The sequence below is a fragment of the Carassius auratus genome, chromosome 43 (assembly GCF_003368295.1).
Source record: "Carassius auratus strain Wakin chromosome 43, ASM336829v1, whole genome shotgun sequence".
Lineage (NCBI taxonomy): Eukaryota > Metazoa > Chordata > Actinopteri > Cypriniformes > Cyprinidae > Carassius > Carassius auratus.
The window spans coordinates 15,078,464-15,222,642 of record NC_039285.1 but is presented as its reverse complement, the minus strand read 5'-3'; the positions used below and the strand labels follow the sequence as shown (position 1 = coordinate 15,222,642).

The 144,179-nt window shown below is 37.4% G+C and overlaps 1 protein-coding gene across 1 annotated transcript; it reads left to right on the top strand.

The window, feature by feature from the left end:
• The first annotated feature begins 42,112 nt into the window (after window positions 1–42,112).
• LOC113061785 (nectin-1-like) lies at window positions 42,113–136,088 on the top strand. The gene is made up of 6 exons (XM_026231219.1): window positions 42,113–42,868; window positions 99,209–99,583; window positions 101,688–101,987; window positions 103,443–103,560; window positions 110,290–110,441; window positions 133,810–136,088. The coding sequence occupies exons 1-6, from the start codon at window positions 42,814–42,816 to the stop codon at window positions 134,313–134,315; spliced, it is 1,506 nt and encodes a 501-aa protein (XP_026087004.1). The 5' UTR covers window positions 42,113–42,813; the 3' UTR covers window positions 134,316–136,088.
• Window positions 136,089–144,179: the final 8,091 nt, after the last annotated feature.

The window sequence follows — 144,179 nt, the reverse complement described above, 5'->3', positions numbered from 1 at the left end:
AATATTGCGGGTCCGACGTGCAGTGTGAAAGGGGCTTAACATTTAAAAAGATAATTAGCAAACAACGATGCACAGAACAAATAAACATGGTCTACATATCATTAGCGTGCATTTTTACTTGACTGCTTCATCAGTTAATTGCACCAAAGCTGTTTATGAGGTAACTGGAGTAAAATGTGCTTTTCCAAGGCTTCCGTGCTGTCTGTGAAATGGATATGAGCAACAACAGAACTCATTCATATCTCCATGACATTTCATCAGTCAGCTAGCATTTTCATTAGCATAAGCACTGCTTTCAGGGCAAGAGTACTCAATATTTATATTACTGTTATTTTTAGCATACTATGCGCTGCTCTTAGTACAGGAGTACTCAATAATTATATTACTGTTAATTGTAGTGTACTATGTGCTGCTTTCAGGTCAGGAGTACTCAATGTTCATATATTACTGTTATTTTTAATTAACTGTGTGCTGCTCTCAGGGTAGGAGTACTCAATTACATTACTGTTATTTTTACTAAACTATGTGCTGCTCTCACGGCAGGAGTTCTCAATATTTACATTACTGTTATTTTTAAGTACTATGGGCTGCTCTCTGGGCAGGAACACTAAATATCCATATTACTGTTATTTTTACTGATGTATGCGCTGGTGTCAGGGCAGGAGCACTCTATCCATATTACTGTTATTTTTACTGATGTATGCGCTGCTCTCAGAGCAGGAGCACTTGAAATCCGTATAACTGTTATTTTTATTGAACTATGCACTCGATATCCATATAACTGTTATTTTTACTGAACTATGCGCTGCTCTCAGGGCAGGAGTACTAAATATTCACATCACTGTTTTTTTTTTTTTTTTTTTTTTTGTGTGTGTGTGTGTGTGTGTATTATGTGCTATCTTCTATGACCTAACCATTGTTCATTATTTTAAACAAAACATTATATCAATCATGAACAACATTCATTAAACATGGCTGTCAGCATTCTTGACAGTAGTAAAGCTGAAGCAAGTTATCCCACAACATAAACAGTGTAGTCTACATTGCATAGATAATGTATTTTTTTCATTTGTTCCATATAGTATTGATATATTTTCTCCCCCTGTATATAATAACGAGGTTTGGTCTAGAAACTGGACAAATCAAAGGAGCTAACACTGAAGAAGCATCTGATGCTGCCGAGTCCAAAATGCTGCACAAATGGAGATGTATGAAAATGGTGTATGTTTGGTTCGACCTGATAAAAGCAAATAATAGCCCAATTCAGAGGGCAATTGGTTCTCATGGAGATGTAAGCAATTATCAACATTTGCAGGGGTTAGTCTGTGATTGTATTGCCATCTAAATCTAGAAAGTCATTGTTTTTTCTCCCACCATCCCCATAAAAATCCCTGGTCGAATCAGCAAGGTCATGTGGTAATTTAATTGCTGTCCAAATCCACATCTCTGAGAATTTTTTTTTTTTTTAAATAATTGTTTAAATCAATTTTCACCACTCTTTAACACCATATACTAACTGTTACTTAACATGCATATTACTTTTTTTTTTTTTTTTTTTAAGAATAATATTTCATATTTCCATCACAATGATTGGATGTTAAGAACAAAAAGACCAGAAATGCACATAAGCATTTGAAATGAAACATTATCATATGGCAGTAACAGGTATGCAATACAATTTTAAAATATGTATAGGCCTAGACTTACATACTTAATGCAAAACAAGTATCTTTGTTTGCCCTGTGTAAATAAGAGGTTGCATTTAATTATTAATGCTAATCTCCACATTTTTAATAACACCCATCATTTTGAGAGATAAAATGTAAGAAAACCATTTTAGCTATATTGGGTCTATTTTCCTATTTTTAAACCAGATATTTAAATAAATAATAAATAGTAAATAGGATATTATTACATTTAAATGTATAATTCCAAGAGTATGACATTTTATTTGCAGTAGACAACCATGCAACTGTCCATGTCAGCAGTGTGTCCCTAGTTTCATAATGATCACACATCTTTCTTCTCCACTGTGAATAAATAATCAAATCCATTAGTTATCACTGAGGTCCCTTGTAAATACATGTTTAAATATGTCCATATGAGTAACAATAACCATCTGAATAGGACTCCTCTCACACAGTTGACTTGGTGATACATAAATGTGATTTCAAAAGTTCACAGTGTCAATATATGTGCAACCACTTAATGTTCTCATAGGCTATTGCAGATTGCCATTGCATTTCTTTTTTTGTGCTGTAAATGTTGTTTCATTCAATGTCTGTTGTGCAGAATGTTTGTGTAAGAACAGAATTAAATGTAATGAAATGTATTGAAAAAATTATCAGTTTACAGCTCCAATATTACAATAAAATAATCAAGTATAATTATGACTTATTTTCTTTTTTTAAACGATTAAAATTACAAACAAATCCAGTGAATTAAATGCATGTACAATAAACAGGAAGATTTCGCAGCAAAAGGTAAATGAATCATTAAACTGCTGTTGTTTGAAGGTGCTCCCTTTAAACCATGCCATAGGTTGCCTTGTAAGATATCTTCTCAAAGTCTCCAGAAGTGTTTGCAACGTCTTCCTGCATTTGAAATGCATAAAGAGTCTGGTTTCAATTAATACTGATAGTTATGAAAAAACGAAGTAAAGGAAAAAAAAAAAAAAAAAAAAAAATATATATATATATATATATATATATATATATATATATATATATATATATATATATATATATATATATATATATATATTTATATATATATATATATATATATATATATATATATATATATATATATATATATATATATATATATATATACTATATTACCTGAAGGCTTTAGTTTTGTACATGAAATCATGAACATCCACATTTTCATATATTTCCTTGACCACTTTTTGTTTTGTGAACTAAACTTGCATACCAGAAACATTAAATCACTGACCAGCTCACTGCACAGCATCTGACATGTAGCAATATGAACAAAAATGATTACTAGTAAAATCATAAAAATCTAATTTCATCTCCCTCAAAATTGTCAGTTTCTTAATGACACATAATACATCCTTAAACACTTCAATTTATATAGCCTACTGTACTCTGTTTGGCCTCAGCTACAACTACAATGATTGAAGGCAGATTAGAGTAGAGTACACATTTGAGGGACAGCCAATGAAGTCCATAGGCTGGCATTATGCAAACAAACCTAACAGGTTATTGGTAATGTAACGTGGGATTGGAGTTTCTGACACTCATTTCAGCACAGCAATTCACAATCAATTATTACTTTTATAAGACAAAACTTTATTTGTCATGAAATTTGATCTTTAAACCTTTGCAGACCTTTTTACATTTACACACAGCTATATTGACATTCATGAAAGGTAATATTTTGGGGGAAAATAATATGGGCATTTCATATATCAACAAGATTCTAAACTAAAATTACAGGAGCTTAGTCCAGAGATTCCCTTTTTCCAAGAATGGACCAGTTATGACTTATGCTTTTTCCAAGAATGGTATTCTGCAAAGAGAGAGAGAGAGAAACAAAAACAAAACGTTCAACAAATCAGTTATATCATTTTTTTAAGACAACTGTATTTTCAGCTGCATAGTTTAAACCAGGAGTGTCTAATCAACTGTAATATGAAAATTGAGTAATCCTGCCTTAATGCAATGCATATTTCAGTCAAATAACAGTAATATGCATATTGAGTACTCCTGCCCTGAGAGCAGCCCATAGTTCAGTCAAATAACAGTAAAATGAATATCAAGTGCTCCTGCCCTGAGAGCAGCGCATAGTTCAGTAAAATAACAGTAATATGAATATCGAATACTCCTGCCCTAAGAGCAGCCGTAGTTCAGTAAAATAACAGTAATGTGAATATTGAGTACTCCTGCCCTAAGAGCAGTGCAAAGTATATATATATATATATATATATATATATATATATATATATATATATATATATATATATATATATAACCCTAACCCATAATCTGCTTTTAATATTGACGCTAGAGGGTTCCATGTGCGTAGGATGTTGACGAAATGTCAAAAGTGTCAGTATATGATGCCTTGGGATGAGAATGCTACGTCAGACTGTAGCATTCAGAGAGCATTTGTACACAGAGTGCATCATTCAGACCTGCTAACAGACCATCAATCCTGACATTTTCATATAGGCCTATACAGCAGACAATACAAGCTGCCGCTGGCCACCCGGTTAGTAACTTTACAGCCCACACATTCCTTGCAGTGTCTTCTTTGAAGATTCAGCCTCAATTTAAAGATTTACAGATATGCCACACGCCCGCTGTACCCTTGCCAGTTTCTGCAGCCCATATCAGTCCTTAAACTTCACAGATCTCTCCAAGTAAATGCTTTCTAAGAATGAGAAGAGAGAAAGAAACTGAAAATTACCAAAAGAGCACCACAGCTGAAGCAATGCACTTGTCCACCTTGTGATTACAGACCATGTTTCGAGTGTAGTGATGTTAAGAATTAACATAGAGGGCCCTGCTGTGAAATGAAACACCTTATACAAAGCTCAAGTGTCACAAGTTTACTCGAGCAAGCCTTGGCTCACAATGTAGAAACCCCATGGTGCAAAGCATTTTAGGAGATAATGCTACAGTATATGTAATTTGTGCACATACAATAGCCAATTTGATCCACTTACCCCGTAGAGCTAAAGATATGTAAATAGTAGTTTGGATAACACCCCATTCCAAAATATATTTAGAAATACTGTTCTTCAATGAAGACTTGTTGCTCTCTTCTAGTTTTTATTTCAACAAAATTGCTAATAATAAGTATTTTTTTTTTATTATTTTTTTTTATGATGGGATTATTTATTTGGAAGAATAACCTATAACAACTATTTTATTTTAAAATGATAATATACTTATTTCAAATTATAATATAATATAATGTAATTTAATATAATATAATATAATATAATATAATATAATATAATATAATATAATATAATATAATATAATGTATTTCTTTTTTATATTTATATTTTGTCTTATATCTTATAAACTATTTATTATTTTTTATATAAAAAATACATATTATATTATTTAAAAGTTTAAAAATAGTATAACACTGATAAATTTAAACAAATATGTCATTTCCAAATGTATGACTTAAATTAAAGTATATTTCTGCAAAACACACACAAAAAAAGTAAAAAAAAAAAACCCAGCAAAAACATCCCAGTGAATACCATAAAGAATCCTAAATTATGATTTAATACTAGTAAATTTAAGCTGCAACTGAAACCAGGTTTGACTTCTGAGCTGAAACCAACCATCCGAACATCATTTTTTTACACCTTGGTTGCTGAGATTCGGGTTATCTTTGAAGTGTGTCTCTCTCTGCTGTTTCAGACCTCTGGAGAAGCCTATTAGATGTCACAGAGTATGTGTTCTTGGTTTGAAAGTGCATGGAGCAAAATTGCTTCTGCAGTGAACAAATAGATGGACTCCCAGTTCAATGACAGTTCAACAGACCTGGTGCAAATGGTGCAAATGGAGTGACCGAGAGGGTGGCACATGCTTCATCTATGAACAGCCATGTGGAGCAAAGTAGTCTTGGCTCTACAACGTTCACAAACAGACAAATTGAGCCGCACAGAAGTTAATTACATTTATGAGGTTATTTAATTGGGTGTGCTTCCAGCCAGTAGTCTGTCAAAGTCGTTTGTAAATAGAAATATTTTGCAAATACGGGTACAAAATAATTGTATAATTGACTTTCGCAAATCGCTTCCTTATTCTTTAGCAAACCAGTGAGCCAATCAAGAAACTATTTAGCAACAGTTTGAAATTGCCAGCAGGCAATACATGATATAACAGATAAGTGAGAAATTGAGTGCTTTGATGGCAATAAGGTAAATTCATTACCTAAATGCACCAACAATGTCTCGATCACAGAGTCGAGTCTGTCAGAATCCTGAGGTGTTAATTGTTTTCATCACAGGTTTTGATAGTGGTAATCTGTTTCAGTTCCAGCCCAGTTCCTGGGGATACTGCAGTGGTTTGAGAGAGACGACATGATTTATGTGGCACTCTTATCTTCTGCCTTTGTAACTCTATTGGCAAGAGCCTCCAGCAGGAAAAAAGAGTATCTGTTAAAATACTGTGGGCATGTCACATCACTGTCACCATTCTCTCTTGGACATCTGTCATTGATCTTTAGAGTCTTTGTGAGGTAAATGACTGAGGTTCGTAATTAATATTGATGCATGCTCCATGCCAGTCTGTTCTTGTGTTTCAGTCATACTTTAATTCTTAAAAAATGTTGTGCAAATTCGTAAACAAAATAATGGCCTCATGTTTCATTCTTTTCAAATATAAGTCTGTACAAGAAGAAAGGACTTAATTTTTTTCACTAAATATTAAATATAAGGATTGTAATTATGAGAAAATTTAAATGTTACTTTGAGAAATAATAATGCAAGAGGACATATATAGATATTGTCAATTTAAGTCAAAATTAAAGGCAGTAAAAAGTTGCAATTAAAAGATATAATTGCAAGATAGGATAAGACAAGATAAGAATTGTGAGAAACAAATTCACAACAAGATAAAAAGTTGTATTGCGTGATGTAATGTCACAATTATGATAAATAATTACACTGTGAGATATTCAATTGAATTAAATTCAAGTTTATTTGTATAGCGCTTTTTACGATAGAAATCATTGCAAAGCAACTTTAAAGAAAATTAAGTTTCTAAAATATTTACTAGTAGCTTATAAGTGGTGATCAGTTTATGAGCAAATGACAGGAAATTTCAGAAAAAAATCTATACAGGACATAGTCAACCAGAGGATGAACACTATTAACAGCATTTATAATGTGATTGCATATTAAGTAGCAATATCTGATAGTTCTGTATGTGGTTTCAGGGTTAGAATCATCTGAGGTCCTCTGAGGGGTTGGCTGATCATCGCTTCTCAGGTGTTCTGGATCCAGACTGGAGCTTGTGTAAATCCTAGTTACCACGGGATGGAAATCCTGTGGCAAAACAGAAACAAATAGAGACATTACGAACGCAGCACTAAGATCAAGTAAAACAAGCAATAAGATGCAGCCTTGATCTGAACAAGAAGCAAGTCATTTGTAATTTTAACAATTGCAGTTTCTGTGCTATGGTGGGGCCTGAGTTTTTATTTTTTTTTATTTTTTTTTATTATTATTATTATTTATTTTATTTATTTTTTGCAGGAAGGAGCTCAATTGAGCAGACACAACTTTTTCTAAAAATTTAGACACAAATGGAAGATTTGAAATGGGCCTATAATTTGCCAGTTCACTAGGATCTAGTTGTTGTTTCTTAATAAGAGGCTTAATGATGAGTTAATAATGTTGAGAAGCGGTTCTTCTGCCACAGGTAACAACTCTTTCAGTAATTTAGTGCATACAGGATCTAATAAACATGTTGTTGGTTTAGATACAGTGATAAGTTTATTCAACTCATCCTGTCCTATAGTTGCAAAGCACTGCAGTTTATCTTTGGGTGTGATGGATGAAACTGAAGTATTAAATGCTGTTGAATCTACATTTGTTATTGTATTTCTGATGTTATCTATTTTATCAGTGAAGAAATTACTATTAAACATTGATGGAATATTAGAATCAGGTGGCGTCTGGTTATTCATTAATCTAGCCACTGTGTTAAATAAAAACAAGAGACAGATATAAAGATATAGATGTAGATATAAAGGCATAGTGTGAGATATAAAGTCACAATAAAAAAAAAACAAAAAAAAAACAGTTAAATGACATGGTAGTATTCTGAGAAACAAAGTCACAATAGCAAAATATAAAGTCGCAATGCATCATATTAATTCACAATTATGAAAAATAACCACATTTACAAGAAACAAAGTCACTGTCAGTGTCATGTTTTACACTGATCTTATTTCCTATTGGTCCTTATTTGGTCGTGTTCCTGCTCTAGTTTATTTAATTATTCATTCTGTACACCTGTATTTATCCAATTATCCTTTGCATTTAAGTTTGAGTCTGTGCCAGCTGTCTTTGTCTGAGATTGAATGTTTACCCATGTGTTTCCTGTCTCTCAAGTGTCACCTCCTGGATTTTTGGATTAAAAGACTATTGTTTGAATGTACGCCTTGTTTCCTCATCCCTTACCTTAGGCTAAGTGTGACAGTCACAATGTGAGATATATAAAACATTTTTAGCAAGATATAAATGTGAGATAAAACGTGAAGAAACAGTCCCCATTTGAAATTCAAACAATAAAAAAACCTCACAATAGCAGGATATTTTCTCATTGTGGGACGCAGAGTCCCAATTATGTGACATAACCACAATTTTAAAAAACAAAGCCACACTGCAGGATAAAAAGGCATAGTATTAGACAAAGTCACGATGCCAAAAAGTTAAGTTACTAATGCAAGATATAAAGTTATACAAGAAATGAAGTCACTTTGTAAAAGTCACAGTGCAGGTATATATGCAGAGTGTTTAAAAAATATAAAGTCTCAATTACAAGAAATATTGTCTTGGTTACACATGTAACCCTTGTTCCCTGAGGGAGGAAATGCAGACGTCATGTCGGTGACTGATGAATTGAGCTTACACTTTGAGAGACCAATCTACATTGAGTGTAAACTAAACAAGCCACTGGACATTGGAATGCAATGATTCCATCCAGCTGCAGCTGATCACAGTGTAAGCATGAAAAAGGTAGCCGGTGCAACGTATACCCGGTTTTTGCTGTGGAGCCTAGACGGTGACCTGGCTGCTCAGCAGTGGTACAGCAGCCATGGCTACAGGATGTTATGTCTCCTTTCCCTCCTTCAGGGAATGAGGGTTACATCATAACCGAGACATTCCCTTTCATTCAGTCATTCTCTACATCATGTTGGTGACCGACGAATTGGGATCCCTACCAAAGTGCCATGGATGCTGCCCCTTCCAGTGTGCTGTGCAAGCCAGCTGTGCCCCTTTTTGGTGTAGGCTGGTGTTCACAACAAGAAGACCAAAGTCAAAAGTCAAAGTCACCTTTATTTATATAGCGCTTTAAACAAAATACATTGCGTCAAAGCAACTGAACAACATTCATTAGGAACACAGTGTGTCAATAATGCAAAATGATAGTTAAAGGCAGTTCATCATTGAATTCAGTTACGTCATCTCTGTTCAGTTAAATAGTGTCTGTGTATTTATGTGCAATCAAGTCAATGAGTCCAGTCACTTGACATAGCATTACCCACTAACACTTGGAAAACGTACCCATCGCGGAAGCCCCATCCTTCCCGAAGGAGGTTTCGGAAGCACTTACGCATAAGAACAACCATTTAGGTGAGTTTGGAAGATTAGAGGTGATTCGAACCCTCTTGGAAATGGCAGAAGTCTGCTGGGGAAACAAGGGCTTTGAGGCTATTCCATGGACTTTACACATATGGTATCCAATAAGTCTCTACACATGAAACCCAACCTTCTACCGGTTCTCACAGATTAATTGAGTGAGGGCCTGGTGCCAGATGTTCTGCCATGTCTGTCTGTCGAGGGGATGGAGGGGCTTAACAGGGTTGTGACGAGTGGGGCGGGGCCGAGAGATGTGGGAACGAGCAAGGCCGTTATAGTGATTGGGAAATCTGCGACACCTGCGTCCCACCGCCGGTCTCGAGTCCCACAGAGGAGATGGAAGGATATAAAACTGGAGCGACGATAGTGAAGGACGAGAGAGGACCAGGCCTGGGATTTTAGTTGTGTTTGCTTTTTATTTTCGTGCATCAGTCGTCCGTGAGGGGCTGATGCGCTGTTTTGTGTTTATTTTGAATCATTAAAATGTTATTGGATTGTCCACCGGTTCCCGCCTCCTTCTTCCCGATGATTAGGAAGTTTATTATTACACGGGTCTACAGTACGGACTCTGTGGAGCGATTTTAGCAAGCTGACACTAAAATAGGGCCTCTAATCACTTCTAATCAGGAGGATACCAGCTCCATACGAAGACTATATAATCTAGAAAACGCACAGGGGGTCACCCAGCCTGCAGCTCTACAAATATCTGTCAGCGAGGTGCCACAAGCCACACTTCTAGTTGAGTGAGCTCACAACCTGAGCGGGCAAGAAACACCCTTGGCCTGATAAATCTGATAAGGTCTGAGCTCCTAAAGCTTTGTGTCTGGTCTATGTATCGCTCAAGAATCGTAAGCAAAGCTAGGGCTGGGTCTGCCTCCTCTGGGGACAGGGCTTGCAGTCTAACCATCAAATCACTGAAGGGAATAGTGGAACCTTGGGCATATAGCCGGGCCCTGGCCTCAGGATTATAGCTGGTCCAAACTCTAGGCACAAATTGACAACCAAAAATGCGTGCAGATCCTTTACCCTCTTAATGGAGGCCAGTGCAAGCAGGAGCAGAGTTTTAAGTGATAGAAACTTTAGCTCAACTGATTGCAAAGGGTCAAATGGACCCTGCTGTAGTGTTTTGAGCACCAGAGACAGGTCCCAAGAGGGTATGGAAGGGGGCCGGGGAGAATTTAACCTTCTCATCCCCTAAGGAACCTGACAATCAGGTCATGCTTCCCTACCGCCTTCCCCTTCACAGGGTCATGGTTAGCAGTGATCACAACGCAAAGACTTTAAGGGTGGAAGGAGACAGCCATTTCTCCAACCCTTGCTGCAAAAAGGCAGGTATGACCTTGATCGGACATCTCTCGGGTCTTCTCGATGAGAAGAAAACTACTCTATGAACATGTTCCACTCGTAAAAGCGTCCCTCGTAGATGGTGGTCTCGCCCGAAGTTATGCTGTCAACTACCTGCTGGGGTAGGACACTTAGAACTTCCAGGGACCAGACATGAAGTTTCTAGAGGTCTGGACGTGGGTCCCACAGGCTGCCCTGTCTCTAAGTCAGTAGATCCTTCCTCAGATGAATCGGCAAGTGAGGGGGTGTCATGGGGAGCTTTAGTTTAATATATGTATAAATATTTATATAGTACAGGCCAAAAGTTTGCACACACCTTCTCATTCAAAGAGTTTTCTTTATTTTCATGACTATGAAAATTGTAGATTCACACTGAAGGCATCAAAACTATGAATTAACACATGTGGAATTATGTATGGAATTATATACATAACAAAAAAGTGTGAAACAACTGAAAATATGTCATATTCTAGGTTCTTCAAAGTAGCCAACTTTTGCTTTGATTACTGTTTTGCACACTCTTGGCATTCTCTCAAAGAGCTTCAAGAGGTAGTCACTTGAAATGGTCTTCCAACAGTCTTGAAGGAGTTCCCCGAGAGATGCTTAGGACTTGTTGGCCCTTTTGCCCTCAGTCTGCAGTCCAGCTCACCCCTAAACCATCTCGATTGGGTTCAGGTCAGATGACTGTGGAGCCAGGCACCCAGATAATGAGCAAGCGGGACCAGTGGAACCACTGCTGTACCTGCAATGGGGCAGCAAGGTGGAATACTGGTACCCAAATCAGGCGGCTTACCTGGTTCCTCAGTTTGGTAGAGGGTGCGTGAGTGCGTGAGACTTTGATGGTGCTTTCGAACCGCCCTCTGCTGCTCGCTGGCAACAGAGGAGGATGAGTGTGGAGTGTGTTAATCTGTGACTCTCAGGCCCTCCTGGGACCCAGAGATAGAGAAAACTGCTCTTTTGTCGAGAAATTGAGTGCCATCGACTGTGAGGCCAACAGCATTGTAAAACTAAACAAAAGATTATTGACCTGGCCCTCCTCTGGGTGAGGGAGTGGTGCGTTCACCATCTCCCAAAGAACAGATCCCTCCATCTCTGAGTCGCCTGTCTCAGGGCGGATTTCTCTTCCACTTACCATCCAGGTTTGATGGGGGCCTGGAAGGGTGGGGTGGTGTGCCTGTGACTGGCTCCATGGTGCTGCTTAACTGGAGGCTGCTGCAGATTCAGCATGGAAAGTGATGTAGCCACAGAAATGCAGGGGGCCTGCCCTTGGCAATGAGCAGGCCGGGGCACTGCAGATGACTGTAGGCAGCAGCTGCCCACAGAGGCAGAATCGCCTCAGTCTGCTTCTGTGCAGCCAAGGACTACTGGGAATAGTTCTCGACTGCATCAATGAAGAAGCCAATCTGGAACACAGGGGCATTAAAGAACCATAACTTGTCTGCATTTTTCATGTCGATCAGACACAGCCAGAGATGGCACTCCTGAACCACAAGTGTGGACATCACATGACCCAGAGAACTTGCTGTTACAGTTCAGAGCTCTTTCAGAAGTTCCAGATCGTGACCACCCTCATGTAGATCCATCATTGCTTTGGCCTGATGAACCTGCAGTAAAACCATAGCATGTAAAGCGGAGGCATCTCCTCCACAAACCATATAAGCACCACCGGTCAGACCAGATGAATGCTTACAGGCTTGGGAGCGGAGCAATGGGTTTCCCCACCAAAAGGAGGTGGTCTTGGAACACAATTGCATCGCTACTGACGTGTGCCCCCTAGTTACTCCCCCGGAACCAAGCAGGCCATTTTACAGACTCTTGAGGCAGCGATCATGGGCATCACTCGGCACCACTTAACGACCGCATCCACGCATCTAGAAATGCACATGTGAAACTGCATATTTAAAAAGACGATCCATCGCCTTTACAAAGATGCACCCATGTACTCTTTTAGAGAAATTGTCTCTTTCAGGGAAATGCTCTTTTATGTGCTGAGATGCACAGGGAAAATTGCTGCTTGTAGCAGAACAGGGGGTAATGCAGCATAAAGTATGCAACCCACTTGACACAGGAATGATCAACGCTAAAGCGCCGTCTACCAACACAAAAAGCTCCCTAAAACGCTCTGAACTCATCATCACATACAAATATATTGGCAGGAGCAGAACGATGGTATCGCCTGGCTCCAAAGCGAAAATCTAGTATGTGTTGCACCAGCTGGCTTTTTATCTCACATTGTGATCAATGGAAACTGGATACAATCATCACATGCCAATGTCCATTAGCTTGTTTAGTTTACAATCAAAGTGGATTGCTCTTTTAAAGTGAGATCCCAATCTGTCAGTCATCAACATGTTGTCAAGAGTGACCGACTGAAAGGGAACCACAATTGCAGAAATAAAGTCACACTGCAAGATATAAAATCATAGAGTGAAATATAAAGTTTCAATTATGGAAAATTAAGTGGCAAATACAAGATATGATGTTGGATTGTGTGATATAAAGCATCAGTTACAACCATAGTTATAAAAAGATATAGGCATAGTGTGAGTCACAACTATTAAAAATAAATATGTGAATGCAAGATATAAGATTATAATTGTGAGATATACCGTGATATAAAAGTTATAATTGCAATATATAAAGTCACAATAGCAATTATGTTTTATTAAGTGTCAATTATGAATAAAAACCATGATAACAACATGCACACACGATAAAGAAGATATTCCAGATAAATTGAAATGGTACATATGTATAAAGAATGTTCTCATTATAATTTCTGATGAATTACAAAGTGGAAATGCTGCTATTTTAATAACTAATGCCAGGTAAAGTTGTAGGACATTTTGTCCCATGTCTCAAGAATCAGTGAAATGATTTATCATTCAATACGAACGTGAGGCAAGCATCTGCATTTCAATGAGCTTTTCAACATATCTTACCGCAGGGGTCTGTCTCAGAGCAGCAGTGTTACTGGGATCTTATGACACAAATGTGCTTGACTTTTCTCCATATTAATAAGCATTCTTTCCACCTCAGCTTCCCAGATTTCCCCAACAACAGCTGTTTCCACTGATAACCTTAGGTGAGAAGTTGAACTATGACTCTTCTTGTGAAAATCCTAGTCAACAATTTCCCTGATTTTTTAGATCACCATCCTCCTCCATGCAGAGTAAGTAAGTTTCATATTGTGTTCAGGTCTCTGAGTGGCCCATGCCACTCGCTGGGACTTTGAACAATGGCTTCTAGACACAGCAGGAGGTTATCAGTTCTTGACCCTGGCTTTAAAACCTGCCTTCTGTAGTTATTAAGGAAAAAAATATTTCCTTCTGGCCCAGCAAAACTCGTATTTGCTAATGCTAATGTGACAAGCAAAGAAGGAAACAAAACTATAAATAACAGGAGAGATAAGACAGCTATAGCATGACACTGATTAATGTTTGCCTTTCCTCAGCACTCCAAATCTGCTGATTTAACCACTACAGATGAAAAAATACCATGATATCAGCTGACATGTTCATGAATTATCCTCTTTCCAAAGATGAAGTAAATAAAACTATCCCACTTTCTGCTGTCTGGAGACTGTACATCCCAAATTATCCAGTCTTAACAAAAACCTTGATGTTTAAATGAAACGTCATGGTGTTGTTAATGGACGAGTATTTATTTTAATTCATGAATGTCCTGACACTAAAGTGAATTTACCAAATGAACATGCTCAACACTGATCAGGTGTTTTGATTAAAAAATGTTTTAAAAAATAGGAATATATGAAAAATAGAAAAATAGGATATGAAATAATATCTGTAACCATAATATTGTAAGAAATGTATCATTATTCATGTAGCTTTTATTGTCTGTTTCCATATAGCATGAACAAATAGTCATAATTATGGAGCACTATAAATTTCAATTAAAAATAAAATGAAGAAATCAATATTTGTATATATTGAAACTAAATATTATCTTGAAAAAAAAATATCATAAATGTACTTCAATGTAATACATTATAAACTGATCTATTTAAAGGCAAAAAATATATACTGTATGAATTTTTTAAATGCATAAAAAAAAGTATTTTATATGTCTGCGAAAATATTGCTACTGGACAAAGCCACTGATGAGCATTCAACTTGGTCAAAATTGAAGAAAAAAAGATCAGATCGGCTTTACAGGGATAAATTGAGACACTTGAAAATGCAACTGGATCTGACTAAAGTTGCTTAAAAAGAGTAGTTGTGCTGTGACCAAGGTTAACTAATTTTCTTTTTCTATGCTAAAGGTGGATGAAATCTGTTAAATTTTGCCTAATACTTGAGACAGCAGTCTTTCATTGTGGGTATAAAGGAAAAAATAATCAGCCCCCAATTTTAACTTTGATTCCTGTTGATCTTGGGGAGCCGGCGTGGCAGCAGGTCTGTATCTATTGTTCTCAGGGTCGGGCAGCACACTAGTCCTCTCACAGGCTGCCAGAACAGATGACATCTTGATGTTCTTGTCTCAAAAGAGAAAGAGTTAGACAGAAACATGAAAATGGAAATCTTGGCTCTATCAAACAAGCTTTCAAAAGCCATTTCAGGCAAGCACATTGTCATTTTTGTAGAGCAGGGCTCAATAAACACTGGCAGGTGCTTGCTGGCATGGGTGAAGAGTTAATCATAGCCATACACTATCCAGAAGAACACTGTCAATACAGACGACTGTGATGGAAATAAATTGCACTTGTGATTGTGGCAGGCCTTTAAACTGTTTATGAAATTTTTATGGAGAGTTGCTATTAAAAAGCGATTTGCATGTGTTCTTATGACCCTATAAGCTTTCGTTTATTGACTTCCCACAACCTTGTTGGTTTTGAAGAAGAAAAACTAAACAAAATTAAAACTAAACAACAACAATCAGATGTTCAATTATCAGCTACAATGTCTTAGTCCCTTTTTATAGGATGATGCATATTTATAATTTCTTTTTATCATATAATTTTGCTTACCTGCTACTTATTTTTTGACCTCAAAGTACACTGGTATGATTTGTCACTCTAAACTACTCAAAAATCTAGTGACGCCTCTGTCCACCCGCAGTATTCAAAACAAGCAACAGAAAAAAGATTTCAATCAATCATAGCGTTTATTTGTTGTTGTTGTTTGTTTGTTTCACATTTAAATAATTTCTGCATTTTATTTCTTTCCTAGTAGCCAATAGTTTATAGTTTCAGTTCAAACCTTTAGAAACTCTGACAGAAAGACTGCATGTGAGGTTGACAGAGACGTGCTGTTTAATGTGTTTGAGATATGCTGTTTTCCTTCTTGCATAACTTACATTGCACAGGTATATTCTCCATCTGTAAATGTATAAAAAACAATGTAAATATTTCCATTTTGCTGTCAGAGGTGCATGAGATTTTTCTTTAGCGATTCCCAACTTGTCTCCACAGATTTCATTTACAGTAGGTGGACAACCTAAATGGGGATTACCGCGGGGAGTTAAAGCTGCAGTAGGTAACTTTTGTAAAAATTAGGGCCGGGACTTTAACGTATTAATTGAGATTAATTAATTACACAAAAAATAACGTGTTAACTAAGATTAATTAATTACAGAAAAAAAATTCCCGCATTTTTAATAACGTATTTTTGCACCGCGGAACGTTTCTCACTGGATGAGTTTCGGCGGACCGATTATACTGGAGCACCAACTAGCGTTCGCATATCACCGCAGCACACATCGAGCCTCAAGTATCACCTCAACGCAAAACATATAGCAGCTTGCGTGGACTTTACACTTTATGTTGAACTATGTATTATTTTGTTGGTTCAACAGTTTATGTTGAACTCTTTATTGTTTTGGCCAAGGTTATTGAGAGTTGGACTTAGTATGTTATGGCCTCTGAAGCAACAGAGAGATTTTCTAATAGTTAGTGTTTCCAATGTCCTGAATGTAATTGACAGTATTGTGTATTACTTAAAAAACACTTTACATAAGGTTCCAGCACCTATAAGCTTCCTGAATTTCTGAAATGTACTATTTCTAAATTGTTTCTAAATATGCTATTGCTACACTTAATGGCAAAAATTGCACTGGTCTCCTATACTTGGTTGAACAAAAATAAACAATATTTTGTTGCTTAAGCTTATGTATTCAGTCATTATTCAATGGTATACTATAAATCCATGTGAAAAAAAATACTGTTCTCAGGTCAAATATTTATATGCGATTAAAATGCGATTAATTTCGATTAATTAATTACAAAGCCTCTAATTAATTAGATTATTTTTTTTTAATTGAGTCCCGGCCCTAGTAAAAATATATTTGTTACATATTTGTTAAACCTGTCATTATGTCCTGACAGTAGAATATGAAACAGATAATCTGTGAAAAAATCAAGCTCATCTGGCTCCTCCCAGTGCTCCTATTGCCATTTGCAGAAATTCATCCGCTCCCGGTAAGAAACAACCAATCAGAGCTGCAGTCCGTAACTTTGTTTGTGTTCAAAATGTAGAAAAATTTATATAATAAGCGAGTACACCATGAATCCATTTTCCAAACCGTGTTTTTAGATTGTCCTGAATCACTAGGCTGCATCTGCTTCGGGGGTACCGCGGTGGAGTAACCCAGTACCTTTGTGATTCTTTATAGACATAAACAGAGAGAAGTAGTTCCGGCTACGATGTTCTTCCGCAAGACGCAAGCAGTTCTGTTTATTAACCGCTAGAGCGTCAAAAGTTACCTACTGCAGCTTTAACTGTAATTCAGTCGGGTGTTAAAATCATTCACGAAACTACCGTCAGGTGGCCCAAAGGGACAGATTGCGAAATGAATGTAATTGTAAAATGAGATAAAAGGAGGAAGTAAAACAACAATAACATTATGATATAACTCTGTAACATATTTAAAAAATATTACAACATTTACAGTGAGTTAATTTCAAAACGTAGGATAGTCTTCGGCTACAGTCTACTATTCAAAAGTTTAAAGATCATATGCATGCTATTGCCATTAAAACCCCAATCGAGATGGTTTAGGGGTGAGCTGGACCACAGACTGAAGGCAAAAGGGCCAACAAGTGCTAAGCATCTCTCGGGGAACTCCTTCAAGACTGTTGGAAGACCATTTCAGGTGACTACCTATTGAAGCTCATCAAGAGAATGCCAAGAGTGTGCAAAGAAGTAATCAAAGCAAAAGGTGGCTACTTTGAAGAACCTACAATATGACATATTTTCAGTTGTTTCACACTTTTTTGTTATGTATATAATTCCATATATAATTCCACATGTGTTAATTCATAGTTATGATGCCTTCAATGTGAATCTACAATTTTCATAGTCATGAAATTATAGAAAACTCTTTGAATGAGAAGGTGTGTCCAAACTTTTGGTCTGTGTTTATATATATATATATATATATATATATATATATATATATATATATATATATATATATATATATATATATATATATCATTTTCATTTCGGTTCATTCTTGGTTTAAAAAAAAAATCTTCACGTTCCATATGCAGAGCGAAATTAAAACGGTCCAGCATTTAGCAATTATAATTATTAGCGTTGTTATTATTCTTGATTTTTTTCAACTACTTACACTTTGCATTTTTGAATTATGCCTTATGTGTGCCCTAAAATTTAGTATTATCTGTTTCAGCTGTTTGATCGCGCTGGTGCCTTGCGCACATATTCACTGGAAACAGCAGTCATTCACCAGACATTCAGCGTTAGCAGCGCTCAATTTACTCCACATATTGTCAATTATGATTTTTTTTCCATCGATACTGACACGCGAGAACTACTAAGCCTATTTTACCTAATGAATAATAGTTAAGCTTAAAATGCGCAACATCACGAATATGGAAACGGATTTCTCCCGAGTGAGAGAATGAGAAAGCCCAACCTTACCTTATGCTTAGCTTTAAATTATTATTATCATTTGTTTTTTTCTGATATATTTGTTAAATTTAAAGGATTTGTTGTAAAGTGAAGGGAACTAAATATATCCTGTTGGTACATTATAACTTTATTAGGCCAGCCATTATTGTTTCTAAATGTAATAAAATGCAACTTATACATGAATTATATAATATCAAAAAAAAAAAAAAAAAAAAAAAAAAAAAAAAAACATGCAGCAAATGAAAATAGGCGATTAATCCGTTAAAAATTGTTACTCTGGGTTAACAGTAATTATAATTATTATATACTTCAGAGCAGAGCCTGCATGGGCCTAATCTAGGCTATCCAGGTGTTTTTTTTTTTTTTTTTTTTTTTTTTTTTTCATTGCATCTGATAATTACTTTGTGCGGCATATTCACTTCACGCGCTCTGGCGCTGATCCACTTCCAGCAATGCTCAGCTGTGGACGATTTAAACATGTTTGATATAAGGGTTGCTGTCACATTTTATACAGGAATTATTGTCACAGCCACACCTTCTACACTCCCGGAATCGGACACTTACGCCACACCCACTCGTTCCCAATCACCTGAATTCTGAACACCTGTGCATCATCACCAGTGCCACATATAAAGCCATCAGTCACCATCACCCAGTGTCTGGTCTAGCACCGATCTCCTCACTTACCTGAACGCCATTCGTGTAACCTACCTGATCTACTGAACCCTCGTCATCCTCATCTGTATTCCTGTTCCCATCGTCTTCGTCTGAGTCGCCACCTGTATCACCATTCACCTGAAGGAAAGTTGTGTTATTCTCTGTGTCATCTACGTGTCAAGATTCACCTGTGTCTGAAACCGCTGATTCACATTAAACACTATATCACTGAATCCTCTGTGTCCTCGTCTGTGTCTGACAGAAGACCAGACCGCATGCAGAGCTCTTCAGATACAGGCGAGGACCGCACCGCGGATCCCTTCACTGAACTGGTTCACGCTGTACGGTCCTCACTAATGCAACAAACTCAACTTTCCTCACCGGCTGTCAACAGTTCAAACACCGCTACAACTCCGGTCACTTCTTCAGTTGCCCCTGCGAGTCCCATGGCCAAACCAGCGACATTCAGCGGCAAAGCGGAGGATTGCAGCGGGTTCCTGCTACAGTGTTCCCTCTACATGGAATCCAACGCTCATTTATTCACCACTGAACGCAGTCGAGTCGCATTCATCATCAACCTGCTCTCAGGTAAAGCTCTCCAATGGGCTCAATCTCTCTGGGATTCGAACTCATCTGCCCTTGGATCAGTCACTAACTTCTGTTCGCAGTTAAAATCCGTCTTTGGTCAACAAACTTCTGCATTGTCTGTCCATGATCAATTATTTTCAATTCGCCAACAGAAAGATGAATCCGTGAGTGATTATGCCATACGCTTCCGTACACTCGCTTACATAAGCGGCTGGAATGAAACTGCCTTAATTACAGCATATCGCCACGGATTGTGTGACAAAATACAAGGTTTGATTGTGGTGTACGAAGACTCATTGGGACTTGAGTGTCTCATCCAGAAATCCATTAGAGTTGCCCAGAGACTCACTGCCTGTCATCTGCTCACTCCCGCTGTACTTCCTCCGCCCGCTATACCATCTGTCGCTCCTCCAGCACCTGAGCCCATTCCTGAATGTCCATGGACCCATATAAGCATTGATTTCATGACTGACCTCCCTCTTTCTCAAGGCTACACCTGTGTGCTGGTAGTGGTCGACGGGTTTTCGAAGTCATGTAAACTCATCCCTCTCAAGGGACTTCCCACTGCGTTTGAAGCAGCAGAGGCACTATTCCACAATGTATTCCGTCACTTTGGCATTCCAGAGGACATCGTCTCCGACAGAGGTCCCCAATTCATCTCCCGAGTCTGGTCAGCTTTCTTCCGTCTTCTAGGGGTGTCCGTCAGTCTCTTTTCAAGGATACCATCCACAGACCAACGGCCAGACGGAGCGTAAGATACAGGAGCTTGGGAGGTTCCTGAGGATATACTGCCACCGTAACCAGGACTGTTGGAGCCAGTACCTACCCTGGGCAGAATACGCTCAGAACTCCCTCCAGCAATCTACCACCGGGCTCACCCCCTTCCAATGTGTCCTCGGATACCAGCCTTCACTCTTCCCATGGTCAGGTGAGCCCTCGGAGGTCCCAGCGGTAGATCACTGGTTCCGACAGAGCGAGAGGGTCTGGGACTCGGCTCACGTGCATCTCCAGCGGGCAGTGCGGAGGCATAAGGAGCAAGCGGACGCTCGTCGAAGACCTACGCCGCAATACCAACCTGGACAGCAAGTCTGGCTCTTGACGAGGGACATCCACCTCCGGCTGCCCTGCCGTAAGCTGAGTCCCCGATACATCGGACCATTCACTATTGAACGGCAACTGAACGAAGTGACCTATAGACTCCAACTACCTGCACAGTACCGTATCTCACCTTCATTCCATGTTTCACTCCTCAAACCCTTCACTGAACCTTTGTCTCCTCCATCCACAGAGCCTGGTGATGATGCCGTACCTCCTCCTCCAGCCATCGAAGAGGACAACGACATCTTCCGGGTTAGAGCTATCCTCGACTCTCGACGACGGGGTCCTCAATTGGAGTACCTTGTAGACTGGGAGAACTACGGCCAGGAGGAGCGTTGATGGGTTAATCGTAACGACATCCTGGACCCCAGCCTTCTCACTGACTTTCACCGAGACCATCCAGACCGCCCCGCTCCCCGTGGCCGAGGTAGACCCCGTCGTCGCACAAGATCCCAGCCGTCAGGAGCCGCCCGTGGAGGAGGGGGTACTGTCACAGCCACACCTTCTACACTCCCGGAATCGGACACTTACGCCACACCCACTCGTCCCCAATCACCTGAATTCTGAACACCTGTGCATCATCACCAGTGCCACATATAAAGCCATCAGTCACCATCACCCAGTGTCTGGTCTAGCACCGATCTCCTCACTTACCTGAACGCCATTCGTGTAACCTACCTGATCTACTGAACCCTCTTCATCCTCATCTGTATTCCTGTTCCCATCGTCTTCGTCTGAGTCGCCACCGGTATCACCATTCACCTGAAGGAAAGTTGTGTCATTCTCTGTGTCATCTACGTGTCAAGATTCCCCTGTGTCTGAAACCTCTGATTCACATTAAACACTATATCACTGAATCCTCTGTTTCCTCGTCTGTGTCTGACAATTATATTGCTAGTTCTAATTATATTGTTAACACTAGTTAAGTTAGGCTATTTAACATGCACTGTGATATTTTATCTTTTAATTTATAAACTCCTTGAGATTTTAAAGTTAGTTTAATAGTATTTAAATTCAAGTTTAAAAATAGGTTTTATCTGCTTAAATTATTTCTATGAATTAGTAATATGTTATCATGTTTATTCTAGACAAGTGTTTTATTCTTTAAGAAAATAAGTGGAAAATAAGGGACAATCCAAATATTTGTTTTGCTTCACCTATTTATGTAGGCTACAATTATTCATAAATAAATAGTCATTAAAAAATACCATTGTCCTGACTAAATTTGACCATTATAGAATTGTAACTTTAAATGTTAGTGATTTAGGAGGTGAAAATACTGTGAAATTACAAATGGCATTGGATTTTAGAGCATAACAACTGAAGGTTAATGAAAGTTAGCCACTAAAGCTTACTTTTCATAACATTTTGTTATTCATAAAATGCCTAATGTTTCTCCACGTTTAAGAATAGCCCTAGACTAGGTTCTCTCTCTCTCTCTCTCTCTCTCTCTCTCTATATATATATATATATATATATATATTTATATATATATTTAACTCCCTATTTAACAGCATTAGCTCAATGAAATACGTCTTCCTTCATGTAGAATGTATCTTGTCCTGCTTGCTAAATGTTGGTCTCATGATCAATAAGTAGTATTCGCCTCAGTCTGATTTAGTAAAGTCAAACTGCAGATGGTGAATCTACGTCAGAGGCTGGAGTAGAGGATTCCGCTTGGTCTTAAAGCCTTTCGCAAACACCCACAATCACAAATAACAATGAATTTCATAAAATAATGATTAATTATCAACTGTTAATTTGTTATTATCATTATGGTCTTTATCTATGGAAATTTTTTCCGGCGTCTCTTGTTCCTTTCTCGCCCCCAACGGAAACGTAACATAACAGCCGACCTGAAAAAAATAAGCAACACCCCTTCTCCTCATTTTTCTTTTTCCCGTTTTTTGTTGTTGTTGTTGTTTGTTTCCTAGTCCCCCCCCAAACCCCCCCCCCCAACCGTAAGAAGATCGATGCTCATCTCCTTGCCCTATCCCACCTAGATCTCCCCTTCTATGAGTACGCCAGGGAGTTCTACAAACTCGCTGCAGTGACAGTGTTGAATGTAGTTTCATAACTACCATCGGACCCATGGACCTCCCAGACATCACCGGACTATGTTGGGGAGAAGGGGTCTGGGGAGTGTCTGGTCCTGAGCCAGAACCATCCTGCCATCGAGTCCGCTGGCCGTACCCCTATCAAGTTTGCGGGCTGCCACTAGTTGAAGCCCACCAAGCATTCAGTACACCACAGTTTCAGTTCCAGCCCTGGTGCACTTCCCTTGTAAGCGTCCTCCAGCCCAAAGCTCACTCCAGTTCCAGCTCCTTGAAAGCACTTTGCTTTACCTGCTCCTGCAGAGCACCCTCCAGTGTTAGCACCATGCAAGCGCTATCCTGTTTCTCCGTTAAGCCCAGGGAGGGCTCCAGGCCCTGAGTACTGCCCTGTAAATTTTAAATTTTCCCATGTAATTTTTTTTTTTTTTGGGGGGGGGTAGTAGGGTTTCAGCCATAGAGGCCGAGGTGGAGGATGGGGATTTGGTCTTGGAATCTGTCCGAGTCACCTCCTCCACCAGGGCACTTCGAGTCCTTGCATCCGCCATGGTGGAGGTCTCTGGAGGCCCACCATCTCATGTCTATCCTGAAGGACTTCCAGAGTGCCCAGTGGCGTAGGGACATGCCTTAGATGGTAATTCTCCAGCATCTCCTTGCTCTTAGTCCCTCGCTCCTGTGTAGAGTGACATTAACAGTAATAGATATAATTTCTCTTTTTGTTTCTATTAGCTTTAGTTTGCCTTCACAGTCGATACAAATTGTGACGAGTCAGTTGCCTCCTCCCTGATTGTCACCGGCACCCCGTCTTAAATCAACGCCCTCCACCAGGCTCCCGACTGGAGTGGGTGTGTGAGAGGAGGGGCGCTGGACGAGTCAGGGCTGGCGGCGTGTGATGGGGCACACCTGAAGAAAATGGAGCATCATCACCGCCGCTGTTTAAAAGCCAACGAGAGTGATGCGGCCGCTAGAGGAAGCCACCGCCCCTCATGCCCCAGACCGAAGAGGGGAGCGTGTGCGGCCGCCAGATTCTGCCCCTTACCTGGACACTTCCTCCATGAACACTGCCCGACCTACACAAACCCCACAGCATGACGAGGACACCAGATTCCCTGTTTATTTTGGACACTCTTCCCCTTTGGCCACCGCATTTAACGTCCAGTAATGTTAACGGCGTTGTAACGACGGGAAAATTAATTAGTTAGATTACCCCGTTACTGAAAAAATAATATCGTTACCAAACGCTGTTCTTTTAAACGCCGTTATTCCAAACACTGGTCATCATATTCTAATTTGTTGTTAAATGTGAGCCAAAATCATAACAATTAAAAGAACCAAAGACTTAAACTACTTTAGTCGGTGTGCACTGCATTTATTGAATACACAAGTTTCACAATTTGAGTTGAATTACTGAAATAAATGAACTTTTCCATGACATTCTAATTTATTGATCAGCACCTGTATGTGTGTGTGTGTGTGTGTGTGTGTGTATATATATATATATATATATATATATATATATATATATATATATATATATATATATATATATATATATATATCCTAAATAATTTAGTTTTTTTAATCATTTTATATTTAAAAAAAAAAAAGTAAAATAACAATAATTATCTATAAAAAGAAAATAATAATAAAAAAAAAACATTCATTCATTCATTCCAATTTTGCAGCCTCATATAATTAATAGTTATTACTGGTATTTTCAGGCTTAAAATTATATTTTTGTGCTCTTACTTCAAAATATGGAAAATGTGATGGTTCATGATATGATTACTTCAGTACAATTTGTACTGTTGTTTTGTTTTGTTTTCTATGGAAAAAATCTGTAAATATTTGTCGAAGTCTCTATTGGACATGCACATTCCCAGCAACACGTGTGATATTGGAAGACTCCTGCATAAAACAGGCTTAACCTCAGAACCAGACCTCTAATCAGCCTACCATGCTCATGGAGCAAAAACTGCGAGCAGAAGCATGGAAACACCAGTGCGATAATAGGACTTACATCTTGTAGAAAAGGAAAGAGGATGGTGATTTTTCGCAATCCGCTTAAAGGAAAGAGTAAAGCTCATTTTTTCTTATCTCCGCTCAGAAAAGCAGAGAGAATCGATAACAGGAATTTTATTATTATTATATTTTTTTATGCACTCTTTTTTCAACATTCATTCTTAATTTTGCACAAATTCGGTTTACTGATTGCATATAAGTGCATTATTACAATATAGGGCCATTCTCTATTTCTTTATCCATATGCAGAATAGCTTACATTTAATTACACAGTTGGTTGGTAATGGCGTGTCTCTTGGTGCCTTAAGGCCAGTTTGCTACGGTTTCCGGTGCTGGATCCACTCACTCTAAAGCTCACAATGCACTGTTGCCCCTGGAATAAGTTTTCTGAGGCTCTATCTCAACAACTGTAAGCTTGTGAAAAATGTTTTCCAATGTTTTGTAGGATTTCAAAGATCATTGACATCCATGTCCAGAAAGGTAATAAAAAAACATCTTCAAAGTAGTCAGTTAGAATTTTTGAAGCATTGAAAATTCACTTTGGTCCAAAAATGTAAAAAAAAAAAAGTAAATAAATTCATTCAGCATGGTCTTCTCTTCCGGGTCTGTTGTGAGTGCGTTCACGACGCTGCTGACGTGTTTTCTGTAACAAAGTTTCATGTTTCAATAACAAAGATAACACGTCAGCACCGTCATGTCAATGTCAGCAGCATCGTACGTCAACTGTCACAGAAGTCGCACTCACAACAGATGTTGTGTTCAAGTTATGAATGGCCAGTAATATAGAGCTTGTATTGGAGCAAGCTGTTAGTAAATCTGTCCCTCAGAATTAAATTCATATGAGTGGAAGCAATTTATATGACTCACTACATCTCAGGCCCTGTGGGTTAATGAAGCAGAGAAATAGGACTTTTTATGGAGTCTAATTGATTCAGTGAAAAACAATATTTACAGGGATTTTTGTGGATGAGTTTGAAACTGCCAGCTAGTATAGGAAGATGTACAAGCAATCAAAGGCCTATCAGAAATAAGTCTTACATAAACTGACTACATTCACCCAATCCTCAACTATGATTTAAGTACGTGTCTTTAAGTATTCAACACAATTTATCTTTGATCCAATAGCTATTTTCAGTAATAAAGTAAATTAATTGCTGAATGTGTGTAAAATGAGCTAAAGATCACCCTATTAGTGCCAATTTTCTGTATTCATTACTAAGTTGCACTTGTTTAATAGAAACTCTTGTTATACGATTCATGTCCACCAATTTCTGATTGCAATTCAAAAGGCTATAAACAGAGTTTTAGGGGTTCAGTGTGTCCTGCTAGCTCTTTCTTATGTTATATACTTCACACAGTCACATTACAATGACTTATTTAGAAATAGAGAGCAGCCTTCTTGATTTTAAAAAAGACCACAAAAATATGCATGTCGTGAGCTAATGCAAAAACTCCATGCTGTTCACCTTCTAGGTTCCTTTGCAATTTTAAAGTTGAATGACAACAGTCTGTATGACTCATTCTCATTTGTAAGTTGGGTTTCAGTGTACAAAAACTTTATTTACATGAATTTCAGAGAATGGATATGCACTTATTAAATTATTGAGTGAGTTGTACAAGTAGCCAACAGCATTATGTGTTATATGCAAAAGTATTACACATACTCTATGCCAAACATCACCCTAAAGGTATGTTCAAGATGACAGTAATTTGCAGGAACAAAGTAAAAAAAAAAAAAACTATTTCACTAAGTAAGTATTTGAGGCAATGTGAGGATTGAAGGTATATTCTGAAGGACCCACACAGAAAATTACATCCCGGTTCCTCTGAATTTAAGCAAGCGTTAACTAACCAACCAACCAAATATAAAGACAGAAAGAAAGAAAGAAATAATATGAATGTAAGAATAAGAAATTCCCATTACTAACTAGCTGCTTATCAGCATGCATATTACTAGCATGCTGGTTGTTTATTGGTACTTATAAAGTACATAGTAATGCCTTATTCTGCATGACAATATTTTAGTTCTCTTTAGTTCCCTTAAACCTACTCCTAACCTAAACCTAACAACCACCTTACTAACTATTGATATGGAGCAAATTAATTACTGAGGGAAAATATAGTATTCAGTAAAAATATATTTGTGTTCCCTATTCTAAAGTGTTACCTAATGTTTTAGTAGATAGAGTACATTTTGGGTAAATTTAATGCATTTATGATTTTGCGTGACATTTAGCCATATCACTTATATATATATAGTTTTAATAGTTTTAATGAAAGATTTCTTCATACATTTTATGGACAATGCTTAATTAAAATGATAAAATAGTGCCTTTAGTGACACATTCATTAAATGCTCATTTCTTTGGACAGTTCTGTTTCTGACATTGTGAAAAATTACATTGTTTTGTAAGCCATAATGGCTTTACTTGAGTGGTGGCAGCTGGTGACTGTCTAATATTCCCCTTTTAAAACACCATAAGAGAATAATTATGGATGATAATAAACAGAATATTTAATTAAAGAGCCGACAGACATTCAAATGGTGTTGTGTTCATTTAACCTCTCTAGCTGGCAACATTTTGAAATCACTGCTATTATTTTCATCCCACTCAGTGTGACACATTAATAGTCATTGACAGCTGTGGTCTCTGTGAGTCAAGTCTCACTCATTAAACCAAATGGCAAAGCCAGTTAAAGACAAGACTGACTGGCTGATGCCTAATTGGTTTAATGTTGTTGATTTGACCATTACAATATAGTTGTGGTCAAGTTGCCAGTGCAATATTTATCACAGTAATATTTTATCACAGTAACATGTATTATGTATTCAAATAGGTTAATAGTGAATGATTTCCTTCATTTCATTTATTTCGTACATACAAATTGCAGGAATCCATATAGAATGAACATGATAGTTAGAATATGTAGAATTAAGATTAATTTAAGAGAAATTGAATATTATATATTTTACAAAACATTCAGCAAGTAATTGCTTTAAATGTTGTAATCAATAAACCAATAATATATATATTTTTTTTTGTTAAGTGAGATATATATATATACAGTACAGACCAAAAGTTTGGAAACATTACTATTTTTAATGTTTTTGAAAGAAGTTTGGAATTGGCTTGATGAGCAGAAGAAACTTCTTTCAAAAAAAAAAAAAAAAAAAAGTAATTTTTCCAAACTTTTGGTCTTTACTATATACACACACACACACACACACACACACACACACACACACACACACACAAAACAATAATAGTGTATATATAATTCAAATATAAAAAGAAAGAAAAAGAAAAGAAATTTGCAACTCAGGCTAATTCCCAGTACTTTAAAAGTGAAATGTCCAGTGAATCCATACCTATTAAGCTTGTTATGTGATGTAATCATTACTATATATTAGTTTACAAATCATGCACTAAACAGTAAAAGTGTTTTGCAAAACTGTGCCAAAACAAGCCTTTAGTAATCAATAATATGCCCATAATTTGTGAATATATATATATATATATATATATATATATATATATATATATATATATATATATATATTATATGTTGCTAAATAGATACATTCATGCATAGATGCATTAATAAATAATCAGCATGATAGACATTTTATCTGCACATGTCTACTCATTCCTTTAATTGATGAGTTCCACTTGATGTCTGTCAAATGATTTCTTACCTGACAAGCAGATGTTTTGCTAAATGAGTTTTATTTATTTATTTATTTTCTCCAGCCCTGTTTGAGTCATCTCCACCTCATTTACCAGAAGACAAGAGTGGATGCAGAATTGATAGGCCATCAACGGACAGAGCACCTCAGGGAATTAGCAATTTTCCGTGCACCTTGCTATTCATAGCATAGCAAGATTGGGAGCTAATTGATTCCTGACAGGCTTTCCTAACAACAGGCTTCGTTCTATTCAAATCCCATTACTGCCCATCACCCTCACCTCACACCATACCCCACGCCCTGTTGTCTCTTCAGCACATGCCTTGATACAAACTGTATGCTAAGAATTGTCTGGACATTCGTCACTTGTGAACTTCAAATTCACTTCATTATAGGACTTGCTATAGAGACATCTGATGTTCGCTATAAAAAAAAAAATCAGTTGGCATTTATGTGACATTATTGCATGGAACTGTACAGAATGCATGAGTGTTGCTATCCATGAGTTGTTGAAGCACCATTAACTGCTTGCCAGCTGGCCGACTGCCATAATTACATAAGCACTTAAAACATCCATGATCCGTGAAATGCTTGACTGATGCACATGGATGCTACAATAAAACAGCTCAATAGTTTAATGCAGAAGTTGTTACTGAACTGCCAACCCTGGCAGAGGTCTGGTTGCTGCTTGGTGTACCAGATAATGGTTTCCCTTGCATAAAAAAAAAAAAAAAAAACATATTTACCATAAGGCCATCCAAGATGTAGATGTGTTTGTTGCATCATATAATGATGAAAAGATGTTAGGATTACATCACTAGCTCACCAATAGATCCTCCGCAGTGAATGGGTGCTGTCAGAATCAGTCCAAACAGCTGATGAAAACATCACAATAATCCACATGTAATGCACACAACTCAGCGCCACAGACGAGGTGGTCTGTGTATATATATATATATATATATATATATATATATATATATATATATATATATATATATACCCAAAGACAAGAACAATATAAAAGATCAAAACTAAAAACATGGTACAAAAATCTAAAATGGGTGATAATCTGGTTTGTATTCAGTCATTCTCAACCTATTTTCTTTTTAAGATGACATAGACGCGCCATTCTTTCCTCTTAATAAGCTGCACATCTCTTCACAGAGACCACACAGTGTTTCCTGTGTGACTCAAAGAGGAGGATCATGGGAGGTCACTCAGCCCACTGCTGACATCACAAATTACTAGTTGCCTGCAATGCCGTTGTGTGACTAAAAGATCACAGCCATTTGTTTCTAACAACAGCCTTCAACAGATGACAGTAACGGTGCCCTGTAAAGCTACCCATGCATAGACATGAATGTGACCTCAGCCTTTTGCTTTGTAGTTCAATCAACCTTTTATCAAGGAGCGTGCAGAACACGGGAGACAGAGGCAGGTCTGACCCGTCAACACATCGGCAGATTAGAGGCCAAGAGGAGGCGGGAAGGAACAAAGGAGTGGGTCTGAATTAAAAGTGGATGGTTTGATGTATTCAAATTCCATCTGTGATGCCACAGACTTAAAAAATAAAAATAAAATAAATAAATAAATAAATAAAACTCACAATATTTACTTATTTCCCTGACAACTATAAGTTTAGATCTCACAATTCTGACTTCAAAGAATGGTTAGTTTATTTCTTGCAACTGCAAGTTCTAAACTCATAATTATAAACTTTCTTCTTTAGAATTTTAAGCCATACTTCTAATTTAATGTAATTGTTTTATTTTATTTTATTTTTATCTATTTTATTTTTGTTCCCACCACAACATTAATGAAATGTAATTGTGACTTTTTATTTCACAATTCAGTTCAGTTTTTTTTTTCTTCTTCAGAATTGCAAGTTTACATCTCACAAATCTGACTTTCTCTCTGAATTACATCTCATAATTCAAATTATTTTATTTATTAATATATATGTTTCTTCCTTAGAATTGAAAATATATACATTGTATAAATAAATTGTAACTTTTTATCTCACAATTCTCCAATGTTTCATCAGAAATACATCTCGAAATTCAGACTTTTTTTTCCTCTCTAAGCATTGTGAGTTCTTATCTCACAATTCATATATATATATATATATATATATATATATATATATATATATATATATATATATATATATATATATATATATATATTTCCTTTTTTATCCTTAATAAACAAGCTTCCCATAAATTACTGATACTCATTATTTTGTCTTTTGCTCAAGACGTATTCCTACAAATATTTTAAATACAAGTTAAACTACAAAAAAAAAAGAAAAAAAAAAATACAGATATATACAAAAAAGTAAATTTTTAGTTGCCAATACCTCTTGCGGGTCATTATCTCTGTAGTGTGGCTGTCGGCTTACAGGAAGTTAATTTGGCACTTTCTGATCATGCTTTTCACAAAGGAGCAACTGCAGTGATGCTGCACCAATTATCAAGTCACCGTTCTATGAGTTAAAATGTAAAACTGTAATAATAATAATAATAATAATAACAAATACTCAATTTGATCAACTTCATTCTACCTGTTACTTACAGAATTTCTGTTTTTTTTGTCCTGGTTTATGTTCTTAGACAAGACTGCAATCTATTTCCAGACTACTAAAGGTGATAATTACATATACTTCAATTACTAGTTGAAAAGTTATCTTTGACATTACAGTAAATTTGCAAAAATTGCATAGCTCTGAAAGCCTACTCTGCCACAGTAACAAGTAACATAACAAGTAAGTACCCCAGAAGATTTCCTAGCTTAGGAGACTTAGTGGAAGTTCTCAGTTGTTTCATTAAAGTAATAGGTAAGACGTTAGGTTCCATTAGTGAATGTTAGTTAATGTATTAACTAACACAAACAAACAATGAACAATACATTTATTATGATATTTGTTAATATTTGGCAATGTTAATGAAAATGCAGTTGTTCTTTGTTAGTTCATGTTAATTCACAGTGCATTAACTAATGTTAAAAGCAAAGTCTCTGATTTTAATAATGAATTAGTTAATGTTGGAATTAACATTAACCAATATCAATAAATGCTGTGGAAGTATTGTTCATTCTTAGTTCATGTTAACCAAAGTAGTTAACTAATGTTAACCGATGAACCTTATTGTAAAGTGTTACCAATTAATAACCCCCCCCCCCCCCCCCCCCAAATAGAATGAATGATGTAAAGCATCTTCATCACTTTAGGTCATTAAAATGGACAGTCTTGCTTTTGGACTGACAGGTCTTAGCCTCGAGTGTTGTAGTTTTGTTCTGGGCCTTGGAGGATCTGGATTTCACTCTAATTCGATGTGATGTAGATTGGAAGTTAGACTTTTATTATTACTATTATTGCTGTGTATTGCATTAATAACATGATCAAAGGATTCACAGGCAATGATTTTTTAGCTGTTTTCATAATGACAAACTCATAACCACTGAGCGGCTCCTGTGAGTACAGAGCAAAATGTTGCCTCTGGCTATGTTGTGCTGCAATTCTCTGTTGTTCCACACTACCAAGCACCAAACTCCATAGACCAAACAGTCTGGGGAATCACTTTGAAACTGCTGGCTTTGAGCAGTGATATCACTTTGCTATAGTTGACTGACACTGCCAGTAGACTGAGCGTATGACATCCAGTCTTATAGTAGCAGAATTTGCTGACTTTCCAGTTCAGTCTGAATGGTATTTTATATGAGTTTATGGAGTTTATTTCACACATCAGGGCTCAGCATTGAGCCTTGACATGTGCTTGTCCTTTGGAAAAATAAATGGGCCATTCACTCGTCCAAAAACCTTGTTTTTATTTTGTATTTTATTTATTTTTATTTTTATTTTATTTATTTCTTTTGTGATGTGAATGTAATTTATTGGCAAAATTCTCCCCAGTGTTCTATCACTTTCTTGAGCACTTACAATTTACTTTTTGATATCTGCCCAATTAATTTTTCCAGGGCAATTTTGCTTTAATAAAGGGCCTGCCCATCATGAATTAAATGTAAGCATCACTTTCAATGTTTATTTTTTATTTTTATCAGAAAACTGAGGGAGTGGTAGACAGTCAGTACTCGGGTGAGGGTTCCTTCTTCTGATGTTGTGTTACAGACATTATAGGGCTGTTACCAGTCAAATAAAATAAGTCCCAACAAAATCCACTGCAGTGGAAACAGAAGCTGCAACTGAATGTTCCAAGGTATGCAATTCTGCAATTAAAAAAAACAACAACACTGAGGTTCTGAAAAAAAATAGTAGCGAATGAATGGTGACAGAACAGGATGTTAACAATGGATCCTTTTGAAGTAAGGAAATTAATGTTCAGCCGAAGATTTTCAGGGTAAGATTTTGAATCGGTCATTCTGGGGATTAGCCACTCTAGTCTCATAAAACTGTCTAAGCAAACAGGTTTCTCCCAAAATTACGAGCCTTGTTCAAGAGCTCGTGCTTCTCTATCAGTCATTTCAGGGCTTTTTCTGCATTTTCATTAATATATTCATGTGCACAGCAGGAAGCCGGAGTGTTTGTGAGCTGTTGAGACAGATTGGGCTTTACAAGAACAAAGACAAAATTAATTAATCGGAGGCACTAATTTCGAACTAAACAAAATACAAACCCAGACCAAACATAAAGCATGTGCCACACAGTATGTACTGTATTTTAATTTTAGGAGTGTGTACAAGTATTTTGACACATGGCTTCAAGTTTTAAATTGGTCTGCTGCCATGTAGAGCGGTGGTCCTATTGTTCACTGTGATTGCATGAATTGCGAAGACGTGTCCAAGGGCTGTGTTGTACCATGATCTCTTGGCTTTAGGTGCTCATCTTTGAAGTTTGACAAGTAAAGGCCCTGATATACTTCAAGAGAAATTGAATAATGAATTGGTTTGATATCATTTTGAATGAAATCAGGACAAAAGCAAAGTTCATTTTAGAGTTTCTTTCAAGAGTTTGAAACAGCTCGCCAAAGTTAAGTTGCACGAAAAATTCACTCCATTTTGACCTTCGAACGACCACTAGATGTGCTCTAGACTCCACTTATTTTTTTACATGGAATTTATCTCCAAATTAGGTATTTCTAATTTATTTATATCCCTCAACAAAGAACAAAAAAAAATTACTCCGTGAGTGTATTGTGCCCTTAAATGTCACCTTTTGGTTTTGTTTTGTCTACGTAATAGGATTGGTTGGCTTCAGGGAAATCAGACAGAGCAGCTTCAGACTGCATTCTGTTGGTGTTGCGAACAACTAAATTACCCGACCTCACCTTCCTCCAAAATTTTTTCACAGAAATTGTATTATTTTGTCCTTTGCTTTAAAAAAGATACTCCATACGTGAATGTCCTGACTGAGGCTTTAAATGCACATGCATTACTATTTTAACAATCTTAATCTGCGTTGACCTGGAACATTTTGTGTGAAAGGGCCTGGAGGCCCTGCTCTTCCGCTCACCCTTTACTCTGTGTGCTTCAGGGCCAGGGTGCCCTAGGTTGGCATGTGCTAGAGGGCCCTAACGCTTTATGCACAATATGCCTGAAGGCCCATGGTGCCCTAAATGCCATATTTGTGAGATATCTAAATATGAAAGATTTTTCAAAGTTGTAACCAAAACAAAGATAGATAGATTGTACAACATAATACTATTTCAGTCTTTCGATTAAAAAAAATGTCACATTTACTTCAATGTGTTGCATGCCATTTCTTTGCAATTATTTGTTAAATTTACTAGCAATTTCTGAGCGAAGATAGTTTTAAAGTAAATCCTACACCATTTCCCCCCATTATCATCATAAACAGGGTATCATAATATTTATTATTATTATTATTATTTTTTTTTTTTTTTTAAGGTGACTGATAGAACATTGCCAAATAACAGAGCACCTCCACCACTTACTGGTCTTTGTTCAAAGGATATGCAATAACAAATTCATGCAGTATTTGCATAATCTTTGCATTTATTTTGAATGTAGTTACTTGTCAAATGTTATTAATTTTAACTGAGTGCTGAAAGCTTCTGTCAAGTGGGTCTGTATTAGCTGACGATGTGGTGCTGATGTGCTGTCTGTTGTCTCACCTGTAATCACAGGAGACTGTCAAAGCGTTGACCCGACAGTTACGTGAGTTTCCCCCCTACAGAGTCCCAACGGTGGGAAGCTGCATGAGCTGCGGCACTGATAAACACCCAATGAAGTGATAGCACAGACTGGAAGGCAAATGCATCCCAGATGGTGGGTAGTTGAGCGGGCAGATGGCACTGACTTCTCCTTACAGTCATGGCTAGATAGTCAGACCAACTCAGAATATGCTTTTGTGTACCTGTACACGCATTCAAGTTTAATTAATAATAAGCAGTTGGCATGTTTCCTTAACACTGTTATCTTAATGTGGGTAAGCTTCAGTGGGACCCACTGAGAATTGTACAATGGACAGCATGTGTTTACATCTTCAGTGCGACATTTCAGTTCAGAAGCCTGTTTTTCCTTTTAAAAATTGACATCAATATGTACACGTAAGAGCCCACTGACATCAAACTAGTTATTGTTGAAGAAAATTACAGTGATCATCAGACGCACAACAACCAAACAAGTCATCTACAAGCTTGTCTTGCCCGCTGTTTGTTAAAATATAAAATAGTGCTCATTTCACAGAGGGAAAGAATAAAAAAAATGTAGTTTATTGTAGAGTTATTGACGTCAACAACTGGTGCATAATGTTAGATTTGATTGTTCTAACAGCAGAAGAAACAAAGAGAACGGCAATAATAATAACAATAATAATAATAATAATAATTGTTCTGGCTGTAACTGTAGAGCTAACTGGAGAGTTCAGTGAAGGATTAATCAGACAGATTCAAACTGGTAACCTTTGAGATTATGTCTTTTTTTTGAATGAATCTTTTTTAAGATGCTAATAGTAGTTAATTGCATGTAAATTGGACTGTGCAGTTTGTGCTCTACAAAATGCAAGTTGTGCTCACCAATAATTGTTCATATTCTATAAGCAGTTTCATATTGAATATATTGTGTGAGAATCACCAAGCCCCCGGTTTTTCAGTCTTTAAATGTGATCCAATTCCGTTTTCTTCCACAAACCCTTTGCAAAGCACAAACTACTTCATAGAGGTGAATGTATTATAAAACATGAGTTTTATTTATGTATTGCTTTTCCAGCTCAAGGTCGATGAAGCAAGTTTTAAAAAGACCAATGAAACTGACAGACATAGAAAAACTAATCACATCACAGGAGAGAGAGAGAGAGAGAGAGAGAGAGAGAGAGAGAGAGAGAGAGAGAGAGAGAGAGAGAGAGATTCTGTTCTACAGATATATAACATTAACAAAAACTACATAATTTTCCACATAGATATGTCTTTTGGTGAAGTGATAATGAGTAAATATGTTTGATATATTATTCCAAAACACCACCACCAGCAGCAGAAGAAGATACTATTGACAGTTTGTTCAGCTTGTAAACCTGTTTTGTGAACTTGTTATGATGTGATGCAGATGCAAAGAGGCTGCTCTTGAAGGATGGGCTTTGTTGTTACTCATATGCAAAAAAAAAAAAAGGATATTTACATGGTCTTATAAGATTAAGATACATGCCTTTTTAATTCTATGTTCCAAAATAACATGATCTCAGTAATAACATTTGCGTAGACTATAAAACATGCAATACTATTCTATTAACACATGCAGGGCTGCCAGCTCTCATGTCACATGTCCATTCTCTCATGTGGTGAAAAAACCATGGTGGAGCAAAGAGGAAACTGATACCATGCCGATAGACAAGATATAGTGTTTTTATGTACAAACTTATTTAAAGATTTACACATTTAAGAATCCTTTATTTCTTAATACTGAATTCATGGAAATCAATCAATTGTAATCTGAGATTATGTAAACAGTATTACCCTTAAAAACCTTCAAATAAAAATAGTTTTTCTTAATATGCTGACAGAAAATGCAACATAAATTGATCCATTTTCTATTATTTTAAAAGTAATCCAATTTCTTTGTGCACTGTAATCAAAATCTTCAGAATGCATATTATTTTATTTTTTTTTGTGAGAAACGTGCATTCAAAACTTTATTCAGCAATATTCAGTAAATTGAACTTCATCCATATTATATATTTCAATATCGAAACATACAAAATAGTATCTTGTTAAACCTGTAAATGTTACATACTAACACCAATGCATAAACAGTGAGCAAGGCTGGTCAAAAAAGGCAGGAAATGGTCATGTTAAACTGATCTTAAAATATTATTAAAATGATATAACATTTAGCCTTATGTTATTTGTAATTATTATTTTATTAATAATGCAATGCAGTCTCATTTGAAATATGAGATTTGTAGGTACAAGAATGTAACACAGCTCTACTCGACGACAGGCATGTTTCCTCATTCTGGATTTCTGAACCTGAGTATCATATTGTTTGTATTAAATGTCAATTACAAATTCTGTCATATGTATTGGGTTTCAACTGCTGCCCGAGCTGCATATCTCCAACACAGCATTGTTGGTCATGATAAACACGTCCTAACACTGTTGCTGTGTCCCAGAGAAATCAATTTAACGGTGACATCCAAAGTGGAAACACATTCTTTTATTCGCTAACTTCCTGGAAATCGCTCAGATCCTGACACAGTCCAGATACACCATACATCATTCCGCTCTTGGGATGCGCAAAATGACTCAAAGCGCTGTGAGTGAAAACTGTAACATCCTTGCAGTGCTTTTGTTTGTTGGATGAAGCACTATCATTGCATTCTAAATTTAAACTTTTTTGCATTATGATTAATATTCGTCTTCTATGCAATTTACTTTATCCTGCAGAATCAGATTTCTTATTTACTTCTGAGTTCTAGTCCACCTTTTTTTTTGGGGGGGGGGGGGGGGGGTGGAATTGCGAATTGCATTCTTTGGAATAAGTACTTAGTGACTATTAAAAACGTATGTTCTATATAGTATCAATCATTTGTTATGTGAATTAATATGAACACCTCTCCCATGGCCTCATGGGAAAGAGTCTCTAATGTATGTCCACTGTAATCTTGCTAGAAGTCATTGTTTCGCATACTGCAAATTCTGACATATTCATCTTTTCACATACTGTTTTTTGCAATATAGTGGGGAAGTATGCATATTTGCATACAGCCTTACTCCATAATCATTAAATCAGTCATGGGTTGAGTCATTTCCGATAGCCTGGTCATTAGTGTTGATGCTAATAAATGAGGTTCTCTGAAGTGTAAAGCTTCTGTAATTCTGACACATATACATCGGTGCACACAATATTGACAAGGTGGCCTGTTCAGTAACCGTTAAATGATTAAAGAGACTCATATGTGCATGTGATCCCATTCTGCTGCGGAAAATTGTTCCGTGCACAGCTGTGATTGCTGATATTGTCGTGGAACAAACTGTAAGAAATATTGTGTATTTGTGATTGTTCTTCCTCTCCCATGGGCATGAGATGTGTACATACAACCTCACGCAACTACACAATGGATGGCTAAACTGCATGCTTGTGTGTGTCTAAACTAGCACATTTGTATTTGTGGCAAAAAAGAAATGGGAGGAGAAAGGGAGAAAGGAGTGTCTGCTTATTGGAGAAACAAACAATAAAGAGTTTAACTCATGCAGTGGGTAAACTTTACGAGTCATGTGTTTGTTTCATGGGTCGAGTGGTGTAATGGAAGAAGTGGATCGGTTTAGGTTTAATTTATTAAATTTTTATTTATTTTAATTTATGTAGAGAACAGAGCAAGAAGTTTGAGTGTTCTGGTTGTTTTGGGGCTCTCATTTTTTATGAGTAAAAACACCTCCATGCATCAAACACCAGATCCTATAAACGAAACTGTGTTGTTCCATCAACACTTCAGAATGGATGTTTTGATGAATAAAATCAATCATCCTAATTTGTAAATTGTTGAAAGAAACTCCCACCCACAGCGCATGGGAAACTCAATCTTGTGTGTGCATTTAAATTAAAATACGGAGTACAATATTTGACAGCTTTTTTTCTTTTTAAGAATTTGCTTCAATTCATCACATGAAAACTGCATCTGTTACTAGCACGTTTTCATTTCAAGTTTATTGTGACTCTGGCAGTAAGGCTGGGTGCTATGATGATATATACTGCATACTGTGCAATGGTAGAATAGTGTCAGATGGTAGATATTTTGCTGCATAATTTATACTGCTGTTGATATATTTGTGTAGCTATCAGTGGGCAGGACTGCTTTACATTATTTACACATGATAGTGACAAAGAAACATTGGATAATACAGATATACAGAGCTGGATGGTTTTCAGACAGTTCAAGATAAAGGAGAAGTTGTTATTAAAGATGTGTTAAATCATAACTTGCCACATTCAATTATAATTCATCGCACATGCAGTCACGTGTATCATTTTTTTTTTAACACAGCTTCAAATGTGGCATGAGTATTCATTCAGAATTTAGAGTCATATCAATACAATTTAGAGTCTATCATAACTATCTTTATCATTTCTAATTAATTTTTATTATTATTGCACATAATTTGATACTTTTTTGTGATTTTCCAGTAAATTATTATTTTTTTTTTACAAATAAAATTCACTTTTATTTATTTTTAACTCGATGGAGGCAAACCATTATTTATATTGTGATGTACGATTAGGTCATTTTGCCAAGCACTATGTGGTTTGGATAGCTTTCAGTGTTGCCATGTTGGGAACATTTATTTATTTTATTGGATTTTTTTTTTTTTTTTTCATTATAGACTTCCAGAGTAAAGTCATCTTTTTGGGATCTTGGCCCCACAGTACAATGTAGATATGTCTGTCAATTTCTCCACCCGCTGTTTAAACCACACCCTATTATGCCTTTACTGACTGTGCAGTTTATTTCTCTTTTCCTCACGTTTTTTTTTTTTTTTTTTTTTTTTTTTTTTTTTTTTTTCTTATTGAATGGTTATTCAATGTTATTTACATGGGAGATGCAAACTGTAAAACTGACAATAATAATAATATATCTAAGAAAAAAAAAAAAATCTATTGAGTTCTTCCAAAATCTGGCAACAATTATATATTTCAGTGAGAAGAATCTTGCCCTCACGTGAAGTAAGCTGATGCTGTAGTTCTGTAAACGGTTCAGTAAAGGTTCACTCCCAATCTGCTGTCTATTGTCCAGTCTGGGCTACCCAGAGGAACTCATGAGACGGTGACCAGCAGAGGGAAGTGTTTTACTACTTCCACCTTCTCAATCACCCCATATTCTGTCACACTGACTGTCAAACCTGAAATCAATTTAGGAAATGGAAAGAGTTACGACTGTTAATAAATGATGAAGGTAGATTAAATATTAATTGATTTGGTAAGCAAAGCGCTGACTGCAAAGCTTAGCGTTACGACCGCCAACGCATCAAAGTTGACAAGTCTTCATTTGAGTTGTAAATAAAATGTTTGGAGGTAGGGAGCAGGGGGATTAAAAAACAAAGTTGTTCTTATCAGCCCCTTACTGCACAAAAAACAATATCATGTTGATACCTACCGGTTTTATGAGCAAAATATCGTTTTACACATACATTTTTCATCTTGGATGTGAATTTAATCCAACTCTCAGAGTTAAGTTTGCAAGGCGACTCAATCAGTGTTGCCAGATCTCACTCGGAAACCCAAACTGAGAAGTTTATATATATATATATATATATATATATATATATATATATATATATATATATATATATATATGTGTGTGTGTGTGTGTGTGTGTGTGTGTGTGTGTGTGTGTGTGTGTGTGTGTATGTGTGTGTGTGTGTGTGTGTGTGTGTAACGGATCAACGAGAATTGCTTTATTTCGTATATTTATTTATTTATTTATTACATTTGTAACAGAGGGACGGCTAGAAAGTAGGGCTATCCCCGACTAAGATTTTCTTAGTCGAATCTCAATGTTCAAATCTTATCGATAGTCGACTGATAGTAGAATCAAATGTTTGGGGGTGAGGGGCAAAACACATTAACCTAGAGTCGAGTCAGACAATCGACAGTCATAATTACTGACACAGGAAAAATTTGTAACGGACACCTTGTAGATACAAATAAATAAATAAATAAATTGTTTTGATTTAAAATGTAGTTAACCGTTAACATCAGGATAACTTGAAGAATTCACAACAATGTATATATATATATATATATATATATATATATATATATATATATATATATATATATATATATATATATATACATAATAGTGCTCTCATTATAACTTTATACATATGAAAGTAGTTATTAATGTCCTGCATTTTTGTTTTGAGCTGCACGTGCTTATGAGCAGTGAAGTATTTGATAGCAGATTTTTAAACAAAGGTATTTAATTCATCGTTTATTTTCTATATGCTTCGTTATTTATATAACATAACATTAATTAACATTGTGACTAGGCTATCTGCACAAAATGCCTGGAATTCATTGACGTGTCTTTGTAGCTCTGAATGAGTTTATCATAATAGCCTGTAGACCATATTAACTTTGGGAGAAAACTGGTAGTTCTGTGTGAAATCAGATATTTGAGCACCGCCTTTTAGCCAAAATGGCATGAACTTAAAGCTGCGGTAGGGAACTTTTGACGCTCTAGCGGTTAATAAACAGAACTGCTTGCGTCCTGCGGAAGAACATTGTAGCCGGAACTACTTCTCTCTGTTTATGTCTATGAAGAATCACAAAGGTACTGGGTTACTCCGCCTCGGTACCCCCGAAGCAATCTAAAATAGTCCGAATATAAACACCTTTTATAGATGTACCCTAGCGATTCAGGACAAGCTAAAAACACGGTTTGGAAAACGGATTCATGGTGTACTCGCTTAATATATAAATTTTTCTACATTTTGAACACAAACAAAGTTACGGACCAGACCTCTGATTGGTTGTTTCTTACCGGGAGCCGATGGCTTTCTGCAAATGGCAATAGGAGCACTGGGAGGAGCCAGAGGAGCTTGATTTTTTCACAGATTATCTGTCTCATATTCTACTGTCAGGACATAATGACAGGTTTAACAATTATTTAAACAAATATATTTTTACAAAAGTTACCTACTGCAGCTTTAACACATCTGCAAATATTTGACTCTGAGATTGGTAGTGGGATCGGGCTCCTCCTATCGAAGGGGATTAAAACAGGCAGTGGGTATATTTGAAAGCTGCTATTTGGGGTACCAGCAAACCTCAGAAACTTGTGTTCTGGAAATTATCGACAAATACTGCAGTTTACCATACTTAGAAGCTAAAACAAACACAGACCCGCTTATTATAAGCGAACATGGCAACAATAGACTAAATCCTCCCACTCGCGCCTCAAGATCGTAGAAGCCCCGCCCTTTTCTAACGTCACCCTGATTCGGATCTCTCCTCGCGCTAGGATCAGCTACACTAGAACAGTTCAGGTTGTGGCAGCAGTGCCCTAAGTACGCCAAACCACGGCATTATTGCCGTATTCTGGAAAATCTGTCCTTTTTCTCGGGGGGAAAAAATTACTCGGAACGGATTCCATGTCCGTTGAAACATCTTCAGCACTCAGCAAAAATAATCTGTTAATCCCCACACTCCCAAATTGAGGAAACAGACCGGGACCGTTGGGACTTCTAGGACATATTCTGGTTACTACTGCGCAAAAAAGTACAGATAATTTTATTATACATAGGCTACTTGTATTGTGGAGCAAACGGATCGGATGCATTAAACGCCGCGTTATTCAGGGCACAGGGTTGAACAGCCGCACTGGATTCAACGCTTGGGATGCGGGATCCCTGAACTTATCTGCTTCTTATCCGCCTCGTCGAGCGGACTTTTCATCTGCAGAATCAGAGAGTCGATGAGCATCTTATTCGTGCTTTGGATTTGATCTCAGTTGCTGGCTGCTCTAAACTCTTCTGCAGACGTTGCGCTGAATGCAGTTTTAGTATAACAGCTGACTTTCTGTCGTATAGTGAAGGGTGGACAGAAGTGGATTGTGTTGAAGTTGCATGAATCACCGGATCGCTGTTTGCAGATCGCGATATCAGATCGGATATTTGGCACGAGGCGTGAAGCGTGATGACGATGTTGGCGACTTTTTGGATAGTCCTGCTGGTCGCGTTAAACGCTCCAGGTAAGTCCATGAGCTCCATTGAAGGATGTTCCGTAAGTCAAATATGCGCTTGTATCATTCATCAGTTCTGGCTACTCTGAAAAACACAAACGATCTTTGAATGGTTCATAACTATGTAAAGTTAACCTAAACCCTCTGATGATACAGTGTTTCCATAATTAAGATAAATGAACTCGAAGTGAACGCATGAAAGCTTAAGATGCAGGCAGATGGCGATAGTGATGCTGCGCTTGAATATGTGTGCTGCTGGTTAGTTGTGAATTATTGGAGCGCTCATGTAACAGCCTATAAGAGATGAAGAAGATGAGTAAATTAGTTTTCAAGAAATAAAGGATATTACACATACAAGTGACTGTCTGTCTGTCTGTCTGTCTGTCTGTCTGTCTGTCTGTCTTTGTCGGTATCATTTGACGCATGATGTCAAATGAGTGGATGGAGACGGATCATGTCACCCGCAGCGATGAATCTTTCACCTTACAAATTGATAATGAAATACTTGCGGCTTTTATTATTATATTAAACATTTTGTGTCAGGTGTTTACTATTTGAAAATAAATAAATAAATAAAGTAACTGACGTGACGGTTATTTATTTAGCTACTGTCTGGAATTTAATAAAATAATATTTTATTATTATTTCTTATATAGTTAGTAAATCAGCGTTGCTTGGGTATATCCATATTTAGGGGAAACAGTTTATTTCACCTTTATTTGTCTTCATTGGTCTAACACTGAAAAAAAAAAAAATTTAAAACTCAAGTTAAAAATTGAATAGCAATGACAAGAAATCATTGTGTGAAGTTGTCAACGAAAACATATTTTAACATTTATGTTATCTGCACAGCTCTTTTTTCTTTTCTTTTTTTGACTCAATGGCACAACATTCTAGTTTTTTTTTATTTTATTTTTATAATCAATTAGTGTTGTCAAGTAGTATGGTTCATACTGTTCTAAGGTGCATCAGGTATTGTTTTAGTCAACAATGGGTTACAATTAGTGGACTTTCACTCGGCTGTCAGATTAAAGCTCTTGCTTTGTTCGTGATTGATATGTGTGCGGCGACTCTGTGATGATCAGAGAAGCTCCTCGTTCATCCCCTCTGCCTGGATTTTCTTTCCTGCGAATAAACAAATGCATCACATAGAATGACACAAAACCCGACTGAAACACACAGTTTCCCTTTTAAAATCATCCTGTTCCTTTATCAGCAAGATTATTCAATTCATTTTCGTTCCCCAGAGTCCCTGGCCAGTGTTAGGTGTCTTTTAATAAACTGCTCTTGAGAGTATATTTTCTAATCAATACTGCACTGCTGACCTCTAATGTTGTAAACAAACCATCTGATGTATTGGCTGCATCTCTGACCGGCCCCCAGTGGCTCTATAGAAGAAGCTAAGCCAGTCAAAACAGCTGTTTGGGGTCAGTTGAGTGAAAGGCTTATGTTATAACCCTTGAACCTCCCTTCACTGGGAAAATTTCCCTGTATCATCATCTCCATTTTTCACTCTTACGTGATGGAGACAAGCCTGAGACTTGATTAAAACATTGAAAAGCAATGAGATTTTGCTTCTCAGTGTACTGCTGCTCTTTGAAGTAATATAATGCTTTGCTAAAAAGTTGCGCAAGGCTCACTGGATTCCTCACCCTTACCATAAGGAGATGATTTTATCGCTAAGCTTTGTGTAATATAGGGCACCTTGTACAGTTGCAAATATCTTAGCTTGAACATGTTGCCTTTGGCGTGACTCCAGAAACAGGACCACATGGTTGCCAAATGTTCGTGTGTCTCTAAGGCTGCTTTCAGATTCAGTTCCTGTAGACTTTTGTCATGTGATCTAAACGCGCATGGGAAGATGATACAGGATCTAGATCTGGAATTTTGCCCGAGCGAAATTGTCGATGGTAGCACACAGTATTAAACGAGTCAGCCAGTTTGAGTATTTGTTCCTGTGGGTCAGGGATGACTTCAGAAAGAATTATCTGGCTTGCATTTCCCACCATAACCAATGACTGTTAACCTAACAGAGCAAACCATTGAACCTTCTTCACATTGATGACATGCATAGAACTATTCATTTCTTCCCAGGCTATAATTAAAGACTTCAGAGTCATACAGAATAAAATCCCAGGGCAATAAATAGGAGCATACAAAAAGTTGCAAAGATCCGTTCAGACAAGATCCTTGGGCAAACAAACCCCAGCATGCCCTGTTGACAAGACACCTTGCAAATCTAAATGATATACACAACCCGGGCGTACTGAACACATACCCCTTTGTTCACCTCTGTGCAGTGTTTACTAGACACTTGCCATGCAATTAACAGCTGGAAAGGGTGTCTTAGAAGGCATCTGGTTATTGTTTCTCCTTTTGAAGCAAAGCAATCACTCAGCATAAATCAACTCTACGTGCACATGTACATGTCAGAGCTGGCAGGGCTGCCCTCCTTCTGCGTTCGCAAACACGTTAAGCTACACGTACAGCTGAATGCTCAATGCTGCTTCAAAGTCGAATAAACTAATGAACTGTAATGAATTATGTGGATGCGGTTCTGCTTGTTGTGATTCGATGCCCACGGCTCTTCCATTGAAAAGCGTAGGCAGAAGTGTCGTAATTTATAATGTTATCTGCTTTGAGATTCACGCCCCCCTTTTTGCCAAGTTGGAACCCGCCAGACTAATCCATTAATAGGGCAATTTGCAATATGTTGGTTGTAATGCAGCCTGAGTAATCCATTGGGTGTGCTGATCTATTGATAATTCCTGGAATGGCTCAGCACTAGGCCAGATCAATCAAAAGATTGACACTTTATGAACTCGCAAGTCTTTTTTAAAGGACTGTTTACCCAACAAAATGAAGATCCTGACATAATTTAGTGATACTTGTGCTCTTCCAGTTTAATGTGATGGTTCTCTTCTAGATTAAAGAGAAGCGTAATGGAACGGACTGTGCCGTTTGATAGTGATTACCTGACTTACAGCTCTCCCTTTAGAGTGAAACAGCTGCCGTACGGATAATTCCTTCTAACCTCCAGTGTTTGGTGAACCATCATTGATTCATAAATCATTATTTCCTCCTGTGATACCTTTTTAGCAAGAATTTTCTATTTGCAGAATGGAAAACTTTTTAACGCTTCAGGAATAAGCATTCATCATGGTTTGGCCTGGGAGCACTTCACGGCGGGGCTCTGATCTAAACCTTAATTATTTGAACCCACCACAAACATCAATTTTACTAAGAGGGCTGGTTCAAGGTGAAATACCCAGGAAAGTGGTTTGTGAGTGCATGTCACAATCATTCGAGTTAATCCGAGGGTAGAAAAATGGCTAAAGGCCAAAAATGCTTTTTGTAAAGCACTTTCAGCTATTGCATGTACAATATAAAAGGTGGCATATTAGTTAAATTTATATATAAAATATGTACACTATAGATTATGCATTATTTATGAATTGTTTTCATGAAATTCAATTCATGATTGGTGCAAATACAAATGGCAGGTTTCAACACATCAATCAGATGTAGATTTGCTGATCAAGAACTGATTCAGTTATTTAGTTTTTTTTTTTAATGCCAGTAAAAGAAGAACAGTAATTTCTTTATTCTTCTTTTCAGTAAAATAATGTGCTGACATGTTAGAAATTGAATAGTATGATAAGTGAATAGTGTCAATTCTGATTTTAGGTCAACTTTTATATTTTAAAAAACAGAACGTCACAGAATGGAACAAATACCCGGTTGGCCTTGTTACCCATGAGTCTCATTTCCACAGAGCATGACAGCTGATTCTGTGCGTTCTGCTCTTTGATCACAAAGTCTTGCCTGATTTGTGTAGAGATGATCCTGTGGTTCATGTAAAAGATCAGGATTATTTTCTTGGCTGGAGGAATCATGTTTGAATTTCGTTTGAAGTGGTTCAATCAAGAGAGAGAAGAAGAACATCTTGTGATATTCCCCCCCTTGCATGTTTTGATTATCCCATTGACTATGAAAGCCATATTTGAGTGGCATTTTTAATTTGTGAGTTTTGCCAACACTTTGTAAATTGCTGCGATGAGTAATATCAGATTGCCCGGGGTCCTTCACGGGTGTGCGCAAGGAAGATTACAAATTCGTAAAAGAGTTCAGTGAGGGGAAAATAAACGTTGTTTGCTGCAAAAGCTCGGCTCTCTTGCACATTAAATGGCTTTACCGTTTTCTTTATGTGCAACGACAGGAATTCAGTCCTTCACTTTGAGGTCAAAAGATGAACCTATTAATGTCAGGCTTCTTTGAAGGCCTAAGTGATATACAAGCTGTTTTGACCCCAACAATAGATGTCTTGAATGGCAGACAGCTTTGTGTGTGTGTGTGTGTGTGTGTGTGGGTGTGGGTGTGGGTGGATGTAAAACCATGATGTTCCATGTTCCACCCATGAGAAACTAGGGTGAATTCAGACAGATGGTTAAACACCTCTCAATTGTATTTACAAATGTGTTGGAAATCTGTTTTATTCCCAAGTAAAACGTCCATTACTTTAGCATTAGGTTACTTGCTATAACATGATTCCCATACTGTTTTAAACCATTTTCCGTTCACATCAGAATATATTACATAAGTGTGAACTGAAACGGTTTAAGCGAAGGGACCTGATTTTGAGCAGTTGCAGTCACACTTTGATGTCGTTTAACACATATAACCATTTTCCTTTGATGGGGTTTAACAATGAGGTGCATTAAAAAGCCACTTTCTGTTCATTGATTTCATCTGTCAGTGTGCCCATTCATTGAACTAGAGTTTAGTCATGCATTTAAATGACTTTCTATTTATTTATTATTTTACTAAGAGAATGGTTTTATTTCTCCCAGTAGCCCTGATTTCATATGTTTTATGCAAACTGTGATTGTATTTCATATGACAATGTGTAGATATGCATAAAATGAATTCATGATTGAAAAATCACTTAAGAATGTTAAGTAGACTATTTTATCCCAGTTTTTGCAGTTTATTATTAAGGTATCCCATTGTTAGGATGGCAGCATTCTAAAGCTCAATCTCAGTTGTACGTTCAATCTCCCACGCACTTTTATGCAGAGATGTCCTGATCATTCACTTTTTAGGGACAATTTCAGTTCATACGCTGCTTTAGAAAGCAGTTTCCTATGAGACATTAGTTTTGGAACAGAGCCACTTGTATTGCTATCTGGGTAAATATAGCTTTTAATTACTCCAGTGATTTACAGGTGAGAGAGCAGGTTATCATGTACCCCTCATCATCATGCAGCAGTGATCTATGGGGTCTGACCAGAAATTACCAGTGTAGAAAGCTATTAACATGAACTGTAGTCCTAGCGGTGCTCAAAACAGCAGCAGCATACTCAATCCACTCGGCCTCAGTGAGCAGAATACATAGTCTGCACAAATGTAGGAGATCACAATAAAAACATCACTCAAAATACGTCGCATTAGTTGGCTTTGCTTGCAGTTCTGTGTTATAGTTGTGTCGATGGGTACTTGTCACCGGTCCTCCATCGTAATGAGAATATGGTCGCAAAGGGGATGTTTTATAGGAGGAAATGACTGTTTGTCAGTGGCAATACTTTTGAGTTCTTCAGATACACTGGAAAAGAGCTGTTTTAGATTCGAAGAGCTGAAAATGATTAAAAAAAAAAAAAAAAGTGCTGTGTGCGACACCCTGTTTCCCAAAACTAGATTTCTGTCATTATTGGTAGATCAAGGCAAGACCGGCGAAATTGGTCATGATTATCATCTCTCATCCCGATGGTAAACTCCATTGTCCAAGGCATCACACAAACCTTGAAGTTGGAAATGACTGATTTTAACTTTCAAAGCAAAAAAAATTAAATTAAATTAAATAAAAAAAATTAAAAAAAAAAAATATATATATATATATATATATATATATATATATATATATATATATACACTCACTGTGTATCCAACACTAAAAGCTTCTTGTCTGAGGAACCCAGAAATGCATGTGCTTGGTTTGACGGCATGCTAATTTCACCTATGCTGCCTTCCGCATCACTTCCTTTCCCTTTGCTGTTTAGTTGTTTGCGCTGTGTATTGTGCGTTCTGGGGACGAGGGAGACTGGGACAGGTCTGTGCAGTATATTCCCTCATATAGATCATTTCGTTTCAGGCTGGTTAAAGCGATTTCCTCAACTCCAAATCCTCATCTTAGTTGGATTAAACATTTTGGGGGGAATGAATACTTTTTCAATGATGGATGAGCATCAACCACAGAAATGCAATTATTCAGAATGTGAATTTCTAGCTCTGAAATGTAATCCAAGTAATAACTTGGCACCATGCAAACTTGATTTATGCAGAATTTGAATAATTTTGCTTTCCGACACCTTTGGTTCTGTTTACTCACTGGGCTTGTTGCTTATTGGTGCTTACCTTGTGAAACATTAGCTGCGGAGGTTCTGATATCCAGGATTTAATTCAAGTAGTTGCTCTCATTTTCAGTTTTGTTGTATACAAAATGAAACATTTGATTGCTTTGTTGACTATGGCCAGAAACACTTTTCTTGATTAGCTGTTTTCAGATGTTTACAGTTGGCTCATTCACAATGAAATTGACCCAAATGGTCTACGGTTTCATGTCTTTGAGCTGACTGGCTTGTTGCATGCGCCTGTAATTGCCAGATGGGGATGTGTTCTTATTTGAAGTGGATCTTTTGAATACTAAAAGCCAGATGAAGCAGGGTCATAAAAGACGATGTTGATCAGAAGCAGGTGTCTCTCAAAGAGTCATGGAGCTTGTAAGGGTGAAAAACCTGCAGAAATCATCAGCCGAACCTCAATAAGTGCTGCTTAACCCCAAGAGGTCACAGGAAGGTCTTTTATTGCATGTCTCTCTGTCTGTTTGTCTGTCCTCCTTGGAGAGAGTTAGTCATTACTGTCTGACAATGACACATGGCACTGTGTTTGGCGGGGGCTGCTCACCGGATGGAGTTCTGCTGTGAAAGTGATTATACAGACATTTGGGTTGGATGGTTAAACATTAGCATGCGGATGAGAGCTCCATCCAATTCCCCTGGAGTAGCTGGGTTTATTTGGTACTGGGGTGATGCATGGAAAGCCGCCCAGAGCTAAGGAAGAACAGTGAGAGTGACAGCCAAATAATATTACTATGGTGAATTTACCTCGCTGCTAGCAACCCCTGCAGATTGTTAAAGCAGCTTTTGAAATGCTGGTTGGAACTCCAGTGTTTTGCACAGTGGGAAATTTTGATGCAAGCTCAATTAATTTGTGTATCATTTTAATATGGGTTTGTCATTTTGACTAATTTGTCAATTTATTCTTTCTTTAATTTTTTTTCAGCACAAAAACCTGTATCTTATTCCCTAACCACCCATAATACCGTTTATACAATTGATGCATTTGCTTGTGAAGCATCATTGTCATTCTTCACACCAAAAAAAAAAAAAAAAAAAAAATATATATATATATATATATATATATATATATATATATATATATATATATATATATATATATATATATATATATATATATATATATATAATTATTGAATTAATATAAATGAGACTAATCATTGAATTGATATTTTATATATTATTAAATATTAAATAAATGCTATTTGTAATTATGTAAACTGATGTATACATTTTTTTACGAAAAAATAAATAAAATAAAATAAAAACCCTGAATGAGTTCAATTAGTTCAATGTAAGTGTATTTTGTGTTACTGTGGGGTTAAAATTTTAGCTTGTTAATATGTAAAACAAGAAATAAATCTGACCTTTAGACAAAATAGACTGAATTTTAATTATACATTCTGTGAATGTAATATCTAGTCTAAATAATTTAGGCTATCCATTGTTGATTCTCAATTATGTTTATCCCTTGTCAGTAATTTTAAAAAATGTATATTTGTCCGCTGCTGAATTTAAATAAATAAATGCTAACTTTTTATCTCAGAATTATGAATTCATATCTTGCAACTCTTTAAGTGTATATTTTGAAGTTCTAAAGGTTTTTTTTTTTTTTTTTTTTCTTCTTCTCAGGATTCAAGAAAAAAAAATTCAATGTGAGAATTTAATTTCAAAAGATTTGTGAGATAGAAACACAGAATTGCTTTTTTTTTAATTTTATGAATTTAATGAATTTATTTAAATAATAATAATAATTTATTCCATTATTCTCTAATGGAGATGGGCTTCCATATTTATTCACTTGTGGCATTTGAAAGACTCAGACTAAGCATTGTAGTAAAGTATGCCAGACTATCATAGTCTGCTGAATCCTCCGTTTACAATCAGCCTGCTAGTTGGGAAACTGCCATGTGCAAGCTGTTTGCCTGGTGATTTTCATATTTTGTGTGTGCAAAACAACAACAACCGAAACAAAACAAAACATCACTGACGTTTTTACCCAGAATTTTCCCTGAGAACTGTCTTGGTGATATATAAATGGTTTTACTTAAAGAGCGGTTCCATTTTGTAATGCAAATATATTGCATCCTCAGGACTTCCACCATTGTTTTTTGGCTGAATCTATAGTGCACATTTAGGCGGTGTTGTGCGGATCTGTCTAGATGTGACGTAGCCGCTCAATGGTGAATTAAACATGAGTGAGAGCTCCTGATCTAAATAATGGAGTGGAGTGTTTCTGAACCTCACAACTGACTGCGCAAATAGCACTAAAAACAGAGTAAGTGCTAAATTAACACACATGCACACAAGCGCTTCCTCTTTTTCTTAGTTTTTTGAGGGTCTTTAAGTAGGTCCGTGAAGTGTGTTAATTGGAATGGGTTTTTAGCGTCATGTTGACCTGAAAGTGACTCTGCGCGGGGACCTTTAGCCTCAACGTCCTTCGTGTGAGTGTGTATGTAACGTCTCAGTGCCGAACATATTTGTCTGCGTGCACCTGCGACCCCAACTGGTACACATACTTGTTTTCCAGGTCCCTGATCACACAAACCTCTCCCTCCCATGCTTCCAAATGGTGTTCTTGTTTTATCTGCAGAGCTCAGCTGCAATTTTCTGCTTCAAACCCTTGGAAATCCTATTCTGTTTGGAGTCGAAATGCCTGAATCAGCCGAATAATGGAAAAGGAAATCAATAAAATGGTAGCCAATCTTGCTTGTGCTTTTCTGATTTGTTATTAATCTGATTTAGCGATTCTCATCTCGATTTAGAGATTAAATAGTTTAGCCCACCCATCCTCCCACCCTTGGTTTTCCACTCACTGAACAGATACTTCAGCTGTATTGCTGCAGTGTTTCCCCTCCTCCTTTTGTTGACTCCACTTATTTTCTCTTCTTTTCCTTGCAGAATTTCCTGAATTGGCTCCCTTTCAATTTATGAGTAAGAATTTGAATCAAATTGGCCACAGGATAATGCATTAGAATGACAGGAAATGGAATTACAGTTGAATTAACAGTCACTCAAAAGGAATTTCATTAGTCCAGTATTCACGAGTTAATTTTGATTAATTAGGGCTATTTATTCTCTGAAATGCAGGATATATTAGACCACTAGAAGATTATTTTTAATACATTGTTAAAAAAAAATTTCAATGTCTTTATTAATTTATTTGTATCTTTTTTTCATATTTTCAGTTCAACATTATGTTTCATTTCAAATTAAGGTATTGAATTAGAATTTTCAGTTTATTCCCTGTTCAGAATCTGAGAGGATTCCTCATTTAAATAGAATCCTCTCAGAGGTCGGCCTCAATTATCCCTCCATTTCTCTCTCTGTTCTGTCTGTCGCTATCATCTCTCTCTCTCTCTCTCTCTACATGAAAGTCTGAACTTTGCTCAAAATCATGGACTTCACAAGATTTGATGGTATGTGGTGTCAGGCCGCCCATGGCTAGTAAATGACTAATCTAGACCACTGCGTCCACTGCTGTTAACTTCTAAATAAATAAAAGAATAGCATACAATTTTCTTCCATGTATTTTAGTCATGCTGCTAACATGAAGCCACAGATGCATGAAAAAAAAAAATAATAATAATAATAAAAAAACAAAAAAAAACTTAAATTAGATCAACATTATCACTTAAAATGATTTTAGGTTCTATATGTGTATAATAAATTAGGGATGCCAGATATGACAAGTGATTATAGCAGCATTATAGCAGGCCAAAATTAGAAGCAGATAATATTACTGCTAACAGAATTCTCCTTTTCTGTGCCAAAAGAACTGAAAGGTGATCCATCATTGCTAATGTTCCTTGTAATATTTAGATTTTAATTGAAACATGATATTGTAGATCAGAATTTGGTTTTGAATGTTGTTCAGTTTGAAAAAAAGGCAAATCAGGGTACACAAATATGATTTACGTATATTTATTTGAAATATCATAAATATAGTCAAACTAATTTAGTATTATAATTTATTACTATATATGTTTTAATGTAACTTTTATAATAAAGTTTACGTGAAGGTTTACAAAGGGCATTTGTAAAGGTTTATAAACATTTTATCATTTTATATTTATCTGTACTGGACAGATTTTGGTACCACTGCTTCCCTATAATAAATATATGTCTTGGGAGTGTAGGAGAGCTTTATAGCTGTCAATCTAATGCCTGTGTAAGGGTTTATGTTGAGTCGTTATCAAGTCTTCCACTTCACAGGCTCCATATGAGATAAACCAGTGAGGGCTCTGCTGAGAGGCATCCAGCTGGGGTAATGGTGTCACGCTAGAGAAATGGGGAGGTTAGTCCGAGCACTGATCTGGGATTGAGCGATCGGATAATTCCAGGCCTTCCGTTAAAAATCTTGTGTATGGCTCTGAAATAAAGTAGATCAGATTCTCACACAATATGCGCACACACAGGCCCCTCAGACTGAACAAGTCAATTTACTACAGGCAGCTGGGCTGATGTGCGTCTATTAAAATAGACATGCACTGGCGATTACTGGCCTGCGCAAAAGCATCAGTCGGGGGAATAGAGAGGAGGAATTCTGCGAAAATGACCGCAGTTTTCCTGCCTGTTCTTTCTCCAAGGGGACTGTAAGTCTACATATCTTGTATTGGATGCATGTGTGAGCGTGTATGTTTGTGTGTGTGTGTGTGTAATTGGCAAACAAAAGATTGGATGAAGGGAAGACAAGGACTGGAGTTGCTAAGCAGATCTAATATCTGTATCTAGATTCAGTCTAATGCTTTTCATGCGCTGTGCATTAAATGAAAGGTACTTTTGAATCGAAAAAATGCTTAAATTGCAGTAAGATTCAAAACAGTAATGCATTATAAATCAATCTGATGAACCATGTTTTAAGAGGTTTAAAATAGCGACATATGCATGAAACAGTAATTATATTAACAGTATCTTGTGAAGCTCTTTTCAATTTATGAATTGCACAGATGGGCAGAGAGACAGAACGAGAGTGTGTTTGTTGGATGAAATGTTTCCCATTGTTTGATGAGTTTTGATAGATGCTTTTTTAATATTCCAGGCTGCATACTTGTTAAGAGTGCACATCAATGTTTAAAGCAACAATACAGTTGTAATAAGAAAGGGAGGGGAAATGGGTCTGCTTTAGAAAAAAAAAATAAATAAAAAAAATAAAACAGGCTTTAGTTATCCTGCTTGGCAGTGTGTGTCTGCTGTGCCCCGCTAAGACTCTGACTCAGGCGAACGCTTGGATAGAACTACATAAGATCAATACCTTCTCAGTTATCTCCAACTGCTCTGAAATCCCAAACCAGCTACTGATTGAGTTGTAAAATTTGGAGGTGAGGGAATTTTCTCGCCTACATCTGCTATGACCAAATATACATATCCTTGTTTATTGGAAGGCTGTCTTTTTGCATTACTTAGAATTGGAGTAAACTTTTCATTCAAGCTGGAATTGTTCGGATTGGCTTGACAGGTAGAGATATAGTTGCAGAGTGAAAGAAGAAGATAAACTGAGAGATGGCTTGCTGTTTTGGCATTGATCCAGTGCTGGCCTGGCAAGCACTGATGCCAGAGTAACTAATGCAGTCTGATATTGAATCACCAGTTTCAGGCATGGCTGCACAGCTCCATGTCACTGCTTCATTTGAAGAGGGAAAAATTTGGCCCAAACGCACCCACACATCTGCCACCATTCTAGCACTTTCTGTGTTTCACATGTTTGTGATTAGTGGGTTCACATCACATTTCACCTTATGTGTGGTGTTTAGTATAGGTGTCAGTGTAGCTCTGCAATAAACTTTTTAAAATAAACTGATTTTTTTTTAAGTCATACAATTGAAACCCTTTATAGCCCCTTTCACACTGCCATTCCGGCAAATACATGGGTAAAATAACTGCAGCAACTTTTCCCGGGTCGCTAGATTTAGCACGTTCACACTGACAGTGATGACCCGGGATATGTGCGTGCTTTCACACACAACCCGTAAAGATCCCGTAACGACACGTGACATCAGGGCGTGACGTGTAATGGACGAGTCGAAAACGTTAGGCACGTTATACTTTCACTGAAGCAAGCAAACGATCTCGGCGTCAGCGCGGAAAGTGAGGAACTAACTGATCTCGGCTTCATTAGAGTTAGCACATATTTTTTCATCGGGAATGTTGATCTTCCTTCAAAACAGCCGGTAAAAGAGTCGCGCAATAATGCGCGTCATCACTTCGACACGGCATTAGATCTGGCTTTTGTTCACACAGTGAAAGGGGCTTACGTAAAGTGCTCCTATGATGACTCTAAATGATGTTCACATAGGCAGCTCATTGGAACAAAAACTGTGAGTTTAATTGAGAGATGTGTAAAAAATAAATATATACAAAGAGAAAGAGAGAGAGAAAACCTTATAGATTCCATCCTTTCTTGTGGTAGAGAAGGGACAGACACAGGCTGAGAAAGAATTGAGAGAAGTGTTAAAAAAAATGAAAGAATGTTCTCTTCAGGCATTGTGATGGCCACACTAATGGAAAAGACTCCCGATATGTTCCACTGCATAAGTCATTGCCCCAACACAGTAATTTTCCCCAGGCAGTTCTTACTCTTGGCCCAGGGGTGACTCTTTGTCCCTGGGTGCATTATAAAGCCTGCTGCCTCACCTGTGATTAAATCACATGGGTGCCACCTGTAACAGGGTGTGGTTCCTTTCTCTCACAATAATAGTGCATGTCCCCAGGGTCTCCGACAGCAGTGTGCATTGACATTAAAAGCCCTGAAAGGTAAATGTGTGATGTAGTTAATGGCGCCAAGTGAAAGACAGGTGCCTTCATCATATTGCTAGAATCTCAATGACTCATGTTTGTTCATAAAATTGATAATCCACATTGTAAGTGTGTGGTTAAATGTGCAGTATATGTACATTTCCGAGCATTGGGATGGCTTATGTATGATAAATCGGGTAAACAAAAGGTGAAATGTAATTGTCATGGTTGTAGTCATTACTGATAACCCATAAGGTTGCTGGATCAATCTCCTTGCGAGGATGACCACGCACTATAACCTTTGTGCTCATTAGCAAGGCACTTTACACCAGTTTGCTCTGTGGGGGTTGTTCCTGCAACCAGTTCCAGGTGCCATGACTCTGCATGAAAGTCATAGAAACAAACTCTGACATTGTGGTGACAAAGAATCTAAATTCATGCATGCATCTACACAGGTAGAGGATTGACAGAGCAGATCCTCTAGGTATGGTTCATCTCCCTAAGGATAAGCCAAAGACACAATACTCTGCCACCTCCAGAACCCTTTCACCTCATTCTCACAGAGGATCCACCCTCACCCCTCCCTTTCACACCTCCTGAGAGCCACTGTGCCAGGAGAGCTGAATGGGAGGTTAATCTCTGGCTCATTTCTTGAGGCGTTGCACGGTTGGTTTAGCTGTGGCATCAGCCAGCATGGAAGCCACAAAAAGCTGCAGAGCCAGTTAATGTTGGAAGCCAAGTCCTTGTTGTGCTTCAGTCTGTGCCAAAAGTAATATCTGGCTAGGGAGAAGGAGGGGCATTTTCTCATACAAGCTAAATAATCAACCTCCCAATAACATGCCCATAACCAGAGACAATGTAGAACCCTGTGATGCCTACAGAAGTGTGGCTTCTGCTTCTATTCTTCCAGCAGACTCTGTGGAGGTTAAAAGGTGTAAGAGGCACGGAGAGCTTTGGTGCTGCCACCGTTTGCCTTTCACTAAATCCAAATAATTAATTTGTTCTCTCACTGCTGTTGTTTGTCTACCCACAGTTGATGGGCCGAACTGCTATTTGGTCCAGAATTTCTGCTAGGAGCCTATATACTGTGCTCAGGAAAGGGCAAATCGAATCTCATGATGAAACTTAAGGAATAAATAGGAACTCAATACAGTGCCCTATATTGTATATGTCTTCAAGAAAAAAAAAAAAACACAACAATCTTGGATGTGACCCATCCATGCTGCCAAGGTGCTGTAAAATGACGTAAAGTTAAATGTTTCCTTGGTTAATTCATGGAAGATGGGGGGAGGGCTGATCTATAAGCATGATCTGTAGGGAATGTACTAGGGATGCTAGGGGAGTGTTATACCTCTTAATGAACGCCCTTTCCAGGGTTGACTGCAGTTCATGCTTAGTGAAAGAGAAAAAAAAATAACAACATGGGGGAAAAATTATATATATTTTCTGTAAACAGTTCTTCATCCAACCAGAAGTCCCTTGACACGTACGAACATTGTTTGGGTTAAAAGACAATCTTTTTCCCCTTGTTTCTCATCTGGGTTATTTGAGCCACAAAGCCCCTTAAAGTTCATTCTGCCACATGTTTTAGCGATATGTGATGCTGCTCTTGTGAAGGTAATCATGTGGAGTTAAGATGTAGGGGGCGGGGAAAAAGTGAAAAGGGTTAATCCAATTGGCTGGGATTTGATAGCGTTATTCTCTTCACTATGGCTCCTGACTTTGGATGTTATCGATAGATCCTCTCTATACTTTGGGGGGGAATGAGTTGTCAGTGCTTTTTTCTCCAGTAGGATCTAAAGCTTTTAAGCCCTGCACGGTGTTCCTGCTGTGCATCCGCGATGCGAGGATGGATATGGCATTTGTTTTTGTTAAGGGAATGGAGAGCTCAAAGAATGACGGATGCAGTGATGCATGGGTCTGTGTGTGCACAGACACACACGTCAATCTGTTTATGAGTATGTAAGTGCGCATGTGTACGTGTGTTTGTACTGTGGACGTGCAGCAGAGTAGAGCACGACATGCTCCCCTTGATCCTGACCCACTTTCTCCCTCTCTCTCTCTCGCTCTGTTCTGCACTTTTCCTCTCTTTAATTGCTGCTCAGCAAACTGAGGCCATCTGTTCACCCAGGGCCAGTCACCATGGAGTTGCTCAGAGGCTTTTCGGATTTGTGACGCCACTGACCAACAGGGAAATAGGAGTCAGGGGTGTGGAGTATGCAGCAATTATTGGGGCACCGGAACTGTGCCACAACAGTGCCATGCCTGGAATTGGCCGACGGACGTGCATAACCATCCTCTACTGCTGATAGCCATTAGCACATTAGTATTCACGTAAATAAACACAGCCGTGGTCCTGTAGCTTAAATTGATGGGTAACATGTGAACCACACTAGTTAGAAGCTACTCAAAGTTTAAAGTTCAGCTGTAGTCAAGCTATGCATTTCCTGAAGTACTTAATTATTGAAGTACTCAGTTATTTACCTGCATTTTTCACAGAGCAACGAGGATGATGATATCTGTCGATGTTAAACATCTAAACAAACCAACACATTCAAATAAATCAGTTTGTTTGTTCAAAATGATTGGTGGATAAAACTAAATGAAAAAAAAAAATAGCAATAAATATTGTTATTCCTGGAAAAGCTATGCTGTTTGGTAATTTGGTTAAGTGAGTAACAACACTTTTAAATTACATACTACCCAAAACTAATAACATATACCTACAAGCATAAACATATAACATACATTTATGAAAAGTGAAAATAATGATTAATAACAAGCCAAAGTGTGAAGACTAAACCTGATTATTAGTGATGTTCAAATACCAATTTAATAATTTCCGTAATCCGATTTTTAAAAATATTGTTAAGAAATCATTGGAGACGTGCTGTGTCATGTTGTTCCACTTTTCTAACCATATTCATTGCAGTACATACGTATTAATCATTCCTGCCCATGATCTTTGACCGCATAGATCAAACATCAGGGTTTACTTCTCTAATCCACAATCGCTGCATAAAGGAAGACATTAGGTTGACCCACCACACAGAGACATTTTTTGTCAGCCTCATCAAGGCAGCTTATACTTTTACCAACCACATCATAAATAGTTCTTCATTTCATATACAATCCCGAATTGAAAGGCAGTGATTTCTCAACCATGTGATGTATTTATTAAGGGTCAGTGATACTGATTGCTTGTTTGTAGTCTTGTTCGAGGTTTAATGAGATCGTCTGAACTGGGTCCGTGGAGATTAAGTCGGTCCCTTGTATGAAGATGCCTTTCTGTTTTTGTATTGCTTTTTTTCTTTAATTGCCTCTCAGTGACATGCATCACTGGAGTGAGGTGTTAAATACAACACTCTCTGTTAATACTCTCCCCGCAGTTTAATCTTCCCTGCAAGTCAGTTGCCACACCTGCCAGTGACGTGCCGGAGCAGCAGGAAAGTATTAGCCTCATGTCCCCTGCTGCCATGAGATATTTGAAACATTCTCCAGTGACTCTCCCGTTGCTTGCTTTTCTCACTTTCAGCTGCTTTCAGCTTTTGATCTATGCCATTTGCACGCTCAACAACTGTGTGCGCTCAGTTGTGCGCGTGGCTCGTGTTCATGCGAATCCCCTGCAAGTAATGATGGCTGTCTTCCTGGAAGCACGTCTTCCTCACGGATTCTTGGATGCATTAAATGAAATGCTGAGCTTTAGATGATGGATTTGAGTCGCACTTAAATCAATATGTGTGTCCTTGTTGTATTTTTACACCATTTAGTACATTTAGTCTCCATGTTTTCTTTCTTCCTGTATTATGGGAGTTGGAATCTACGTAAAAGACAACTGATCTCCTTATTGACTATTCACGTTGTATGCGGACTACTGATCAAGCTTCCAGAGCATTTCTTCCTGTTTTTCTGAACAATGCTTGCAATCGGCAATGTTTACTATCGGGTTATATAACATTCCTAATTCTTCCTTCCTACTACCTACAGGGCCTGTCAAAGCACCCTGTCTTTAACGTCAGTCACCGTATATATCAGCCAAAGATTGTTGGCACCATATAACCCTTCGCTCTCATTGTTCACTAAGAGAGCAGGTACGAACAGAGTCTGCCAGAGGAAACAAGACAGTTTTGTCAGTTTCCCACAAGGGAGGTAACAATATTTGATCCTGGTGATGGTGGAGCATCTCCATGGTGCTTTTTAATGTGAATGCTAACAAGACCTCTGATAATATTTTGTTGCGGAACATTTATGGCGATTAAATCACATGTTTTTTTTTTTTTTTTTTATCGGTTGTATGATTAGGCACCTTTCTACTTGTTCTCATGAATGCAAATGAACTTGGCATTACAAGATGGAATTCAGTTTTTACATGTGCATTGCACTTTGTATATGTATTGAGCTTATAGTTTTTGAGTACATTAAGTGCCAGAACCAGGTGTGTTCATTTTGTGTGTTATTCCACCTGCGTAGCACAATTCAAGATGTTTCTGCCCAAGGGTAGCAGTGGGTGTGTGTGTTGGGGGTGGGTGGGGGGAATACAGTACAGACCAAAAGTTTGGAAGTTTGGACACACCTTCTCATGACTATGAAAATGGTAGATTCACACTGAAGGCATCAAAACTATGAATTAACACATGTGGAATTATATACATAAAAAAGTGTAAAACAACTGAAAATATATCATATTCTAGGTTCTTCAAAGTAGCCACCTTTTGCTTTGATTACTGCTTTGCACACTCTTGGCATTCTCTTGATGAGCTTCAAGAGGTAGTCACCTGAAATGGTCTTCCAACAGTCTTGAAGGAGTTCCCCGAGAGATGCTTAGCACTTGTTGGCCCTTTTGCCTTCTGTCTGTGGTCCAGTTTACCCCTAAACCATCTGGATTGGGTTCGGGTCCGGTGACTGTGGAGGCCAGGTCATCTGGCGCAGCACCCCATCACTCTCCTTCTTGCTCAAATAGCCCTTGATGCCTTCAGTGTGACTCATCGTCACATGAAAATAAAGAAAACTCTTTGAATGAGAAGGTGTGTCCAAACTTTTGGTCTGTACTGTATATGGGGGTCAGGATTAAAGTTCTCTCTCTGGGATTAATCAAACTGTTGTCTGGACACAGGCAGAGGGAAGTGAGCACAGTCCGTTCAAGCGGGTGTCACAACGGTCAGCATAGGTCACTTAAAATGCTAGTGTATGTGTGTGCACATGTTTGTTTGGACTTTTAAAACTCACTGCAATGGAACTTCTTGTTGTACACATTTCAGCAGTGTTTCGCTGAGCCTGCTATCTGTAATGATTTCAAAGCTGAAGGAGAGATTGAGAGAGTTGCAACCGCCGGCCCATTGCCCAGGTCTTGATTGCTTGTTGATTTGGGGCCATGTTGAAACGTTGGTCTAATTTATGTGGTACTCTGGAGAATTTGCTGACTCTGCAGTTGTGTGATCCTGATTTAATACAATGTTTGTGTGTGTCTGTGCGACTGGATGAGTGAGTAAGTGTGGGTGTACATGGGTTGGGATTTGTCTAATGCATTCTCCTTAACCGCATGAGAGGAACATTTAATTGCTCAATGTTTACTTTGTCGCAGCTCAAGATACTTTATGAAGTTCTCGATTAAGTGTTTAAGTATCAATTGGGTTTCAGACGTTTCTATGGAAATTCCCTAGTGGAAACAAAATGAGAAACAACGTCACTTGTTGATATATTGTAAAATTATTGAGTTATACTAATGTGGATCATTTGATCTTAGAAGAATCCGATAAAAAATGTTTTTGAGTTGGTATTGATTTTATTTTATTATTATTTTTTTTGTAATTGGCTGAGCTAGTCATTTGCTGATGCCAATCTCTCAAAATGGCCAAATATCATTCAAATGACCTCCCTGGCCGATATGTTGATTCGTCACTACCATCCATGGTTGCGTCCACTCATAAAATATGGGCAACCTGTGGATATTCCGCATACAGCTCAAGTCCTCTGTGAGATCTTTTAGTTTTTGTAATGTATGAAAACTGCCTCCCTATCTTTTTCTCTGGCCTGGGAGGTCCTATGGGAACAGAATGGAGATGCATTAAGCCACTCACTATATTTACTTGTGCTGGATTGATGCTGATGGGCGGGGGCAGCCCTGGAGCTGTGAAATGGGAGATTGATCAGCACTGAGTGTGTGTCAGGGGAGTCTTGACATCTACAACTGCTTTTCACGCATCTAGACTGGAAAATCCATCATTCAAGAAGCCCCACGCCAGTCATGACAGCCCACTCTTACCACACAGATTAATCAGATATCAGCAGTGGAGCCAGGATACATGGTCAGCGCTTTATGATAAGAGTCGTTTCTTGACAAAAACACTGTGTTTGTCAGATTTCTTGATAAATGACAGATCATCACCCACACTGTGACTTGAACGTGTGCGTACGTGTCTGTGTAAACTGAGAGCTTGATAAGTACAGGAGAATGACGCAGCATTATTCTTTGCCATAAGCGTGTTGCTGTTCTTTGCATATGCAAAGGTGCGAATGGAAGGAAGCACTAGAAGTGTTACAAATCGAGAGGAATTGCAACATTGCAACTACGCTACATATCATAGGAGATTGAACTGTCCCTTGAGGCTTTTATTTCACCTAAATGAAGAGCTGTATTTGGTTTCCTTTCAGTACAATGTCAATACAATACAACTTATGCCATCCATCTTTGTGAGTGTCTGTTACAATATCTGTAGAAATGGCTTCAGACAGTTCTCTGTTTTGTTGTTAGAACCTGCTATTATCAAAAAGTGAATTGAACAGCAGAAAAAAAAAATAATAATTTGGAGAAAAGCTACTCACTTTGTGACCTTAGAGCAGGTGGAATGATAATAATAAAAGAAAGTTATCAATGACATTTTATTCCACATTTCGACAACTTCTGGCAGTGATCTTGATTCTACAATTCTCACTTTATTATTGAAAATATTTTTCCACCCTTTTTAGGTGAATTTATCAAATGATTATTCATTAAAAAATGAATGGAAATAGAAAGTGAGAAAAGCAGCATTCAGTATATGCCAGCTGCACTATTTATCTACCATTACAAAGAAGGTTTTGCCATCCTCTTCCAGAGTAGGATTCGGCTTTATCCAACAGATAGCAATTCCATTCTGCAGTGAAAAGCCCGCCCAGCTGCTAGGAAAACAGATAAACTGTCATTAAATGCCACTTTATATTTGAATTAAAGGCATTTCGAGCTCTGTTTGGGGTATGATAGTGCCTCAAACACTTTTGTTACCTCTTATTTTCTTTATGTGTTTGCAAATTGGAGATAACGACTATAGAAGAGTCTATTCAAATGCTGGATTTGAGAATCATATCTCTGCATAAACAAGTAAAATCAGGATCAAAGCCATTTTGGTCTAAATCCATAATGCTGCTTTTAGAGATGCAAAAAGAAAAAAAAAATTCAGAACTGATCCGATCCGATACCGACAATTCTGAGTATCTGCCGATAACGATCCAATCCGATACCAGCGCAGTTTTTCTTTTTAATTCAATGTAGAATTTCTATACTTCTCTGTGTTGACCTGATCGTCACTCTTTTGTGTGTTAAACACAATCTACTACATAAAATGAAAATTAATCACAATCTATGCAAAAATACTATTATAAACTAGGTTAGTGGATAGCAGCTAAAAATACTCTAGAAAAAATCAAGAGTGCAAAATAATTGTATAAAATCTAATGAAATATTTCTAAATTGTAGATTTACCAGATTTCTAATTGTCTAAAGTCTGGTAAAATGTTACACATTGTTCTTTGTATTTTTGTAAAATACATTAATGAAAAAACAAGTTTATATATTTATATATAAATCTAAAATTCATTTCCTTTAAATGTATAGCATAGTAATAAAGGCAGAAACATGTGATAGATAGGACAGGAGCCGATAATGATCCTGAGTATCGGATCAATGCATCCCTAGCTGCTGTAACACTTTCAGGCATTTTGGACTTATATCATCTTATCTTATTTTGATCTTTTTGAGACGTAATCTTGCTATATATGGTCCTCGTTTGGTTTCGCTTTGCCAAATGTCTGGTCATTTGACTTGTCTGCTGAGATGCTTTGCTTCCAGAACTGGCTGCCATCTTTTTTACGGACTGCTTTATTTAGTTGATATATATTTTTAACAGTGTCTGCAATTGCCATTTTGTATTCCACACCTGACATGAAAAAGTGGATTTTCGGTTTATATTTATAGGGAAATGGTGCAGTGAGAGTCCCCTGGCTGTATATCAATGCCACAATGACTTGCAAAGGCTGATTACATGCAACTGGTTCCTGGGAAAGATTAAGCCACTGAATAAACCGCAAAAGGGTGAAAGTTCGCACAGGACAAAAGGAAATGTTTCCTCTAAAGATGAAGATGAAAGATCTCTCTTGTTGCTCTTTCTTTTCCCTTGCCAGACGTTTAGAAATGAAATGCTGCATAATTTCAAATTTTATGCCCTAATCATCACAGAGAAAATTTGTCTACCCGGTGGACAGAATTGTATAAAGTTCTCATGCCCGTGCTTGGATATTTCAAATGCGACTGTGACTGCAGTCGATCTGGTTTACTCTGCCTCGGTTTGTTTTGGTTCAGTACTCTAGAGTGTGACAGCACATGATGTATATTTAGCCACTCGGGCTGCACTTTGTCCTCGGTTGCAGCTCGGTGTGTATCAATTTTGAATGCCGTACAGCCAACTCAGATGGTGCTGTGTGTCCAGCCCGGAAGCATCACAGAAGGGATGCTCTGTGTGCTGGAGGGGGGTCACGTGTTGACCCCTTTGTGCACATGAGTATGTGCTCGACAGAAGCACATCGCCCATCCCCTCACTGCCTCAGATTTAGGCCACTCCCCCCAGCTGCCATGCTCCGACTGAACTCGGCACATAAACCTAATTGATTGATTTGCTTGAATATCCTATTCGGAGAGGTCCCCATCCCTGCTCTGAGCGGCCAGGGGAGAGGAAAGGGTGAAAAAAAAGGAAGGGTTTAATATTTTCATCCCTGGGAAGGAGCTGCCACAATTCATTACTTTACTTCATTGCCCACACCCCCACAGTTATTTTTCACACTAAGCGTGGAGCACCGGGTCGCTGTGCTTCAATATGGTAAGAAACAGGGAGAAGAGGACAAGCAGAGCACATGGACAGTGGTAATGACAAAAGCACATTGCTCCTAAGTCAACATAAAGGTTAATAGGTTTTGCACCCCACTGCAAGCTGCCTTACATGTGTTTAGATAAGCCATTGGTGACCCCTTCATTTGACTACGACCCCTTACATTTGGTCAAAGGTTGTTCTATGTCTTGACCATACGGTAGTTACACTTTACTGACTTCATCTCCATTCTAGTGGGATTTCCAGTTGGTTCACAGCTCCCGAGGGTTGCATTAACTGGACCAACCTCTGTCACTTGACTAGATCAGGACTTGAAGTAAAAGTCAGCAATGGGGCCAAAAGTGTGAGCGCATCCTTTCCACTTAAGGGTCTTTTCTTAGCACTGGCAGGTGTGGAGATGACCACTTGGCATGTAGGGGGCATTTGACACTTTCTCTAAATTCATTTCTGGAAGTGAACTAAACAGAAAAGCTTCCAGAACTTCACTTATTTTTGTCATAATTGATTTTGAATTGTTTTTTGTGCTCCTCAACACAGTATGAAAACTTTTTTGCGGTCAGGATTATTAAACGCGAGCCTGTCGCAGATTCTACCTCCGTGAAGAGCTCTCAGAATATGTTTTTATGTGATTCTTCATCTCCAAATTGAGTTTTCCTTTAGTTTGTGGAGCCGTCAGTCAGTGTGAATGGATTAAAATGATGCAGCATCTCTAGAGATAGTGTTTTCATTTTGTCGCCGCTGCTTCCTGCATCAGGGAAAGGTATGGCTTGTATTTGGTGGCATGTATGTGATAAGATATTACCTGATGTATTTTGTCAAGGTCAAAGTTGCACTTGAGATGCATTGAGTTTTTCCTCAAGCAGCCCCATCCATAAGTTCTAGAGGTTCCTTTTTTCCCTTTAGTTTTCATAAAGAGAACCTAAATGGTACGCGGTAACACACGTCCCTCTCACAATATAATCTATTGCTTTTAACACTCAGAAATATTCACGCAATCATGCAGTATGTATCATCTGCACTCTGGCGCGGTTAGCGTTCACACTCACTGATCTACATGTAACTGATATGTAGACCCACCAAATGTTGTCCCGGGCCGCACTCTGCTGTGCTGGGCAGGTCTCTTTTTTTGTGCATAAAAAAATGACACTAATGCGAATTAATCACGTAAAAAAAAAAAAAAAAAATTGTCCAGCACTAATATATATATATATATATATATATATATATATATATATATATATATATATACATATATATATATATATATATATATATATATATATATATATATATATATATATATATAGCAGAATGCATTATACACCGTACTGCCATTACAACAGTACCCTGCACATAATTCTCATCGTACCTCTAATCCGACAGCTTATCAGACCATAGCTGTCATAGTTCATTACTTTTCCATCTATTGCTGTAATCTTCCACCTCATGCGGGTGAACCCTGCTGTCTATAATGCATGTGGAGAGCAATTGCAACGCATGTAAGGGGCTTTTCGAGAAGGATGTTGTTTTTGAAGATGACAATGTTGATGATGATAGTGATGCTGAGCTGTGTATGCTTCAGGCTCTGTTTCGTGCAGAATGGCATGGTGCCATTCGTCTTAGAACCCTTGGGGCTGACATATCACCCCCTAACGTCCCTCACGCGTCCCCCATGGGTGCTAAAGCTCCATGTGAAGTTCCACAAAGGGAGATGCGAAGACTGAGAGGGAAATTCGATAAGAAATAATGATTTTGCATGCGGTTTTCAGTAGTGTTGCCAAAATTATAGATGTTGGTACCAACGGGTACTGAAATGTTAAAAATGTGACAATACCAGCATTTACCACTAGCATTTTGAGCACTGTTGTATGGATTCTCAAACACCTCTGATTGGCCAATGTGTTCACCCACTCAACATACATATCACCAGCACTTACACAGATAGACACAGGAGCGTTTGAAAGCTGCTTGACAATGAAATGTGATTCTGTTAAATAAAATGACAAAAGCAGATGCTAATAGTGAAATGCTAATTGCACCATGCAAAAAGCATGTTTTTTTGAACAAGGCACAATCTATAATGAACCAATTTTTTACTGAAAATAAAATTTATGAAAACGCGAGCCTGGTTAAACGAGATTGCAGTTGGGTGATGAATAAGATGCAAATGTCTGCGCTAAAATAATGTGTGTAAAATTGGTGCAGCCATTTAGTGATATATCTTTCAGGGAGCAAGTTAAGGTTTAGTAGACAGGAAACACATGTAAAGAGTTCTGCTTTATGCCAGGCATGATGAGTGTTCATGTACAAGTCGCTCATGTAATTCACTAAATGTACATTTACTTAATTTCTGCATATCATTCCATGATTTAATTCTCATAATCAAGATTATTTGGTGTATTTGCGTATGACTAATTACATAACTACACTGCGTGGCTTACATGTGAACCTGCAATTACACAGAGCGTTACGGTTTCTGAGTCTCAAGCCTCTGCCAGTACAGCTGATATAGCCTCAGTGCACTACCCAGAATTCCTTCTCTGCAACGTTTTTATTTTGCATGGATGGATGGTACATATATAGAATCCGATCAATCACAGAGTTTTCGTTTGTGCGTGCTAACACAGCCTCACGTGCATGGTGCAATCCATCATAAAGGACGTTGTCTTATGGTATTTCATCCTCGTTCAGGAGCTGCGTGTGCTGTGGCACGTTCAAGAGAGACATTCAGCACGATAGGGAGCCGCAGATGTTAACTGAGTGTGACGCAGCAGGACTGGAAGACTCACAGGGCCTGACAGCGTTCTCAACTACTGAACACAAGCACCCTCCACTCTGGATACGGAGAGAGGGTGTGGGGGTGGACATTTTGTTTTAGCACACGTTGACTCATGCCGTTGGATATGACAGAAAGCCAGTGTTTAAGGTTAGGACACGAATAAGGGAGTAACACAACAAAGGATCTTCTGTGTTTATCAATCAGGCAGGCGTGCTAGTCTTAGTTAACACTGCAGTGGTAATGTCAGGATTTTAAATGTTTGCTCTTTAAAATGAGCCTCAGAAACGGCTAATGTCTATGAAAAGGTTGCACGGTTCATGTCTCTTGCTTTGCTTCTTCTGGCTTTGCTTTTGGTTTGCTAATATGGAAGTATGTATCAAAATGGTTGCTCTGGTGTTTGTCTTTTTGCTAGCTTGGAAATATTTTATTAGAGGGAAAGGCTTAGATATTTCGTTCTATTATTGTGCCTGGAAAATTTTTCACATAGAATGCAATGAAACAATAGCATTTAAACATGTAACTCTAGTTTGCTTTAATTTAAATAGTCGGGGTTTTTCCCAGGTTGCATTTCTCATTTTCCAGAACAAAACAATTTAATGCTCCAATAAAACTGTCACTTTTAGCTCTGGGACTTATGGTCTTCCACATGCATGCCTTCAGCTTCACAGGTGCTGCTTACCCAGTTTGATGCTTTTTAATGTCCTTACAAAAATGGCTGGCCTAGTGTAGTTTTCTTTCCAGTGTTCACTTATTATTCAGTTGAAATATGACATTGAAAAATGCATATTGAAGGTATCTTAAAAACTGTAGAGTTTAATTATGTCTCAGTCATAAACATGGTTAGCCACTTGCTATTGCTAGTCGGAGGAAAATGGTGTCATGCAAAGTTTCATTGTAGAGAGCATTTGATTGCAAAAAATGGTTATGTCTCTGAGTATGAAATATAAACTGCATGTAAAAAGTACACTAGCATATAATGACCAAAGCTAACAATCATGAACTACTTAGCACATTGCTTCAATTTTGATAATGACGTTGGAATATCAGTCTGCCTAACATATTTAGAAATGTTGGGAAAGTAGTATTTTTAGCAACAAAACTGAAGCAAATAAATAAGACAGCAACAAAAAGAACTTATTTAGATGGAGGCTTGGAAGCTCACATCTGATATTCAGTCACTTTCACAGTATGAGATTAAAATACATAAATAAAATGTTCCTCGGCCAAGTATTAATGCTAATGTGTGCTATGTAATTTATACAGTGACTTTCACTGGGTTCAACTGTTAGTTCGGAAAAGTTATTTCTCTTATTCTCTTAGAAATCTGTTGAAATTCATCTGACACAACTCAAATTATCTTTTGTCCTTCATAGCACAGTCAGCCAACTGAACACCAACCATATTTTTTAAGCAAGGAAAGGAAATTATTTTTGTGATGTGTAAAATCTATAATAAAGCAATAATCAGAGTACTTGCGTTTTGCTTTTGAGGAACGTACTGTTGCTGAGGTTAACGTCTGAGATTTCTGTTCACAAGCACTTATTTCACGTCTGGTGAAAATACACACGCGCTAACTTGTAATCCAACTTTGAACTTGTTGCTGAAATGTTATGTTAAACTTTCTTTATGAATTATGTAGAATTAGGGCTGATTTGAATAGGTGCTTTTTATGACCCCTACAGATCTTTTGTTTTGACTTCTTTGGTCAGGTTCAAGCCTTAATTAGGGGTTCATTGTAATTCACATTCTGATCATTCTAACAAGCAAAGAAAAACGCTAGCTATTTAGCTATTAGCGTTATTTATTTTTTCCAGGAAATTCTTGTCAGTCTGTCTTATTTGTCATCTAATCATCCATCACAACATGGGAATACAAAGCTTAGTTTTACTGCTCTGTCAAAGGGACCATACATTAATAAGGTTGTATCTTTCATTTTCAAGCTTTCTATGTTTAGCCCGTGTCCCTATGGAGCAAATGCTAATGTGTTTGGGGAATTAGGGTTTTACAGCTGGGGTTTAAACACATCTTGGGGGCATTGTCACCTCATTTACATGAGAAAACCTTTTTAACCTTAATTCCACAGCACACGGCTCTATTCAGCGTGTAGGCTAATGACTTTTACTGCTCCCTGCCACCGTTTGGTTTGCGTTAACATTTAAAAGGAGTGGTGCTGAGTGTTTGAACAAAGACAAGCTAACACACAATGCTAGAGCACCATGGGAAAGGAAGGCCAGCATGGCACAGGGGTGAGACAGTCACTAGGGAGCTTGGACTTCTAAACGCGAAGGTCAGCAAATAAAGGACCATGACTTGATGTCGCTCAGCTTATTTCATTTCTTCATTGTATGACAGGGAAAGAGTCAGGGAGCACAAGAAAGGAAAAACTCATCAGAGGCTGCTGGGAAAGGAAGGTTGTTAGAAGTCTCCTTCAAACTTTATACTTTTACATTCTCATCTGGCAATCTGTCTGAGATGCTCCGCTTTTTTTCATGTGCTTTCATAGATCAAGGTGTTTTGCTCTCAGAATGCCGTGGGCACTCAAACAACATGGGTAATGAACTATCAATACAATTCCCACAGTATATGAAAGAGCAAACCACTTATATTTCATACAATGCAATGCTCTTTTCATTCATATGGAGTAAAGTGCATTAGCTCTGGCAAGTGGATGTATCTCAAGTCCTGTTTACAAACCCTATCCCAGAATCATAAAAGCATAAGGCAATTCAGCCTCTATTTTTCTATCTCAGGTCCTCAACAAGAGAACCAACTTCAAAGACTCCTCTTCCTGGCTCCATAAAGTGAAGTTCTGCGTCATGTCTTATCCATGTAGTCTCTCTATTTTACTTACTGCACTGCGAGGCCATCAAGCTTGCATAGAGGTTGGAGTGGGATTGTTAAGAGGTTCCTGTGCTCAAGGTCTGAGCAGGAACAGCAGTTCTGATCTGCTATCGCAGAGATTAGGTTCCTCCTTCACTGTAAAGTTCACACCCACACACAGACGCTTCCCAGCATAAGTGAGTGCAAACGTCTGCCATGCAAACACAAAAGGCAGTAACCTTTATTTTTTGGTCAAAAATTAGTTACTGATATTTTTGGGACATGACCATGATGAAGGAGGTCTTTGACTGTTTTGGAATGTTCATATTGAGTTATGGTACTTTTTTTTAGCTGTGCTTCAGTGACAGATGTATGAAGGCCAGCACAGTAACTTACTGACGCACTTCATTATACTGACGCACTTAGTTAGACAAACAGATTAGATAGATGTTGGTGTTCCAAACGGCTCCGTATAACAAAGCACTGTAAACAAGCAAAGGCTAGATAACTTGCCTTGTTTTTTTTTATTTTTTTATTTTTTATTTTTTTACTTAACCAGTAATCAAGTTTGAGCTCAAGATTTTTCATGTTGATAATTTTCATTACTAAAACATCTAATTGCCAGATTTCCAGTATCCTACCTATAATTCATTTAGCTGGACAAATACAAATCTTTAAAGTCATTTTTGTTCCACACTCTTGTAAGTTAAGGTCTTTTGTTTTTGTAGGGCAGACTTGTCTCATACTTTCTGGCAGTTTTCCATCTCCTCAGCACACAATGTCTCAGCTCATCACAGTCAGCCTCCCTTCTGAGTTCACCTGGAATGACTGCGACACAGAAACACCTCCCAGTACACAAACTGATACATTGTGTCTTACTTGCAGCGGCTCGTTGATCCAACACACACTCAGTCCCTTCTGCCCTTTTTTCAACAACCGCAAAATAAAACTAGACTTGTGGGCACATGCTATGACATTACACTGGTTTCAAAGTGTTTTTTAAGTATTATTTTTATTTTATTTACCACGGTGTTATCATGTGTTTTCGGACAAGTACGTGGTATAAGTTAGCTTTTAAAAATGCCTTGTTTCATTGATACCTACCAATGTAATACCATGTTCTTTGAAGTTCTATGTAAATACCATTGTAAGTGAATATGAAAAACATTTAGCATCATTGTCTATATCAAATTACCCTGTCATCTTGTTTTAAAATATTTCATTGACTTGCAATTAGTCAATGTATATTCTCATACAAAATAGTAATACATTAACCACATGCACATTGATAAGTCATGGAAATGAATTAATGAAAGATGGTGAAACCTTGCAAGCAAACCAGTAATGAAAGACACATATAAAGAGAGAGGGAGGAATGTGGCAAAAGCACTAACATTGATGCCTTTCCAACATCTTCATTCCTCATTCTATATTTCACCTGTAGCATGCAAAGTTATTGGCCGGTTAAAACGTTTGGTAAGGTATGTGCACTTGAATAGGGTGCTAGAGGAAGTGAGTATAGAGGTGGCATTATGGAGAAAGACTCCCTTCGAGAAAGACTCTCTTGCATAAGTGCTTTCTATTTGATCTCATCTATTAGGTCTCTCACTATTTCTTTCCACAAGTTGCCCTGGGATCAGTAAGAGCATTTAAGATTACATGTTTGCTGGCAGAGGCCAACCGAAGAGGTGAAAATAATTGGCTCTGTAGCCTAACCTCCATCTCAACTCATCTCATCCTCTTCCTTTCCCCTGCTGTTGGCTGTCCTCTTGTTAATGACAACAAACAGACGCCCTGATCCATCCTCCTATCCCACAATCCCGCCCTCCATCCGTCTATCCCCCATGGTGTCTGATTCCCAATCGAGAGCTGCATCCAGCCTCCCCCGGGCATGCAATCAGCACTGCTGGATGTGGCTGCTGATTGGGTGCAAGGCTTGCTGGGAAATCCAGCTCAGGGCAATTAGATGAAGAATGCCAGGCTATAATGCCACACTGATGCTCAGCCTGGCCATGATGAGCCCAGTGTTTGTGAATAAGGCCAAGTATAGGAAACAATAACAACAAGTGCAAAGGCTTCTGGGGCACGGAGGTCAATGCCGAGAAACAATGCGATCTCAGTGGAGGGGAAACATGCATGAGGAGGGGGGCAATCACGAGTGGTTGTATAAGTGAGAGAGTGTGATTATGGGAAAATGGGCTGTTTAGAGAAGGATGATAAACATTATGAAGGTGCTACAGATGGTTGCGGGTAGGGGATTGATCTGTCGTGGCAAACAATAGTCAATGGGCAACACTGTGGTCATTAAACTCTAATTTGGGTTGACGGCAGAGAGATGTCGTTGATGCGTTTTCCCAGAGAGTGGGGTTACAATGCTGATGAGATCCTCATTGATGCAAACGGAAGGCTTGACCTCACCCCAGCCCCACTTTTCTTTTCCTAATTGGGATTTATGAATGTATGGTTTTCTGCCCTCTTTCTCCAAAAGGTTGTGTTAGTTCACCAGTACTGTTTTCCATCTATACAAATGATTCTTACCAGTGTACCAAATTGGTCTCAGAAATCAACCTGATTTCATGATAACCAATTTATTTAATTTATGCCAATAATAATAATAATAATAATAATAATAATAATAGCAAATTTAACTTTTTAGCACATTAGAGTCTAAAGGTTGTGGCTAGAAATTGACTTGTGACAGTTTACTGATAATATTGAATATTTTATTCTAAATTGTCAATTGATTGTACATGCATTACTTTTTACAATCATGTATGCATTACTTTTTACAATCATTCACTTTTCAAATGAGAAAGGCATACCACTTAAATCTTAACAGTTAGATGTAGCCAAAATAGTGCAAATATTTACATATTTTGAGATCACAATACAACTTTGCATGAATGTAATGAACACATATGCAAAGCTGTTGCAAAGGCAATGGAATGAGAGGCCAGACAACAAAGTACTTTGATGGGGAAAATGTATATATAGATGATGGTGTGTAAACATCTTTTGTGGATGCTTATGTAATTATGTAACGTTACATGTGGTGAGGACTATCTTTAAACTAAATTGTAAGACTTGATTGTACTTGATGGAACACAATGTCTTTGAACATTCATTTGTCCATGAAGACACCACACAAAGGGTTTAATATGAATGTCGTTGCAGGGTTTAAGGCCTAAAAGAGACCCCTTTTTAAAATAATGGAGATTACTGAAATAACTGAAGTTAACTATGAAGGATATCGCGACTAATGGTAGAAAAAAGGATCTTACACAATTGCTTTTATGTAACCAAAGCTTGGCTCAACATTAATGGCTGTGTTTTAAAAAAATCACCATCCTACCTTTGCTGTTTTGATCCAGCAAATTGGCAAAGGCGGTAATATGCTAGTGATTTACAGAGTGGCTGATAATGAGAAAATGGGTCATTTGCATTTATGTGTGGCCTCACAGTAAAATGGCCTAATTGGGAATGATGGATCCAGGCATGTAGATCCTAAACTCGGTTTCTGAGGCAGAGGAATCAATGATAAGTGTCAGTGCTCTTTTTGCACGTGGGATCGATGAGCGATTACAGTTAACACGAGAAGCCATCAGCGCACCCCATTATCCCATTTATTTTCTCAGATTTTATGTAGTTACAACCCCCCGATGATCATTTTTATGAAGGAAAATCTGAATGGAGAGGAAAAATAATTAGTACCTCTACAATGTGTTCAAGAATATAAACAAAGTTTGAGTTTTATTTTAATTGGAGGAGTGCTGAACATGTTCAAACAGCGTTTTCTACCGCTCCTCCTAAAGTTGTGTTTCGAGCGAATGTCATCAGAGAGATTAAATAAATTATCACAACATGCATTTATTGTGCGATCACTCGGTCTTTCTCTGCTTTATTTGAGATGAAGATGTGTACTGTGACAAGTCTGTTCTTGCGGCTTCAGCTGAATTGAAACACCCCTACGGCTATGCTTCTAAAATGCACCCAAAACACCAATCATTCCAGTTGTGCCACCCAAACCAAGCTATTGTTCAGCGTCACGTACTCATCCTGCTCTCTTCAGTGGCTGTGATTTGTGCGTGAGTTTTTGTATTCTGTGGAAATCGTAGAGACCACACCATCATTTCCTGATCAGCGGAGTGCAATCCGGGTTCAGAGATTGAGATGCGTTTAACAGAGGCACCCTGCATTTAACTGGCCCGCAGCCAACAGCTACAACACTGCTGTGTGCAGAGGATAATAACAAGCACAGAAAGGGATGGAAATAAAACGGGAATGTTTTAAACAGGAAATGCACCGTTTTTCCGTTGAGCATTATTTGTAAACTCACATTCATCTCTGTACTTGTAAACGTACTCCATTTATAAGAAGCACCTAAAAATAGTACCATGGTAATGGCATGTTTTGGACATAATATTACCATGGTACATTTCCAAATACAACATGTGTCATCATGCCCCCCGGATGTGTTATATGTTTTTCTGCCGTCGCAGAATAAATTCTGTCATTTTGTCCTGCCCTTACCATGGTATACATCAAATTACCTTTGTATGCCATCTTATACCCAGTGTAACTTATAGCCTATTACCATTTCATATTTGTAAAAAAATCTCTATCAAATACACCCAGGGACAAGCACATCTCACTTGCCTTTGTCCTCAGTTGCGCATGTCCTTTGATGTTGTGATTTGTCCCCTTAGATTAACTGTATTCTCTTGCCCATATTACACAATGTCTAAGAGCGGACGCCTATCAGCCACAGCGCTTGAGTGACACACTTGATGTGAATCACAGAGGCTTTTTTCTGGCTTTGGTTCTGCTGGGTTTGTAACCTTCTCATATTGGCGATGTTGCGGTCTCGCCAATGTGTAGACAATTACAGGGAGGACAACTACATGACCAACTCTGTGGCAAAACGGCCACTCCCATCTTCCGGGTGTGAGACTGTGGGAAAAAAAAAAAAAGAGCACAGAGATCTTTCAACAAACAGCATCCGTTAGGTTGAGTCATTACAGTTGTCTAGGACGTTAAAGTCAGGGAAGCGGTTTAACTGGTCCTCAGGTGAGACTTTGCTGGCGTGGGCAGATTTCGCAAGACTGGATTCATGGTTCTCTACCTATGCAAGAGAAGCCAATTTCAAAACTTGACTGTTTTGTCATCGCACTCTTCGGTTAACCTCACTCCTGAGGGCAGGAGAGTACGGTTTCCTCTTGCGCTCCTCCTACACACCATTATTTTCCCTTGTCGTTTCCTCGGCATCAGGTCTGAGAGTATCTGGTGACACGTTCAATTGTTTCCCCCACCTGCCTGTTTTCCGTTCAGACCTTCCCCTTGCCAAAGTCCTACAAATTTTGCCAAGGTCCCTGATTCCTACAATAAAAAAAAAAAAAAAAACACATCCGTCCTCTCAGCATAGGCCCATTAATATTACTGCATCCTGTGTCTACAGGTCCTCTGTGAATCCTTCCATTTACTTCCAGCAAAGGGAAGTGAATTAATTACAAACCAAATGCACTGGGCAGTCAAATCCCTGTTCGATTCAGCCGAGCAATCCCGTCTATATCCGTGGTTCTTTGGGGATGTCTTAGCAGGTTTTCTCATTGTGTCTGCTGTTTTGTTTTTTATAGCTATGTTGTGATTCTCTAGGCTATTTTCAACTCCTTTTTCCCATCTTTTTTCCCCAGCAAGCTGGCTCGGCTCGGGGTACATCTGGCGCTTGCATCTGGGAGTCTGCAACGCAGAGTTTGGATGCAGGTGTCTCTAGTAACGGGGTGCATATATAAGCATTGCGGTCTTGGGAAGTGTATTAGTTGCCAATGTAGATCGACACCTGACTCTATGTAATTACTTTTCTGTCTGGTTTGTTGTTTTACCGCACAGTAGAAGTTAATGGGCTTGGAAAAGAAACAACAAGTTGTTTTCACGCACAACATTTCTAATTTATCCATACTGAGCTTAAAAATAACGTTCCCTGGTGGTTTTACAACACTACGTTGTTTAATACGAAACAGTAGGATTATGGATGGCTGTATTTGTCCCCATGTATTGGAAAGGTAGAATGGTGGGCTGTTGAATTGCAGCCATGAATGAAGGTCCATTTTCAGCCTGTATTTCGCGAAAACGTAAGTATTGAACTCAAATGGAGCTGGTTTGCTGTCATTATGTGAACATGTCAAATGAACAGGTAACTTAACTTTAAACATCAGGGTGGAAGGAGTGATTGTGACATTTAACCTGAGAACAAATAGCGAGAGACCGCATTGGTTTGGTCACGCACCGCAATTCCTAATTAAACTAATTAAATTATTCTTAACTGTGTCCATCACAATCTAAAAATAGAGTGCCTTTCCTTCAGGATATTTTCTGCTGTTTTGCATCCATAAAGCTCTTCTAAACTGTGTGCGGCTGCTTGGATGAAAACGTGATGCTCTGCACGCTTCAGTCTCTCCCATTACACCATTTGGCATAACAAGCTCAGCACTTCCTCTTCTCTTTTTGACTGGGTTTTGCAGTTTCTATCTATCCCCCCCCCCTCTCTCTTCCGTCGTCTTCCTTTGCTGTCAAGACAATATTGCACACGCAAAGGCAGCATGTCATGTGAGACGTGCACAAAGCCAGGCATCATGGGACTGCACACATATTGGTGCACACGTGAGCGTTGTGTGCTTATACTTCTCATGAATGCTCGGAATGGGTGAGAATAGCCCAGACCGTGCTTTTTTTCCTTGGATCAATTTTCAGAGTGTCACATTTGCACAATATGATACATCAGTCTGCCAAATCCCAGTGGACAATGGTGTGTGGCATAGCTTTTGAAGCCGTTTTGTTTTTGCATTGACTAACTGTCTGTAATAGTGTTATATTACTGCTGCTTATTTATGCAAAAATGCAATAGTAGTTTTTGTTTTTTTTTCATTCTTTTATTTATTTATTTATGATATGAAAGTAAGGGGGTCTTTCTAATTCTTGTTTTCCTTTGTTTAAATGTCTGCACTTTTCTCTGTAGTCATTTGTCATCCTGTTAGATGCTTGAGTTTGAGCTATATAGCTAAAACGTTTGTTTCTCGGCCATAGTACTTTTAAGCCTATTTTTGTATCAATCTTTGGTGTATAAATATATCCTATTTTATATGTATATCAAAGTATTGGTTGAAATGATTTAAATACATTTTTAGACCAGACTGCCCCCCAGCATGCTGAGCATGCTTCATGTCATTCCCTCTCTTTTTGTGCCCTGTGCCTTCCCCTCCTTCCTTTCTCTTTTTCACTCTCTTTCTCCTCTCCTCAGCTTGGGAGACTGCAACTTGAAGGTCATCGAGTGAGAGTGTTGTCAGTCTTTGAAGGAGTGTAAAAAGCATCCTCACACACAGGCTCTCAGGTCTTATGTTAATATTAATGCAGATGTCCTCTGGCCTTTGGCGACTCAACTGGCATTAAAACATCTCAGAAAGAGATCAGAAAGTGCTGCTCTTTGAACAAAATAGAGCAAAACTGCTCAACCTTGCATTTGTGTCCACTGTTCCATCGAAAGGTCATTCTGATATCCAAATAGCACACAACGTCAGTGCTGCAGGTTGTTTTTGTCTCAAAATCTAAGTATACTCTAAAAATCTAACATGCAATTCTCTATTCACTTGAACTGGCAATAAAACAGAGTAGTAATTTCAGAAAATTTGTATAATAGACATTTAAACTCAATGTGAAATGATGTTAACAACCCATTTTACTTTCTGACTTTCTAAAGGGAAATAGGAATCAGCAAGACAAAAATGAAAGAGATTTGATTTTATACATCACATGTTTAAATGAGTCTTAGCAAGTTGTTACACTACCAGTCAAGTTCAATGTCGAGAGCATTTTGCGGATTTTAAGGGTAATGTATATTCTAAAATCTATTAATTTTAGCTGTCAATGTTTTTACTTTATTAACTATTGTAAAGTCCAATTAGAAATAGAGCCAATAATGATTTCAGAGGATGGTTACATTACATGAATAACATTAGGAATGTATTCTTTAAATAAATGGATTTGGATTTGATTTCACGTTGAATGTTCATGTTATAAAGCAGCCAACATTAAGGAACACTTTAAATTGCAAATTACCATGCAATCTCATGACCTTTTGTCTGGTCCAGTTAGCCTTGTGGTGGTTTGGCTTATGGACTCTTAAGAATAACCACATTTTTACATTATTCACTAGTTGTTTTCCAACTATTATGTAGTGGTAAGAAAGTATTGCTGAATCATCCCGCATATTGATTGGGTGTTTTTATCATTTTTGCTTTTGTGTTGTATGATGTAGACCCCAACGTAGTGGACACCATATTGAGTGATCCTGTTGAGGAGCAATAGCTTTGTGGGTGACATTTCCCCCTGGCGGCCTAGAAGAAAGCGGCCTGGGTATTGTGGATTGGGTATTCGAGTCATACACTGAGAAATGATTGCAAGAAAAGCTAGAACTGACACAAACTTCAGTGTAGAATTTCGTCAGCTCTATTCAACAGATGAGCATGTCTTGACTCACTCGCAAATTGTAGGTTAAAGCTCGTTTCACCGCTAACTCATAAGATTTCTCAATGGCCAGCCTCCCTGTGGTTTGTCAGCTGTTCCCAAGTCTTGAGAAAAACATATAAGTCATTTGTGAGACAATTAATGAGAAGTGTAAGATCAGAGCACGTCACCGGTTGTGAGCCTTTGGGTGTTATAGAAAAGTCATGTCCCTGCTTGTCGTGATGCTTCGTTTCGCCTCTGCTCACACCGACTTCCTGGCACACCTGCAGTGCATTACTTCTGAATGCTTAACAGGTTCTTCTTAGGTGTGTATGCCAAGTTCCATCTATAGACACCTTTGTTGATTAAAGAAACAGCTGCCATCTGGTCGGGCTGGGTGGCGGGTTTAAGTGTCACCTTTGCCTTGTAGGCTTGGCTGGTCTGTATCACAAACAACCTTGGAGCCCCGGACTTGTCACGGTCCACTGGCCAAGCAGAGTGCTGCGAGCCGCATGGTGGGAAGCAGAAGAGTCCAACTGTTCGAGACTTGCACTGCAGGGGTGGGACACACCATTAACAACAGAAGTGGTGGCTGTAGTACGGTCGAGTGTAGGAGGGTAGAGTCACCCTGCCTTTCACAGGGCTAATCAACCAAACCCTGTGCCGCTCGAGGACTGCCCACACCGCGTTGATAAGGAGGCCTGTTTAAAATACGGTGAAGCATAGGGCTTTCTGCCTCACTTGACTGCAAGATGAAAAAGCATGAGATGGCCTTGTCATCTGGCATGATTTTAAGTAGGTCACTATAGGGTTCACTTGACTTCGTCTGAGCGAATCGGGTGCACGGATTGGAAGCGCTCATACATATTCATCAGTACTGTTTTTGTTGTGCTGCCTGCATATTTAATCTTTAAAGCTGTAGTATTATAATAAAAAAAATTAAGCAATTTGTGTGGACGCTTTTGCTAAATATGAAAATTCATACTTTCATTGTTGATAACTAAAATAGTTGCCTTTTCTGGGAATACAACCAGGATATTAACTGGAATTCAATCCTCGTTTCCCTAAAGAGGCGTAAACGGTTATTTTTGGGGCAGATTTAATTATCATTGTGCTTGTGCAGTACGTTTACATTTGGAAAATTTCTGGGCAGAATTTGTTTGCTGAAAGAATTGAGTAGCTCAAATGATACGATGCCAAGGTCATGGGTTCGAGTCACTGGGAATGCATGGGTTTATAAAAAGCATACTTTAAATTCCAGCCAGTTTGGATACAACATGCCAAATGCCCAAATGTTACCGTTTGAAGCTATTTTCCAGTGATGGTGTAAACCAGGGGTGCCAAACTGAGGTCCTGCAGTTCCAGAGTTTATTTCCAACATTGCTCCAATGAACATCCCTGTAGTTTAGAAACAATCCTGAATGACATGATTAGCTGGATCAGATGCGTTTAATTAGGGTTAAAGCTTAACTCGGCAGGACAGTGGCCCTCCAGGAACTTAAACTCCAGAAAGAGTTTGGTGTAGATGTTGTAAATGGCTTCATGAAATAAACGCAAAGGGAACTGACTCGCAAGTTAAGTTTGTGTAAACACCCATGCCATGCTGTGCTAGAATAAATATGGTTAAACAAATGTGACAGTTATGGGAACAGATTCACTCATCTCATACCCATGAGTTGAGTCCTTCCAAAACTAAAACAAACATTCTTACATTCTTACAAACATTCTTACACTCCACCAAGTACAAATACATACCTTGCAGCTCTAGATAATAGGATGCGAAAGCAAACCAGTTGTCAGATTTGTTGAATAAGAACCTTTATAATGACCACACGTGAAACAGAGGGTGTTTATGTGAGGATGGGTTTGCCCGTGTCTGCTTTTAGATATGTCTTTGACTTACAAAAGTAGAAAAATGTTTACAGGAATGTATGCATACAGTGTTTTGAGTTTCACCTTAAATTTTCTGCTAGAGCACTGTAAAAAATAAACTTGAGAAATCATAAAAAAAAATAAAAAAATAAAAAAATAATTCAACTTGATGTAGTATGACTTTTGAGTTGTCTTAACAATTCTTTCATAGTTCTTCTAAGTAACAATAATGCGCTCAGCCAACCAACTGCGTTCAGGCAATGATGATTTCCTGTTACAGCACCTGAAACAACAAGTATTGTTGCTGAGTAAATGTATTATTTGTCTTTGTTTATAAAGCATCACACAAGACTTTGATATCCAGGATATAGATTTAAGCAATTGAGGATACTCTAGGCCTCAATACTTGACAAGCAAACCTCAACAATGGTGGCAGTCACCAAATGTAAAAAAGATGAGGTCTTTAAATCATTGCACAACTAACAATAATCACAAAACATCAATGAAAAAGTTTAAATGAAGCCAGCGAACAGCAGAACAGTAACTTCGTAACAGCATCTACATAATGTATTCATGCAGCAATGCATGCTGGGAACTCTCAAAGCCTTAACATTTCAGCAATATAAAATTCTTTGTTCAGACAACTGTTTGACTAATTGGGAAAACCTTTGGGGTCTGACAAAGGTTTTTATGTTCAGTTCTGTTGGTCTGACAAGGATTTTTATATTGTTTCAAGAAAACTGCATTTCTAATTTTTGAGACTCAACGTTTTGTTAGCTGGAAAATATGTTGATTTTATTTTTTATTTTTTTTATTTTTATTTTTTATTTTTTTTTTTTACAGTGAGGGTTGTATTTTTTCAAATGTTTGGCACATGTTTTGGCACATATTTGTCATCCTTGAGGTCATCAATATGGCATTAAACTCAAAAGATAACATTCAGTTACTACTCACTACTGCATAAACGGAAAAAAAAGAGAAAGTTATTGTCTTAGAATGAGGCTGTTTTTTTGACATTAAAATTACATTAAATGTGTACTCAACTCTTTTTTTTTTTCTGACATTTAATGTGACCCACATTTTGTGTGCCAGTTTTGCAAAAGGAACATTGAGTGCCTTTTTTTTTTTTTATCTTTTTCAAATGCTTGCTTTCATCATTGTGGGAAACTAAACCAAGGTCAAGCAATCAATGGTTTTCCGGGGTTTTTTAGAGTCATATCAGGCTAGACAGGTTAAGCCAGCCACTGTACTGGAAGGGAGAGGATTTCTTAACTTGCAAAACAGGAGATACTCCTGCACCCGACAGTAAAACGATGTGCGCCAAGCCTGACAGAGTATCCACAAACCACCTATCGGTTCTGAGAATATCTTTAAGGTCACAGTACACCGTTCCCATTGTGCAGAGGAGTGTTATGTGTTCAAACTAAGATGAAGGTGCATAATGGCTTTGGAGGAGGAAAATGAGTTTTCAGGCAGGTTCTGGGGAGGTTAAAGTAGTATTTCTGATGCTTGGGAGTTTCTTTCTAAAATATATTGCAAAGGCAAGCATCACTACTGCTCATTTAAGGTTAGGAAATTGAACATGACTATAACACCACATATTGAACTTCAGCATGTTTGTGCTACATGAATGATACCTGAAACATGCCTCGTTGAGAGATGTGCTATTATTTCAGCCATTAGACTTACTTCTTTGACAAGTGAAAAGGGTGAAAAGAGCTGTAATCGAGACAATTTATTCAATGTAAATGTATGGTTCTAACATTTATTTTAAAAATGCCCTGCAGTTTTAATCTCCCAATAAAAAAAATAAAAAATAAAAAAAATTAACTCTTGACAGAAAAGCAGTGTAAGACCTTATGAAAGAACATGTATGCCCAGCAAACTGTAATGCCTGCTACTTTTTGGGAAGAGAGCCTGAAAAGTCGGCTCTAATGACCAGTAATCCTTTGGCACAACCTTTCAAAGCAGAAAACAGTCATTAAGAAGTTATTTTAAGACGTTTTGCTTTTCATAGATTTAAAAAACAATCCCACCAACACATTCACAATTGTAACCATGGCTTCATTGAACACTTCTGTTGCAGTATGTTGATTATAACATTTGATTGTAAAAGCAATCAGGCGGTCACCTTGGTGGAACTTGCAGCACATGCACTTCTAATGAATTGCTTATCCTTGAGATTGTATTTTTACCTTTTTTTCAGGTAAAAAAAATATTTCAATTGATAAGGGTTTTCTCAAATTGAAATTCCAGTAACTTCATGGGCCTCTGAGTGACATAAAATCTATTTTCAGAATAGCACTTTAAGTACTGCTGCCACTGCTTGAGATGTTGCGTCACACACCCATCTGCAGCATATGCATGCCTTGAAACAAACGCTGCCGATGTCACAGAAATTGCTTTCGGGCAAATTAAGTTTTGCTCAGCTACTGTGAGCAAAATCATGACGGACAAGCTGTATCTTGTTCGGTTCAGGCAGCGCCGTTTTTCTTGAAGGACTGAGCAACTGCGTCTTTCTTCCTAGAGATAGCACAGAAAATACAATACTGCTGTATTCGGACTAGTGTTAAACAGTCGGAGAATTGTCTTAAAAGTGCACTTCAGGACAGCTTTGGGTTTGGCTGACTGCAGAGAAACCTTGAGCCAGGAAGTTTTTCAACAATGTCAAACTGAGCATACTCATCTTTTAGAGATTTTTAAAAGAAACCCTTACTCTGTCTGAATTATTTTGTGCTTCCGGGGCTAAGCAAATTGTTTCCAGCAGCTTTAAAAAAGATGGACTTGTTTGGCATTCAGTGATGGTGTTTTGGCCAAGACAGGTAGGGCATTCACCCATGAGCATGTGTGCAGTGTTGGGGGGCGGCAGGGCTGCTTTATTAGAGTCTCTGATCATGCTGTGATGAAGATCACACCTGGCGTTGCACTGGGTTGGCAGTGAGTGTATGGACAGACAGGTGTTCACTCAATAGCTGTCCCACTTCTCTGACCTTAAAGCTTTTAATCAGCTCTGTCTGAGAGCCCGTCAATCCTTTCAAAGCATGACAGTGATGGAGAGATCGAGGGAGGGGAGGGGAAAGGCCATACATAGCATTGGCGCTTTGACAAAATGGTTAAAAAGGAGAATAGGGGGCTATTTCCTTACTTTTGTGAGAAAATAGTATAATAAAATAAATCAGTAATGGAACAAAACTCTATGTTTTTAAAATCGAGTAGTCATTTAGCCTTCTGATCTGCTAACCAACTAGAAGGAAAATTCCGATCCAAACAGTTGCTGCTTGCCATTTACATATACCATGGCCTTTTCCCCTATACTTTTTTGTTGCCAACATTCTTCAAAATATCTCCTATTCTGTTCAGCAGAAGAAAGAAACTCATACAGGTTTGGAACAACATGAGGATGAGGAAATGACAAAATGTTCATTTTGTTGATTAACTATCCTACCAAGGATGTTCACACAGCACTCTTGTATTCAGAAGTAGCTAGACGGAATGGCAAGGTCTTCACTTTTTTTCACAAAAAAACAAAACGAAACAAAAAAAACACAAACACACACATGGCTCAAAATGCTAAAAAAAAAGTGGTGATACAGTGACCAAATAAATCTTAATCATTGTTATATGTGGATGTGTAATTAAAGATTAATTTCAAAATAAATGAATGATATTTAAAGAAACTGTTCTATCTTCTGTGTCAAACGACCTCTATATTCTCTTGGATATACATGCACATATCAGTTTCACTCCACAGTTCAGTCAAAAACTGCACGTTTACGCAAAAAAAAAGAAAAAAAAAAGGAAAAAATAAATGGTGCATTTTCCATTTTTCTCTACACTTAATAGCAAATGTGCATTGATTGCATTGGCAGAAGCAGGCTGTTGCTTCATTCTACAGGTGGGTGTCACGTCTTGGAAGCATTTGAAATGAGTCACCATTATATGCAAAAATTTGGGTGTTTGAAAAAATCTATAGAAATTCAATGTCTTGTTGCTCCAGTGGAATCATCTGGGGCATGTGAGTCATTTCCACCGGAATACAGTTTGTTCTATGAGAGGAAATGAATATGAATTTAATCCTTTGCTGCTAGCAAGTTCGTGTTCTTTCCTTAAGCTGCAGATTTGCCATGACTATTCCTGATTTTGAGTTCTTTCAAGCAGTGCTCCTCCACTTGCAAGGTTCAGTGAGTGACAGTAATTTCAATCCAACCTAATTGAGTTGTTGAATCTCCCTTTGAGTCCCTTTTCTCACTCGCTTCAGGGTCTCTGATCAATAGTAATACACTATTGTGATATGTCAGCCAGACTTATTTATATATTTACCCATTCTTTCTTTATCAAAAAGGGTATTAGGCGAAAAGCAGATTCTTTTCACAGGAGATTTTCTCACCTTGGCTTGGTAGACCTATGGGGATGTTTGAATTCATAGTTTGGACTGACACGCTTTAGAGTTTAAATACATCTTTGAAACAGCAGGTAATTCTATTGTAGCTTTTATGACTATTAATGAAGAGAACCATTAAAAGCATTGTCAATGCATTTAAAACTGTCCTGAACTTCACTATTTCCTATAGCCTTAGTTAAATCTTCTAACTAATTGCACACCCTTTATCAACAGAGAACCATTTTATCTTTTTTCCCACTGACACCCCTGCATCCTAAAGCCAGATTTAAAATGAAGCGTGCTGTTTGATTTGCCTTAGTGTTGTTCTGCTGCAATCTAGATTTGTTGAAAAGAAAAGAATCTACTTCTCAAAAACCTTTGATTTCCATACCCAGATAAGACCCTCTTTTATGAGCCCACCCACCCTGTTGCTTTCAGAGAATCAGGGCAATTACTTCAGGCCTGCTTTTTACAGTGACGTAAGAGGAACTAGCCATGCTATTTTCCTTCCCTCAAACGCACTGACTTTCAAAACACTATATGCTAAAGCACATATGTTAACATTCTTTGTAGAAGGATCCTCTGGTGGGTTCTTGTACTCTGTGGCCTTCAAGTCAATATAAAGCATTGGACTTCTGAGGTCTTGTGGGGAACACTGTAACTCATTCCACCCCTCTACTTTTTTCAGGCATTTCACCCTCTCCTCAACCTGTGGTTTTGTGGTCCTCGACTTCATCTCGTAGCCAGATACTTTTCATTTAATTGAAAGCCAAAAGTGCCTGCATGTTTAACTCTTCATATGTGCAATCAGCGCCCTTCACTTCTGAGAAATCTCTCGTTCTGCATTTTTAGAAGTTTAATGTTCTTGTTTCTGCTTAGATGCTGTCAGGATGCTACAATAGCTCTGTGCTGCTGTGCTGTTGTTGGCTTGATGACTGCAACGCGATTTGAGGAGTTTTTAAATGAAGAAAAAAATGGCGTTCCACACATCGCACTGCAGACTGCCGGGTTTTGTTGGCAAGGGAGGTTATTGACGGAAGGACATGCGTTATGATAGATGATGTGTCATTTGGATTGGGTTTCCTCTGCTCTTTGATGTGCGACCTGGAATAACAACCTCCAGACTCACTGAGATAATCTGACAGCCTTCTAGAAAGCTTCCGTGATTGGAACAAGTCACATCGAAATTTTATAGTACTGTTGTAGGGAAAGTGAAAACTGGATCTTGGACCAAGACGTGGTGTGCTCTGGACCCACTATGCATTAAGTTTGTACCTGTGTGTGTGTGTGTGTGTGTGCATGGGAAAATCTCTAAAATGTGGTGTGTGGTGAAAAGTTGGAGGAGGGGGACTTGATGTCCCTCTACCCAGCTGGGTAGCACATGCACTGGAGTCTAAAGAAGCACAAGAGATGTGGTGAGCATTCCATGGGTTGTGTGTGGAGAATGGAACGCTCCCAAAGAGCCATTGGAAAGATCCATTGCGGTCTTGGTCATGAAAATAGCACAGCCCCATACTCTTGGAGTCTTGGAGATTTATACATCACCCTCTTTACTTTTCTCCCCTTCTTTGCTCTTTTTAGTTTAATGCTCTGCTAGCGCTTTCCACCGATATGATTCAGGTACGGGTTCTAGGCCAGTGCCAATTCTTGAACCATTCTATGCATTTCTACCACATGAAAGTGGGCTCCAGGTTCCAGGGGTTTTGCAAAGTTTGTTTTTAGGCTCGTTATAGTCAGGTAACCAAAACATAGCAGTGTCATATGGTGCTTTTCCACTGCATGGCACGGTACCATTACCAAAACATGATGTGTAAACTCTGCTGATCCTGAATTGGCTGGAGAGAATCGTCACTACCTGCATCTCTGACCTTGCGACACAAACACAACAGAAACGCTAGATTTAAATCAGCACAGCCAGGGAAGGATCCAACGCAACTGTTTTGAATGAACACATCTTTTTTAACAAACAAAAAGTGTCTTTTTCATTGTCTGTTGAGGAAATACAGACGTTGCTTTCGTTGATAGCCAAGGACCGGATCCAGCAAGAGCTTGATGGGGCGATGCAGAATGAAAAAGTTTTTCAGGAGTTGTGGCAGTAGATGCGGCACAACTGTAACAACATGTGAATCCCACACACTCTAAAGCGGAACTGAGCCGCAGTGGAAAAAAAAAACAAAAAAAAAAAACGAACTGAGCCGTGCTGTGCTGTTCTGTACCATACTGAGCCTTACCGAGCCAAGTTGTACCAGACAGTGGAAAAGCACCAACAGTTCATTTCTCAAGTTGGTAGAAATATGCTACCGGTTTGTGATAGGTTCCAGTTCGCCTACACAGGAACTGGCCAAGAAAAAGCTCTGGTTCCAGAACATGATCTATTCTGATGGAAAAGACATATGAGTAATTTTATGTTGCGACGGTCAATATGGAAGCCATTTGGGACTTATATTGACACCTAGTGGTGTGGAGGCAACATCCTGTAAAAGCGACGATTTCCGGTTACCTTGGCCATGGTAAAAAATGCTCTGTTTGCATTCAGCCATTGCTAGTTCATTTCACAAGCAAAGGTGTCTGACAAATGGAAGGTTAGAGATATAAATTATTTTCTGATCATGCTTTCTCAGCATTGCTGACCAATGCAATGACCTGTTCCTGTTTATATATTACATATTTACATATTTTTTATTTATACATTTGCTATACATTACATGTTATTTAAATATATTTGCTTGTGTAACCTACTCTGCCTTGACCGAGAAAAGTGCTTAACCCTAACTAATGAATCAAGAGTTCTAAACCCCATTTAAACTCAAGAATATTGGAAATGCAATATGAAACTGTGATTTTTATTTTTAAGAAGTTGTCTTTGCCTCTTAGTTGTAGCTGTGGCTTCCATATCCCCAATATTCTTTTAGTTATGAATCTCCATTATCTCATCTAGCACCAGATAACAGATGATGGCACTGGCTGGTTGCATACTAAATATATGTGTTAATTGTGAGTGGTCCAGACTCTCTCACTACCCCCTCCAGTGGGAGTGTGAATTCCCAACCGGACATGTTAATAGATCAATCTGCTCTCGATTGAGGGGGGTAGACTAAAGCTGCCCAGCCCTCCAGCTGACCTGTTTCCACAATACTGGCTTGCTCAAACCCTGATGATAAACTATGCCCTTTGATGTCAGATGGACATTTCATATTTTTATACAAAGCGTTAAAAATGGATGAATCTCTCAACATGACTTCCGTCTAAGAAATCTTCGTAAAACTCTTTCATCAGAGAGATGCAGGAGGGGGTACTTGAGGATTTCAGCAGCACCTCGCGTCAAATATTGATTATCTGTTTTTCATTTTTGTTTTTATGTAGATTAGCCCTCCCGTCAGGGGGTTGTGCTACTGTTAGACCTTAGAGTTTGGAAAGCTAATCATAGGTTAAGGTATAAGGAAGCTTTAGTGAAGAGTGTCCAATGTCAATACCAGAATTTTAGAGCAATTATTTTCAGGTGATTTTTGTATACATACTCAACTTTAAATGTTTCATCATGCTCGTTCATGCATAGCATTTAAATCGCTCATCCGTGTAATCAATTCAATCATTATACTTACCTCCACTTTGGATTTGAACTTTTCCAGACTGAAATTTTGCCTATTGATGATGATGGACAGGGACAGAATTTGTTATGCATGGCCGTCTTTAGCATATTCCCCCAGCGCCGCTTTCAGCTGAACTTGAAATACTTTTTTCTGCAAGATGTGCTGAGTATGTGTAGCCCAAGGTACACTGAGGCCATCGGTTCAGCAGCAGACACAAAACACATCCAAGCTGTCACTCAAAATACACAGATACAGACATGACGTTGCATGATTTTATGTGTGTTTGTGTTGCATTGCACTCTGTTGCATGACACTTTTCTCTGTGAAATGATTCAGTCATGTTGAGTGTGTTTGGTGAAATACAGCAATTATTATTATTTTATGCTAGAGTTAATATATATTTCGAGCAATTTGTATAGTAGTATTTAATTGCCTACAGTATACCTTGTACACAGTTCAAATCTGTTTGTCAAAGTTGAATATAACGCAATGATTTGTTCAGTATCCTGAACCTGATTTTCTTAAATTATATGAACTGCTCTTACCCTTTTGCAGTTATTTTTCTCTGTCTTTCCTCAGATTCACTTTAATTAGACTCCGATCCCCTTTACACCACCACCTGTAACCCGCAGACAAACAAAGGCCGTCTCAGGTGTAATTCATTACTCATGGCCCACCAGTAATGGCCATGGCCACGTTATTTATCGATTAGATATTTTCAACATGAAGACATCTAACGGCTGTTATTGATTTCATGCTGGAGGATATCACTGCATTATTCAAAAATTGCCAACTCTGATCAATTATCGCTCATGGGTGTATTTATCTAGCAATTTGTGTGATAAAAGATTAATTATGTTTTGGTCATTATTTCTAAAGTACTCCACATTTGGCGTTATTATTATATATATATATATTTTTTGGGTTACGTTTGTTGTAAATCACCCGCTAAGATATACTGGCCACTTTTGTGTTGATATCCACAGGAGACCATGATTTGTTAAAGCATCTCAGTTTGTTAAAGCCGTTTATTGATGTTTATGTTGTTAGAAGCTGGCTCGCCGTTGTCCTTTTGTAAACAAACCTATCCTTGTGCACACACCAGCACATTAAACACATCCAAGCGCACACATGCAGAAAGATCCACTCGCAGACATATACATACTCCAAACAGCATAAATACACATAGTAAAGGAGGCTGTCTCTCTTTCCTGTGTACCGCATAAAAAGCTTTTTAGTGAATGGGGACATCAATAATTTAGCTGAATACCATTCTGTGTAAAACTCCCTTATGCATTTATGCATGCATTTATGTAATGGTTCCAGCTGAGCTTTTTTTCCTTATCTTTGTGTCTCTGATGCCTAGTTTCTGTCTCTCTTTTGCAAACAAGCAGGGCCGTTTCTGTGTAGTCCTTTTTGCTGGCTTTTGTAATCATTAACAATGTTAAGTTCTGTTGACCTAACAGCCCCACGCTTCCTCAGACTCTGACAGGTGGCCTGGTATCTCGTATCAGGATGATGTCATCAGCAGTTAGGGCAAGTACAGACAGATATATATTGTTTTTATCTCAGCCCAACCGAAACTATGACAGTGTCCTTGTTCACGTTTCGAGAGGGACAGAGAGAAAACGTCAGTGAGCACGACCTTGTCTCAAGTCTTTTATCTGTCTGTTTATACTTTGTAGCTACTGTTTTGAACCTCTAGCAAGACAAAACTACATTTTATATGTTTTCTTTAGAGTAAAGTTCAAAAGTTTGGAATCAGTGAGATTCCATAAAGAGACGGGAAGTCTGTTCACCAAGGCTGCGTTTCTTTGATCAAAACTACAGTAAAAAACATTGATACTGTGTAATGTTAATACAATTATAATTACTGTTTTCTATTTTAATGTTTTAATATTTTAAAATTAAAAATGTAATTTATTATTGAGATTTCAAAACTGAAATGTCCTCATTTTAAACATTCCATTACTCCTGACATCAGTGTCACATGATCATTAACAAAGCATTATTATCCATTCTAAAAGTTTTTGATGGCTATTTTTTTTTTTCAGCATATACAGATTCAATTGTTTAAAAGTAAAGTAAATACATTTACAATGTTACAAAATTGTTTTATTTAAAAAAAAAATGTTGTTTTTTTCTTCATCAAAGAATCCTGAAAATAAATGAATTATGGTTCATTCCAAATTATTAAGAGTCCAGGGTTTTGTATTTTTTTTATTTATATATTTGTTTTTCTCTCATCGCTGTTGATGGAATGTCTGGGAAGCCAGAATGTGCATGCAACAACAGAAACAATTCTTAGCTGAACCCCGTTTTTTAATATATATATATATATATATATATATATATATATATATATATATATATATATATATATATGCGCTATTTATAGCAAACCATATAACAGATGATATTAAAGATGTTTTGTCAGATTTAAGTTGAACCGCGGTCCCAGCACGTGCTGAACCGTGTGTGGTGAACCGAACAGTGCGTTTTTGTTTTGTTTTTTTCAAGCGAACCGTGCCATCCCTAATAAAAATTACTAGAAATTATTTTTTGATAATACATTTATCTGTAAAAAAAAATATTCAGCAATCTTTTCCAACAAGATCCAAGTATAAAGAAGAAAAAAAAATCCGATTTTGTTTGCATGATGCAACAAACATTTAAAGTTTGTGCTGCATCATTTGACCTTTATAAAGAGTGCAATATGCCTGCCAAATAACAGATTCAAAGTCTGTATGCATTTGTATTACATCATCTATCCTGCTGTTGGACTGTGTATATAAAAATGTAGTGGAAGAGCTGGCAGGCCGAGCTGTGAAAGATGAATCAGTGTGTAAAAAAGAGTGATGGAGAAGAAAGAGAGCAGAACACAGGTATGCTGATACATCCCCTTGACATTTTCTCGACGCCTTCAAACCACTCTCTGGGGAGAAGCAGCGTGGGCCTGTACGCTCCTTTCTACATCGCATTGGACTCGTGCCATGTGGGGTTGACTGCATAGTCAGATATGGAAGAAAGCAACATATGGTTGTATAATCAGTGCCATCTTTAGATGAGGGCAGTGTCTTTTTGAGCAAGTCATTCAACTTGGCGGTCATCTTGATAATACCCTGGCCGTTTTTTTTTTTTGTTTTGTTATGCAAGAGCAGCTTTTTATCTGCTTGAACGAGTAAAGGCCTAAAGCTGTTTGCTAAGCCTACGCTTAATAATAATAATAAAAAATAAATAAATAAAAAAAAAACATATGGCACATCACCACTAAAATTTTAAAAAAGTATCCTCTTTAGCTCAAATTGGCCTGTAAAATCTTTTAGTTTAATTTAATATTTACATTTTATGATATCTACAGCTAACTTAATGTTAATAATGTAAGAACTTTCATGCTATACTTATATTGTTGTGCTGCCTAAATTCACATGTGGATTTATAATTTTAATGACACAATCATATTATAATCATGGTCATATCAAGTTAAATATAGAAGGAAAAAAAAGTAGAAAAGGTATTATATAATTTTAATATTAGCATTGCATTGGTTACCAGCCATAACATGAATGATAATTGCTTTATTTCTATTTTGCATATTGACAGCATTTTATTAATCAATATTATTTTAGTATAATTTAGATACATTTACATTTTAATAATTTGTTTAATCAGGTTTAAGGTCAATTGAGTCAAACATTTTTTGCATTTTTTGGTCAATTCAAGTAGCCATTTTATTTATTTATTTATTTATTTATTTATTTATTTATTTATTCTGTTTAAGTACCTGTTACGATATTAACCCCGTTTCTGAGTTTTGCAATATTTCCCATCCAGTTTTCAAAAATAGCTTGATTTCTCTTTAAGCTATCTGTTAATCGGTCTAGTGACATGTACTAAACTGTTTGACAAACAGAATAACGTAATCTTCCTGTATAGCAGGTTGGTTCAGGTAAACACACCACCTCAATCAACCAGATGGTAGATGGTCTATCAGCTAAATAGACTTTCATGGGAAACGTGTGTAAGGTTTGAGTGTTAATGGAGAAAGGGGCGAGAGCAGACCGTAGGTGAAAGCCGGAGCGCTGACCATATGTTGCAGCAGGTTTTTGCTGAAGGTAAATATTAGCTAAAGCTGACACAGTAGATGAGGGTAGCTGGTAAAACAGGAATCAAATAGCCATGTTTAGAAGTAGAGGCAGCACTCAACATCCCAGCACGTCTGCAGAAATGCGCACACACTCAAAAACAAACACACGTACGTGCAAAGCCGGCTGTAGGATTCATCACATTCTCCTCACTGATTGTAGAGTTACTCTTGAACTCCACCGTCACAGTCTCTTCTCTGTTTTTAGATGCTAACTTGATACAGCATTGTAATGCGCCCACAGCTTGAGCGGGATGTGCTGGCAGGCGCCGTATCATCACTCGCTAGCACATAAACATATTAGTGTCCTCACCGAAGCTGAGCTCTTCTTTTTTCCTAACTGAAGGACCTGGATTGCTATTAGATTACCAACACACAATGGGGTGTATTTTGTAGTCTCTCTAAACAAGCCTCTCTACGGTTTTCTTAATGAGATGGGCCGATTGCCATAATTTTTTTTTTTTCTGGGAAGCCTGAAGCAGGTCCAGTGTTGTGCCTCGTGCCCAGGGAGAGATGCAGATCCGGTCAGGCTGCCACCCTGGAGAATGGTAGCTCTGTTTGGAGTGTGCCTCCACACTGATGCTACGTCTTACAAGAGGCGTCCTAGTTGCACCCAGCCTAACGGTCCACGTGTGAAAATGAATAGGGCAGATTCTGTGATTCCACTGGGAGAAGTAGGCCTGGAAACAACAGCAGTTACCTTTTATACACTAAGACAGTGGTTCTGAACCTTTTTGACTTGAAGGCCCCCCGTTATCCAAGACAATATTCGAAGGCCCCCTTCAACCTCATGACCGTTTGACCAACTACCAGTGAACTTTCTTTTTACCTGGGTAGGTACATGTAAAGTTTGACAAGATGCTTCCTACTGCTGCTTTTTAACTGGTTCCGCTGATCTTTGCTCACCACTGACACCTGTAGGTTCGGAGAATATTTCATCTGAGGTGTGTGTGCCACCTACTGTGTGGTTAATGCGTAAAGAAGGCTTTATGAATTTGCTCAGGGCACATTAGGCTTAGTGTGTATTTTAAATATTTCATTTTTCCGGAGGCTCCTAGTCAGCGGTCAGGCTAGCAAAACAAAGCCTGCCTCAGAGTAGACCCTCCAGTAGGAAAACCACATTCATCCTTGACTTCCACCTACATGCTCACAGTCTTGCCAGATTACTGAAAGTTGGAGGAGTAATCACACATACATTGGGCTTGTTTTATGCTCTTTCTCTGAGACATGATGGGCGGATGAAACGTGACTAAATTAGATTTTTTAATACACCTTGAACAATGGTGATTGTGAAAGGTTCTGGCCTCTTCTGACTTGCTCATACATGCCTCACAGTCAAATCAATGCAATTACTTCCCTCCACATTATGAGCTTCTGCATGTAGTCCAGCGAAGAGACATGGAAAAAGATTCCAGAGTCCATGTTGTCTGAACACCTCCCTTGAGTGTGTTTGTCAGATCCACTGGATACTTTAAGATCTAGGGATTTGTTCTGTGGTGTGTTAATTAACTTGCATCGTTATTCAGTTATCTGCAAATTATCGTCTTACTCAACTTTTTTTTGTTGTGCTTTCGGGGGCACCATTGTGCCAGCGACAATGCTCTCTCCTAGTCTGTTTGCTCTCGCTCCTGTTTCGTAGCAACTTCTTTTATTGTGTACAGAAGTGCTTATATTCTCAAGTTGTCTCTCTTATTGACCTCCATTGTTCATATCAACTGTGCCGGCTATAATTACTCTCTATCTCCCACTTTCTTTGTTAGACCCCTTCAGACCCGAGGTGGAGGAAGAAAGGAAGACAGTGGAAATGGGTCAAGGGGCCCAGAAGCTTTGGGTTCCTCAGTGTGAGGATGTGGGTTCTGGAGCCGTATATTTACCCCTCTCTCACAACTCCCTCAAAAGTGTAGACTGATCTTTATTTGTGGTGGTCTAAGTGGATGACTCAGAGGAGGGAGTTAGCAGAATATAGTCTCTCTGCTACTTCTCCTATTCCTCTACTAACAACATCTTCATGAAGCTGAAGTGAACTAGGCCCATATTTCAGATGCTTTCCCCCCTAGATTGGATTGTTTTTCTAACTGATGTTGGCAAGCTGTAAATCAAACTGGTACTTCACAAGACATTTCATCTGTTTCAACCCTGTCACGGTAGCAAATGCCAGTGGAATCAGGGTCAAATCAAGGGGTACAAGGACACAGGTGTTCCCCAAGGTATCTGTGCAAAGGTTGCCAGCTGTCTTTCTGTCAAACTCAATTAGTCAATCAATCTGTGATTTCACAGTGCCGGCTGATGGGTCTGCACACTCGGGTCAAAATGTATCATTGGTACATGCCTGGGTAAATTAGAAATGAAGGGTTTGGCGTGCATTAGTAAAAAAAAAAAACACATCACCAGCTGATTCCCTCGTTTATAAGTGATGTTGGATAAGGATAGCATCTCAGTTGATTCTCATACTTAGGGTTAGAGGGTCTATTATGACTTGGACCAGTAAATAAACACCAGTTACACCATTGTCATGGCAACTTTTGCATGGGCTTCACTCTGAAAAAAAGTGTAAATATCTACTTTGTATAGGCGGTGAACACAGCTGAATTCATGGCAAAATTATTTCATTTTCATGTTCTGACGAAACGAACATGAAACTTCTAGTTTAACACTGCATGATAAAGAAGAAAGATCCATCTGTGATGAGAGATTATTTCTTTCTATTCAAGGTCACTACTATGCATTCTCTGAAATCTTGAGTGTCTTGCTTACAGGTTTGTGCATTAGCAACTTTTTTTTTTTTTTTACTTACATACAATTGCAAAACACACACACAGACAAGACATATTTATATGTGAATTGAATGAACAGTGCATGTTTTTCCTCCCTCTCTCACTTTCTCTCTAAATGTGTGGCTACTTTCAACCACGCTGGTCATGAGATCTAGTTTACTTTTAGACTAATCAGTTTTCTCAAATTGAACTTTTCCCAGATTATCTTTCAAATGCCTGTTAGTCCTGAATGTAGCATTTAAACACTTGCCCATACATGTTGAACTCTCATGACTAATGTCACCCTCAAGCCTCAGCTTAAACCAGTATTTCAGCTATTCTTAGAATGGCTTACAAATGCTCATATCAGATCCCCAATCAGCAGTTCACCTTAAACTCTTCAAAATTGTCCATCATTGTCTCATTTTCAAAAAGTACCATTTCAATATTTTCTCTGTCAACATTTAGACTTATATGGGCCGTTCCATGAAACTGGTACCATTTACAGTTTAAAAACTATTACATTTAAAATTATTTTTATATGATTGTACAACCCGATCTCACTGCAATTCGTACATTTTTCACAAGGTGGCTTATTCGTACGAATTCGTACGACCACACTCGTACAAATTCATACGATTGTTGACAAATCGTACGTATTTCACGAGTTGCACAATTCGTATGAATTTGTACGAATGACCTACACCTAACCCCGCCCCTAACCCTAACCGTCACTGGGGTTTAGACAAATCATATAAAATCATACGAGTGAGGTTGTACAAATTCATACGAATAAGCCACCTCGTAAAATATGTACAAAATGGCCATATAGCCATTTGGCATTGGATTGTATGATTTTATATTATATTAAACTTTCTATCAAACAAATAATGTGTAAAAAACACTTGATCTACAATTTGTATCTTTAAAGGTACTCAGGTCACGAAACTACAACATTCTTTTTAGAAAGTAAATTACTGTTTACTGACTACAAACATCCACTTTTTAATGATCTGTTATTTACTATACAAACACATTTTAAGATGACAAATGAACAAAATATATATGATGAAGTACAAAAGTTTAAGTTGTGTTTGAAAGTTCACTTCTAAAAAAGGTTGATAATGTCATTATTATAGCAAAGTTTTACAAATATTTACATGAGGGATGCAAATGGCATACCATTTGATCAAATTACCCACAGTTTCGTTCGGTTTTGTTTTCCCCTGCAGTATTTCCTACTTTTATGAGTGGCGTGATTAAGCACATAACTTTAGAGTTACTTCCTCTTTGCAAAGGTCTCTCTGTAGGAGGTAATTACCTGTTTTACCAGTCATAAATAAGCGAGAGAGAGAGAGAGAGGGGGAAAGAGGGAGGTGAATGTATGTGGTGTAGTTTGTGCAGGAAGCAAGGTCAACAAGACAGCACAGCACCTAAAGGCGAGGAGAAATATATGGACTTGGGGTCTCTTACGACAGGTTTGTTAAAGACAACAGAACTCATGGAACCTCAAGGGACACGTTTGCCTGAGATTTATTCATTGGGTCAGGAAAGCTTCTGTTATGAATGGCCTATCTAGAGCTAAACAGGAACTGAAATTGCTCTTGAAATCATAGCCCTTCTGAGGAAGCATAAGCAGGGTTGAAATGTAAGAGGAGCCGGTGGTCTGGTCAGGTGCTAAGGAAGTGAAGACAAAGAAAATATGAATGAAAGGCAGGAGGTGAAGTAAAGGGGGTGGTTAAACAAAAGTATGTGTAATAGCACGTGCAAGAAAGAGAGACTTTAGAGAAAAGGAAGGGGTGAGAAGGAGGGGTTCGAGTGTTGACACATCATTCTCAGCTGGAGGGGGTAACAGAAGGTCACCAGGGAGACAAAAGGCCAAGGGTCTGCCAAAACAAGACGCATTTGATTGTAGGGTATGCAGTTTTCAGGGTTGAGAGACAAAACCACTATTGTTTTAACTGGGGGAAATGGATTCACCTTCTACATGACAGATACCTTCGAGCTCCTGAAAGCTGTGGCAGGGGAAAAATAGAAAACCCATTCGTTTACTACTAATTGCCTGCCTGGTTTATTGTAGCTTAATTCAAGTGCCATCATTGTGGGCACACTTAGACTGGATCCCACATTGTTTCCATTAATAGGTGCTTGAAGCTGTTACCGAGATGTTTACCAATGAGAAATAATTAGGATGGAGTGGTGTGGGAGGGTTGGCAGTCAGGATCAGAGTCGGGGGGGATCCACCATCATTACACATGCAGGGAAAGTCTACATCCGAAGCTCTTCAAGACCTAATGCTGCCTGTAAACACCATTGCCATGCTTGTAATTAGTTCTGTTTGTTGACTAAGGTGGCGTTTGAAGTACTCTTGTTGAATTGGGATGCTTTCTGTTTTGGCGCACTCGACTGTAGCATGAAAGCCAGAGTCGAGTCAATGAGCTGTTATGACTTCTGTTAGGGTGATAGTTTTTGTGATGCATATGCGAAATAAACACCAAAAAACACATGGAGAGATTAATTAATAATTAAAAAAGGTAACACTTTATTTTAGTGGCCAACTCTCACTATTACCTAATTGCTTATTAGCATGTCTATTATTAACATATAGGTTGTTTATTAATACTCATAAAACACGTATTCTGCATGACCATATTCTACATTCTTAATCCTACCCCAAACCTAAACTTAACAACTACATTACTAACTATTAATAAGCAGCAAATTTGGAGTTTGAGGCAAAATCATAGTTAATGGTTTGTTCATAGCAAAAATTGGACCATAAAATAAAGTTTTATATATATATATACATATATAATATATATATACATATATATATATATATATATATATATATATATATATATATATATATATATATATATATATATATATATATGTATATATATATTATATATGTATATATATATATATATATATATATATATATATATATATATATATATATATATATATATATATATAATGTTTTATGTTAAGGTAAAGTTGTTACATTGTAATAACACAGTACTATGTAATAATATTTAAATAAATATACTTACTATAGGGTTAGGGTTCGGTTTAGGGTTAGTTTTGTGTAATTATGCATGATTTCCACATTAAGTTGGTGACTGTCGAAAAATGGTTTTAATATTGGTCAATTACCAAAGTATCATTCTCAGTACAGATTGGTTGACTTGTTTGTAATGTCCCTCTTCTTGTCTTTCTGCAGCGGGTAATGGGCAGTCAGTGCAGACGGACCCCATTAAGTCCGGATTTGTGGGTGACACGGTCGAACTGCGATGTGTCTTCATCAACGGTAAGCCACCAGTGAAGATCTCTCAGGTCACCTGGCAAAAGCTGATAAATGGCACCAAACAAAACGTCGCCACCGCTAACCCAGACTTGGGAGTATCAGTGCTGCCCCCTTTCAAAGACCGTGTGAGCTTCAAGCATCCTGCTGTGCGCCAGAGGTCCCCCTCTACTCTTGAGGATACCACCATTGTCTTCAGCAACCTCCGGCTCTCTGATGAGGCAGCCTACATCTGCGAGTACACCACCTTCCCAGCAGGCAACAGGGAGAATATGGTCAACCTCACCGTCTTTGGTAAGACCACCATACTAGCAGCTGAGACATATTTAGTACATATTTCTGTTCTCTTGTGAAAAGAATGCATACACAAACAGAGCATCAAAGAGCCACTTTCATGAAACATGAGCAGAATACATTTCTGTGTATGTCATTTATAAAATAATTCTGAAATTGTCAAATTAATGTGACAGTGGGCCTCATTCACAAATAATTTGTGTAAGAATAGCTCTATAGCTAAGAGTTATTCACATTAAATGGTTAACTTAATTTATGTAAGATTGTTATACAAAAAATTGCATTGAATGTAATAAATAAACAGTAAATTACGAACAGTTGAAAAAGAATAATAATAATAAGTACAGTTCCACAACACTAGTTCGCCCTGAGCTTCAAGTTCTCTGCACACATAGAACACCATGGAGGACAGCACAGAAAAAGGTTTCATTTTCTCGAATATTCTTCGCACTCTTAGCACTGACATGGTGAGAGATTTTTGATTAAAGCTGTCGTCATGGTTAGCAGATAGTAAAGTGTAAATGGATGTTGTTTCAGCAATATTTTATTCATAACCCTTTAAGCCCTTCAGAAAAATCATCTTTGTCCTTGACCACTCCAGGTCTGTGATGTGCTTGGTTAAAACCTTCACTACCCTTGAAATATATTGATCAGCGCTCACCACAACAGAAAGAGCTACACCCTAGCCTCGACCTGCAGATATAATATTGTATATTCACACATGTTTTCGCTACACACACAGGTGAAGATAAGCTATCATTTTATAATACGAATCCAACATTGTATTATTTTCGTACTTCCTTGACACACAAAATCAGAGTTTAAGCAGAATGTCCTAGCTAATATTTGACAACAAAAATGTATGGTGTTTTATATCAAAAAAAAAAACATTAACACTGTAAAATTAGTACATATCCAGATCTGTAGCTATACAATAGATCAGGGTTTCCTATAATGGGGTTTGTCTGTTGATAAAAATCTTATAATTTGTAAAAAAAAAAAAAATTAAAAAAAAAAACTGTACAAGAAAGAAATAAAGAACACTTTCTAATAAATATGCCATTATTTATTTGCATACCTGCATGTCATTTAACTATTAAACACAAAGTAAACACACACGTGTTGTTAAATAATGTATATAATATAGTATTCATTGTAATTATATAAATATTGTAGTTTCATTGATATACTATTATATTTTTTTGTTAATATTTTGAATGCTTTATTTTTATATTTGTATTATAGTTTTAGCAATTTTATTGTGTGTTTTGTCATTTCTGTTATATTTACTGTTGATGTGTATTTCAGTTTAAGCTATTAGCTGCAAAGGTTAAGAAGAGCAACAGGATGTATGTGCATGTGCGTGTGTGTGTGTGTGTGAGTGTTTGTGTGTGTGTTGGATCGCGAGAGAGGAGTATCTCGTTAGAAAGGTGGGTTATGCTCCCACTGATTGCAGATCTAATTAGAAATGAAGTGTTGATATGTTTTCCTTTAAGCCAGCAAAGGGAGCTGCTTGGCTCAAGTACAGATTATTTTTTTTATTTTTTTTACTAGTGTGGCTTATAAACTCCCAAGCCCATTTTGTATCTCACGTTCACATGTGTCCTCTGAGAATGCCAGCAACCTGAACGGAGATAACCAGCTCAGTGCTTTCAAAGAGCCTCTTCATGTCATATCAACCCTCGACACAAACCTCAGTCCTGCTATCAGCACTCTTTGACATGCACTCACATAAACACACATCTTCTCTTTTGATGCGGCCCAGTTAATTGCTAATTGGCAGCCCATAAAGGATCGAGATTGGAGGACTTTGGGCACTGCAAGAAACGAGTGGTTTCTACATCTGTTTGAGTGCTTGACTGATGCTTTTGCTTTGAACACGGGTTAGGGGGAAAATAAATTAGTGAACTGCTTCATTTATACTGACGGAAAAAAAAAGACTTTTCAGAACAGTGAGATTAGTACTGGATCAGTGATAATTGATGATTTTTTTATTTTTTACTCAACCTCTAAAAGGGATCTTTGCTGCTCCTGTTCACACAGTACTTTAGTATATTACATTGTTTCTTTTCTTGTATTTTTACTGTTTACCTCTTTCTTCCAGCACGGCCAGTGACCCAGATGACCTTGACTTCATCTACCATCGTGGCAAGGACGCCGCAGCGCAAGATACCTGTTGCCAGCTGCATGTCGGCTAACGGCAAACCTCCCAGCGTCATCAAATGGGACACCACTCTGAATGGTGAACCAACGTTTCAGGAAACGCGCAATCCAAACGGCACCGTGACCGTGCACAGCAACTACACCTTGTTGCCCAGCCGCGAGACCCACCGTCAAAAGCTGACCTGCATCGTCACCTACCATACAGACCGCTTTATTGACAGTGTCATACTCAATGTTCAGTGTAAGTGTTTCTTTGTGTCTTTCAAACGGCAACATTAAAACAAGAAATCACATGTTATTATGTTCACCATTTTATTAGGGATATGTATTCATAAAATCATAAAAGACAGGAAAGTACAGGATATATATATATATATATTTAAATAAAGGTTGTTTATTGAAATTTCTACTCATTAAAGAATCATGAAAAAAAAAGTAGGACGATTTCTACAAAAAATATTAAGCAGCAAAAACTGTTTTCAGCATTGATATCAAGAACCGTTATTAAAAACTGAGCACCAAATCAGCATATAAGAATCATTTTAATGTAAAATGTAACACTAAAGACTGCTTAAAAAGCTTTGCCACCACAGGAATAAATAACATTTAAAAATATTAAAATAGTAAACAATTATTTAAAATATTTATTTGTTTATATGTTTTTATATCTAAAAAATTAAAAATATATTAAAATAGTAAATAGTTATTTAAAATTTGTCTGTTTGTTTTTATAGATAACATTTAAAATATATTAAAATAGTAACCAATTACGAAAATATTTATTTGTTTGTTTTTAAATATAAAAAAAACATTTAAAAATATATTAAAATAGTAAACAGTCATTCAAAATATTTATTTGTTTGTTTGTTTTTATTTATATGGTGACATATTTATGTAAACCCCACTGGAATGTCAAAGAATGTTTGAACAAAACATACAAATGTAATACGATGTTAATTAGCATTTCTGCTGTACTGTTACACAAGTTCTGCGGAGGAGGTTTGGAGCAGGAAGAGATGTGTCACTGGCCTTTGTCAGCCGCTGTTGTTATCAGCTATTGTTTAGGGCCGTTTAGAGCAGTATAGCAGCCCCCATACAGCACACTGATAGAGGAAATCCACCCATTCTCCCACTCTACACCATAGAGTATTTAGTTCTTACTTGTTTGTGTGAAACGCTGTGTTTAGAGCAGCGGTAAGTTCACAGAGAATCACTCGTCCTGATTCTCCATTTACTTTCAGTGTTTTGTTAATCAAGTTACCCTTTGGTATAACATCTCCAAATTGAATTTGCTCGGCCTTATACATGCTCTGAAGAGACAGAGAAATTGCTGACCTGTACCATCCAGTATGCAGTGCATTTTAATACCATTATTAATAGAAAAATTGTGCTGTAATGAATTGAAATTTGGCATTTAGCAGAGGTTCTTATCCAATTAGTCTAATTTCTGGAATAGTTGCCCTAGAGCAGCTTGTGGCTAAGTGGGTAGCTAAAGGGCACAGTGGTGGTTGAAGTCTCAGTAACCCTTCACTTGTTGGTTCTTCTCCCAATCGCTTAAGAAATAAACTCTTGACCTTTCAGCAATGAGCCTAGACCATTAATCAGTATTACGACAAGCACCCATCGTCAAGTCATGTGACCCAGAAAAGCCATCTGAGCCCCTGCCTGAAGACATTTTTTTTTTACTTTTATATAGATGAGCCAGAGGTAAAAATCGAGGGATTTGATGGGAACTGGTTCCTGAATCGCGAAGACGTAAAGCTGACATGCAATGCAGACGCCAACCCAGCCGTCACCGTCTACCAGTGGAAACTGTGAGTTATTCTCGCCTGCGATAATAATCCACATTACGTATAATCCGTTTGTTGTCTCAGCTTATTAATTTAATGAGATGAATGAGTCATTTATTTGAGTGACATAAAGAGGATAAATAAAAAGCCAAATTGTTTGTTTGCAAGTAACAAAATAAATCAATGTTAGATTTTAAATAGTTCTTGCTGTTTTATTTTATTTTTTGATTTTTGTTTAGTTTTGTTTTGTTAAGTTTATTTGACCCAAAAACTTTCTTGTCAAGGATAACACAATAAAGTTGCAGTAACTAATTTCCATTGTGGCCCTTGCTTTTAAGAGAGAAAAGATAAAATTCTAGTAAAAAAAAAAATAAAAAAAAAAAAAATATATATATATATATATATATATATATATATATATATATATATATTTTTTTTTTTTTTTTTTTTTTTTTACATATTTTGAAATAATGGTACAGTCTTCAAAATCAGGTATGCTGAACGCCTGATTTCCTTTACTATCCAATTCATCCAAACAATTTTGTTATTTTTTTATTTATTTTAAGAAATGCATAATTTATATTTGTTTACAAGACTAATGTCAAACAATTTACTCATAAACCTTTAGATCAAAAGGTTTTTAAGGTTTTCAAGATCACGAGGATCAGTGAGTCCAAACGTTTGACTGGTTGTGTATATTGGCATCATTAAACTAAATAAAAGATAACTGATGTTTGAAGAGGTCTCTCTGAAATATCCAGTTTACTGTAATAATACATGACAGCATAGATGTGTTATGACTGATAAGAGAATAATTTCCTTCCGTAAACTACTTCTTCATTCATTGGTGGTTAGCCCTCAATCAAGATAAGTAAAGCCGTTTACAATGGCTCTATTCAGAACTCACCGAGCCATTGATAAACCTTCAAACAAGATCAAACATGAGAAAATAAGCTTTGCTTTGTGTCATTCTGAATGTTTACCTTACCAATATACTGGTTTTAAAGAACAGTGAAAGAGATAGACAGTGAGACTGAGTTTTGTTTGTCAGTATGGGTCTTGTGATGCTATTGTTGTACTGGTGCTACGGGTTTGGATGCAAAGTATGGTGGCAAAAAATGACATCATTGCTTTGCCTACCAAATGAATATGTTGACAAGACAGTCTCAGGTCTGTTTTATAAACCTTTCTGTGGACAATGCTGGTGTTAGTGTGAGGTCATGAGCGTAGAAACCATTCTCGACTCATTAATCATTTTAACCAGACTCATTAATCAAGTTGTATTAATAATTATACACACTCACACATATTACATTATTACTACTATATATATATATATATATATATATATATATATATATATATATATATATATATATAATACATTTTTAAATATTTGAATGTATGTTTGTGTATTTATATATACATAATAAATACACACACTACACATGCATATATTATGTAAACAAAAACCTTTATTTTGGATGTGATTAATCATTTGACAGCACTAAATAACAATAACAATAATTATTTATAATAAGGGATAACAATCACAATATGATTTTAATAATACTTTATGCATACTACAATATAATTATGTACAGAAAAAAAAGTTCAAGTTAAACCTTATTTCAGAGACCTCAGTAACTCAGAATTATCTTAATAACAAACAACCAAAAACATACATACATACATGAAAATAGTTAGTTAGTTAGTTGGCAGGTTTAAGAGCTTACACACTTTGGCCAAGTGGACACAGCAAGCTGATGCCGATTAATTGGCCTGACCTATAAACCTATCACTGATTACATCAACTAATTAATATTCATGAGACAAGCTGATAAGGTTTCTAATGTGTTGTTCCAGATTGTTCCTGCGCCCTTGGGTCAGGTCCACTCCAAGATGACCCATGTAACCTTCTGCTTGAACTCCCTTGTGCAGCTTTATAATTCAGTGCCTTGGCATTGCCGCATGCGCCACACTTATATGCCAATTAGCACAGCGAAATATCCCATCATTCATCACTCAGCAAATTCCCATGAACGTATGTGTATGTAAATGCGAACAATACCGACACCAACAACATTGTTGGACACAGTGGATGAGCAAGTTGTGTGTTACAGTTAAAAATGAAGGAATTATGCAGCACAACAACAACAAAAAAAGCTGAGAGATAAATGTGGCAATTTGTTCAGTAATTAGGCAGCGAAAGCTGGGAAAGGAAAACATGTCACCGGTCTTCAGCTGTGGTGGATTAATAGCTGGCAATGCCCAGGGTGCACTGCCTCTGTGGACTGGGGTGGGTTTTAATGAGAAAGGACGAGAGAGAGAGTAAGAAAGAGAGAGAGAGAGAGAGAGAGAGAGAGAGAGAGAGAGAGAGAGGGGAAACGCTGAGCATTCTGGGCTATTCAGGGTATCAAAGGACACGTATACACCAGCTAACTCTGTGAAGAGGGTCTAATGGATGGAGCTAAGGTCTTCTTGAGGAATTTTTTTATTAGTAATTGATATACTGAGACTGGAAGTAGAATGAAAGAGAAGAAAAGAACGGGTTGAAATGAGGAACATGGGGATTGAGAAGGGAAGAGATGAGGTACCAGAAAGTGAGAACAGGAATGTTCTGGTTTGGTGCTTGTTGGTAGTAAAGTCGTCAGCAAGGTGTGGGGTGCTGGTGTTATTGGTTGCTATGCCATTACTAAAGATTTCCGAGTGATGGTTGTTAGGTTGCTATTTACTGGCCTGAATTAAAGTAGCCAACCCCATGTCATTTTGTGTCTCATTGATGTGAATCATATCATGTCGGAGTTATTATAGTTAAAGAGATCACCCAAAAATCAAAATTCTGTCATCATTTACTCATCCTCTGGGTAAACGAGTTTCTTTCTTCTGTTGAAACCAAACAGTTTTGAAACAAATTCAGTGGAAGTCATTTCCTGCTGTCAACAGTTTGGTAACAGACATTTCTTGTTTGTTTGTTTGTCTGTTTGTCCGTCTGTCTGTCTGTTTGTTTGTTTGTCTGTTTGTGTTTATTATTATTATTATTATTATTGTTGTTGTTGTTGATGTTGTCTTCAACATTTTCTGCTGTTTTCAGTTTTGGGCGAACTATCTAAAACCATTAAAAAGGAAAAAAAAAAACCACTTGAAATCATTTTAACTGAAATAAAATGGCATATTAGGAAACGTTAACTGATTTCATTTATGCTAGTCGCAAAATTCATAATTTCTTATTTTCATTTAATGTAAGTTAATGTACTAAAAAAAAAATCTGTTTATATAAACTATATGACAAAAACACAACAAAATTACTTAACCTTTAACCAAAATCAAAATGAAATCGGGGGAAAAATAATAATTAAAAACTATAATAGTATCAATGATGAATGGATAGGATTCAGATTACAAAAATAACACTGTACCGTGAACAGAAACACACTGATGATTTAACTCACTTTCTAAAGCGGATAGAAGAAATTAGCAAATGCCCATAAAAATAGCAAAAATATTTTTATTAAATTCAAAGAGTAGGCGTTGCTAGAAGAGCGAGAGGATAAACCATGGGAGAAAAAGGTAAGATAGAGGAGAATGGTGTGATTACAGAGCGGGGTGGAGGAGAAGACAGTGATAGGGAAAGACACGGGCGCCGGCGTGACAGATAAGAGGGGACGGCCACAGCAGCAGTGGAGAGCGGACACCAAATGTGTTCTGAAGGGTCCCCTGGGCGCTACACTGGAGGTCATCACCGCGCTGTTGCAGAACATTTCAATCCTGGACAACTATGGATGCACACACACAAGCACTAGCTGCAGTTCACTCAAGTCTTTTACGCGGTATAAGCGCTGACTATTTTACGTTATGCATAAATATTACACAAATGCCCTTCTGAAAATGCACAGGGAAGAACACAGAGTTTGTGTGACTTCTGTAATTTCAGAACCATCATCTCCACCAAATGAAAAAAAATAAATAAAAATGCATAGTCACTCCCCAAACCCACGCTATTGGTTGAGGCTCTGTTGCTATGTCAGGCTAGCTGGATTCTTAAAGAAACATAGTAATGTTTTGAAAGTGTCACAATGTTTCCTTTTTTCAGTACAGAATATTTTCTCTGTATACAAGGTTACAAGAAAGTATTTTAACAAAACAAAAAACGGTCTGCACACTGATAAGGCTGCTCCCAAGGAATTTATTGGTACAATGATTCGACCATCAAGTCTTCGTCAGGCACTGACCTTTGTTCATATTGTTCTTTTTTTTTTTTGTCCTGAATCTGAGCCTTCGGATTTTTGGAATATGCACGTCTTTTTTTTTTTTCTTTTTTCTTTTTTATTTACAAGAAAGCATTTTAACATAAAACATTACACACTTCAGCATTCAAGTTTGCCATCAGTCTGCTGTGAACTAGAAATGGCAAGGAGGTGCACTGAAACCAAACCCTGTTCTATTTTGTCTCATTCAATATTGCATTTCATTCAGAAATACTGTTAAAATACGGAAGTCGATTCAACTTCGCAACAAGTCTAATTAAATATTCTCAATGAAATATTCCATTTCATTCTGAAATATGTTACGATACTTTAAGATCATTGAATCTTTGCAACAAGTCAATCTCAATATCCCCTTCACAGTTTTTTCCTTAAAGCAGCCACAGTCTGTTCTGTAACCGTTTGATGCAAATTGCACAAAATTGGAAAGTCCTGTTTTGATCTGGGAAGCTCTAATCTGATTGGCTGGCTTTTTGTAACTATCATACAACTATTTAAGATGAGCTTTCCTTTAATGAAACTGTGGACTGCGACTGATCGCTTTAAGTGTCATCCAGACAGTGGGTGATTCTTGGCTGAAATAAGCAACTATTTGGGCCAGACTTTATGCCGAAACACAAAGTCTGGCTAAGCGCGGCTATACGAAATATAACTCCTATTTCAGATTTCACATTGAAATATGATGTGAGTACTCAAACACATTCTCTCTCACACACCTACACACACACTTTCAGTTTCAGATTTGCGTTAATTTCCCAGATATCAAAACATGCCAGAGAGATTCTTACCATAAATATGTCATAAAGCGAGCAGAACAGTCACAAACACTCAGACTCAGAGTTTATCTTCAGAAAGTTCGTTGTGACATATTTCCTTAGCTATCTCTCCTCCCGTCTTCTATCTGCTGGATCTTATCAGATTTCTTTCCAGCAGTCAGCATTTAGGGAAACACATTATACCTTCTGCGTTTTGGGGCTGAAATCTGTCTCACAGGCCCTGTCCTCAAACAGGTTATGAATATTACAGAAACAGTTTAGAAAGAAAACAGAAAGCACACACACATTTGGAAAAACAATAGTGGTGTGTGTTTGGTGAGGGTTATATGCTTTGTAGCTGAACTTTTATTAGTCATTGCTCTGCTTTGCATCATACCCAATGACACCATTTATAAAGTGATAAAAGACACAATTAACAATTCATCCATGAAGTATACTATTGTTTTTTAGCATAACTTCATACTGCGTGCACTTTAAGAATTACATTTTAGAATGTTGTTCATATATTTAGACATACTTAAGCCAATAATTTCATTTTATGATATGTTTGCAAACATTTTAAAACATGTAAAACATTGTCAGTATTTATAATAGAAATGCCTGAAGGTGGCTAATATTGATGCTGTTTTAGTTCTATTTACTTTATGCCACCACAATCGAGTGAAGAAATATGGAATATCAAATTTGGCAAGTCTGAATATTACAAATTGGGTAATATGAAAATTAAATCAATTTAGCAATAGGCTATTTACGTCACATTAATATAGAATTTAAATAATGTTCATTGACAGTTGTGTGTAATGCGTTGAGACTCATCCAAATAGGATCAAAACTAGGCTTATTATAATTCATCTTATTGTTCACAATGTTTATGCGTGTTCTGTTTTGCTCTGACTGAGACTTGACCTTATTTCTACTATGCTTTCTACTCTCACCCTTTGTTGACCTGAATAAATGGTGTGTTTTATTGTTTGGATGCTATAGTGTACTAGCGAATGGACTGTTTATATCTCTTGCTTTGAGAACACTACCGTTTGAAGGTTTGAAAGGTTCTTATAAAGAACACCGCCAATCAACCAGTCCCTGAAAGATATGGCAGATTGGGCGTCATTGAGATGGAAGGAAGGAACTTGTTAAGTAGGAACAAGATGATCTGAGGTTGTCTGGTGCCTGGGGGGGCATCGTTATACTGATCTCTGATGAGAAGCAAAGAGAACATCTGCCACAAGAACATTTGTTCTTCTTACAACTTTAGAAGGAACGGGGCAGGTCTAGACTCGCAGGGCAGCTGAACCACGAAGAGTCCAGAATTAGGACAGTACAGTTAAAGTGTGAGAGGAGCTGCATAGTAAGTCAGACTCCACATTTTTCTTGGGATCCAACTTCAGGAGCAGCAGCCCAGAACTGAAAGAGTGGCAGCATAACAACATACATATGTTTTCACCATTTCAAATCACTCCTTCTTTCCTGGGGCAACATTCAGGTCTGTAAGGGCCTGTTCAGTCGTTATGTTGTACCACCCTTCACGTCTGTTGGTTTGAGATGTGCAGTTCTTGAAGTATGCTTGGTATGTTTGGTTTGCTTAAACACAATAGATTGAATCAGTCCTCATAGTAACAGTTGATCTTCTGATCCGGTGTTTTCTCCCACCCAGTTTCCATACGGGTCAACAGAAAAAATAAATAAAAATGTTATCTGTCTGTTTTTCTCAGGTTGAATGGATCCCTTCCCAACAACATTGAAATCAAGAACAACACCCTGTTCTTCAAAGGCCCGGTGACCTATGAGTTTGGCGGTACATACGTCTGCGATGCAACCAATAGCATTGGCACACGCTCTGGACTCGTAGAGGTCAACGTGACGGGTAAGTTGCGGATGTTTATCTGAGATACTGTGTGCTTGTGTTGGAAGTGGGTGAGCTTTAACCTGGGCCCAGGCGATCAGGTGATTGTAGCTCCAGAAATGTGAGTTTTATAGGAGTTGAACAGTAAAAAGAAAATCCTTTATTTTGCAATCTAATTTACAATTTCAACGAACACTCTTCGTCAAACACAGATACGGTGGCTACAAAAAGTATTTAAACACTTAAGCCAAGGTTTTTTTTTTTTTTTTTTTTTTTTTCTTTATTTCTGATGCGACAAAGCACTGATGATCGCTGACGAATAAATACATTTTAAAAATAAGTAAGAATGGACGAATAAGCAAACAAACAAGCAAACTTTTTTTTTTTTTAACAAAGTTATTTGTTCTTGTTTTTCTCCAGAAAAGTATATTAATGTTTATATTTTATAATTGTATAATATTATACTTTTTTTATAACATTTTCAATTTAAAAAAAATATATATTTTATAAATGTATATTCTCCATAAAGTATATTCATTTGTTTTATTATTACAGCCAGGACTGTCAACGAAATAAATACATCACAGATCATTTCAAAAATATAAAAAATATAAAAAAAGAAGAAAAAAAAAAGAAATAGCAATTGATATATAAATATTAATGTAATATTTATAATATGTAGATCTAAGTTTCCTGTGGCATTCTTTTTTTTTTTTTTTTTTTTTTTTTTTTAAGAGTAGTAATGCAGGTTTTTATTTTAATTTTTTTTTTTTTTATCCTACTTGGTTTGATATTTTATTATCAGTTGGCAATTGGCATTTAAACATTTGAATTGTGGCTTTAGAGTCCAAATACTTTTTGTGCATGTTGAAGCCTGCACATAAGTAGTTTTTTGTTTTGTTTTTTGCAATGCTGCATTTATGTAGGTTGTCCTCCTACCTATCTGTACAACCTGGTGGTAAAGAAGAAGAAATTGCTGTCATTTCCTTTTCTTTAATTTCTCACAGTCACGTCACACATCAGGCTATGCTGCCAGCAGCCACAATATTCACTCACACGCAGACAGATGCCGAGATTCAGAATAAAGCGTCCTGTCATTTTCTCCCCAAAATAACATCACAGTTTTGCTGCCTCTTTAGTATTGATCACAGGCACTTTGCAACAAACTCACATTTCTCCAAGCTACTTTCACCTCCCACATCTTCACCGTCTTCTCCGCCTTTATTTAGGTGAAAACAAGAACTACAAACGAAAACAGAGCCAAACTGGAGCCGTTCCTCTGCCTTCACTCTAATTGTCATATCAAAGACATGTACTTCACTTTTCAAGCTTTGCAATACATTAAAAACAAATGACATTAATGAAAGGAGGTGATTCTGCTCTAGATTGCTGAGCAGAACCCCAAATTTGGTCCAATATTTGAAGAGTCTGGAGGCTTCTGCAGTTTTGTTCTGATAAAAGCTTGTACGCCTCAATCTTTGCTTCAACGGGGAGCTTCTAACTTGCAGAGCTTTGCATGCTGGAGCCGACAGCTCGGCTTTTCTCCGTCATTGCATTAGTTTGTGTGGGTGGGTGTGTTTGCGTGTAAACTTTCAGACCTTCCTCATCCCATCGCGTCTCGGCTGGCGTTTCTGGTGATGTGACGCGGATGTCATCTCATTCCGTGGCAGGTTTTGATGATACACTCCGCAGGGATGGGCAAACCATTAATGGAAGTCTGAAAGGCTGATACTGAATGAGGAGTGGTAAAAATATTCTGCAGGCAGGAAATTTCTGCCGCTGATATGTATAGAGCTCCTCTGCTTTGGATCGTTTTCAAATGGCAATGCAGGGAATGGTGAGAGTTCAGCAATAGGTCACAATATGAGTTTATAGAACTTTGCTACTTTGCAGCACATTATATATATATATATATATATATATATATATATATATATATATATATATATATATATATATATATATATATATATATACACACACATACATACTGTTAGTATAATCCAAAAATCTCACTTAAGGTCATGGTACACATGTCTTTTGCTGTAAAATATTTTCTTATTTTTAAAATTTTCATTTTGTCAGTAATATTTCAAGACAAGCACTGAGGCAACATACTTCATTGTTTACAATAAGTATACAACAAGACAGAGCTTTGATCATAAAACTAAGCATTAAAATACCATCTTACTAAGATATATTATTGGGAGATATAGAGTGACTGATATTAGTATGCATTTTATGTACATAGTCTGCTATATATCTTATATCAGAATTGTATCTTATTAACCCCTAAATGTTTTTCCCCTCCTTGATTTTAGGCTTCATATTGTCTTATATGATATGATACTGCAAAAATGCATTTTGAAGGAAAAAGAAACCACATTTTTACATTTCCATTTCAGGCTTTAACGGGGTTACAAAGATGGAAGTAGAAAACGAATGTTGTTAGTATACAGGCAGCTAAAATATTATTACAATTATTATTAGTTTTGTTTTAGTTCATATTGAGATATCTGCTATTTTATAGAATGGGAAATCATGGACAATCTTGAGATATCGTTGAGATCTCTTCTGAGCATGCATGTGAGATTATTCTCATAAAGTTGTCCGTCTCCTCTCTCCTTCTCGCCCTCCAAAGGTCACCAGCAGAGCATGCACTGAAAGCCTTATTTGTTCTTTCCGACCTCTGTTTGGCAATGCCTGGGGATTGTTTCCGCATTGCATGTGCCCATTTGATGATAGATCCCTCCTCTAGGACAATGTCTATCATTTGATGGATCATTCCATCCGGAGGTCGTTGAACCTCTCTCTCTCTCTCTCTCTCTCTCTCTCTCTATGTTTGTGGGAGAGCTCACAGATATTGAAGTATCAGAAAAGTATAAAAACTTATGAAGAGATATTGTTGGTGTGATGTGTTTCATATGCATGTAATTTTTCGCAAAACAAACATAGGTCATATTTTTGTAGTCAGTGTAAACACTGGTGTCCAACACGTCAACTTCTGGCTCAACCAGTGGCGTGAGTTCGAGGCTACCTGGCTGACTGAAAAATGAACAATGTGTTTGGGGAATGTACAATAGTTTTGCAGTTTTGCCTTACAGTGTCTTAGGACACACTGCGGCTTTAAATATCCTATACGCTCTGTTCATCTGCAGTGTTGAATCTTTCAGTTTCATCATGCCTGTTTTATGAGTTCATTATAGTTTTATTTGTAGTCACAACTTACATGGCAGCAGCTGTTCTCCCTTTACGACTCCATATTAATCTCATTCACATTCCTGTGAGTATTTCATTAATAACCGAGACTGAGATGTTCGGCCTACGCACAATGCATTGAGGACTGGAGTCCTTAAAGTCTACATGAATTCAAAATGAACCCTGTTTACTTTCCTTATTCACATTCCTGGTCTTATTCTGCTTGTTTCTTCAGTCCTAAAAATGTTTATGATTGTTTGACTCTTAATATGTCTCTAATATGCATTTTACTCTAACATGTCAACAAAAAAAAAAACAGTCTTTATCCAATGTTCATATTTTTGTTCTGAAAATATAAGAACATTAGAGCATATGTAATAAGATAATGGCTTATTTGCATATTTAAACATAACATTTCAGAAAACGTAATGCAAAAAAAGTTTGCATTACTTAATGTTTTCAGTTAACTTGTTAAGTATGTATGTGTGTCTGCATGTTTATGTGTGTGTGTGTGTGTGTGTGTGTTGACCTGGGGTGTTCTGCCTTCAATATGAAATAATAATTCTTAATACACCTTCCAGATCTTATTGTGCCTGATTCATCAGTCCAAAAATGTTTGTAAGTGTTTATCTAAATGTAATAACTTGCTTTGCCTCTGAAAATACTTTTCTTTTTGGCTAAAGTTTTGAATCTCTCTTACTTTTTGATCCTCCAACCATCTGGTTCCATTCTAGTGTGCAACAACCATTTCACTCATGCCCGATGGGTAAAACCAAGTTATGCCCTACTAATTTTTATTGTTGAATATCTTAACTCAGGTTGCAAAAGTAAAATGGGTTGCAAGCAGTTGACTTTAAAGTGAGATGGCATAATTCAATCGCGGTCGGTCCAGGATACAATGCGAACCCTCCTTGACTGTCTGTAAATGTTCACTGCTGCAGCTCTACAGCCCCTGTAATTTGGTGCCACAGTCTGCATTGCCAAACGAGATGGTACTAAGGCTTTTCCATCTGTCCTTATCATTGCTAGAGGGAAACGTCTCCACTGAAGAGCACATATGGGCTATTACAGCCTCATTCTCACAGTAAGAGTGGAATTATATCACTGGCAAAAAGCAGCCCACTAAAACACTGTAAAACAGTGTTCTGCGCTCTTTTAGTTCCACTCACATCGCCAATGAAAGAGTGCAAGAACTTAAGCCTCCACATGACCAACTTCTCCAGTATTGCAGCATTGAAGGAATGGCAAAGAGAGAGTGTGTGCCAGAGGGGCGCAGCTTACGCCGAGCAACACATCTCCGGTTGCGGTTGTCCATTGTTTGCCTGCCTCCACCTGGGAGAAGGAGAGTTTGTGTCTGAAGCACATGGCGAGGCTGGCACGCCTTTGCAGAAGCTTGCAACAGCTGCAGGACTGTGTGGAATTACGATTGTGAAGATGAAGCTGTTGAGATCTCAAAGAGAGAGAATCTCAGCTCTTCAACAGCTGCGCTCTCTTTCTCATTCATGCTTTGTGTTTCTTTTGCGTGTGATCAACATGCTTTTTCCCTCTTTTTACCAGTGTTAATCCAGTCAGCAAAAATTGCTGTCAAAAATGTTCTGACGTCGTTTCGATTTTCGTTGTTTTTAGCAACATTAATTAAAGATAGGATGAAAAATTTGTCATAATGAAAATAAAATGAATTTTAATGGAAAATATCTTTAAAATTAATGTAATTAAGTAATGTTTATTTTTTATTATTATTTTTTTTTTTATTATATTGAATATATCTTAAATATAAGCTAATGCATTAATATCTACACTGCTGGACAAATGTTTTAAGAAGTATGTTCACCCAGGCTTCATTTATGATGAAAAATACAGTCATAAACGTCAGAACGTAGAAAAGTCATATTGTGAGCTATTATTACAATTCAAAATAACAGTTTTATATGTCGATATATTTTAAATGTAATTTTTTCCTGTGATGCAAAGCTGAGTTTTCAGTAGTCATTAATCCTGTCTACAGTCTCATATGATCCTTCAGAAACCATTCTAATAAGAAACCATAAGATAACCCCAAGAAAACATTCTGCTTTGGTGTTTAAAGGTACCATAGAATGCAAAAATCACTTTTGTAAGGTGTTTGAACACAGTAGTGTTTCCACAGTGTGAAAACAACCAGCCTATAATGGTAAAATCCACTCACTCATTGTTTTATAACTCCAAAAAAACAGTCTCTCCACATGAGCACTGCATTCTATGCCACCTTTAATTATTGACAATCTCTAACTTGATTGCTTCTTCTTCTTCTTATAATCTTTTTTAAGTTATTATTATTATTATTATTATTATTATTATTATTATTTTTTTTTTTTTCCCCTTCAGGATTCTTTGATGAATTTAATGGAATAATGAAAAATATAATTTTAAATCATGTTGTGTCATTGTCTCAACATAGATAATAATAAGAAATAATTTACCAAATCATATGAAAATACAACCTGGAGTAATGGATGCTGAAATATAAATAAAAATTTTGTTTAAATTGTAGTAGTATTTCATATTATGAATTTTTACTGTATTTTTGCTAGAGGAATTAAACATTATGTTGTTTAAATCAAGATATTTTTATACACTATAGTTAAACATTTGCAAAATTGTTGCACATAACTTTAATCTTTTTCTTTCTTATTTTTTTTTTAATTTTTATTTATTTATTTTTTTACTGTAAAAATATGCCACGTGAGTCAGAGTGAAATCAATAAAGAAAATATTCACTCAATTTAAGATTTATTTTCAACAAAAAGACACAGACTATGAGTAATATTGCATTAAAATGAATAGTGCCTTCATATAGTCCCTCTGGCTCTCTCTCTTTCTGTGGTTTTCCTCTGGAATTGAATTGGCATTAGGCACTGGAAGGCTCAGTGAAAGCGTGTGCTGATGCTTCATAAACTTCAAACGCAATCTCTCTTCTCCCGAACAGCTATGGACAGGCCTTGCTGAGGCCAGGAAGATTTTTTTATTTTTTTATTTTATTTTATTTTATTTGCCCTGCTTCTGACTGGATTATACTTAACATTCAGCAGGGCAGAATGCAAAATAAGGGTGTCATCCAAATAAAAAACACATGAAAACAAGTGACTATGCAGTAGCTGTCTTTCGTACTGGTGAACATTTACCCAAACCCTGTGGTCACTAATGCATTCCATATGACCAGTGCTCTGCATGCATGGAGCGACTGCATTCGCTGCCCAGACATGGAGTAATAAACAACTGGCTCCATTGAAATTCACCTCGTCAGACGCGGTTGTGCTGCACACAATCGAATGGAAATCTACAAACCGGGTATAGTAGATTCCACTAAATATACTGGGTTGAATCTCAAGTACCCCGACCCACCCCAGAGCATATTGATTAAAAATCTGCTTCAGTGGACGATACCCTTTCAAAAAGCTCTGAGGAGCTGTAATTTGTCAAGTTGTTTGATCGCTTGTCTCATGCGCTGTAGATTAACAGTAGTGCTTTGACAAAGCTCTTCAGAACTGAATCTTTCATCTTATATCTCACGCTATCTATCTCTCGCTCTCTTACTCTCTGGAGATTTGAAGATAAGTGGAGTGTGTGCTTTATAGCTGAAGTTGAATGCATGAGGAGTGTTAAACAAGGTAACGCTAGGTTCGTTTTCAGGCCCCCTTACAGTGCTAGCAGTTTCCTTAATGTCACAATAAGGGTTATCAGTAGGGTAGTTATTGTGCTTTTTTTTTACACACTGTAGGTTTATTGTTGAATGTAGCCACAAACTTTGAAGCGTATCACGCTGTTAAACATTTCCAGCATTACTACTCAGGAAAAACGATTCTGTTCATTGAACATGTTGACCTTTTGTGAACACTATTAAATAGCCTGGAAAGCATGTCTTAAGCAGCTTTTCCTTGACACACTGAGTGTGAGGAACGTGAGACAATCGCAGCCAATCAGTTAGATATTTTATATGTAATGTACAGTTATAAGGAAAAGGATTTTGATATTTTACTATAGACTCTAGAAATATTGAAGGTGAAGGAACAAAATCATATGCAAAAACTTATTTTGTTTTTCACTTAATTTCTGCTTTGGATATGAGGTTACAAATGAATAAATAAAATCAAACAAAACACAAAAAGAATAGTGAAAACGCAAAGTAACATACAAACATATGTAATTAATAATTGACACTCTTGATAACTTGCCCTCACTTTTATGTATGCAAAAAATGCACAAGGACTTGCCTGAATATCAGTGAAATATTGATTAAAAAAGTAAATAAAACAGTTATGAAAAACAAAACAAGTGATGCAACGGCAGTGTAAATGGTAGGATTAAATATCAAACACTTGTTTTTTAGCAACATATAATAATATTAGTAATAATAATGAATTTTGAAAAATGAAAAAGTAAGAAGTAATACAAAAATATCAGATATTGTAATTAAAGCATTAGACTGGTGAGAACTTGCCCCGACCTTTAAATGTATAAAAAAAAAATAATAATAATAATAAAAAAAAACACTAAAATATTCCAACCATCTATAAAATGCCTAATCTGTTATCTTTTCCACTGTATTTTTTTTTTTTTTTTTTTTTTTTTTTTCAAGGTCAGGCTCATTTGCATTATATACGTGTATGCTTCCTATGACATGCATTTCCTTCAGCTTTGTCTATTGAAATTGCTGGAAGTCTAAAATTTGAGGAAGCGGTCAGCCTTCAAGAGATTCCTTAATCAGAAGAACCGTGGGACCTGTAATTAAAGAAATGAATGAGGAGATGTATGTGTCCTTTCAAACTGTGTGTTCAGTTTTTGTGTGGGAAGTGTTGGAGACCGCCAGTCTCATCTGTGTTGACAGTGAATAAGAATGAGTGGTGTAAGATGGGCCAGTAATTATCTCATTACCGTGCCTGAGAAAGAGAAGAGGGCAAGTGTGTGGTTCTTTCCATCTGCTTTCTCTAAATATTTCTGTCTTCTCTTTCTGTCTTTTCCTCTGTCTCTTTTGTTGATCTAAACCTCAGAACTACTCAATAAATAATACTATGACTGTTTTGACCCTTTCTATTCTCAAGATGTGAGAAAACCATTAATGGTAACATTAAAATTGTAGTGATTAAAAAACATCTCAAATTAATTGAAATAATTAAACCCATATAATTTAACTATGATTTATTTAAAGTTTAACAAAAAAAGGCATTTATGGGCCATTCTTTTCCCCGAAATTCTGTGTTTTTATTTGTCTGGGTTCCATTGTAATGGTTTAATTACATTTTGAGTAACTTTAAAATAATTGAGCCCTATGAAGTTTGTATTCATTCATTAATTATTTATTTATTTCCAAAAATTGTTGTTTAATTTTTGTCAGGATTTATGGATTAATACAAATATATTATACTAAAGTTTCATCAAATTACACTGAACTTTTATTTTGAGGGGTTGCTTTGAAAACCTTCTGTGCTTTTATCTGACTATAGGTTTATCAAATTAAATGGCAAAATGCCGCTGAAGTCACTTGAATATGTCTGCAGTGGACAAAACTGTGTCACTCATTCACACAGAGATGCTCAGAACATACATACTTAATGCCGTTTTGTGCTTTAATATTCACAAACACTAGTCCTTATGACGATTTGAGTGTATAGCCCTAAAAATGTTCCAAAACCCATGTTATTCTACATTATTTTGAATTCTATTTCCATCGCAAAAACCGATGGGGCACTAATTTGTAATGGCATAATGGCGAGCAAATCACGACAGTTTTCATTTCTGGGTGCGCATCCATTTAGAACGATTCACTGACGCTCTGATCTCTCACACGCTTCAGGAAGGCCCACGATGTCACCTGTTTGTAGACGTGTTGCACAACATGGGTTAATGTGGCATTGGTGACTTAGCTCCCCTCCGTTTAAAAAGCCAAGACCGCTTAGCTCAGTGCCGCTACACGCCGCTGACAACTGTTCACGCTCGCCTGAGCATGCAATCCCTCACACCACGACCAGAAAATGAAGCTCAAAATGAGAGGAAGAACCAGAAGGAGAGTAAAAAAAAAAAAAAAGGCTGAGGGAAGTTAGAAGAATGCCCACAACAAGGTGAAAATAAGATGAATAAACCATAGCCACACCAACAAAAGTATAAATAAATAAAGGAAGACTTGTTGCTGGAAGAAACGCATGAGTGGACCCAATATTGGGATCCGTTTGAATAAAATGGAAATGTAAACGAGTCCTTGAGGCATGAGGGTGAATGTAGAGACGGGGTGTTTACTGGCTTTTATGTAAGTGGCTGAGTCAAGGTCTGGCGTCTCCCTCCTCTTCGTTCGCTTCTGTCACATATTCTGTCCTCCCAGGCTTGACAAGGGAGCAAACTGTGAAGGATGAAGAGGAAGAGAGCAGCAGACAGCAAAACGCCACAAAAAAAAAAAGTGAAACATGACACAAAGAAAAGGCAAGAGATAGCTTGGGATATGAATTGATAAGAAACCATTTGAGAGGCATTTCATTTGCATGAAAACTTCAGGGCTTTTAATATATCGATAGCCTCCGCTCACATCACACAGGCTTCATTTGAAATTCGTTCACGCTGCGATTCGGAGCAAAGGGCTGATTCGCCATACACAGCTCCAATTATACAAATCCCAGCGAGTGTAGAGCTGCTCGCACACACGAGGAATTATGATTCCTGCTGTTCTTATGGCCCATGAGGAGGACATCGCACTCGTCAGCTGTCACTATTTATGTTGTTAATAAATACATATTTCTACCTCAGGGTGAAAATAAATCAAATTGAATTGCATCTTTATCATAAATCAGTGCTTAATATTAGGGGTGTGACGGTTAGTATATAACCGTGAGACCGGCGGTTATAGTTGAACACCGTCATTAGAATTCTATAACCGCCAAAACCGTGTCATTAAAATATTTTTTACAAACATTTTTTATCAAAAATTATTTTCATTTTTTAGATAGGATCATAAGATGCACAATATATTGGGAGACATGGTTTTTACCACTTAATGAAGTTTTGTAAATCGTCAGACATGATATTTACCACTTCATAAAATTTTGCTTTGTAGAAAACCTTTCTTAAAAACGACTTTCGTTTTGTACAAATTTTATCTTAATTTTAATAAATGTTTCATCAACCAATTGCATGTATTTTGATAAATAAAAAGCAAATATAGCAGACAATGATAACCGTGACATGGAAGCACCAGCGCGCCGCGTTCACTTGCACTGCACCGTGAACTAGAGCACATCTCATCGTAAATGAAACCCAGCGTAGGCCTATGCCTCATACTCTAGCATTAAATATCTTTGCTGCATCCTTTCTAGAACAGACAATGGCTTTTTTTGCGGCTCGCATCAGCAAAGCATTGCATCGCAAAACAATCAGTGGATGGCGGGCGGGTGCGGCTTTGAAATTTGCTCAAAAAACGTTGGTGCGGATGATGAGTTTTGTGACAGATCTCCTTAATAAACGGAGGTCTGAAATCTCTGCGCCTTTACCGATCAGAGCGCGCGCTGAAACGGAGTTAACCCGCTATCTCCAAGATCAACCAATTGACTCTACGGCAGATCCACTAACCCCCCCCCCGACGGTTATGTTATGAACCGTCACATTTGACTCACGTCATAACCGTCATCACCAATTCTGAAACCGGCACACCCCTACTTAATATCTTAAAATTACAAATGTACATTATTTCACAAATGCAACTTTATTCCTCAATAGTTTTTATCTCACCGTTATGACTTTAAATGTTGGCACAAATAGACTATTTCTCATAATTGTGACTTCATATCCCAGAATTCCCGCTTCGTATTTTGTAATTTTACTTTATCATTCACAATTTTGACTGACTCTCATAATTTTAATGGAACTTTTCATAGTTTCGACTTGTTTCTCTCCAAATAATGATTTTTATCTCACAAATGGGACTAGCTCTCATAATTGTGACTTTATATATCATAATTACAGCTTCATATATCATAATTGTTACTTTATTACTCATATTTGTGACTGACTTCCAAAAGTGATAATTATTCTTCAATGTTAAATACAAAAATATTTTTATCTCAGAACTGGGACTGTTTCTCATTACTGCCTCATAACTTACGTCTCATAATTGCAACTTTATTCTGCTTCTCACAATTGCTACTTTATATCACGCAATTCATTACTTTCTTTTTCGTAATTGTTACTTGCATAATATCTCAAAGTATTTGTTCTTTCTAATAGTTTGTTTTTTTATTTTGTAAATGTGTTTGCAACTCTTTAAATCATGTAATCATATTCTAAAGGAGTGGTATATAAAACCAGGAATGTGTGTTAATCAAACAAATAATATCGGCTTTCATTTCAGATTTGCTTCTTCCTTCTGACTTCCATTTATTTCTTGTTTCCTTGTCTCCGTCCCTCTATTCCATCCTCTCACTGCCTCTCCTTCTTTCTGAGTAGCATCCTGATGAGGAATTTTAACGTCTTGCTTGGTGTGACATCCCTCCAGCGATGTGAAATTTGTTTGTCTCGCTTGTCATTGCGGAATCGGTCTCAATCGGACTGATATGACACTGTGAGCTCCCACACGCTGCCTGCTGCATAATTCATCCCTCCGCAGGACGTACATGTGGATTTTGTGTATCATTAAACTCTCAGCACAAGGACAACGTGGCTGTCTAGGCGATTGAAAAGCAAGCTCAAAGCTGCGTGTCGGGGGGTCTTTGCCTTCCAGCCGCGGACAAGCACTGCCGTGTCCCGCGAGTCTTGGCGGGCGAGCACCTGGGCGAGTTTTGAGTGTGCTGGACTGATGGAGTGTGAAGTCAGGCCTGCTCTGTTCTCTACAGGAAGTGACTTCCACTTTTCAGCTCCAACTAAGCTTCTGCCTCATTATCCAAATGAGATATTAGCATGTGCAAATCCTTTCCATATTTCCTTTTTTTCCCCTCTTTCTCTGCTAGGAGTGTGAGAGAGTGTAGGAGAGAGAAACAGCTACAGCCAGTCCTTTGAAGTCTCTTGATGAATGCAGTTTTCTGTACTTTGTTGACATTTGTCTTGTTGAAAAAGGAAGTTTGCGTGAGGCATATATGTTTTTTCAAATATATATGTTTATATATATATATATATATATATATATATATATATATATATATATATATATATATATATATATATATATATATATAATAACATATCATTATATTTTATTACACTGGAAAAAAAGAAAAGAAAAAGAAAATAATTTTTTTTAAAAACTTTAATTAATTAATGGATTATTAGAGTACACTTCCATATTTTTATTTATTTTATAAAATACTATTTCACTCTTTCTACTTCAGCACTTCACATTTGAATAAATGTGTTTGCTTTGTAATTATCTGTGAAATTTGTAGAAAATTTCTGAGTGATAATTTTTCGAAGTTTCTGAGTGATAATTATTTTAAACTAAATAATTTACCTTTTTTTTCCCCCTTCCTCCCAATTCAGTTTTATACATGTCCGGTTCATCCTCCTATTCCTCTTAGCACCTCTGCTGCATCACAGGCAGTTCTGAAAGGGCTGAAGACAGCCACAGTGCATTTCTGCGATTTATGATGCCCGTCCCCTCCTACCACGGAAGCCATTTTCTGCTCTCAGTGGGAGGAGATTTGTTGTCTGTGATGGAGTAGTCACATTGCAGGACACACAGTCACTGCAGAGTTTTCTCTGGCAGTGATCAGCCCCCCTGTCATCCTCCCTTCCCCTCCTCCTATCATCACACTGTCTATTACTGTTGGGAGCATCAGTCCTGGGAGGGTGAGTAAGTGGGTCAGACAGTAACTCAGGGTCAGAGCCTCGGCAGTGAGTCACTCATTTGATAGAGTGTACCAAAATTATCAGGGGAAAAAAAAAACACAAAAACAACAGAGGTGGACGGCTAGCATACTACAATTATTTAGTTATTTAGTTTATATTTGACAAGAAAACAAAACAATAGGGATGCACTGAAATTTCGGATGTCGAAATTACATCCTATAAAAGTCTGGTTATTTTATTTACTTGTATTACATAGTCATATATATATATATATATATATATATATATATATATATATATATATATATATATATATATATATATATATATATTCAGTATCATAAACATTTTAAAGTAAAATTATTAGTAACATTTAAATAAAAATATAATAAAATTGATTTATTTCTGTTTTAGCACATAATTTCCATTTTGCCGAATCCCTGTAAAATACAAAGTGACATGCCTATCCATCACCCCCACACACACATACACACACTTTTAATGACATGTAAATTCGTCCCCCGCACTTTTTTTGGGCAAGTGTGTTCACATCCTAAATCTAGATTTAAATTCAAAGAGACAGGATAGTCTATGCATGACATGATATTTTATTCGTATCTTGAATGAAGCGATGTGAACATTACAGAGTGCTAAAAACTGTCATGCAGAAAAGTCTAAGACGGACTCGTATAAGTAATAACTCATGACATGCCAATATGGATAAGAGCATCCAGCTATCAGCAGCTGTAAGCTAAATCAGTTCAGAAAAACGTTTAGACTGATGAAACGTGAAGACATTAAACACACGTTTGCAACCAAAATATGGTTTGTCATCTCCAGAAAATAAATAATGTGAAAACCGAAGTGCTAATTGCAATAGGATTTGTTATGTATAGAAACTAGTCTGCATTATTCTGACAAAAATGGAAAAAAAGTGTGTGTAGTATACAAACAATTCACAATATTGTCATTAGGAAAATATAGTACAAATATTAAAGAATACAAATAATGGGTTATTGTACAGCAGTGTATTTTGTTTCTTACTCAATTGAAAGTTAGAAATAAGAGAAAAATAAAAAAAAGTATTATGATGGCATTTGACATTTCAGTCCAGCACACTTCGGAAATGATGGTTACACCCCTTGATACGAGGATGTCGCAACTAAATGAGTTTAGACCAGCGTTTCGGTACGATGTCTAAAAATCCAACCCCGCTCTCTGGGGAAAATATCTCGTGAGCTGCAGATGCCAGCACGAGTTCAGGTCAGAACGCTGAATGCATCATCATCACTCCATGTCAACACTTTTCCTTCATGTTATCACTCTACACAGACTCACAAGTCAAGTCTGCCTTATTGTCAATTCTTCCACATGTACAGTACATGCAAACAGAGAATCGAAATTGCTTTACTCTCAGACCCTTGGTTGCATACAGATAACACTAACAATGGAGCCTAAAAATGTAGATCAAATATAAAATATAAGATACAGCTATACAATAAGGGAATGTAAAAAAGTTTTTTTTAATAAAATTAAAAATAAAGTTAAATAAAGCAGTGCAAGGCACATGGCAGATGGAGTGCAAACTAGTGAAGTGAACAAACAGTGCAGATAAAAAGCTTATTCAGTCTGATTAAAGTGACAAAGGGCTCAAGAGCAGTTATTTTATTAAACTGACTGAAGAGGTAGTAGAGTGACGTCAGTTCAACTCAAATTGATATTTTCAGTCAAAGGGATAGTTCACACTTTTTCAAAAAAAAAAAAAAAAAAGTGATCATTCTCTCACTCTCATGTCATTCTAAACCAGCAGAACACACACACACATACACACACAACGAAAATCGTACAGTATGTGCATAACTATCAGTCTGACAAACAGGGACATGTCAAAATAATGTACTGTGGTTATTGGCAGCATATCACAAAAAATGTCAAAAGAGCTTAACTTGTATTGAACCAAGAATATTCCTATATATCTTTAGGCCATTTGATTTGGCGAAAGTGGAAAACTGTGTAAGGAAGAAAAGGAACGGAATGATAGTATTCTAGTAAGAGGATGGAGGGAAAGTGAGTGAGAATGAGACTTTTGTGTGGTGCTCTGGAGAGAAAGTTTGCTTGTTGAGTTTAGTCTGCTGATGAGGATTTATTCTTTGTGGCAGCATTACATTTCCATGACTTCACAACCGTGGGCAAATCCAGTCTCTCTCTCTCTCTCTCTCTCTCTCTCTCTCTCTCTCTCTCTCTCTCTCTCTCTCTCATTCACTCTCTCACCAGATCTCACTTGAATTACTGATTAAACACATCCTCCTCCATTACCGACCCTCTCTAACTCTCTTTTTAGGTCATTATCTTTTTCCCATTCTCCTTTTTTTTTTTTGTCATTCAGCATATTCTGCTCACATCTTGCTTCACGATTTCCCTATCCTTTTATTCACTTTTCATCTAGTCTCCCTGGCTCCGCTGGACATTTATTCTGGTGTGTAGAAATATCCGAGCATGGTGGTGATGGAGGTTATGAATGTGAATGGCCTCCTGCTCTGTGATGCTGCTTGTATAAAAGCGCTCTTACACATTAAACAGCAGCAAACCTTTAACCAACGATCGCCTAGCAAACAGGCGAGATCTAGATTCATTCTGAAATATAGTTTGTTAGTTGGTTTATTTACAGTACTTGTTTTATGTGATTAAATAAATCATCATTTTTTATATACAATAAATTATGGCAAATTAAAAAATGTCAAACATTAACAAAACAAAAAAAGTTTATTAGCAATGCATTATTTAATTATTTCATTAGAGATAGAGGAAAACACAAACACACACGTGTATGAATAATTATATAATTGACTGTATTATTTATTGATTACATTTTTATAGTCAGATTTCAACAACATTCAACAGCTTTCAAAATATAATGGGATTTATAGCAATTCATTAGTGCAGTTTATTAACAGTCCTGATATTCCAGAAAGAAAATTCCATACTTGAGCTCTGTCTAAACATAGACAGAAAAGTCCACGGTAGTCACATTTTCCAATCATTTTTACATTTGTTTCAGCAACAGCACATGCACAAAACTCCAAACCGTTATTTCCATCACATGAGCCAAATTCATGTAATTACATTTTCTCTCAGGCAGCATTAGGGCTGGGCGATGTGTAGGTATATAGTGTTACTGTGGTATAAAATGTCAACCGTAGCAGTTTTTACATTTATTATTATTATTATTTTGTGTGTACTGCAACATGTAAGTATGTAGGCATGGTTAATTCACGTTCAGCGCACGTCAGTCTGAGATGCTGCCATTTGTCAAAGAAACATGAAGAAAGATGAACTAGCAGATCAGGAGGATCCACAAAGGATTACATTTTCTAAAGGGTTGTTGATAACGTGATATTGTCGGAACAAAGGTGCAGTAGTCAACCGCGAGAGCAGTGCAGCACCCGGAGAGTTTAGAGGAGTGCACAGCTTCACAGTGGAATTAAGCTTATTTGACTACAACACTTCATATACCAATGTCATTACGAATAGAAATAACCTTAAATAATGTATAGTTATCAGCATCTTTTGACATATTATGAGTACAGTTAATTCAACACAAAAAAAAAATCAAATTCAACGTAGACGCGCAAGTGGGTGCTGTGGTAAAGAACAACCTGTATTTTGAGGCGAATGCATATAATCCTGTATCTGAGGCAAAATGTCTCAATATTGAGAATGCAACAGCGTGTTATATTTTTCTAATTTCAAATAATTGGTCAGTGATTGGAACCCGCTGATAACAACCTATTGATGCTCAAAGTACCGATTTTTTTTTTTTTTTTTATGATTTAGAAGACATTTGCACTAGAGCTGTAATCTGGCCATAAAAGTTAGGCCCGACAGGTTTCGGCCCGAGTCCAACAAGTACATTTTGACTGACAGCTTTTTAAAAGCCCGAACCCGTGTACAGGCCGACATTATTCAAATGTGCGCACGCACACAGCTCTTTTGCCTTTGGTCAAGAATGGGTCATTTATACATGTTTTAACATAATTTATTCATAACTAACGTAGACTTGTCCTCTGTGACATCTTAACATCTCAGCACTCTAAATAGAAATAGGCTCATTTAGCCTATAAATAGACCAACGCACCAATAAAAACAAGTCTTTTTCAAACATTTTTTTGAGATAAATTTCAAATTAAGATAATATTTGGCAATAACTAAATTTTTTGGAGGAAATGATTAAATCCAGTGTAGATGGCTTCAGCGCGTTCCTGCGCTCACTGATGGTGCGTCATTATTCACTCATTATTTTCATTATTAACATGCTCAAAACTTTCCCACACCTCAGACTTTGCTTAAGTTGCTGGTGCAAACAAAACCTAATCACCAGAGGCAAGCCTCTGTTACACCTACTTAGCATCCATTATCGCATCTTTCTCGTGCTAATCGAAACACGTCACATGACTGCTCATTTACCTCGCAAACCGGAGCGCAAGCCCGAGTCCGCGTAAAATGATACAAATTAAGTCCGAACCCGACCGAACCCGTCGGGTCCCATCGCGTCCCGTCGGGTTCGGGCAAAGATCTTAAACTCTAATCTGCACATATGTTTTTGTATGATGGTGTTTTGTGAACAAATGTTCTTTATAAATGTTTGTTCAAGTCAGCTTGGTTATTAGCATGGAACCTTAGTGTTTCTTTATTTGTTTGCTTTCATTTACATGTCGTGTAGGAGAACATATGCTAGACCATGTTTCTCTGCTAGTAATTGTGACAACAAATTCTACACATTCATGTGGACATGCTGTTATGGAAGAAAATGAATGTAAATAAATGTAAACTAAATAGAGATAAAAAAAAAAAAAAAAACACATGTTGTCACAGCATTTGCAAGCCAGTTAATGATTAGCCAAACAGAAAATCATTTGGAAGACTGCAACACTGCGTGTCACACATTATATAACCACATGCTTTGATTGATTTTTTTTTTTTTTTCATGCTTCTTCGACCAGTTAATCTCAACAGGGGTCTGTTTGTCCATAGCAACTCAAGGTTATGGCAGTATCTGCATATTCCCAGAGGGTTGTTAATAGGCCGTTTCTTTTGTCAGCTTTAATGGTATCAGGGCAGTTGGAGACACACTGCGAGTGAGGTTTTATCTATCTTCTGGCAGGTTTAGCCGTTGGCGACATGGCATTGAAGTCTTAGATCCCCCACCGCCGCTCTTGCAACCACGCTACGTGTCTGTCACCTCGCTCTGCTTCCCTGCCACCCGATGAAGAAAAGCAGCCAGAGATGGCTGAATTATTAGTGTTGCAATAATAAGATTACTCTTGTGTGATTAACAACAGGCCCACACACTATGTATGTAGTGGATGTACATGTAGGTAATGAACGGCACCTACAGTAAGTATATTTTAGTTAATTTCTTAAGCTACAGCTTGCTATCCTAATGCTTACTGTATTAATAGAGTTAGCATTGAGCTTCCATAGTTCAGCTGAAAAAAAAAAAAAAGATTTGTCAAGAATGGGCAGTAAGTGAGATTTTGGGGAAGTTAGAGACAGTTATGGAGTCTTGAAGTGGGGTGTGGGAACATCTTTTTATTCCCGTCATTCCTAAGTACTTTGGAAGTAAGGAGAATACAGCCATTGATTCGCTTTGCAAATCAAGCCTTCAAGGGCTTCATCTATCGCCTACATGCCTTTGATTGTATAAGAGCTCTTGTGAGCCTGATGGAATCTTTTAAAGATCTTTTTAAGGACCTATAGCATACAGATGGGACTAAAAGAACACCTCAAAATGGATAGCTCACCCAAAAATACAGTGGAAGTCATCTGGGAAATTTCCAGTTTTGTGTGAACTATCCCTTTAAGGAAAATTTGATTGACTGCAAAAAAAAAAAAAAAAAAAAATAGAAAACTCTACCCTAATATATATATTTATTTAAACATTGATAGAACAACTCATTCTGTGAGAAAATAAATCTTGAATGCAGCTCGTTTTGTGTAACAGTCATATAAATGCATCACAAAATAATGTAGTTAAAAAAAATAAATAAATGAAAACAACTAAGACAAAAAAAAAAATAATAAAAACATTTATTAGAATTAAAATGGAAATGTAAAAATTTAACCAGAAAATAAATAAATAAACCTTGATAATAAAGTTTAATAAAACTTATAAATCTCAATGTATCATCTCAGTGATACTCAAATAACAGTGGTCTGGATGATAAAACTAGTCTGACATAATGTATGAAACATGCCTTAGTTTTCATTTTAATGAGATTTTGCATCGATAATGATTTAGTCTGCCACATTTCCCATATGTATTTGTATGTTTTCACAAAAACCCAACATGGGTGGCAAGTATTTATAGGCTTCATAGTGGCATCCAGTTTGAAATCATTTGCTGTATTTTTTCTTTGGGGTCATTTTGCAGTTTGTGTCTAGTTGCGGCTAGTTATGGTGTCATAAATATAGTAGCAGTATAAACACACCCCTTCAGCAGGGAAAGAATAAGGGGCACCAAACGAGTTTACCAATTAGAGCGATGGAGTGAGAGCTGAGGCGATACTGACAGAAAGGTGCACTGGAGGAAAGCGGAACGAATTAGAGGAAGAAGACTGGTCCTTTCAACTCTCCCAGTCATGTGGATTTCTCTTTCTCCGAATAATGAAGCCCCCAGTTTGTCTAATCCCATTAAAGGCCAGATTAATACTTGAGAGCTGATAACTGACAGAGTGGTCGCACCACCGGCGACCAAACCACAGTGTGGACACTGACTAAACCTAGAATAGAAAGAGCAGAGGAAAGAGAAACAGAGAAAGGGAGGCTGAGAATAAATTAATGGGTTCCTGTGGTTGAATAGCTTTAGCCGTGAAGTGTCACAGTAATTAAACTTGAGAGAAAGACTTCAGTAGTCAAACTGTTCCTTTGACCCCCCAATATGAGAAACAGCAGCCTGCTAGCTTTAACATTTGGCATTGACATTAATGACGGCTGTTTGAGAATTTGAAATAATGGTTTCATTCGAGTTTAAACAGGAAATGAAATAGTTTAAAAGCCCATTATATCTGTAGACCTTTATTTAACCAGGAAAGAAACATTTAGATAATATACTGTCATGATGGCAAATTACAAAAGTAGCTAAATCATTGGTTCATGTTGTGGAAAAGTACTGTGGTGGTAACAATCCTCCACACTCTAGGTGGCGATAGAGTTGACTTAAAACCACTGTGCCTTTAAACTAATGTGTCGCTATTCGTCTGGCTATAAACATTTTAAGAGTTTACTGACTTCAAATAACTTTATTCCCACGGCTGTCTTCAAACTGTTCCTATCATGACAGTAGTTCACTTGACAAAGAAAACTGACTATAGAAGAAGAATATGTATGCTAAAACTTGCTATAGCACCATTCGAAGCAAATAAATTAGTGTAGAAACAATTTTTCTCTCAGGAACTGCTAGTAAATTCTGCAAATTATTACAATCATGGCAAGTAACATTTTGAATTACATATGAAATTAAGTAGAAAGACATTTTACATTTCAATATATTAATAAAATAAATCTTCATCGTACAAGCACTGTGTTAGCATTGCAAATATTTCGAAACACAACAATACATGAAATTCAGTTTGTGTAGCTAGAAAAGCTTTCAGTTGTGCACTTCTTTGTGTATCTTCTGAAAGTATGCTATGCATTTCCCCTTCCCTATTAGCATATAACTTTATATTCTTAGATTAAAGGACTAGATGGATTGAACCTCTAGAGGTTTTTGCCTTTTACGACTGTAATCCTTTACAAGCTGTCTGAGTGTGTCAATGAGAAATATCTGACCATCACCGCGTGTGTGGTGCGTACCAGACTGTGCTCTGCCAGGTCTAGAATGGAAGCTCATTAAGTAGCTGGAATATGTCAAATGCAGCTCACCCTGACCGCCTTATTACTGCCTACATTCAATAAGTCACTGTCGCATAAGGCAGTCAGAAACCTTCACAATGCAGCCGCTGACCTTTTTAACCGGCATACACTATTAGCACATGCAAATGGCATAGACTTTAGACTGGAAATATGATGCATGGTGTCTAACGACTGCTGTTCCGTTGTTGTCAGGGGTTGTATTGTGCTGCTAACTACGCACAACTGTTGTGTTAACACAGCGTGTGAGACACATTTCTAGGCTGTTTGGAGGAGCTCATACAAGACATTGTTGGATGTGTTGGTTTCATATCTTGTGGCAATCAGAGGCAATCAAATATTCTGATTTGGGGTGGGATTTTGAATGTGACGACCAATAAAATGTATTGTAAGACACATAGTTTGTTGCTCCGTCGCACTCTACCTAATTTTAGAGTTAATTGTTTTGAATCGAATTTTGAGTGTTGGTAGGGTTTTGCACTGACCTCTTGTAGTGCTTGGAGGAGTTTGGTTATATAAGGAGCGCCGCACAAAGAAAAGTCTTTAGAAACCGCATGTAAGCTGTTAATCCTGCAACTGTGAATGATCCAATGCTGAAAAAAGTTGCATGTCTTGCTTTTGTGTATGTGTGTGTACGTGTGTGAAGTACTTCTTCATCTCTAATTGCTGTTTGCAGTTCTTAATGCTGTGGGTACTTTTAAGAAATTGGTTATTGACTTTTTGCATGGGCTTATTACATGCTGTGTCCCTTGTATTCTGTTGGATGCATGTATTTTGTGTGCTTCGAAAACAAAGCCACAAGCAGTGTGTCAGCTGTAACCGTGTACAGTCGACTTGCAGGGGATTCATGTTCCAGCATGACTGTAAAAACCACATCACTCATCAGAAAGACTATGAACTTTCGAAAGCAGTGGTTCTTTCACCTGCAGCTTTATACGTTCTTTAATTCATTGAGTAAAAAGAAAGACATGCATTGCATGAATGGTTTAATAGAAAAAAAGTGTTTGCTTTAAAAAAAAATGTATTCCATATAAGCCAACAAGGTCTAGAGCTTCAAATGGAAGCCACCTGTACGCAAGTTGAATCATAATATTTGAGGTCGTTCAGATTTAAAGAGCTTACTGGTCTATTGTTAAAAGTGTATTGGTGCTGATTGTGACAGTGCTGCAGCAAATAACTTAAATGATCAAGGGCACCTATCCACTAGAGTTTACACTTCATCGGAGAATACTTTGAACCAATTGGTTTCTAAAAACTTTCCAAAAGTAAAGCAACCAAAGATTTTAACATTTATTAAAACACTACTGAAACTTAAGTGGTGGGTTCATTAATCACCTATTAATATTCAACTCATTCTCTTTCCCATTTTTAGTGTCACTATTAGGACACTAAACTAGACCAGGCTTAATCATGCATGTCTGGGCTGTTTTAACTGAGAGCAACTTACTGAACTTAAATTATGTCAGTGCCATTGTTTTATCTCAAGATGCAAGGAAGTAATATATTTCCTTAAGGCAAGTTTATAAAAGATACTTAAATGTCCTAATTGAACTATGGTCTGGCTTATCCCGAAGCCCTGTCTTTGAAACCAGGCCTAAAGGAAGACTCCAGTATCTATTTTGAACTAGGAGGTCCATTGAGAAATCTCTGCTATTAATACTCAATTATTTATTCTCATTTAATTATATATTGTAGTATAATTTGGTCTTTATGATATATGTCGAATCCATTTTAATCTATAAGGCAAGCAACTGAAAACAATGGAGTTCCAAATTCATCAAAATGCCTAGGGCTGGTATCTCCAACCCTGCTCCTGAAAAACTGCCGTCCTGCAGCCTTCAGTTCTAACCCTGCTCCAACACAGCTTTCTGTGATTATATAGTAACACTGAATACCTCGATTAGCTGGTGTGAACACCTTGATTGATCAGGTCGGTTTGATATTGGAGCTGAAATCTGCAGGACATTAGCTCTTGAGGAGCTGGGTTAGAGACACCTGGCCTAGGGATACCTTATGAGTCACAATAGTGAACAGTTTGACCCAAGCTTCCATGGTTAAAATGATGTCCTTTTCTAAATTTTCACTCAAAACCAATGCAATGTGATGCAACCAATGTGCATAAAACAACATGCTAGGTGGGTATTAGAAAGTAGTCCCAATGTTCTATTGTACAGAAGCCCTAAATTTCAAGTATTTTGTTCATTTTCCTAGCATACAATATGGTTTGAGTGCTTGCCCTTATGTTCCATAAAATGCATGATGTGAGAAAAAATTGCAGCTTTTGCTTTTCTATATGAAGCCGTCGTAATGGATTGGTTTTGTGGGTGGTTGTGGGTTTGAGGCGGGGGCTCCTTCCTTTCTTCCTTTTTGTTTCTCCTCCCCTATGTTCCTTTCCTCATCAAAATTTGCACCTGCACAAATGCACCTCCTTCCCACCAGAGCACTGACACACTTTCCCTTGCATCTGTGTTTTCCTACCCAGAATTCCCTAACTCCCCGCGTTTTGATGACCCTGACATCCCAAAGGCGGTGCATAGTTCCGGAGCTGCCATCGGTGGTGCGGTCGGTGGAGTGGTCCTGCTGGTGGCCGCCATCGCACTGCTTGTCTTCTTCCTGCGGCGGCGTCAGCGCACCTTTAAAGGCGACTACAGCACCAAAAAACATGTGTTCGGGAATGGATACAGCAAGGCCGGCGGCATGCCTGCCCATCCTCCGATGCCCAAGAACCTGCAGTACCCAGACGACTCAGATGATGAAAAGAAACCGACTCAAATTAGCGGGCCCGGTGGTTTCGAGAGCGCCGATCAGGATTTTGACGGCAACTCTGAGGATCTGAAGAGACCCTATTTCACTGTAGATGAAGGCGAAAGTCGCGATTACGATGAACGGACTCTCCCCTTCCAGTACGACCCCGAGCCCGAGATCACCGACGACATGGTCTCCCAAAACGACGGCTCTGTTATTTCAAAGAAAGAGTGGTATGTGTAGAGTGGCATGCAACATCAAGGAAAAAAGGTCGACCTTTTGCCCTCTCCTGCATCCAACCACATCCATCCACCTCCATCACTAGAACCCTCCCTCCATGTGTTTTTCCCTATCTGCACATCCCATCCCTGACCCATTTACCTTCGCCCCCATCAGAGTCCATCGAAATAAACAGCTGTAGAAAAAGCATCAACACGTCTACATCAACATGCTTTTAGATGAACCTGCAACAACAGCTAGAGGTTTTCTCAGTGACTGATGCCAATCGACATCCAGTAAGGCTGGACATGCAGGTAGCTTAAACATATTACGATGTATTATCATTTTTGTCTCATTTTGTTGTTATTATACATGTATTAAATGTATAAAAAGAGACTGTAAGTGTTTCGGAAAGGGGTATATTGCTGATCATGTTGTGAAAGTCTAACACTGGATGTATGATTATTATTATTTTTTAATATTGTCTTGTTTTTTTTTGTTTATCTCCTTAGCATATCACCATTACTTTTACATTAATCATAGTTTTGTCTGTTTTTAAATAATCTTGTTTTTATATGGAGTGTGAGTTACCAGAAAATGTGGAACTAAATGGTAGAATAATTATTCCTGCTCATACATGTGCCGTTGTGAGGTCAAAGGTTGCGTTAACACTATCGTGTTTAATGGAAACATCATAATCCTGTGGTTCTTGGTTCAAACGCCGCTCCCAACTTCCTAAAGGACCCAGAATGTACATCCAGGGGTCCGACAATGTGGCATAGCCTTGAAGTGTACAATCCAATGGAACAAAAATGCATGTGGTTTCTGACTACTCTCCAAAAACAGTATTTATTTTAAGACCCAGCTCTGCTGAGAGCTGAGGAACACATCTGCAGCGTTAGTCATATGCACACTGCAGTCGAGCATGCAGAACGGGGCCTAGACAGATATACTTCACCCACCCACCCGGCCCTCAATCTCCATGCCAGTCCCAGTCAGTCTCCATCCATAGATCCACCTCGGATGTGCCATCACGTGTAGTGTTTTCATAGCAATGCTTTCCCAAATCCATTTCCTCTGAAACTCTTAAGACGCAAAAGGAGAATCCTGTGTAATGTGGTGTTGTTATAAAGACAGGGTGTTTGTTATTTAGAGTTGGTGATGTGGAGTGGTCAAAATGTTTTCAAGATCTTGTAAATATGAACAGGTTCAACGGTAATGTTTAGTTCCACGGGAGATTAAAGCACAGGTGTATAGTGCTTGTGTCAACCAGCATATAGAGCCTTTTGATGGAAGCAGTTTTTCCAAAAGTATAAGTAGCGGTAAGAGCATGGGTCATGGGAATTAAACTACGGAAAAGTCTCGAGCCAAAGTGGAATCGGAGGTAAACATGGCAGCAACTGGGCTTCACAGACAGTTGTTATGCACTGCTGGATCTTTGAAACCGCAGGATCTGCTGCAAAGCCAGGATTCTTTTCCAAATCCTTCCTGATCCTCTATAAGGAGCAGATATGTTTGCTACAAATTAGTATGTATTTAAATAAACAAAATGGATATTCATCAAAATCCTGACATACCTGTTCGGCTGCAAAATGTATGAGCATTCAGGCCTTTTTTTAATGCATGTGTGTCTTTTTTAACTGCTCTTTGTTTGGTTTAGCATTTCTCACACTTTTTACATCAGGGTTGTTTGGTGTTTGTGAATAGGTGGGCAGTTTTCCATTAAATTATTTTATTTTCAGAGACAAATAACCACCCTGCGTCCTTACCTCTTGCTAGACTCAAAAAAAAAAAAAATGTTTTAGTAGACTTTACCATTGCTTGTCCATTAAATATTCAGTTCTCTTGCCTGCCTTAAACAGGGCTCTTTAGAAGACGAAATATTATTACGCTGAACCCCTGAAATATCATAGACAATCTACGAGGACCTGAGAACATGGGGAAACTCCAGATGAGGTTGCTCACTCCCTCATGGAATCTGGCGGCTATTTTGCATTTTCTCTCTAAGGGAATTACAAATGTTATCATGCATTAAAGCTGAGAGGTCCACACTCCAGTTGGTAGATGAAGCCATCATTAGAAGAACCCACATAATAAACAAACTGCAGCCACTGATTCCCTGTGGTCCTTGTAATACACTTACATCTAAGCTACATACCTTGATGGTAGATTTCATTCACATCTTGATTTGACCTAAAGCAAACCACATGATGAATAACTGTACATCTGTTGCTTAGAAAACCTTGTATTTTAGCTTACCAATGTGCAACATTATACAAATTGCAGTGCCTATGACGTGTGAGATGTTAGGTTTTACTCTTGCTTTAAGCTTTGCTTATTGTAAATATTGGTTTCTTTCTTTTTTCTTTTTTTTATGTTCTTTTTTATTATTATTATTGTGCCTTGTCTGCCCTCACTGTAATGTTTTTTTACAACATTTGCATGATAGACATCATGGATATACACAAGTTGGCCAGCGTGGTGGAAAGTGCATCACCTGGACTCCAGGTATTACAGAAGCTGTGTTTTTGCCGTGTTTTTTAAACCCATGATGACAAAAGCAGCCCATTGCTGGTCCATCAGCACTTTGTTAACCAGCTCACAACTGGAAACCTGCTACTTAATCATGGCTGTGATTAAAGAGACTGACATCACTTTAGCTAAAGCACAAGTTTTTTTTAATTAGTAGTTAATTATATATGTAGTTATTTTTGTATCGCTTTCTCTTTATTTCATTCTTTTCACGGACCCCTGTGTTTCCAGGGTTTTGTTAATTAAAGGTTCTTTTTTGTATGTTTTCTCAACCCAAGCACAAGTTACCCATTTACCAGATGCTATTAAGGCTTTAAATGTCAAATGAAAGAATTTGATTGACTATAAATAATTTCCATGCCCCATATTTGATTGTTGCTGCTTCTAGCAGCATTAAATAGCCTGCACAAGTGCTTGGGCATACTAAGAAACTATTTTTTTTTGGTTTTGAATATTGTTCTACAGACACAATATTGCTTTGGATTCCTTCTTTTATATGTTTCTCATTTTATAGATTGAATATTCTTTGAGTTTTTCATTCCAGAGTCTCATGTCTTTCTAACTGCCCACTTCAAAGCCTGACATTCCACTGTAAATAATGTATGTACCTTGGAACCTAGAGTTGGGTTTACTGTATGTTATGGGAACAGAAATGGAGTTTCAAGTGTGGACATTGACTGCAACATGAACTAGAAAACAAATTATAGACCGCTCAGATGACTGGAGATGTATAGCTTATCGCCATAATCTACTTTGACATGGACTTGGGTAGATACGTTTTGATATGTTAATGGGTTCTGTATAGAGATGTGGGGCTGATGCAGCACGATGACTTTGTACATAACTGCAACAAAACAAACAAACAAACAAAAAAAACATAAAACTAAGAAAGATCTTGTCTTCATGCAGCCATGTGAATGTATGTCTGCTGAGGTCAGTAATGGTATGAAAAATATATATATATATATTGTTCACATGTGTTGACCCAGTGAAGTAAACTGTATTTGCTTTAAAACATTAAATGATTTAAATGTTCAAAGTTGCTTTGTCCCAGTTACTCAAAATGAGTAGTTGATGTTTACATCTGATGTCTTTATACCCTTCACAATTATGCAACACTGCTATAGTGCCACAAACACATCTTATTGAAAAAATATAGTATAATATATTTAATAATGTTAAAGTGTTAATATTCAACAATAGTTGTTGGCCTTTTTATTGATTTCATTATTTCAGATATGACTCATGCTATTATGGAGGTCATGATTTTATATACACAGAAAGCATATTAAATGCAAGTAAAGTGTTTACATTTTGTGAAAATAAAACGTCAAAATTTGGTTATATATATATATATATATATATATATATATATATATATATATATATATATATATATATATATATATACTAGGGCCGGGACTCGATTAAAAAAATAAATCTAATTAATTTAATTTGTAATTAATTAATCGAAATTAATCGCATTTTAATCGCATATAAATATTTGACCTGAGAACAGTGAGAAGTAATTTGTTTTCACTTGGATTTATAGTATACCATTGAATAATGACTGAATACATAAGCTTAAGCAACAAAATATTGTTTATTTTTGTTCAACCAAGTCTAGCAGACCAGTGCAATTTTTGCCATTAAGTGTAGCAATAGCATATTTAGAAACAATTTAGAAATAGTACATTTCAGAAATTCAGGAAGCTTATAGGTGCTGGAACCTTCTGTAAAGTGTTTTTTTTTTATATATTATTTTTTTTTTTAAGTAAAACACAATACTGTCAATTACATACAGAACGTTGGAAACCCTGACTATTAGAAAACATCTCTCTGTTGCTTCAGAGGCCATAACATACTAAGTCCAACTCTCAATAACCTTGGCCAAAACGATAAAGAGTTCAACATAAACTGTTGCACCAACAAAATAATATATAGTTCAACATAAAGTGTAAAGTCCACGCTAGCTGCTATATGTTTTGCGTTGAAGTGATACTTGAGGCTCGATGTGCTGCTGCGTTGATATGCGACCGCTAGTTGGTGCTTCAGTCAGTGTTGCCAGATTGGACTAAAGATTTCCAGCCCAACTACAGTTTAAAACCCGCCCATTTAAAAAAATACCAGCCCAAAATACATACTGTTATTAAAACTGTTATAGAATAAAAAACACCATTTTTTTTCTTATTAAACAACCAGACTAACAAATAGCACATCGGAGAGCACGAGGCTCGCCCCAACTATATCCAGTGCATCTTTTTTTAAAATATATATATATATATATATATATATATATATATATATATATATATATATATATATATATATATATATATATATATATATATATATTATAATTTTAATAAAACACAAGGTCTACATCGGAAACCTCAGAAGGGGACAACATTTTTTATTGTTCTTGTGCTACTATTGTCAGAACTACAGTTCTTTTTCATATCATTTCATTATACTTTTCTTTTTGTTTTAGTAGGCTACTTACAAATTTGTGCTTAATTACCAACTAATTATTTTTTTTATATTATCATTATTACAATTATTATTATTATTTAACTTATAGACCATTGGGCGAATCAACATGAACTCTCGTTTTTTTCCTTCTTTTAATTTTCAATAAAATAATGACTGAATGATACACTGAATCTGCATCAGCTATTACGTTTCATAAATGATCAAACATCAGAATTGTACATCAAAATAAAACTGTAGGCTAATAGCATAAACACACTTACCTTTTAATATGAAGTTAACGTAGATAATCCCCGCAGAACTGATGAAAACGTCTTTATTATAGAACAATTCTAGAACTATTTAATGATAGGACCAACTTTGTACAGTCACAACCAGTTTGATTAATAGATTGTTGAGTCAAATCTCTCCAGCAACTGTCTGGGAGGTTTAAATGTTGTCGAAGTAAGCCCATTTCTGACCAGGCCAGTGCGCACATCCATGATTCTGGAGAGTAAAGGTAGTCCCATGCGATTCCTAAGCCCCTTTCACACTGCCATTCCGGCAAATACAGCGGTAAAGTGTTCCTGTAATTGTTCCCTGGTCGCTAGATTTGGCACTTTCACACAGCCAGTGATGACCCGGTATATGTGCGTGCTTTCATACACAACCCTTGAAGATCCCGTAACGACACGTGACATCAGCGCGTGACGTGTAATGTGCGAGTCGACAACGCTTGGCACGTTATACTTTAACTGAAGCAAGCAAATGATCTCTGCGTCAGCGCGGAAAGTGAGGAACTAACTGATCTCTGCTTCATTACAGTTTGCACATGTGTTTTCGTCGCGAATGTTGATCTTCCTTCAAAACAGCCGGTAAAAGAGTCGCGCGATAACGCGCGTCATCACTTCGATACCGAATTAGATCTGGCTTTTGTTCACACAGCGCTCGTTCCGGATCGATTACCGCAATGTTACTATGTCCCCGACCCGGGTTCGATTCGGTAATCAATTCCGGGACGTGGTTGCTTTCACACAGAAGGCGACCAGGCAATGTTACGGGAATATTGCGGGTCCGACGTGCAGTGTGAAAGGGGCTCTAGTGTCATCTTTTAAAAGCGAGACGAGGGAAAATGCCCGCTCAACATGGGCATTGAAAACAGGCAGAACCTTATTGGCTAACCTGAACCATACCTAATTTAAACATCATCCTACATTATATAATTTATTTTATAGTTAGTTTTCATAAAAAAAGAAAGAAAAAAAGAATACTTTTTATAGTCAAAAATAAAAACCCGCCTGTTGCATTAAAAACCAGCCCAAATTTTAAAGACCCGCCCAATGCATTTTTTTCCGGTCGGACGTGACCAAAAGGAGCCCAATTGGGCGGGAACCCGCCCAATCTGGCAACACTGGCTTCAGTATAATCGGTCCCGCCGAAACTCATCCAGTGAGAAACATTCCGCGGTGCAAAAATAAGTTATTAAAAATGCGGGATTTTTTTTTCTGTAATTAATTAATCTTAGTTAACGCGTTATTTTTTGTGTAATTAATTAATCTCAATTAACGCGTTAAAGTCCCGGCCCTAATATATACATATATATACTACAGTACTGATTATTATAATAAAGCAATATGCCATACAAGGCTGTGTGTTAGTGACCACAGGTAAAGAATCAAAAACAATATAATAAAAGACGCCACCTTTTAAAAACAGTTATGAGAATAAACCATTATTTTTATTTAAAACCTTTTTGAAATTCCAAGTCTCTTTCTCAAACGATTCCATTATTTATTGAGAAATTTCTGTCATTGCCTTCCATTATTAAATTGAAGTGTATTGATTTTGGTCTGTGGCGATCCAGCATTATCACTTCTCGCAAGTCTCAGAGGTTTTTGTTTTAGATTTTGTCAGTAGGTTAACATTGTATGTTTTATTGTCTATCCAAACATCTTATTAATGACTATCGACGAGCAAGCGTGAGATCACACTGCATAAAATTGTACTCGCATTAGTTTCAGGAATTTAAATGGCTTGTAACTCTTGAATTTGACGCGGCTTTTAAAAAGCTCCAAATCCCAATAGCGCGAACAGCTGGATGTGGCCTCCCTACCACGCAAAGCGACAGTTCTCTTGTGCAATGCAAATTATTCACTTTCTGCGCTTAGAAATCACAGTACAAAATTTAAATATTAGAGCACTTTATTTCCCCTTTCAATATGAAGAAGTGATTTTCACAGCAAGGGCGATTACTTTTCTATCATCCTGTGCTTTTAAATTCAGCCCTTGATCAGCTGAACCACCCCTGAAAATCGCAGTCGCAGATGGGAACGAGAGAGTTCAGACTTGCTTGCCAGGGTTCCTGGAGAGCAGCTGCCCCTGTCCGTCTCCTCAAAGCTCTCTTTGTAGCCCCATGGGCCTTTGAAAGCATATTCACTCGTGATAAGCCTAAATGATACGGAATCAGCCTCATTCCCTCCAGAGTGAACGTCCATGCTGTGTCACTCAGCAGTGCAGGGAAAGGGAATTTGGCTACATGAGACTCTCCCAAGAACAGCACAGTATGTCGGAATCATGGTAAGATTGTGAATTGGATATGAAATATTGTGCTTAAAGCAACAGTTCACCCAAAAATCATGCTGTTCCCTAGTTCCCTAGTTCTGCATTGTTATTCACTGCACTGCATAGTCATTATCCAGATATTAAATATCATTTGTCAGGATTATATTAATGAAAGGTGAATTAAGACATTTGCAAGGTTTTTTTTTTTTTTTTTTTTTTTTTTTAATGTGAAAATGACAAGTGTTTTACTTTATTCTATTATAACTTCAAGTTTACCATATGTACATATTGGACACATCCTATATTCACTACTGTGTGTTTAGCTGACAGATTATGATAAGACTACAATTAAATTATGAGGAGCACGGTGTACATATGTTTTAATGATAAACTGATACACCAGAGCGAACCATTAAGTAATGAGTTCAGAGTTTAGTCAGTAAAGAAATACAATAATATTAATTTCTGTATACTGAGTTACATGTTTTTTGTTTGTTTTATCTTTTAAGTATTAGAGGCACTTATCAATAAAAATATCAATTAAAATGATCAAAGTTATTTAAGACAAATTCATTAATAAATATAAATAAATAATCAGACAAATTAAAGGTCATTAAATGTCTGTATTCTCATCTCCACCTCAGTGGTTTTCTTGACTGAGACTAAATTATCAAATGAATGGTAAAACATACGATCAAACTAAGTAAGTAGACAAAGTTATTATGAGGAAAAAAATGATGAAACAATGATAAGAGAAGGTTACTGTAAAGAAAAATATATATATAAAAAAAAAAACTTATAGTAAGATCCTTAAAAAAAAACAAAATGATCAAACAAATGATCTAAGTTGTTGGAGAGAAAATTATCAAGGAAATGATTACATCTTTTTTAAACATTATGAGGCAGTACATCTGGTCATTCTCTGATATCCCAGTTGCATTATTAGCTTCTTCCTGTGAAGTCGGTGGATTGACAGCTTCTCATGTACACATGCTGTCAGACACCCTAACTCACATAAAATATAAATAAATACTTTTACATTATAAATGCAGATAAAGAGATCTGTATTTGAGCTACAGTCTCAGTCTACATGGATTATGCAGAAGTATTAATTCCTTGTATGCCATGTTTCATGTAGGGACAAATTGAGATATGGCCATTCTGTACCATAGAGGGAAAAATTGTTATGAAACATAGTCTTATTATTCGGCATGTAGTTTCACATATTCAAAAACCACAATATATTTACTGTGGCAACACCCATAAAACAGGTAAGAACACATTGGTGTGAAAAATAATTTCTGTCTGCAATTACTCCCTTACAGTGGAAATATCTTAAAGGTTTTTTTTTTTTTTTTTTTCTAAACAAAATACCCTAGCAACAGGAAAGAAATGTCTTAATGACCACACTCAATACCCTAGCAACCACATAGTAACACCCTGACAACAATCTGAAACACCTTAGAAACCAAATAACAATGTCATGGCAACCACTCACAACACCCTAGCAACCACCTACAACACCCTAGCAACATCCTGACAACCACCAACCACCCTCTCCTAACAATCACTCTAACACTGCATATAAATATCCTCGCAACCATTTACAACACCCTAGCAACTTTATAGCAATACTCTGACAAACACCTACAACACCTTATAGACTGCATAGCAACACCCTGGCAACCACCTACAACATCATATCAATATCCTGGCAACCACTAACCACCCTGTCCTTCCAAACACCAACATGGGTATAAGACCACCCTGCCCTAACAATCACTCTAACACTACATATACATACCCTAGCAACCACAAAGAAACACTGTCAACCACCAGCAACACCTTAGAAACTGCATAGCAATACCCTAGCAACCACACAACAACACCCTGCAATCCACCTACAACACCCTATCAAAGTCCTGACAACCACCAACCACTCTGCCCTAACAATCACTCTAACATTGCATATAAATACCCTGGCAACCATCTACAACACTCTAGAAACCGCATAGCAACACACTGACAAACACCCGCAACACCTTATAGACTACATAGCAACACTCTGACAACCACCTACAACATCATATCAACTTCCTGGCAACCACCAAACACCCTGTCCTGCCAAACACTAACACGGGTATAAGATATCATGACAACCACCTACAATACGCTAGAAACGTCCTGACAACCACCGACCACCCTGCCTTAACAATCACTCTAACACCTCATATAAATACCCTGGCAACCAGCTACATCACCCTAGCAACAACAAAGAAACACACTGGCAACCACTCGCTACACCTCAGAAGCTGCATAGCAATA

Bases quoted from the DNA above. Each gene is read 5' to 3' on its own strand.
- LOC113061785 (XM_026231219.1), top strand. From the start codon at position 42,814: ATGACGATGTTGGCGACTTTTTGGATAGTCCTGCTGGTCGCGTTAAAC. The intron at 99,584-101,687 runs GTAAGACCACCA...TCTTTCTTCCAG, and splicing joins GGTCAACCTCACCGTCTTTG to CACGGCCAGTGACCCAGATG. The intron at 103,561-110,289 runs GTGAGTTATTCT...TGTTTTTCTCAG, and splicing joins ACCGTCTACCAGTGGAAACT to GTTGAATGGATCCCTTCCCA.